The sequence below is a fragment of the Bufo bufo genome, chromosome 4 (assembly GCF_905171765.1).
Source record: "Bufo bufo chromosome 4, aBufBuf1.1, whole genome shotgun sequence".
NCBI lineage: Eukaryota > Metazoa > Chordata > Amphibia > Anura > Bufonidae > Bufo > Bufo bufo.
The window spans coordinates 185,051,467-185,195,645 of NC_053392.1; the positions used below are offsets into that span (position 1 = coordinate 185,051,467).

Sequence of the window (144,179 nt, forward strand, 5' to 3'; positions counted from 1 at the left end):
GAGGGTTCACCACAAGATGTAAACCATTGGTGAGCCTCAAAAACAGAAAGGCCAGATTAGAGTTTGCCAAACGACATCTAGAAAAAGCCTTCACAGTTCTGGAATAACATCCTATGGACAGATGAAAACAAGATCAAGTTGTACCAGAGTGATGGAAAGAGAAGATTATGGAGAAGGAAAGGAACTGCTCATGATCCTAAGCATACCACCTCATCAGTGAAGCATGGTGGTGGTAGTGTCATGACGTGGGCATGTATGGCTGCCAATTGAACTGGTTCTCTTGTATTTATTGATGATGTGACTGCTGATAAAAGCAGCAGGATGAATTCTGAAGTGTTTTGGGCAATATTATCTGCTCATATTCAGCCAAATGCTTCAGAACTCATTGGACGGCGCTTCACAGTGCAGATGGACAATGACCCAAGGCATACTGCAAAAGCAACCAAAGAGTTTTTTAAGGGAAAGAAGTGGAATGTTATGCAATGGCCAAGTCAATCACCTGACCTGAATCTGATTGAGCATGCATTTCACTTGCTGAAGACAAAACTGAAGGGAAAATGCCCCAAGAACAAGCAGGAACAAGACAGTTGCAGTAGAGGCCTGGCAGAGCATCACCAGGGATGAAACCCAGCGTCTGGTGATGTCTATGTGTTCCAGACTTCAGGCTGTAATTGACTGCAAAGGATTTGCAACCAAGTATAAAAAAGTGAGTTTGATTTATGATTATTATTCTGTCCCATTACTTTTGGCCCCTTAACAAGTGGGATGCACATATGCAAACTGTTGTAATTCCTACACCGATCACCTGATTTGGATGTAAATACCCTCAAATTAAAGCTGACAGTCTGCAGTTAAAGCACATCTTGTTCGTTTCATTTCAAATCCATTGTGGTGGTGTATAGAGCCAAAAATGTTAGAATTGTGTTGATGTCCCAATATATATGGACCTGACTGTATGGTCGTGTGCGTGTAGCCTTAATCAAATCCTTTCACTGGACATTCTGAGTGGATGCGGATCCGCTAAGAATGCATCAGTCTGGCAGCGTTCAGCCTCCGCTCCGCTCAGCAAGCGGACACCTGAACGCTGCTTGCAGCGTTCGGGTTTCCGCCTGGCCGTGCGGAGGCAAACGGATTCGTCCAGACTTTCAATGTAAGTCAATGGGGACGGATCCGTTTGAATTTGACACTATATGGCTCAATTTTCAAACGGATCCGTCCCCTATTGACTTTCAATGTAAAGTCTGGACGGATCCGTCTGAAGCTACTTTCACACTTAGAATTTTTTTCTACAATGTAATGCAGACGGATCCGTTCTGAACAGATCCCAAGTATGCATTATATGAGCGGATCCGTCTGGGCAGACCCCAGACGGATCCGCTCTGAACGCTAGTGTGAAAGTAGCCTAATACATCCTGATAGCTCAGTTTCGGCCGGATCCGGTTGTATTAAATCTAAACTGAACAAACCTGATCGGGCATGAAAATTATTGTGTCATTGGGCCCTGGATCCTCTGCCGGATATCAAAACCTAAATTTCCCCTTGTTTTGTAATGTTAATATTCACAAGCTATATAGTTTAGATCAGGGTAATTTTGGGGAGAGATATGGATTTAAAGGGTTTCTATCACTTCGTTTCACCTATTTAGCTTTCAGACACTAGCGATCAGCTAGTGTCTGCTTTATCTAACCATCCTAATATAAGAGCTTATTGTCCTGCCGTTTAGCTAAAAAAATAACTTATATAGATATGCAAATGAGCCTCTAGGTGCTATGGGGGCGTGATTAGCACCTAGAGGCTCCGTCTACCTTAACAAACTGCCGCCGCCCAGCGCGTCCCTCCAGCCCGCCCATCTCCTCCGGAATGCGATGCTCCTCGTATTCGGCGCATGCGCAGTGAATATCTGATCGCTTCCCTGCTCAGACATCTCCACTGCGCCTGCGCCGATGACGTCATAGTGCTCCGAGGAACAGGCGCAGTGGAGATGTCTGAGCAGGGAAGCGATCAGACATTCACTGCGCATTCGCAGAACAGAGACGCGCACGGAGAGGATCGCTTCAGCTGGAGATGGGCGGACAGGAGGGACGCGCTGGGCGGCGGCAGTTTGTTAAGGTAGACGGAGCCTCTAGGTGCTAATGACGCCCCCATAGCACCTAGAGGCTCATTTGCATATCTATATAAGTTATTTTTTTAGCTAAACGGCAGGACAATAAGCTCTTATATTAGGATGGTTAGATAAAGCAGACACTAGCGGATCGCTAGTGTCTGAAAGCTAAATAGGTGAAACGAAGTGATAGAAACCCTTTAAATATTTCAATTTTTTTAAAGGGGGTATTATTATGAGATTTTCAATTCTTTGTTAAAGAAATAGAATACCACAAAACATTATAGAGATATTTAAAATGAAAACATGCAATTACAGCAATGGGAGATATACTATCATTTCAAGTAAATGGTGGTGACTAGGTAAAATATTTGACAACTTGTCTTAAAGTTAAAGGTATGGTGGCTAGAATTAATAGAGTTCTATTAGGTAAGGGAGTTAGTAGGATGTTGGGGGGGGGGGGGGGATCAGAGCAGAGCTTAATCACGCACATAACAAAACACAATATGCTAAACAGCAGGGCACAGGAACCAATGGTTTCAGTTCCCGAAGCTCAACAACTGCGCTCCCCGCAGACCAGTATCAGATGGTCCATGCCTCCATACAGGTCCATGACCCGGTGGTTGGGGGCTGCTGATTTAGAGGATGATGAAAGGGAGGAAATTATCAGGGATTTTTAAATGGAATTAAATGGAATCTGTCACTGTAAATTCATGAATTAAACTGCCCTGGTGCCTTGTAGTTGACATACACAGTATCCCAAACACAGTATCCCAATGAGAGGTCCCCATCACTAATGGTGCCCACTTCTATGTGAATTAAGCCCTGCTCCTCCCTTTGGTGTCTCATCTCCACCTCCTACTGGTCCTGACATCATTGAGCCACTATTTAAAATGTCTTGAAGGCGCAGAGCTCAACTGTGTTCACACCTGCAGAGTTAGTGCTTTCCTGTGGGAATTGGCATCATTAGGTACACTGCACAAGCAATGTGAGATTTCAGGTTAAGAAATTTGTGGCACACTTTTTGAACATGTGCAATGAGTCGGACCGTGGTACGGTTACACGGACGCCAAATTATGCAGTGGGTCAGCATATTGGTATAATAGTCTATAGTTTTGTTCATGACTCCAATTGCAGCGTACTAACACAGGGCCATTTAAGGTGTTGTAACTCACATACCAGGTTAGGAATGCCAGAGTGGTGTAATGTCTCTGGATGGTAGCAGTAATGGTGTCAACGGTGTTCCCTACCTGGGTACGGCTGGACTCCTGGATCCTGGCTCACTTGCAGTAAATTGAGTGTGGTGCTAGTAGGAGTAATAGAGGAATTTTCAGCAGTAATTGAGATCCAGACCCTTGGATAAAGTTCAAACTTGTCTTTACTGGTTGTAGTTTTCATCCAAGCAAGATACAGCATTAGTCTTTGGTCCCAGCAGGTATTGGCAATGTGTGGCAGGAATATATCTTCTGCTCTATCATATACCTGGAGCTTTGCAGGAAAAGGAATTTGGCTTCTGCGCTTTCTATCTTCTGCTATTTGGGGACTGACTAGCTAAAGGAGGAATATGGCTTCTCCTGGGTCTCTGGACTTTACTCACAACTATCTTCACAGGGTATGCTTCTTCCTGGAACTGGAGTTGTCTGCTTGCTTCTTCCAGCTGAGACTGAAGGCTCAGGCTGGGGATGATGATCAATGTCAAGATCCTGGCTTTGTATCCCTATATCTGGGAGCTCCTACACGCACACCCTACCCCTAGGCGGGGTGGCTGGCACACACTGACTCTAACTTCCTTCCCTCCCCATGAGGCAGGAAATGGGCGCAGCCCACTTTGCTCAAAGAGGGGGGAGCTGAACTGGAATGACCTATTCCAGTTCAGAAACACTAAACTGGCTTTAACTCCTTGCTAACGCATTGCTGCCACCTGCTGGTGAACATGGAAAATGACAACAATATACATGTAACAAGGCTTACAATGCACATTTGTGAGGATATTATGTGAAATTACATGAGATGACAATGTAAAGGCGCTTAGCAGGTTGTAGCGGGGTAAAAGAGTTTCGTAACACAACTCTGGGGTGTTACACATGCATATTAAATTACATTTACTGGAAACCAAAGGTTAATCCCACACCTATTCCTGGTTGTCTGCTGTGGACCAAGGATTGGAGCAGCAGACAGCGCTGGAGCCTGACTAGGTGAGTAAACCACTGGACACTAGGTACAGAGCTCACTCCCTTCCATATACCTTTAACTCCTTCACTAAAAACCACAAAAGATAAAATAGTGGAAGATATTGGCTGAGGACAGGCCCCCAAAATTTGCAGCAAAATTCAAATGTTGTACATTGGGTTATGCCATGGCGTTTTCCCCAAGTATGACCATAGATTTTACCCTTTACCCTAAGACCAGATCTGCTACATTGGAAATGGGCAACATTTTGGAGATGGGGAGGAGGCATTTCCCTTTTTGCCTGAAAGGCTGCATGTTCTTGGATATGGGACATGACTGCTGCTGGCATGGTCTACAGCTGCGGCAGTGATGCAATCTGGGCCAATGCTGCAGAGAATGGTGCTGGAGAAACTGATGAGTATATCATGTTTTTCATTTGAGACATTTTAGGGGTTGTCCTAGGTTTTTAATGATCTTGGATGACCCCTTTATATAGATTGTAAATCATTAGAAACAAAAATAATTCACAGTTATTGGAATATGATGGCACATAACTCCCAAAAAACACAGCATCATTAAATCTGTGGGCTATCTGGTTTTGCAACTCAGTCCCATACCAGGCCTATTCTATAGACCAGAATGGGACTGTTTGTGGAAAGCAACCATATTTCCCTACAACACCATTCACCTGCATGGCATACAGCACTGTTATTTTGTGTTCTAGCATTTTGTGCAATTAGTATTTATTTATGTATGAGTATTTATTGGCTGTTTTGTTCCACTATCGTTATGTATTCACAGTAATGCCATTATTCTAAAATATAACTTTTATTATTTATATATAAAATAGTCAATGAATCCCTCTAAATAATAATTAATCAATAAACATAGAAACAAAAAAAGGGAAAAATAAATTTGAAAACTAGGGTCAGAGTAGTATAATAGCCAAGGATTGGTTATAGGTTAGTAGATGTTAATAAAGCCTATTTAGGGAGGTAATAGCCCTATTATTGACCCTAACGTAATAGCCCTACCTAGTACGGAATGGCCGCCCCGATAGGGGCGATCCCGTTTCTCGTGCCTCCTAGTGTCCCTGGTTGGCCCTATAGGGATGGATACCTAATTAAGGAGGGACCCTAATGAAACACCTGGGCTAAATTACACAAAAAAAATAAATGTATATAGGTAGCAAAACCCGGTGACAGACTACACCCAAATATGAAAAGAAATATATAGAATTACAAAAAGTGAGATGTCCAAAGTTATCCTACGCGTTTCGCCTGGTGGGGTATCAGCTCATCAGGGGACATATTTGACAAAGTATACCTATCACCAAGGAATAATACAAATATTCTGTATTATATATATATATATAATAGAAGATTTTTTTTCCTTTTTATTTATATATATTTAATATTCCCTCCGTTTGAGGGTACATAAAAGATTTTAGATTAAAGATAAGCCACTACTTAAACCAATACTGATCGATAAAGTCAATAAAATGATCAGATCAATTACCGACAGCAGGAAGATGAATTAATTTGTGAGCAAGAGGAAATAACGGTATTGATATAGATATAAACCCCCAGCTCATTCATCCATCTCATGCTTAGGGCTGTGACCAGACTCAGATACACCAGACCATATGTTTAGATGTACGCTAGTCTGTCTGTTGTGTTGGGACTATACCTCTATATTTTCACATCACCAAAAAATGTGGATTCACAGGCTTAATACGGTCATTCCATCTGGTTTAAACGAATCTATAGATTTTGCGTGTTTTATTTAAGGCTTTTCATCTATCTTATAGGATCATCATATCCTTTGTAACATAATTTTTATCAAATATTGGGGGAGGGATCCACCCCTGCATCAAGGAACCCATATATGAAAATACATCTTTATTCTGTCAATTACTCTCTAATAATGAAAATAAAATATAATAAAATTTGGGTATATATAATTATGATGTCATAGACCGAATATATCTGGATGGGTACTGTCTGATAAAGTTTATATGGGCCACTACTATATAATGCTATGATCAATATGGCTGTTATCAACCCTTAAGGGGACCTATCTACTAATACCATATATTCAATGTGGTATATATAGTAGCTACTAATTCTGTCTTCTTGAAACGGCCATGAGATTCTGTGGTTGGCCTGACCTATTAATTAAATGTCTGGCCCCATTATGCCAGTTATATGACCGGCACAGCAGTTACTGAGGTGCGTTTGACCTATTAGATCTACCTCCTATTGATGTCTATGTATTTTAGCATGACGTCGGACGCTGCCCGGCACTGCGATCACGTGACTCTCCTTTGTGATCCGGAAGTCACGGTTCAATATTAGACCTGCAGTATTTACCTGGGTGCGTCCTACGTCAGATGCTATCCTCCTCATCTTCAAACGAGGCGTGGTTATAGGCGTCTGACGTCTTACTCGACGCTCTCTGGTACACAATCATGTGGTCACTCAGTGACCCGATACCCGGAAGTTAGGGTTTAAAAGGTAGGAACGCCGAGAATACCTCGCCGCTTACCTGCCGGACGCCATCACCACAGGTCTCTCCCTGAAGCTACCACCGCTATAAACACCTGGAGCTGCGGACATCACCATCTATCTACCCAGCCTACCCAGTATTTTGACCACATCATCCTCTTTATGCATGTTGTCTTACTCCAAGCTGTATAGGCTCGAAAGCCTACTACCAATTAAGCATATTAGGTGATGTGCATCTCTGTAATGAGAAGGGGTGTGGTCTAATGACATCAACACCCTATAGCAGTGTGCATAATTATTAGGCAACTTCCTTTCCTTTGGCAAAATGGGTCAAAAGAAGGACTTGACAGGCTCAGAAAAGTCAAAAATAGTGAGATATCTTGCAGAGGGATGCAGCACTCTTAAAATTGCAAAGCTTCTGAAGCGTGATCATCGAACAATCAAGCGTTTCATTTCAAAATAGTCAACAGGGTCGCAAGAAGCGTGTGGAAAAACCAAGGCACAAAATAACTGCCCATGAACTGAGAAAAGTCAAGCGTGCAGCTGCCAAGATGCCACTTGCCACCAGTTTGGCCATATTTCAGAGCTGCAACATCACTGGAGTGCCCAAAAGCACAAGGTGTGCAATACTCAGAGACATGGCCAAAGTAAGAAAGGCTGAAAGACGACCACCACTGAACAAGACACACAAGCCTGAAACGTCAAGACTGGGCCAAGAAATATCTCAAGACTGATTTTTCTAAGGTTTTATGGACTGATGAAATGAGAGTGATCTTGATGGGCCAGATGGATGGCCCGTGGCTGGATTGGTAAAGGGCAGAGAGCTCCAGTCCGACTCAGACTCCAGCAAGGTGGAGGTGGAGTACTGGTTTGGGCTGTATCATCAAAGATGAGCTTGTGGGCCTTTTCGGGTTGAGGATGGAGTCAAGCTCAACTCCCAGTCCTACTGCCAGTTTTCTGGAAGACACCTTCTTCAAGCAGTGGTACAGGAAGAAGTCTGCATCCTTCAAGAAAAACATGATTTTCATGCAGGACAATGCTCCATCACACCGTCCAAGTACTCCACAGCGTGGCTGGCAAGAAAGGGTATAAAAGAAGAAAATCTAATGACATGGCCTCCTTGTTCACCTGATCTGAACCCCAGAGAACCGTGGTCCATCATCAATGTGAGATTTACTAGGAGGAAAACAGTACACCTCTCTGAACAGTGGTCTGGGAGGCGTGGTTGCTGCTGCACACAATGTTGATGGTGAACAGATCAAAACACTGACAGAATCCATGGATGGCAGGATTTTGAGTGTCCTTGCAAAGAAAGGTGGCTATATTGATCACTGATTTGTTTTTGTTTTGTTTTTGAATGTCAGAAATGTATATTTGTGAATGTTGAGATGTTATATTGGTTTCACTGGTAAAAATAAATAATTGAAATGGGTATATATTTGTTTTTTGTTAAGTTGCCTAATAATTATGCACAGTAATAGTCACCTGCACACACAGATATCCCCCTACAATAGCTAAAACTAAAAACAAACTAAAAACTACTTCCAAAAATATTCAGCTTTGATTATTAATGAGTTTTTTGGGTACATTGAGAACATGGTTGTTGTTCAATAATAAAATTAATCCTCAAAAATACAACTTGCCTAATAATTCTGCACTCCCTGTATACATATACCGTTTGATGTGATAGCTACTATCTATAGCTATGTAAATAGCTGTGCCATTTCACTAAGAGAATCATCTATATCGTTTGATTGATCTCTGCTATTTGCATAATTTTTTTGGTGATGTGAAAATATAGAGGTATAGTCCCAACACAACAGACAGACATACGAACATCTAAATATATGGTCTGGTGTATCTGAGTCTGGTCACAGCCCTAAGCATGAGATGGATGAATGAGCTGGGGGTTTATATCTATATCAATACCGTTATTTCCTCTTGCTCACAAATTAATTCATCTCCTGCTGTCGGTAATTGATCTGATCATTTTATTGACTTTATCGATCAGTATTGGTTTAAGTAGTGGCTTATCTTTAATTCTAATATCTTTTTATGTACCCTCAAAAGAGGGAATATAAATATAATATAAATAAAAAAGGAAATAAAAATCTTTATATATATAAATATACAGAATATTTTGTATTATTCTATGGTGATAGGTATTCTTGTTCAAATAGTACCCTGATGAGCCTGACACCAACCAGGCGAAACGCGTAGGGATAACTTTGGACATCTCACTTTTTGTAATTCTATATATTTCTTTTCATATTTGGGTGTAGTCTGTCACCGGGTTTTGCTACCTATATACATTTATTTTTTTGTGTAATTTAGCCCAGGTGTTTCATTAGGGTCCCTCCTTAATTAGGTATCCATCCCTATAGGGCCAACCAGGGACACTAGGAGGCACGAGAAACGGGATCGCCCCTATCGGGGCGGCCATTCCGTACTAGGTAGGGCTATTACGTTAGGGTCAATAATAGAGCTATTACCTCCCTAAATAGGCTTTATTAACATCTACTAACCTATAACCAATCCTTGGCTATTATACTACTCTGACCCTAGTTTTCAAATTTATTTTTCCCTTTTTTTGTTTCTATGTTTATTGATTAATTATTATTTAGAGGGATTCATTGACTATTTTATATATAAATAATAAAAGTTATATTTTAGAATAATGGCATTACTGTGAATACATAATCTGTTGACCATATTCTACTATAGAATTCCCTGAACAGGAATTTGTTCAATCTGTGAATACTCCACTATCGTTATGATAAGAATTAAATTAACCCCTTCCTGCCCAGGCCATTTTTTTTTTTTTTGCAAATCTGACATGTGTCACTTTATGTGGTAATAACATGAATACGCTTTGAATTATCCAGGCCGTTCTGAATAATAGTAATAATAGTGGGTGGTCACCTCATGTAATTGGAATATCTATCTTGTGTGCGAAATCATGTGTTATTTCACTGACTGCTCCCAACTAAAAGTTGTTTCTTTTATCCTCAATCGTCACGGTAACAATAAACTATATGATGTATGCTGTTTCTCTGCTATATTTATGTGCAGAATTATTTTGTTGTACTATTATGCAAAATTGAAAAATCACTAATACTGCCCGTAATAAAGCAATACATTCTGTCCCCTCTGGCACAGTGAAGCTGAAATGGCCATAACCTTTTTATAACTGAAATTCGTTCTTTACATATTTCAGTTTTTTTTTTTTTTTCCAGTTTTTTTCCCCCATACATTCACAGCCAAGTTCAAACATTTACTTAACAGGGGCTCAAGCTTACATGAATATTTACAATCAAGATGACGCGTACTATATATTTTTCAGAGGACATACCAGTGAGATTTTTCCTCAACCCAGGATGGTCAAATTTTCCACAGTGGACACCACTGCGTGAGTGGTCCCGGGTAGTGATGATCGAGCACCAAAGTATTCGGGTGTTCGGCCGAGCATGCTCGCTCATCACTAGTCCTGGGGCATCTGCTCCTTGTTAGCTACACCTCTGAGAGGGACACAATACATGATCTTGAATTTCTGAATGTAAACAAGAATATTTCCATTCACAGAATGCAAACAGAATTCGTAAAAACTGAAACTTATATTGGACAGTGGCAGAATTCATTATATAATCATTAAACGAACATCCATGATTAAAGGATCATCCATGGCCTGCATCTCATACTGCAGTTGCAATACCTGACACAACCTGTAGAGCATTGTGGCACTGTTTCTGTGAGCTCTAACAGTTTTGTAAAACTGACACTTGACTGGCAGCCATTTACTGACTACATGTCAGCCTCATTGATGCAATCACTCCTGCCATTGATCAACTGCTGTGGTCATGTTTCAAGGTGACATATCCAGCCACCTGGAAGGGAAGGTGAGGATGATGAGTGGTAGTGCACATACTCTGGTTTAACCCCTCAGTGACCAGCATGTTTTGGGCCTTACTGAGCTAACGTTTTTCTTCCTTTTTTTATCGTTGCCTTCCAAGAGCTATAGCAAAATACATACAGTATATCAAATAAATATAGTTTTTTTTTATGTTTTACTACTTTTGTGCAATAAAACCCCCTTTTTTTTTTAAAGGAATAACATTTTTTTTGCATTGCCGCTTCCCAAGACCCATAACTTCTTTATTTTTCTTTCTATGGAGTTGTGTGAGGGCTTGATTTTTGCGGGATGACTTGTATTGGTATCATTTAGGAGTAAATGAAACTTTTTGATCACTGGTTATAAAGTTTTTTCTGTGGCAACTAAGAATAAAATTGCAATTCTGTCTTTTTTTTTTTTTTGCGGCATACACCATAGGGCAGGGCTCGACAAATCCCAGGCGCCAGGTCGCCATGGCGACCAGGAATTTAGTCCTGGCGCTTGGGTATTTGTCAGCCCGTTTTCAAAGGTGCCCGGGCGACGAGTGCGGAGCTGCCGTTCTGTCCAGAGGCAGCACCATTTGAAACAGCTCCGTCACAGCACACAATAGCAGAGACGCTGGCAGCAGGGAGGGGAGGGACTCGGGAGGAGTGTAATCTGATCCTAGAGTGGAAGCTGCTTCTGCCAGCCCCTCCCCTCCCCGCCCACCAACCAATCAGAGCTGAGGCAAGGCAAGCACTAGCAGCTCTGAGTCACTGACACAAGTACAGGGAGAAGAAAGAATCGAATGAGTCTCAGGTTAAAAGAATCTAAAGATCCGACTTAGTGACTCATTCGATTCTTTGAGTTAAAAGAACAGTCAGTCAGACTCTAGAACAGGTTACACTGAGGCTGTCGGCTGATGCTTTTGCAGCAGTGATAAGATTAAGGGACAGGAGCAGAGATGAGAGAAGTGACAGGACACAGTTTAGATTACAGTTTGAATTAACCCTTTAGGATCAAAATGGCTTCTCAAGGAGATCTATGTTAAAGGCATCCCTTCTTCTGTCTCATTCAGTAGCTATAGAACTAAGGCTACTTTCACACTTGCGGCAGGATGGATCTGGCAGGCTGTTCACCCTGTCAGATCCGTCCTTCCGCTGTTTCGCCGGACCGCAGCTCTGTCCCCATTGACTATAATGGGGGCAGAGCTCTGACGCAGCACGGCAGTGCATGGTAAAAGTACTGCATGTCCAACTTTTTAGTCCGGCGGCCTCTCACCGCGAACTGCCATGCTGCGCCGGAGCTCCACCCCCGTCCCCATCATAGTCAATAGGGTCTGGGGACGGAGCGGCGGTATATGTAACATGGTATACAGCATTATTGGGGGGGCTCTATGGAGAAGTGGGGGGGGGGGCACTATGGGCGCACCTACTAGGGGCTTTATGACGCGGCTCCGCCTGGCTCCTAACATTTTTTAGCTGGCTCCTACATTCCAAGGAAATTTGTCAAGCCCTGCCATAGGGGATAATTTACATGACATTTATGTAGTGCAGGTCATTACGGACACAGCGATACCAAACTTTTTTTTTATTGAAAAGCCGTATTTTTTATGGAAAAAAAGCGTTTTTTTTTACTGGAATTTTTGTAATTTAATAAATATTTTATTTTTTCCTTTTTTTTACCTCTTAATAATCCCACAAGGGGATTTTAAGAGAGAAAATGTTGATTGATTTTAAAATGCAATACACTATCGCTATAGTGCATTGCATTTTAATGCCAGTGCTATACTGATATTGACCAGCAGGCTGCGCCAGAAAGGCACAGCCTGCTGGAAAATACTCAAGGCTGGCTTGGGGCCTATGTCAGACCCCTGCACACATTGGCACCCCGCGATTGCATTGGCGGAGTGCCGATGGGAGACAGAGGGAGTCCGCTCCCTCTGTCAGTGCTTTACATGCGGCGGGTGCCATTGCCAGCGGCATGTAAAGCGGTAAACAGTCCAGATCGGCACCCCTGCCAGTTTCAACTGTTAGAGCAGGAGCGTGTTTCTCATGTGAGAGCCGTGCCCCTATAAAAAAAACAACGGCCCAACCTAAGGCCCCTTAGTGACCGCTGTAAAAAGGCGTATGGGTGGTCACTTGGGGGCCACTTTGGTAACGCCCTTGGGAGTAGCCCCAAGCAAAATTTGTTCGTGGCACAGTGGTTTCACACTCGCTGTTGTGACAAAAAAACTATTTAATTTGCTTCGAGTTATTTCTGGTAGTTTGGAAATGGAAATAGATTGCCTGGAAATAAAGACAGCATAGGGCTATAATAAAACATCAAAATAAAATGAAAAGCGCTGTCATTTATTTTCTGACAAGTACATCTGTCATTTTTATTACTTAAAAATTGCAATTTGCAAATTAACTAAGATGAATAGGCTTCATGGGCATCAAATGAGATCTGCTTCTGCAAGTTCCTCAGTAATGATATCTTGGCCTTACCCTATAAACCTAGATGAGAGAACTTGTTTTTAGCCATAATTCCTCCATTATATGACTGACTCATATAAGGCAATCATTTCTTATACCACTCTCATTTTAATTAGGTAAATGGACAGTTTTGAAAGAGGGAATTTCTCTTGTTATTAGTCTATGTTCTTAAGTTCTGGAACATGTTTAAATGAATGTTTTTAATCACTGCGGAAACCTTTTTCCGGACTAGATAAGAATAACAAACAAGAACACAACATCTATGAATCCTACAGTACGCCTCTGATCCCACTGTTTTCAGTATGTCCAAGCAGTAAACAAATTTGGTAAGTATGGCAAGCGCTAATTATTCCGAATCCATGCTGTTTTGCTGCAACAATAGATACACAAATTGCCTTCGTGGAACATCCTAATGTTAATGCAAATGTTTAGATCATAATGAGGAGGTTGGCAGTAGTGAGTACGGCTGGTGCCAATATTCTCCAGTGTTTGAAGTCATTCCAATATTCTGATTATCCAGAGCCTGCCACAACAAATAGAGGCGAGAGTGATGGAATGGGTCGACAGTTATTAGATAGATTAATGACACATTACTTTTCATGTCCATTTAGTTATATAGGTCATTCATTCATGCTGAAGCTGGGGTAATGAAATTATTTCGGTACTGCAGGCACAGTTCTCACATTACATGTGAGAGTGAGGCCACTGGTACGGAATTCTATTGTAATGGTTAATTGTTCTTTATCCTTTTTCTTCGGATGTTTGTTCTGTTGCTTAGAAAGCTGGTCAGTTGTATGACACTTAGAGGCAGAGAGGCTTCAATATGTTTGCAAAAAAATAAAAATAATAAAATAAAATAAATCCACGTTAAATGTAAATGTCCTCCCATAAATTCCATTTAAAATTCTGTGCTGATTAATTTCTTAAATGGAACCTGTAACATTGAACATGGTGTTTGAGCTGCAAGTAGCATGTTAAAGAGCAGGGGGAGCTGAGTAAAACTTATATTCTATTCATTTATATTCCTGCTCATTCTGGGCTTTGAAGTGAAGAAGACAGTCCTATCAGTGACTGACAGCCTTCCCTCTATGACTGTGTATACAGAGATAGTTGTCAATCACTGATAGGATGTCTCCTTGACTTCAAAGCTCAGAATGAGGAGGATTTTAAATGGATAAACTACAAGTTTTACAGAATCTTTTCCCACAAAACTATATATCAATTCTCTCTACATCTCCTGCTCTATAACATGATATTGTAGGTTACGTTGCATTTTCATGGTGACAGGTTCCCTTTAAAGGGATTGTGCAGCCTGTTTGTACTGATGACCTATCCTCAGGATAGGTCATCAACATCTGATCTGCGGGGGTCTGACACCCAGCACCTCCGCCCATCAGCTTTTTGAAGAGGAGGCGGCGCTCCATGCGATCACTGTTTCCTCTTCATTACACTGCCTATTGTCTCAGAAGCTCTGTGTAACTACAAGTACTTGCTCTATTCACTTGAATGGAGTGAGTACTTGCAATTACGCTGCCACAGCAAGGGAGGCGATGCATAGTGTAATGAAGAAGAAGCAGCGCTTGCATGGAGTGCAACCTCGCAGGGCCGGTGCAAGGATTTTTGCCGCCCTAGGCAAGATAAAAATTGCCCCCCCCTTATCAGATGATCTGCCCATATCATGACATCACATATGTTCCACCCCTTTCTCAGCATTTAAATTAAAAGAACTGCTATGTTTCCCTTAGGGTTAATCAAGCTTCTTGTAGCTGTCTCCCTGACAGCCGCTAGAGGTGCTTCCGTGATTGTCACTGTGAAAATTACAGTGGGAAGACGCGGAACATAGTTTTGAATGCGTGCGCATGCACATTCGCAGCTGAGAGAAGGATCGGGGAGAAGAATTCCCAGTGCCGGCGCTGGAGAAAGGTAAGTGGCTGAAGGGGTTTTAACCCCTTCAGCCCAGTGGGAGGGGGACACGAGGGTGCCCCACTCCTAACAACTATATAGTGCCAGGAAAATGAGTTTGTTTTCCTGGCACTATAGTGCTCCTTTAACACCAGTACTGCACAGTGTCTTTTCTCTGCAGGAACAGGCTATAGACACCAGTACCACTACATTAAACTGTACTGGTTCTGGGACTATAGTGTCCTTTTAATGTGAGGTAAATTAGTTTCCAATGTAGTATTAATAACTAAACAATTAAATAATAAACATATTGCATTGTCTACTTACCACCAGGACAATAAGATGATCTGGTCTCTGGCTGCAGTCTGGCTCTTGGTCTGGCTCTGGGGACTCCCTTGTCACTCTCTTCTCCCCCTCCCTCCCTTGTCACTCTCTTCTCCCCCCTCCCTTCCTTGTCACTCTCTTCTCCCCCCTTCCTCCCTTGTCACTCTCTTCTCCCCCCTCCCTTGTCACTCTCATCCCCTCCTCCTTTGTCACTCTCATTCCCCCCCTCCCTTGTCACTCTCATTCCCCCCCCACTCCCTTGTCACTCTCATCCCCCCCCCCTTGTCACTCTCTTCTCCCCCCTCCCTCCCTTGTCACTCTCTTCTCCCCCTCCCTTGTCTCTCTCATCCCCCCCTCCTTTGTCACTCTCATTCCCACCTCCCTTGTCACTCTTATTCCCCCCCACCTCTAGTGTAGCGTGGCCGAGCTCTGTTCGGTCCGCGGTACAGGAGCATTTGTTTCCTGTACCCGGCCGGACTGAAAGGAAGTGCACACTAAGTGAGCACTTCCTGTCAGTCCGGCCGGGTACAGGAAACAAAAGCTCCTGTACCGCGGACCGAACAGAGCTCGGCCACGCTACATTAGAGGCGCTTCCCACCTGTCAGTCCCTCTCTTCAGGCTGCGCCAGGCGGTGCACAATCATAGATGCGCCAGCCCGGGCAGTGCGGCAGCTGCCCAGTGCGGGGGAGGGCATGCCGCCATACTTTAAAAAAAACTTGCGGCAGGACTGGCCAGGCCGCCACTTAACCAACGCTTTTTTTTTAACTGCACGGTTCCCCCTGCTAAATTGCGCCCTAGGCGGCTGCCTAGGTCGCCTTACAGGTGACGCCGGCCCTGCAACCTCGTCTTCTAATAGCTGATCCAGCGGGAGCCAGGTGTCAGACTCACATCGATCAGATATTGATGACCTATCCTGAGGATAGGTCATCAATATAAACAGGCTGTACAACCCCATTAATATTTCTTTATAGCATTGGAGCTTTACCTTTCTAATACAGAACTCCTAATCCCTTGCATAGACATAAAGGGGAATTTATGAAACCTTGCTCTCCAAATTTATGTCTTCAAAAAGTAACAAAATCACTGATCATGATTTGATTTGGACATTGGGGGAATATTGGGGGAAAATTGCTAGTATAGGTGCTTGCACCACCTCTGGGTCCTACACCTTTACTTAGAATAAAGCCTGCAACGTGTCAGAGGGCACACCACACATGTACAGCCACCCTCAATTTATTCCTATGGGAGCACCGAAAATAGCTGAGCGGCATTATTACTCCCATGTGTGGGAAGGAGACAGCACACCAGACGAAGAAGGAGAGGGAACAAGGAACAAGACCTGAAAGCTAGGGAAGAAAGAAGGACACCTCCTAGTCAAATCCCTAGTCACAGTCCTGACTGGCAATCAGTATGAACAGACCTCAAAGGTAGGTGAGTTCATACGCAGGAGTACCTAGAGTCCTAACTCACCCTATAAGACCCTGGCGATAGTGACAGGACTGAGACTAGCTGTTCCTCCAGAAAGGAAGGACAAACAGGAGTCTCCCTCAGGCCTATAACAAATGGCAGGGGAAAAACAACACACAGATAAACCAAAACTAAAAATGCAAAAGGGAACGGAAACACTTAACTTTCCAGTAGTTATGGCAGCAACAGGAACTCAGCCGAGAACCAAACACCAGCAGACCACAGATACCACTGAAGCTATAAACCGCACAGCATTGTGGGAGAAGCAACTATAAATAAGTAAAGTTAAATGACCACAATAGCAACACCTGGAAGTTAAGGTTGTGGCCAGTATCAGAAACAACACAGACGCCTATTGATCCACAGGGAAACCTGTCAGATCAAAGCATGCGTTGCCAGTCTCACAGATCTCGGTACGTCCGTGTCTTGGTACGTCCGTGACAGGCATGCTCTGTTATTTTTGGAAGTCCCATTAAAATGAATGGGAAGCACGGCCACCGCTCCAGTCACCTCTATGGGGCTGATGGAAATAGCCAAGTCAGTGCTCCGCTATTTATGGCACTCTTATAGGAATGAATGGATGGTGGTCGCGTATGCACGGTGCACCTTCCGGCCCTTTTCATGCTCCATTGTAAGTATGGGTGTGGATCTGCACCTATCAGACATTGAAGATATGTGTTTGTGGATAGCTCACCACCTTTCTCAGTATGGTCAAGGTGCTCTAGTCAAAGACTGATCGCCCAATCAGTCAGAGTAAAGGGAAAATTTGGATAGTAGGGACTGGCACTCACTATGTGGATCACAACATCAGCTTTTAATGTTTAAAAAATATGACATACAGTCATGTGAAAAAATTAGGACACCCTTTGAAAGCATGTGGTTTTTTGTAACATTTTTAATAAATGGTTATTTCATCTCCGTTTCAACAATACAGAGAGATTAAAGTAATCCAACTAAACAAAGAAAACTGAAGAAAAGTCTTTTCAAGATCTTCTGTAAATGTCATTCTACAAAAATGCCTATTCTAACTGAGGAAAAAGATAGGACACCCTCACATGTACTCCCTCTTAAATTGGCTCAGATCACACACAGGTATATCACACCAGGTGCACATAATTAGTAGATCGTTACTCTGCATGTTGAATGAGGCTTGCCCTATTTAAACCTCAGACATTTAGTTTGGTGTGCTCCTGACTGTTGAAGTGAGAGTGAGCACCATGGTGAGAGCAAAAGAGCTGTCAGAGGACTTCAGAAAAAAGATTGTAGCAGCCTATGAGTCTGGGAAGGGATTTAAAAAGATCTCAAAAGATTTTGAAATCAGCCATTCCACTGTCCGGAAGATAGTCTACAAGTGGAGGGCTTTCAAAACAACTGCCAACATGCCCAGGACTGGTCGCCCCAGCAAGTTCACCCCAAGAGCAGACCGCAAGATGCTAAAAGAGGTCTCCAAAAACCCTAAAGTGTCATCTCGAGAACTACAGCAGGCTCTGGCTACTGTTGATGTAGAAGTACATGCCTCTACAATCAGAACGAGACTGTACAAGTTTAACTTGCATGGGAGGTGTGCAAGGAGGAAACCTTTGCTTTCCAAGAGAAACATCGAGGCCAGACTGACATTTGCCAGAGATAAAGTTGACAAAGACCAGGACTTCTGGAATAATGTTCTTTGGACAGATGAGTCCAAAATTGAATTATTTGGACACAACAGCAGAGGACATGTTTGGCGTAAACCAAACACAGCATTCCAAGAAAAGAACCTCATACCAACTGTGAAGCATGGAGGTGGAAGTGTCATGGTTTGGGGCTGCTTTGCTGCAGCAGGACCTGGTCAGCTCACCATCATAGAATCCACGATGAATTCTACTGTGTATCAGAAGGTGCTTGAAGAACATGTGAGACCATCAGTTAGAAAATTAAAGCTGAAGCGGAACTGGACCATGCAACATGACAATGACCCAAAACATACTAGTAAATCAACCAAAGATTGGCTGAAAAAGAAGAAATGGAGAGTCCTGGAATGGCCAAGTCAAAGTCCAGATTTGAATCCCATTGAGATGCTGTGGGGTGACTTGAAAAGGGCTGTACGTGCAAGAAACCCCTCAAACATCTCACAGCTGAAAAAGTTCTGCATTGAGGAGTGGGGTAAAATTTCCTCAGACCGATGTCGAAGACTGGTAGATGGCTACAAGAACCGTCTCACTGCAGTTATTTCAGCCAAAGGAGGTAACACTCGCTATTAGGGGCAAGGGTGTCCTATCTTTTTCCTCAGTTAGAATAGGCATTTTTGTAGAATGACATTTACAGAAGATCTTGAAAAGTCTTTTCTTCAGTTTTCTTTGTTTAGTCGGATTACTTTAATCTCTCTGTATTGTTGAAACGGAGATGAAATAACCATTTATTAAAAATGTTACAAAAAACCACATGCTTTCAAAGGGTGTCCTAATTTTTTCACATGACTGTATGTCTAAATCAAAGGTGAATACATGGTACATAATACATAAAATATCCCCCTAAAAACTCAATAAAATTTCCACTTGTCTAACGGTCCTAGATGGATGACATGTGCAACTAGTTCAAATTGGAAAGTCCATGATACAATATTTCAATCTGGGACAATGTTCCTTTAAATACCAGCAATCAACGTCCGGACAGTACTGACTTCTTTCGAGTCTGTGATTCAGATCTCGATAACATACAATCCGCCAATTGTGGCGTTCAGTCTTTCCTCACCGTAGTGGATTGTGTGCGGTGGTCACAGGCTGTGGAGAGATATTGCTTACCGGTGTCTGCAGATATCCGGCCCTCTCGTTCACCTGCCTTCCACACCGCGCTGCTGTACTTACTTCCGGCGTCCTCGCACTCTGTTCTAGGTCACGTGTTCCTACAGAGATATCGCGGGACTTCGTTACTTAGTTCCGGTATCTGATGTGCTAGTGCGCATAGCAAGATGGGAGAAATGGAGCGCTCCAAATTTGAAAAGTCAATCAAATGATCTTTCTCATGTCCGGATTAACACTTGCAGCAGGGATTTCCACGCCAGACGCGTTTCGAGGACTTCACTCCTCTTCCTCAGTGGCTGAATCCCTGTTGTACATCACTTCCTTTTATGTCCCCACAAGATCATTATAAAATCTGGACTGGAATGTATTTTGAACACATTGCGGTATCAATGCGATTTGCATGCGTTTTTTTCGTTGTCCATGCGTTTTTTCTTTCCATTGCATCAGGATATTATAATAAGTATAGACAGCGAAAAAAGCAATCTTCAGTTGATCAATTTACACTCTTAAGTTTATAAAATACATCAACTACATAAAATACATAACTCCTGTTAAAATCAACATAAAATATACCCAATATGTTTGAGGGAAGGGTAATTTGGGGTCTTGTTCATTATAAAAAGCAGGATAATAAAACCTCTCTCTTGTTTTACGTTCAAGCTACTTGTAGATTAATATGTTGTAGGTAGATGTGGGGGAGTGGGCCTATCACCAAGGGGGGGTCGCAGCGCCGATAGACGGCCAGACATGCGATCCCCCATTGGATGAGAGGCACACCACCCAAACTCATAAAAAGCCAAAAATCTCCATTTCTGCATTTAAACCCACTGGCAACATGCTTCCAAAATTGTAAATCTGTTTTGTTTCTGCTCTAGACATCCGTTCGATGTGATTCCCACCTCTCCAGTGCTTCTCAATTTTCTCCAGGGCCACAAAAACCAACCCTGTGGGGTCTTGGTTGTGGGCCTCTTTAAAGTGCCTTGAGAGTGAGTGTTGTAAATATCCCTTTTTGATATTCGTAATATGGAAATTGGCAAATGTCGTGCCCATTCACAAGAAAGGTAGTAGGGAGGAATCGAGCAACTATAGACCAGTGAGTCTGACATCAATAGTAGGCAAATTAATGGAAACCCTATTAAAGGATAGGATTGGGAAACATCTAAAATCCCATGGATTGCAAGATGAAAAACAACATGGGTTTACTTCAGGGAGATCATGTCAAACAAATCTTATAGATTTTTTTGACTGGGTGAATAAAATAATAGACGGTGGAGGTGCAGTAGACATCGCATATCTAGATTTTAGTAAGGCTTTTGACACTGTCCCACATAGAAGACTTATCAATAAACTGCAGTCATTGAGCATGGACTCCCATATTGTTGAGTGGATTAGGCAGTGGCTGAGTGACAGACAACAGAGGGTTGTAGTCAATGGAGAACATTCAAAACAAGGTAATGTTACCAGTGGGGTTCCACAGGGATCTGTACTGGGACCGATTTTGTTTAATATCTTCATAAGTGATATTGCAAAAGGCCTCGCTGGTAAGGTTTGTCTTTTTGCTGATGACACAAAGATATGTAACAGGGTTGATGTTCCTGGAGGGAAACGCCAAATGGAAAAGGATTTAGGAAAACTAGAAGAATGGTCAGAACTCTGGAAACTGAAATTTAATGTGGATAAGTGCAAGATAATGCACCTGGGGCGTAAAAACCCAAGGGCAGAATATAGAATATTTGACACAGTCCTGACCTCAGTATCTGAGGAAAGGGATTTAGGAGTAATTATTTCAGAAGACTTAAAGGTGGGAAGACAATGTAATAGAGCAGCACGAAATGCCAGCAGAATGCTTGGATGTATAGGGAGAGGTATAAGCAGTAGAAAGAGTGAAGTGCTTATGCCGCTGTACAGAACACTGGTGAGACCTCACTTGGAGTATTGTGCGCAGTACTGGAGGCCATATCTCCAGAAGGATATAGATACTCTAGAGAGAGTTCAGAGAAGAGCTACTAAACTAGTACATGGATTGCAGGATAAAACTTACCAGGAAAGGTTAAAGGACCTTAATATGTATAGCTTGGAAGAAAGAAGAGACAGAGGGGATATGATAGAAACTTTTAAATACATAAAGGGAATCAACTCGGTAAAGGAAGAGAGCATATTTAAAAGAAGAAAAACTACCACAAGAGGACACAGTTTTAAATTAGAGGGGCAAAGGTTTAAAAGTAATATAAGGAAGTATTACTTTACTGAGAGAGTAGTGGATGCATGGAATAGCCTTCCTGCAGAAGTGGTAGCTGCAAATACAGTGAAGGGGTTTAAGCATGCATGGGATAGGCATAAGGCCATCCTTCATATAAGATAGGGCCGGGGGCTATCCATAGTATTCAGTATATTGGGCAGACTAGATGGGCCAAATGGTTCTTATCTGCCGACACATTCTATGTTTCTATGTTTCTATGTTTCTATGTTCGGATATTCTCACTCTCAAGGCTCTTTTGGTTCGTCCGATGTACTGCCTGGCGCATGGGCACTGGACGAGGTAGATCACACTCACTGTGTTGCACGTTAAGAACTGTTCTATTTCCCATGTAAATGAATTTTGGCTAGAAAGAACCTTTTTTGTATTTCTAGGGATTTTCGTTATTTTACAGCATGTGCATTGTCCACATCTAAAAAAACCTTTTAAATTCATCCATCCTCCCAAGTCTGGGTTTATACTGTGTCTTGTCTTGATGGAAGGGGCCACCTTAATACCCAAATTTGGTGCTTTGGTGTATATAATTAGTGGTTTTGTTGGTATTATCCTACCTAAGGTTTTGTCCTGCAATAAAAGGTGCCAATGACGTTTCACTATCTCCTCAATTTTCTTCCTTTGTATTGTGTAGGGGAGAATTATTCTAAATTGGGAGTCTGTTTCTTTATTTTGTGCTGTTTTGACTGTTAACAGTGTACGTCTTGATAGCTTTCTTACTCTCTCTAATGAGTCCTCTAGTAAATTGCTAGGGTATTGTTTTGCCAAAAATTTGTCTCTTAAACGCATTGCTTCCACTTCAAATTGTGCCCCCTCGGTACAATTTCGTTTCAATCTACGAAATTGTCCGAAGGGCACATTCAAGAGCCAATTAGGTAAATGGCAACTTGAATGTAGGATGAATGCGTTTCTCGAAGAGGGTTTCTGGAAGGTCTTGCACACGTACTTTTCTCCTACTTTCGTAATTGACAAATCCAGGAATTCTATTTCTATATTCTCAGTGCTTCGTATAAAAGTCAAGTTAAGATTATTTATATTTAGTTCGGATATGAACTTATTTAAGCTTTCTTGATCCCCTTTCCAGATTAAAATAATGTCATCTATATAACGTCGCCAGAGCACCAGGTCGCCCCCTCTATGCGAATCTATAAACTCCCGTTCCCATTGTGCAAGAAACAAGTTTGCATAGCTGGGGGCAAACCTGGTGCCCATGGCGGTTCCTCTAATCTGCAGATAAAAACCTCCCTCAAAATAGAAATAGTTGTGTTCTAAAATATGTTGTATTCCCTCTAAAATAAAATCCGCTTGTGATGTCTTCATTTCTTTATTCCTTTCTAATTGGGCTTTAGTGGCCCTCAGGCCAGCTTCGTGGTCTATCACCGTGTAGAGGGACTGGACATCTAGAGTAGTCATAATCCAGTCCTCTCCCACAGTCAATCCTTCCAAAATTTCAATTATTTGGGTAGTATCTCTCAAGTGGGACATCGTGGTTTTTACCATCGGTTGTAGCCACGTGTCTACATATCTTGAGAGATTTGATGTTAAGGAGCCAATGCCTGAAACTATGGGGCGGCCCGGAGGATTCTCCATGTCTTTATGCACCTTTGGATGACTCCCGGTCTTTTATTGCCTTCCAAAGGTGCATAAAGACATGGAGAATCCTCCGGGCCGCCCCATAGTTTCAGGCATTGGCTCCTTAACATCAAATCTCTCAAGATATGTAGACACGTGGCTACAACCGATGGTAAAAACCACGATGTCCCACTTGAGAGATACTACCCAAATAATTGAAATTTTGGAAGGATTGACTGTGGGAGAGGACTGGATTATGACTACTCTAGATGTCCAGTCCCTCTACACGGTGATAGACCACGAAGCTGGCCTGAGGGCCACTAAAGCCCAATTAGAAAGGAATAAAGAAATGAAGACATCACAAGCGGATTTTATTTTAGAGGGAATACAACATATTTTAGAACACAACTATTTCTATTTTGAGGGAGGTTTTTATCTGCAGATTAGAGGAACCGCCATGGGCACCAGGTTTGCCCCCAGCTATGCAAACTTGTTTCTTGCACAATGGGAACGGGAGTTTATAGATTCGCATAGAGGGGGCGACCTGGTGCTCTGGCGACGTTATATAGATGACATTATTTTAATCTGGAAAGGGGATCAAGAAAGCTTAAATAAGTTCATATCCGAACTAAATATAAATAATCTTAACTTGACTTTTATACGAAGCACTGAGAATATAGAAATAGAATTCCTGGATTTGTCAATTACGAAAGTAGGAGAAAAGTACGTGTGCAAGACCTTCCAGAAACCCTCTTCGAGAAACGCATTCATCCTACATTCAAGTTGCCATTTACCTAATTGGCTCTTGAATGTGCCCTTCGGACAATTTCGTAGATTGAAACGAAATTGTACCGAGGGGGCACAATTTGAAGTGGAAGCAATGCATTTAAGAGACAAATTTTTGGCAAAACAATACCCTAGCAATTTACTAGAGGACTCATTAGAGAGAGTAAGAAAGCTATCAAGACGTACACTGTTAACAGTCAAAACAGCACAAAATAAAGAAACAGACTCCCAATTTAGAATAATTCTCCCCTACACAATACAAAGGAAGAAAATTGAGGAGATAGTGAAACGTCATTGGCACCTTTTATTGCAGGACAAAACCTTAGGTAGGATAATACCAACAAAACCACTAATTATATACACCAAAGCACCAAATTTGGGTATTAAGGTGGCCCCTTCCATCAAGACAAGACACAGTATAAACCCAGACTTGGGAGGATGGATGAATTTAAAAGGTTTTTTTAGATGTGGACAATGCACATGCTGTAAAATAACGAAAATCCCTAGAAATACAAAAAAGGTTCTTTCTAGCCAAAATTCATTTACATGGGAAATAGAACAGTTCTTAACGTGCAACACAGTGAGTGTGATCTACCTCGTCCAGTGCCCATGCGCCAGGCAGTACATCGGACGAACCAAAAGAGCCTTGAGAGTGAGAATATCCGAACATAGAAACATAGAAACATAGAAACATAGAATGTGTCGGCAGATAAGAACCATTTGGCCCATCTAGTCTGCCCAATATACTGAATACTATGGATAGCCCCCGGCCCTATCTTATATGAAGGATGGCCTTATGCCTATCCCATGCATGCTTAAACCCCTTCACTGTATTTGCAGCTACCACTTCTGCAGGAAGGCTATTCCATGCATCCACTACTCTCTCAGTAAAGTAATACTTCCTTATATTACTTTTAAACCTTTGCCCCTCTAATTTAAAACTGTGTCCTCTTGTGGTAGTTTTTCTTCTTTTAAATATGCTCTCTTCCTTTACCGAGTTGATTCCCTTTATGTATTTAAAAGTTTCTATCATATCCCCTCTGTCTCTTCTTTCTTCCAAGCTATACATATTAAGGTCCTTTAACCTTTCCTGGTAAGTTTTATCCTGCAATCCATGTACTAGTTTAGTAGCTCTTCTCTGAACTCTCTCTAGAGTATCTATATCCTTCTGGAGATATGGCCTCCAGTACTGCGCACAATACTCCAAGTGAGGTCTCACCAGTGTTCTGTACAGCGGCATAAGCACTTCACTCTTTCTACTGCTTATACCTCTCCCTATACATCCAAGCATTCTGCTGGCATTTCGTGCTGCTCTATTACATTGTCTTCCCACCTTTAAGTCTTCTGAAATAATTACTCCTAAATCCCTTTCCTCAGATACTGAGGTCAGGACTGTGTCAAATATTCTATATTCTGCCCTTGGGTTTTTACGCCCCAGGTGCATTATCTTGCACTTATCCACATTAAATTTCAGTTTCCAGAGTTCTGACCATTCTTCTAGTTTTCCTAAATCCTTTTCCATTTGGCGTTTCCCTCCAGGAACATCAACCCTGTTACATATCTTTGTGTCATCAGCAAAAAGACAAACCTTACCAGCGAGGCCTTTTGCAATATCACTTATGAAGATATTAAACAAAATCGGTCCCAGTACAGATCCCTGTGGAACCCCACTGGTAACATTACCTTGTTTTGAATGTTCTCCATTGACTACAACCCTCTGTTGTCTGTCACTCAGCCACTGCCTAATCCACTCAACAATATGGGAGTCCATGCTCAATGACTGCAGTTTATTGATAAGTCTTCTATGTGGGACAGTGTCAAAAGCCTTACTAAAATCTAGATATGCGATGTCTACTGCACCTCCACCGTCTATTATTTTATTCACCCAGTCAAAAAAATCTATAAGATTTGTTTGACATGATCTCCCTGAAGTAAACCCATGTTGTTTTTCATCTTGCAATCCATGGGATTTTAGATGTTCCCCAATCCTATCCTTTAATAGGGTTTCCATTAATTTGCCTACTATTGATGTCAGACTCACTGGTCTATAGTTGCTCGATTCCTCCCTACTACCTTTCTTGTGAATGGGCACGACATTTGCCAATTTCCATATTACGAATAACAAAAAGGGATATTTACAACACTCACTCTCAAGGCACTTTAAAGAGGCCCACAACCAAGACCCCACAGGGTTGGTTTTTGTGGCCCTGGAGAAAATTGAGAAGCACTGGAGAGGTGGGAATCACATCGAACGGATGTCTAGAGCAGAAACAAAACAGATTTACAATTTTGGAAGCATGTTGCCAGTGGGTTTAAATGCAGAAATGGAGATTTTTGGCTTTTTATGAGTTTGGGTGGTGTGCCTCTCATCCAATGGGGGATCGCATGTCTGGCCGTCTATCGGCGCTGCGACCCCCCCTTGGTGATAGGCCCACTCCCCCACATCTACCTACAACATATTAATCTACAAGTAGCTTGAACGTAAAACAAGAGAGAGGTTTTATTATCCTGCTTTTTATAATGAACAAGACCCCAAATTACCCTTCCCTCAAACATATTGGGTATATTTTATGTTGATTTTAACAGGAGTTATGTATTTTATGTAGTTGATGTATTTTATAAACTTAAGAGTGTAAATTGATCAACTGAAGATTGCTTTTTTCGCTGTCTATACTTATTATAATATCCTGATGCAATGGAAAGAAAAAACGCATGGACAACGAAAAAAACGCATGCAAATCGCATTGATACCGCAATGTGTTCAAAATACATTCCAGTCCAGATTTTATAATGATCTTGTGGGGACATAAAAGGAAGTGATGTACAACAGGGATTCAGCCACTGAGGAAGAGGAGTGAAGTCCTCGAAACGCGTCTGGCGTGGAAATCCCTGCTGCAAGTGTTAATCCGGACATGAGAAAGATCATTTGATTGACTTTTCAAATTTGGAGCGCTCCATTTCTCCCATCTTGCTATGCGCACTAGCACATCAGATACCGGAACTAAGTAACGAAGTCCCGCGATATCTCTGTAGGAACACGTGACCTAGAACAGAGTGCGAGGACGCCGGAAGTAAGTACAGCAGCGCGGTGTGGAAGGCAGGTGAACGAGAGGGCCGGATATCTGCAGACACCGGTAAGCAATATCTCTCCACAGCCTGTGACCACCGCACACAATCCACTCCGGTGAGGAAAGACTGAACGCCACAATTGGCGGATTGTATGTTATCGAGATCTGAATCACAGACTCGAAAGAAGTCAGTACTGTCCGGACGTTGATTGCTGGTATTTAAAGGAACATTGTCCCAGATTGAAATATTGTATCATGGACTTTCCAATTTGAACTAGTTGCACATGTCATCCATCTAGGACCGTTAGACAAGTGGAAATTTTATTGAGTTTTTAGGGGGATATTTTATGTATTATGTACCATGTATTCACCTTTGATTTAGACATATGTCATATTTTTTAAACATTAAAAGCTGATGTTGTGATCCACATAGTGAGTGCCAGTCCCTACTATCCAAACCTATCAGACATTGAGGGCGTATCCTAGTGATATGCACCCAATCCGAAATGGGAATACCCCTTGGGCTTTTTTTCTGGCGGAACGCACCGGAACGGCGTTCCGCCACCTTTTGACATCGCAGCCTGCGATGTATCAGCGGGGAGGGACTGAGAGGAGGAGCTGGGGGCCGTTCACTGTGCTCCGGCCCCGCAGCTCCAGTAGAGACTTATAAAATGTGTAATTAAATGAATAATGATTCATGCTGCCCCCTCAGTAGTATAACTTTCAATATATTGTACTCACAGGGCTACTGTTATCGTAATGCAGGCCGGCCGGGCAGACGAGCGGCAGCGTCACGGACTGACGTCACGTGCCTGCGCCGCCTACTTCATTCATAAAGCAGCGCAGGCACGTGACGTCAGTCAGTGACGCTGCCGCTCGTCTGCCAGGCCGGCCTGCATTACGATAACAGTAGCCCTGTGAGTACAATATATTGAAAGTTATACTACTGAGGGGGCAGCATGAATCATTATTCATTTAATTACACATTTTATAACTGTACTGGAGTGGAAATGGGGGGTCTGTGGATGACACTGTTATGGGGTGGAGGGGGGTCTGTGGATGGCACTGTTATGGGGTGGAGAGGGGTCTGTGGATGGCACTGTTATGGGGTGGGGGGGGTCTGTGGATGGCACTGTTATGGGGTGGGGGGGTCTGTGGATGGCACTGTTATCGGGTGGGGGGGTCTGTGGATGGCACTGTTATGGGGTGGGGGGTCTGTGGATGGCACTGTTATGGTGTGAGGGGGGGGGTCTGTGGATGGCACTGTTATGGGGTGGGGGTCTGTGGATGGCACTGTTATGGGGTGGGGGGGGGGGGTCTGTGGATGGCACTGTTATGGGGTGGGGGGGTCTGTGGATGGCACTGTTATGGGGTGGGGGGGTCTGTGGATGGCACTGTTATAGGATGGGGGGGGGTCTGTGGATGGCACTGTTATAGGATGGGGGATCTGTGGATGCCATCCCCAGATCCTCCACCCCATAACAGTGCCATCCCCAGATCCCCCATTAACAGTGCCATCCCCAGATCCCCCATTAACAGTGCAATCCCCAGATCCCCCATTAACAGTGCCATCCCCATCTGGGGGGTTTCTTTGCTTGGCTGGACTTTTATAGCCCCCCCCAAATTTTACTTGCATCCCTGTTCTCTAAAGGGGCGGTTTTAGGGGGCGGTCCTAGGGGTGGGTATGGGGGGCGGTCCTAGGGGTGGGTACAGGGGGGCGGTCCTAGGGGTGGGTAGGGGGGGCGGTCCTAGGGGCAGGTAGGGGGCGGTCCTAGGGTTGGGTAGGGGCGTGGCCAGGGGGAGGGGGGTGAGTTCCACCACCTTTTCTCTGAGAAAAAAAACCCCTTAAGGACTCGGCCCTATTTCACCTTACGGACTTGGCCATTTTTTGCAAATCTGACCAGTGTCACTTTAAGTGCTGATAACTTTAAAACGCTTTGACTTATCCAGGCCATTCTGAGATTGTTTTTTCGTCACATATTGTACTTCATGACACTGGTAAAATGAAGTAAAAAAATAAATTTTTATTTATAAAAAAATACCAAATTTACCATAAATTTGTAAAAAATTGCAAATTTCCAAGTTTCAATTTCTCTACTTCTATAATACATAGTAATACCTCCAAAAATAGTTATTACTTTACATTCCCCATATGTCTACTTCATGTTTGGATCATTTTGGGAATGATATTTTATTTTTTGGGGATGTTACAAGGCTTAGAAGTTTAGAAGCAAATCTTGACATTTTTCTGAATTTTCAAAAACCAAATTTTTAGGGACCAGTTCAGGTCTAAAGTCACTTTTCATAATAGAAACCACCCAAAAATGACCCCATTCTATAAACTACACCCCTCAAGGTATTCAAAACTGATTTTACAAACCTTGTTAACCTTTTAGGTGTTCCACAACAATTAAGTTACAAAGCAAGGGTTAACAGCCAAACCAAACTCAATATTTATGGCCCTGATTCTGTAGTTTACAGAAACACCCCATATGTGGTTGTAAACTACTGTACGGGCACACGGCAGGGCGCAGAGGGAAAGGAATGCCATACGGTTTTTGGAAGGCAGATTTTGCTGGACTGTTTTTTTTTACGCCATGTCCCATTTGAAGCCCCCCTGATGCAACCCTAGAGTAGAAACTCCATAAAAGTGACCCCATCTAAGAAACTACACCCCTCAAGGTATTCAAAACAGATTTTACAAACGTTGTTAACCCTTCAGGTGTTCCACCAAGAGTTATTGGCAAGTGGAGATGAAATTTCAGAATTAAAATTTTTGGGGAAATTTTCCATTTTAATCCAGGAAAGGATTGCCAAACGGTTTTTGGAAGGCAGATTTTGCTGGACTGTTTTTTTTTGACACCATGTCCCATTTGAAGCCCCCCTGATGCACCCCTAGAGTAGAAACTAAAAAGTGGCCCCATTTTAGAAACTACGGGATAGGGTGGCAGTATTGTTGGTACTAGTTTAGGGTACATATGATTTTTGGTTTCTCTATATTACACTTTTTGTGAGGCAAGATAACAAGAAATAGCTGTTTTGGCACCGTTTTTATTTTTTGTTATTTACAACATTCATCTGACAGGTTAGATCATGTGATATTTTTATAGACCAGGTTGTCACGGATGCGGCGATACCTAATATGTATACTTTTTTTTATTTATGTAAGTTTTACACAATGATTTCATTTTTGAAGCAAAAAAAAATCATGTTTTAGTGTTTCCATATTCTGAGAGCCATATTTTTTCAGTTTTGGGCGATTACCTTAGGTAGGGTATGATTTTTGCGGGATGAGATGACGGTTTTATTGGCACTATTTTGGGGTGCGTGTGACTTTTTGATCGCTTGCTATTACACTTTTTGTGATGTAAGGTGACAAAAAATTGTTTATTTAGCACAGTTTTTATTTTAAATTTTTTACGGTATTCATCTGAGGGGTTAGTTCATGTGATATTTTTATAGAGCCGGTCGATACGGATGCGGCGATACCTAATATGTATTTTTTTTTTTATTTATGTAAGGTTTACACAATGATTTCATTTTTGTAGCAAAAAAAATCATGTTTTAGTGTTTCCATAGTCTGAGAGCCATAATTTTTTCAGTTTTTGGGCGATTACCTTGGGTAGGGTATGATTTTTGCGGGATGAGATGACTGTTTTATTGGCACTATTTTAGGGTGCGTGTGACTTTTTGATCGCTTGCTATTACACTTTTTGTGATGTAAGGTGACAAAAAATGGTTTATTTAACACAGTTTTTATAAAAAAAAAATTACGGTGTTCATCTGAGGGGTTAGGTCATGTGATATTTTTATAGAGCCGGTCGATACGGACGCGGCGATACCTAATATGTATACTATTTTGTGATGTAAGGTGACAAAAAATGGTTTATTTAGCACAGTTTTTTGTCTCCATATTCTAAACCATAGTTTTTTAATTTTTTGGGCGATTGTCTCAGGTAGGGGCTCATTTTTTGCAGGATGAGATGACGGTTAGTTTGGTTCTATTTTGGTGGGCAAACACCTTTTTGATCGCTTGCTGTTGTACTTCTTGTGATGTAAGGAGACAAAAAAATGGTTTATTTAGCACAGTTTTTATTTTTTATTTTTTACGGTGTTCATCTGAGGGGTTAGGTCATGTGATATTTTTATAGAGCCGGTTCCCCTATTTTTTACAATTTTTTTTAAACTTTATTTAGGGAAAATGATGTTTTTGTTTATTTTTACTTGAAACTTTTAATTTTTTGGGGTTCTAATCCTTTACAATGCATTCCAATACTTCTGTATTGGAATGCATTGGCTGTATGAGTAATACTGTGTGTATTACTCATACAGCTTCCGGCCTGTGAGATCCAGGGGGCTGGATCTCACAGGCTCTTCACCGGAAGGCCATCGGGAAGGCCTTCCTGAGGCATCGCGCTGCCTTCCATGCCATCGGGTCCCCCCACAGCCCCATGGGGACCCGATGGCACCGCCGACCTCTGCCGCTGCACCAGGTAAAAGCTGCAAAACGCAGGTCTGAATTGACCGCGCATTTAGCCGTGGTGCCTGCTCAATGATTTGAGCAGGCACCGTGTTCCGATCACCGCCCGCCGGCGGCGGTGATCGGAACTATAGATGACGTACCGGTACGTCATGAGTCCTTAAGGACTTGGGAACCATGCCGTACCGGTACGTCATGGGTCCCTAAGGGGTTAAAGATAAAACTAAAAAAAGGCTCTTTCTCCCAAATATATCCCTACTGTAGTGGGCAGAATACCCACTGTGACAAGTGTGATCACGCGGTCTTCAAAGCTCTCCCTGAGTAGGGCTATGAGAAGAGAAAAACAATACAATCTATGACTGTGGATTGGCACCAAAGGCTAACAATGACCACTGATAGATGGGGATATGACAATAAAAACATAAAAGATTGTTATGTAACTATTCATAGCCTAAACTGTCCCTGCACTTTCCCTACCTAGGGAGCGTAACAAGGACCTGATAAGGACGAGTCTGCTGTCTTCAAAGATATCCCTGGGGGTATCCTACGTATATGGTAACATCATCCTGTACATACAAAGTCAGGAATAGTACAAATGGTCCCACTGGTGTCTTATATCAAAGGGAAATAGCCTGTGCTTCATCATAAATTAGGTGCATCCTTTGGCAGTGCCATAGATTTAATGCTGGTGAAGGGAGATGAGGGACTCATGTGCAGTCGCACACTGTTGCCCTTTTTAGTGTTCATATGGGTCTGTCTACCTGCATGCCAACCACTTACTAGCAACAGTCCAGGTTATTGCATTCACTTGAATGGAACAAAGCTGCAATATTCAGTATTACTACTAAGAAGACGGCATGCAGGTAGATGTTTAAGAGGTTTCAGTTAATGCACAAACACCATAGCCCCTTCCAAGAGCTGATTGGTGGTGGTGCAGAGTAGTGATGAGCGGCAGGGGTCATATTCGAATTTGTGATATTTTGCGAATATTTTGTAGAATATTCGGCGAATATTCACAAATTCGAATATTCCTTATATTCTACATTATTTTACTTGAAAAATCTGCAATGTAATGATCGCGTAATATGCGAATATTACATGATCAATACAGGTGTGGGTCAAAAAGGAATATATAGCACTATAAAATATAGTGGTATATATTTGTTTTTTAGAATATTCTTAATTTTTTTCCATCTGAAATTATGATTCCTCCCTGCTTAAGTTACTTGTCAAGAAACTCAAGCAGGGAGGAATCATAACTTCAGATGGAAAAAAAAGATGAATATTGTAAAAAACTAATATATAGCACTATATTCTAAGCTGAAGAGACATTGGGTGATGCACTGGGGTCCAATGTTTGAATCAAAAACCAATGTTTGTGTGGGATTCCTCTGGGAACTCTGGTTTCCTACCACACTCCAAAGACACTCTGATAGGGAATTTAGATTGTGAGTCCCAATGGGGACACTGCCACGGAATATGTTAGCCCTAAATTGCTACTAAAAGGGGATTAAATTCAAATCTTACTTTTTCTTACTGCATGGTGGACATTTAATTAACCTGCTCAATAAAAGACATGACTGGTACAACTGTTTTGTGTTATTAGATTAGTTACATTCTGTTTGCCTATAATTGTTACTTAGGTGACAATCAGAACACATTTTATTAGTAATAAATGCAGAATTACAGATAATTCTAAAGGGTTCACATTTTCTTGTCACGGTAGATCTTAGATTCAAAGTAATACATTTTACTAAGTAGTAGTAAAGTACAACAAACCAGTTGGTCTAGGATAGAGAAGTGGTTAAAGGAGTGACTCATACAATCATATAAAACTATGTAAACATAATTATGTTTCCATTAACCAGTTCACTTACTAATAATAGAGTGTTTCCTGTTTGGGTCCTACTTCCCTTTCTGACTCCCAGTTATGTTACTGCACACAGAGTTCACTGAGAGTTGCAACACTGCTATGAACATGTCTGAAGTGACTGAGACAGAATCATTCAAGGCATGCTGATGGCAGTGCAGCAGTGAACTCCGGGCATTTGTGTTGCTGAAATTATAAAGCACTTGCTCCAAGCTCTGACATACACCGCCTAAGGGGTGTAAGGATGAGCGAGAGATCGGTGCGTTTAAATGTTACCCCCCTGCTGACTAGATGTAAAAGTAAAATCGGCATCTGGCAGAAGCTACCAATTGGGCAGGTGGAAAGAATTGCCTTAATAAAAATGGTTTTGCTTCCCCGGATTCTGTATATCCTGGTTAGCGGAAGAGGATGGCGGATTATCGGTTCCTTTTTTTCAGGGATACTATCTAGCCTCCCAAGTCCAGTGGATAAAATCAGGGGGAAACAATATAATAGACTATCTGGAACGGGGCTTTAGTGGCCTTAAATATAACATATTCAGTATACTCGAGATGGGATTCATTAAAAATAAAGGGAAAAAATGTCCAATATGCCGAATGGTGGACCTTTCTTGGGGTAAGATAAAAAAAAATACTAGGAATTTCGAATACCCCATACCTTTCACTGCTGTGGTGTAATAGTAACATTTTAGAGTTTCAATTAATTACAGATTTTAAACACTGGGTAAACAATGGTATAATACACTGCTCAAAAAAATAAAGGGAACACAAAAATAACACATCCTAGATCTGAATGAATTAAATATTCTTCTGAAATACTTTGTTCTTTACATAGTTGAATGTGCTGACAACAAAATCACACAAAAATAAAAAAATGGAAATCAAATTTTTCAACCCATGGAGGTCTGGATTTGGGGTCACACTCAAAATTAAAGTGGAAAAACACACTACAGGCTGATCCAACTTTGATGTAATGTCCTTAAAACAAGTCAAAATGAGGCTCAGTAGTGTGTGTGGCCTCCACGTGCCTGTATGACCTCCCTACAACGCCTGTGCATGCTCCTGATGAGGTGGCGGACGGTCTCCTGAGGGATCTCCTCCCAGACCTGGACTAAAGCATCTGCCAACTCCTGGACAGTCTGTGGTGCAACGGGACGTTGGTGGATAGAGCGAGACATGATGTCCCAGATGTGCTCAATTGGATTCAGGTCTGGGGAACGGGCGGGCCAGTCCATAGCATCAATGCCTTCGTCTTGCAGGAACTGCTGACACACTCCAGCCACATGAGGTCTAGCATTGTCTTGCATTAGGAGGAACCCAGGGCCAACCGCACCAGCATATGGTCTCACAAGGGGTCTGAGGATCTCATCTCGGTACCTAATGGCAGTCAAGCTACCTCTGGCGAGCACATGGAGGGCTGTGCGGCCCTCCAAAGAAATGCCACCCCACACCATTACTGACCCAATGCCAAATCGGTCATGCTGGAGGATGTTGCAGGCAGCAGAACGTTCTCCACGGCGTCTCCAGACTCTGTCACGTCTGTCACATGTGCTCAGTGTGAACCTGCTTTCATCTGTGAAGAGCACAGGGTGCCAGTGGCGAATTTGTCAATCTTGGTGTTCTCTGGCAAATGCCAAACGTCCTGCACGGTGTTGGGCTGTAAGCACAACCCCCACCTGTGGACGTCGGGCCCTCATATCACCCTCATGGAATCTGTTTCTGACCGTTTGAGCAGACACATGTACATTTGTGGCCTGCTGGAGGTCATTTTGCAGGGCTCTGGCAGTGCTCCTCCTGTTCCTCCTTGCACAAAGGCGGAGGTAGCGGTCCTGCTGCTGGGTTGTTGCCCTCCTACGGCCTCCTCCACGTCTCCTGATGTACTGGCCTGTCTCCTGGTAGCGCCTCCATGCTCTGGACACTACGCTGACAGACACAGCAAACCTTCTTGCCACAGGTCGCATTGATGTGCCATCCTGGATAAGCTGCACTACCTGAGCCACTTGTGTGGGTTGTAGACTCCGTCTCATACTACCACTAAAGTGAAAGCACCGCCAGCATTCAAAAGTGACCAAAACATCAGCCAGGAAGCATAGGAATTGAGAAGTGGTCTGTTGTCACCACCTGCAGAACCACTCCTTTATTGGGGGTGTTTTGCTAATTGCCTATAATTTCCACCTGTTGTCTATCCCATTTGCGCAACAGCATGTGAAATTGATTGTCACTCAATGTTGCTTCCTAAGTGGACAGTTTGATTTCACAGAAATGTGATTGACTTGGAGTTACATTGTGTTGTTTAAGTGTTCCCTTTATTTTTTTGAGCAGTGTATATATATCACAGTTAGTAAAGAATGGGAGAATAAGAGCACTCACAGAACTATGCCCTGGTAAAAACATAGATTTAATGTGCCAGTACCGTTACTGCTACACAAATATTTTACCACAATAATACACAAATTTTTAGATTTTTGTTACCAACACACGACAACACGGGTGACTATTTCTCAAGTTTATAGGATAATAAGGAAGGGAATGGGGAAAATATTAAAATTGAAAAGTGAGGAAAAGTGGGTAAAGGATATTGAACTAAACACAATTGAATGTGGGAATATATATAAAAATATAAAAAAGACAACGATTTCTAGTAATTTTAGGATTATTTGTTTCAATATTATCCATAGAATATACAGTATCTGCTAATACTGTTAAATAAGATTTATAAGGAACGAGAAACAAAATGTTGGAGATGTAGTGAAGAGTCTGCCAATTACATTCTTATGATATGGACCTGTTCAAGTATGCAATCGTATTGGCGAGGGATTTTTGGAGCTTTAAGTGCAAAGTCTTCAATATCCCTTCCATATAAACTGGAAGTGGCTCTCTTAGGTTGTTTCCCGTCACCAATTAGGGAAAGAGAGAAGAAAAGAATCTGGACAAGAGGCCTCATGGCGGCAAAAGTGATTATAGCAAGAGAATGGGGTTCAAAAAGAGCACCGAACATTAGGCAATGGAAAAATCTTATTGAATTGATTGAGAGGTATGAGGAATACGCGGTACGTCCTAAATGAGTATTATCTGTACCCCGGGGTGGGGGGGAGAGAGACTGGAGCGGCTACTGGCGAAGTTCACTGAGATGACCATGGGGGAGGGGGGAAGAAGGCGGATAAGGATGGATCGACAGAAGATGATCTGAGACAAAAGTAACGCGGCAGCGACTGGGGAGCTGTGAAACTCCCTAAAACAGTGTAGATTATGCATTAGATTTATATGTTTCTGTCTGTTCAATGTGTTATAATTTTTTATATTTATATCTGTAATGTTGGCACTCGGATTCAGCACTGTTAAATTTTATTCAAATTTTGTATTGTAAGAAAAAACCTAATAAACAAATAGAAAAACACAAAAAAAACACATTTTATTAGTAATAAATGCAGAATTCCAGATAATTCTAAAGGGTTCGCATTTTCTTGTCACTGTAGATCTTAGATTCAAAGTAATACAAATCAATAGTAGAATGAGAAGTAGATGACTACTTGGACAAGCAATGATAACCCCAGTAGACGGTGTGATGTCGACCAATCAGCCCTTGTGTAAAAACCAGCAAACTCTTTGGTGGTGCGCAGCAATATGAGAACAAAGATCCAATAGATGCAATGATAAGAGAAAGAAGTTGCGGCACTCACCCAGTTGCGAAAGCAATTTCAGGCTTTATTACTTCATATCGAATCAACAGACAGGCAGGGGAGTGGAGCAAGCCATTCACTGAGGATCGGAGGTGACGGCCATTTCGCGCTGGACTAGCGCTTCGTCAGACCGCTATGACGTCTCTGCGCACCAAACGTGCTACAAATAGGCGTCGCCTCAAACCATCCCCATAGTGACGGCAGGGCGCTCCATACAAACAGAAACAAAGTAAGACCACATCAAAGAGAAGGACACATAAGTAACAGAACATAGTAAAACATGCAGGCAATGATTAAGCCATTACTGATATGACAAATAACAAATAAGACAGACGACCACAAACACGTAGTGGGAATAGAGGGAAAGAATCGGCTAGCGGAATAGACTATAAGAACACCGCCATATCATTCTTATCATTTAAACCAGATGGGCCAGTAGCTGCCGTTTTAATGATCCACCATGCCTCCCGCTGCAGCAAGAGGCGGTGGCGATCACCACCCCGGGGGATGGATCCCACCGCCTCTATGCCCGCAAAAGAGAGGCACCACCAAATAGTTTGCTGGTTTTTACACAAGGGCTGATTGGTCGACATCACACCTCCTACTGGGGTTATCATTGCTTGTCCAAGTAGTGCCGCCGTAATCTACTTCTCATTAGACGTACCTATCTAAGGGGGTGGGGCTACAAATTGAAGAAGTCATATGATTGGTAAAAGAAACTAGGGGTGAGCTGGAGTCCAAACTGAAAACACTTTATTATCAGTAGGTAAAATATTTTGTGATAACATAATTATGTCTATATAGTTTTATGAGTGCACAACTCCTATAATAATAGCACTCCTGGTGGTCTAGGGTAGTGAAAGGGTTTATGGTAATATCCCTGATTTTCCCTCTCTTTCTGTTACAAGATATAGGTGCTAAATGCCTGATTGCTGTGGGCTGTATGGAGCTGATGAAGATAGCCGAGATCTGTACTCAGCTACTCCGTCAGTCCCATACACGTGCCACTCAAACTTCTCCTCGCTGTGGGTGTTCAGTGAGAAGAAGGGGGGATCAGGGACTTTTTTTCTACTAAAGAAGAAGACTTTGACATTGTGGCAAATGTAGAAGCTTTATACTTTACTGAGGTAACCATCATTAATTATCAGTAAGTATCCTGCTGTTCTCGTGCTGTTTGTTCGATACATGGGGTCACATTTATAAAGACTGGCGTTTTAGACGCCAGTTTAATAAGGCCCTGCCCTGCAGGTGGATCCGCTGAATTTATGAAGAGAGCTGGCCTCGCACATATCTTCGGCTTATCCACCGCCGCTTCTAAACACAAGACAGCTTCCTTGCTGTCTTTCATTTAGAGCATTTTCTATGCCTATGCCTTTCCCCGCCCCCGCCACAGCCACTTATTAGACCTTGCGTGAGCAGGAAAAAGTTGCAGATTGCGGCGCAAAGGACCTTTGCGCCGCAATCTTCCCCAGAAATGCACCTAATATAGGCTTATTTCTGTTTAATAAATGACCCCCATAGTGCAGTTTTTTTCGTAGGATGTAGTAGAAAACTATTTAATAGCTAATTTCATCCTGACTAAGAAGTTTATTCAATGTGATATTATTGAAAACAGGTTGGTAATTTTAAAATCTAGAGCAAATAACCTTTATTTTGCATCGATTGATTGTACATTTATAATGTATCTCATGTTTCCCATAAAATCTCCATGCACAAAGAGCATGAAGTAAATTGGCCAAATTCTTTGTTAAGTCTATTAGGGTTATTTATCAAACAGAAATTGTCATGGTCCCTCAGGTGACTAATGTCAGGAGATCAAGGAGATTGGCTGAGCCTCCTTGATTTCTCTTGATTCAGTATTGATAGGGTTAATGACTACTTACCTTGTCTCAGCTGTTGTTCAGTTGTAATCACTTCTACTCTTTATAGTCTGACCCCACCCTTCTGACTATGCGGTAGATAACTTCTTTTGTGTTTGGCAGAGCTGATGTGAGGTCGTCTCTGGTTTTCCTGCTCATCCATCCCTAGTGAAGTTAAGTGTTGCTTTTGTATTTGGTTGTTCCTTTGTGCTTTTTCTTTACTAGGCCTCAGGGAGACGCTAGTTCATTCACCTGGGAAGGAACCGGTAGTCTCTTTCCTTTTCACTCCCTCTAGGGCTTATCAGGGCTCCTATGGTGTTTAGGTTCCAGCATATGTATTTTCCCACCTTTGGAGTCTATACATACTGACAGGAGTCAGGGCCTGTTCTAGGGGTTTCCTAGGAGGTGACCTTTCCCTTCTCCCTAGCATTGAGGCCTAGTTAAAAGTCCTCTCCTCTTCTGTTGTCTTTCTTGTGTCCCTCCTCTCCCCTATATTCATGACATTATATACAGCCAAAAAAAGCCATTTTGTTCAGGTCAGTGCAGCTATGGATCCTTTGCCATCACTGGTCGAACAGCTGCAGGGACTGTCCTTGGAGGTAGCAGACCTCAGCGCGACAGTCTTACAGATTCAGAGACCACAGGCGGCTGGTTCCGATTGTGGGTACCAGGCCTGCCCTGAACCGAAGATGGCTCTCCTGGACAGATTTTCTGGGGGTAGTAGCAATTTCATTAGGTTCAGGTGTAACATCCCAGAGTTAAGTTACTAAACTCTTTTTCCCCGCTACTATTTGTTGGTAACATGTGCCTTGTCATCTAATGTGATTTTACTTAATATTCCTCATATATGTGCATTGAAAAGCCTTGTAAATCATATTTGCTGTAATTTCCATGTACACCAGCAGGTGTCAGCAATGTGTCAGCAGGGCCTTAGTTCAGTTTAGCATATCTAGACTGGAATAGTACATTCCAGTTTAGCTCCCCCCTCTTTGAGCAGAGTGGGCTCTCCCATGTCCTGCCTCATGGGGAGAGAAGGAAGTTCAGTTAGTGTGCCAGCCACCCCGGCTAGGGGAAGGCTGTGCTGGTAGGAACTCCCAGTTCTAGGGATCCCAACCCAGGATCGTGTCTCGGCTGAGACCAAAGATCTTCATTCCCAGTCTGAGCCCTTCAGCCTCAGCTGGTGACAAGCAAGCAGCCACCTCCAGAACTCCAGGAAGAACCATTCCCTGTGAGCTAACTGTGAGTACCATCCAGAGACCAGGAGGAGCCAAATTTCTCCTCAGCTAGTCAGTCCCATACACAGCAGAAGATAGACAAAGCAGAAGATAGATTCCTGCCACATATTACAGAGCCATAAGCAGACGACTAATCCTGCAAGAGAGCTCCAGGCACATGATAGAAGCAGAAGAGATATTGATCCCTGCCATACATTGCCAATACCTGCTGGGACCCAAGAATATTGCTGTATCTCATATGGATTAATGCTGCCTCCAGTAAAGACAAGTTGAATTATATCCCAAGTCTGGATCTCATTCATTACTACCAAGTTACTCAATTACTCCTACTAGCAACACACTCATTTATTGCAAGTGAGCCAGGATCCAGGAGTCCAGCCGTACCAAGGTAGGAGACACCGTTGACACTATACCTACTACTACACAGAGACATTACCCCACTCTGGCATTCCTAACCTGGTGCGTGAGTCACAACACCTTAAAGGGCCCTGAGACTGTAAGTGCGCACGCTGCAATTGGCGTCACGAACAAACACTATAGACTTCTATACCCATATCCGGACCCACTGCATAATTTGGCGTCTGTGTAACCGTACCACGGTCCGGCTCATTGCACAGAGAATTGCGTAAGTTGTACTTTAAGCTGCGTCCATATTCTTCTGGGGATGAGTGTCAACGTGTGGGTATGATCATTTCTTTGCTTAAAGATGATGAACAGTCTGGGGCTTTTTCTCTGCTGACCGGATCACCATCCCTCCAGTCGGTAGATATATTTTTTAGAGCCTTGGGTCTTATTTATGATGACCCGGATTGGATCTCTCAGGCTGAGAAGACCAAGTTACGTGGTTTACAGCAGGGAGAGCGCTCCGCAGAAATCTATTGCGCTGAATTTAGGAGATGGGCTACGGATTTGGAGTGGAATGATCCTGCTCTCTGTTGCCAGTTCTGTCAGGGTCTATCTGAAAGGGTGCAGGACCCGTTGGCCTTTCATGAAAAACCTGAGTCATTGGAAGCAGCTATGTCCCTTGCTGTACGTCTGGATAGACGCCTGAGGGGGAGATCTAAGGGTCATCACTCTCAGGACGTACTGTCAAATAAGGTGGCGACTTCCTTTGACACTTATGGTAAAGAGACACCTGTGGTTACGCCTGGTGAGGAGCCTATGCAGTTGGGGGGAGCTACCCCTGGGATTGCTGGTAAGAGCTCTGGTCATATGAAGGGAGTCTGTTTTTGTTGTGGAAAAAAGGGTCATTTCGTGAATATTTGTCCGTACATTCAGCATCAAGGTGTAAACAAAAGAAAAACTCTTAATCCCCAAATTGCTATTAGTAGTGTGGGTGGGGAGCTTACTTTTGGCATTTACTGGTAGTACCCGATTTCTCCTGCCTGCCGAGGTGGAGCTAGAGTCCAAAACTGTGGAAATCGAGGTATTTATCGACAGTGGGGCAGGGGTTAACCTGATTGATGGACAGTTTGTCCGTATTCAAGAGTTGACTACTAGTGCACTAGAGAAAAGTATTTCTGCCTTTGCAATTGATTCTGCACCTCTTACCCAAAAATGCCTGTCACAGATGGAAAATGACATCTATTTACGAGTGGGTCATTTCCATCAGGAATCTATCTCATGTTATGTGTTGAAGGGTCTGCCTGCTCCGATGGTTTTGGGCTTACCATGGTTAAGCAAACATAACCCGACCATCGACTGGCAAGCAAGACAGATTTTCGATTGGAGTGATTTTTGCATGGACAACTGTCTTAATACTTCTTTCTCTGTGGTCACCACTAAAACTTTACCTGTGTTCATTTCCAAATTTTCTGATGTGTTTTCTGAGAGAGTTAACCAGGAGGTGCCTCCGCGTCGGGAATATGATTGTCCTGTCAATCTCATTCCTGGGGCTAAACTGCCCAAATCTCGGTTGTATAATCTTTCGGAACCCGAAAGAAAGGCTATGCGAGAGTATATTACAGAGAGCTTGGCGAAGGGACATATCAGACGATCCAAATCCCCAGTGGCTGCTGGGTTTTTCTTTGTAAAAAAAAAAAAAGATGGTACTCTTAGGCCATGTCTGGACTTCCGTGAGCTAAACCATATTACCGTCCATGATCCTTACCCCCTTCCTTTAATTCCGGATTTGTTTAATCAGATTGTTGGTGCCAAGGTGTTCTCTAAATTGGATCTGAAGGGGGCATATAATTTGGTTAGGGTCAAGGAGGGGGACGAATGGAAGATGGCTTTTAATACCCCTGAGGGTCATTTTGAGAATCTGGTCATGCCCTTTGGGTTAACCAATGCTCCAGAAGTTTTTCAACACCTTGTCAATGACATCTTTCATCATCTGGTGGGCAGATTTGTTGTTGTATATCTGGATGACATACTAATTTATTCTCCAGACATGGAGACTCATCAGGATCATGTGAGACAGGTGTTACAGATCCTAAGAGAGAATAAATTGTATGCTAAGATGGAAAAATGTGTTTTTGCTGTTCAGGAAGTGCAATTCCTGGGTTTCCTGCTCTCAGCCTCAGGTTTTCACATGGATCCCGAAAAAGTCTGTGCGGTGTTGGACTGGGATCGACCCGAAAATCTAAAACCGCTTATGCGGTTTTTGGGATTCACCAACTACTACCGTAAATTCATCTTGAACTATTCGACAGTGGTTAAACCTTTAACAGGCATGACTAAGAAGGGGGCCGATTTCTCTGTTTGGTTTGAAGCGGCATTACAAGCCTTTTCTGTTGCGAAGGAATGTTTTGCTTCAGCTCCTATTCTGGTGCAACCGGACGTGTTACAGCCATTCATTGTAGAGATTGACGCATCCGAGGTAGGGGTGGGAGCAGTTTTGTCGCAAGGTCCTTCACCTAGTAAATGGCGCCCATGTGCTTTTTTTTCTAAAAAACTCTTGAATGCTGAAAGAAATTATGATGTGGGTAATAGGGAATTGCTGGCCATTTAGTTGGCTTTTTAAGAATGGCGCCATTGGTTGGAAGGAGATATTCATCCTATTACAGTAATCACTGATAACAAAAATCTGGCTTACCTTGAGTCGCCTAAACGACTGAATCCAAGGCAGGCCAGATGTTCGCTGTTTTTCACCAGATTTAACTTCATTGTCACCTACCGCCCTGGAGTTAAGAACATCAAGGCAGATTCTTTGTCGCACAGCTTTCCTGGGGGAGGTGATTCTAAAGATCTTAGTCCTATTTTGTCTGAAGCGGTAGTCATATCTGCCCTATATCCTGATCTTAAGGCTAAGGTGTTGGAGGCCCAAAAGGATGCACCGGACTCTTGTCCTCCAGGGAAATTGTTTGTTCCCTCAGACTTACGTCACAAGGTATTTGAGGAACATCACTGTACTGTCTTGGCTGGATACCCTGGGAGTAGGTCCACTGTTGATCTCATCTCGCACAGATTTTGGTGGCCGGGGTTGCGTGGGTGTGTTGAGGACTATGTGTCAGCCTGTTCTACCTGTGCTTGTGCTAAGGTGACACATACTCGGCCTTCTGGATCTTCCAGACCATGGACGCATTTGTCCATGGACTTTATCACAGATTTACAGAATTCTTCAGGAAAAACCGTGGTGGTAGTTGATCGATTTAGCAAAATGGCACATTTTATAGCTTTGCCTGCTCTAACTAATGCCAAAACTCTTGCACAGGTGTTTGTTGATAACATTGTGAAACTACATGGTGTTCCCTCTGATGTGGTGTCTGATCGGTGGACTCAGTTTGCTTCCAGATTCTGGAAAGTGTTCTGTACTCGACTGGGGGTACAATTGTCCTTTTCTTCGGCTTTTCATCCCCTGTCGAATGGACAGACGGAGCGCACCAATCAGAATCTGGAGACTTAATTGAGATGTTTTGTTTCGGAGAACCAGGAGGAGTGGTCTTCATTCTTGTCATTAGCTGAGTTTGCCATTAATAACTGTAGACAGGAGTCCACTGATAAGTCACCGATTTTTTGGGCATATGGATTCTATCCACAGTTTGGCACATTTTCTGGTTCTCAAACTTCCGGTATTCCCGAGGAGGAAAGATTTTCCTCTTCTTTGTCTTCGATTTGGCGGAAAATTCAAAATAACCTGAAAAAAATGGGCAACAGGTATAAGCGTGTGGCTGATAGGATACCTATGAATGGTCCGAACCTGAGAGTGGGTGATTCTGTGTGGCTATCCACAAGAAACATTAAGCTTAAGGTATCTTCTTGGAAGTTGGGCCCAAGATTTATTGGTCCATATAAGATCACTGCCATTGCTAACCCTGTAGCCTTCTGTTTTGAACTTCCTCAGGCTTTGAAAATGTATAACATTTTGTTATAAGTCTTTGTTAAAGAAATGTGTCGAACCTGTTGAGCCGTCCTCCTTACCTCCCGCTCCTGTCATAGTGAACGGTAATTTAGAATTTCAAATCAGCAGGATTGTGGACTCACGACTTCTCCGCAGATCCATCTAGTATCTCATCCACTGGAAGGGTTACGGGCCAGAGGAGAGGATGTGGGTTCCAGCAGCTGAGGTTAACCTGTATAAGGGGGGGTACTGTCACGGTTAGAGTTGAGCGAACACCTGGATGTTCGGGTTCGAGAAGTTCGGCCGAACTTCCCGGAAATGTTCGGGTTCGGGATCCGAACCCGATCCGAACTTCGTCCCGAACCCGAACCCCATTGAAGTCAATGGGGACCCGAACTTTTGGGCACTAAAAAGGCTGTAAAACAGCCCAGGAAAGAGCTAAAGGGCTGCAAAAGGCAGCAACATGTAGGTAAATCCCCTGCAAACAAATGTGGATAGGGAAATGAATTAAAATAAAAATTAAAAAAATAAAAATGAACCAATATCAATTGGACAGAGGTCCCATAGCAGAGAATCTGGCTTCACGTCAGCAGAGAATCAGTCTCTTCATGCCATAGCAAAGAATCTGGCTTCATGTCAGCAGAGAATCAGTCTCTTCATGCCATAGCCGAGAATCTGGCTTCATGTCAGCGGAGAATCAGTCTTTATGTCATAGCAGAGAATCAGGCTTCACGTCACCCACCACTGGAACAGGCCACTGTCACACATTTAGGCCCCGGCACCCAGACAGAGGAGAGCGGTCCCGTAACAGAGAATCTGGCCTTATGTCAGCGCAGAATCTGTCTTCATGTCATAGCAGAGAATCAAGCTTCACGTCACCCACCACTGGAACAGGCCACTGTCACACATTTAGGCCCCGGCACCCAGACAGAGGAGAGAGGTCCTATAACAGAGAATCTGGCCTTATGTCAGCACAGAATCTGTCTTCATGTCATAGCAGAGAATCAGGCTTCACGTCACCCACCACTGGAATAGGCCACTGTCACACATTTAGGCCCAGGCACCCAGGCAGAGGAGAGAGGTCCCGTAACAGAGAATCTGGCCTTATGTCAGCGCAGAATCTGTATTCATGTCATAGCAGAGAATCAGGCTTCACGTCACCCACCACTGGAACAGGCCACTGTCACACATTTAGGCCCCGGCACCCAGACAGAGGAGAGCGGTCCCGTAACAGAGAATCTGGCCTTATGTCAGCGCAGAATCTGTCTTCATGTCATAGCAGAGAATCAGGCTTCACGTCAGCCACCACTGGAACAGGCCACTGTCACACATTTAGGCCCAGGCACCCAGGCAGAGGAGAGAGGTCCCGTAACAGAGAATCTGGCCTTATGTCAGCGCAGAATCTGTATTCATGTCATAGCAGAGAATCAGGCTTCATGTCACCCACCACTGGAACAGGCCACTGTCACACATTTAGGCCCCGGCACCCAGACAGAGGAGAGAGGTCCTGTAACAGAGAATCTGGCCTTATGTCAGCACAGAGTCTGTCTTCATGTCATAGCAGAGAATCAGGCATCACGTCACCCACCACTGGAACAGGCCACTGTCACACATTTAGGCCCAGGCACCCAGGCAGAGGAGAGAGGTCCCGTAACAGAGAATCTGGCCTTATGTCAGCACAGAATCTGTCTTAATGTCATAGCAGAGAATCAGGCTTCACGTCACCCACCACTGGAACAGGCCACTGTCACACATTTAGGCCCAGGCAGAGGAGAGAGGTCCCGTAACAGAGAATCTGGCCTTATGTCAGCGCAGAATCTGTATTCATGTCATAGCAGAGAATCAGGCTTCACGTCACCCACCACTGGAACAGGCCACTGTCACACATTTAGGCCCAGGCACCCAGGCAGAGGAGAGAGGTCCCGTAACAGAGAATCTGGCCTTATGTCAGCGCAGAATCTGTATTCATGTCATAGCAGAGAATCAGGCTTCACGTCACCCACCACTAGAACAGGCCACTGTCACACATTTAGGCCCCGGCACCCAGACAGAGGAGAGAGGTCCTGTAACAGAGAATCTGGCCTTCTGTCAGCACAGAATCTGTCTTCATGTCATAGCAGAGAATCAGGCATCACGTCACCCACCACTGGAACAGGCCACTGTCACACATTTAGGCCCAGGCACCCAGGCAGAGGAGAGAGGTCCCGTAACAGAGAATCTGGCCTTATGTCAGCGCAGAATCTGTATTCATGTCATAGCAGAGAATCAGGCTTCACGTCACCCACCACTGGAACAGGCCACTGTCACACATTTAGGCCCCGGCACCAAGACAGAGGAGAGAGGTCCCGTAACAGAGAATCTGGCCTTATGTCAGCGCAGAATCTGTATTCATGTCATAGCAGAGAATCAGGCTTCACATCACCCACCACTGGAACAGGCCACTGTCACACATTTAGGCCCCGGCACCCAGACAGAGGAGAGCGGTCCCGTAACAGAGAATCTGGCCTTATGTCAGCGCAGAATCTGTCTTCATGTCATAGCAGAGAATCAGGCTTCACGTCAGCCACCACTGGAACAGGCCACTGTCACAAATTTAGGCCCAGGCACCCAGGCAGAGGAGAGAGGTCCCGTAACAGAGAATCTGGCCTTATGTCAGCGCAGAATCTGTATTCATGTCATAGCAGAGAATCAGGCTTCACGTCACCCACCACTGGAACAGGCCACTGTCACACATTTAGGCCCCGGCACCCAGACAGAGGAGAGAGGTCCCGTAACAGAGAATCTGGCCTTATGTCAGCGCAGAATCTGTATTCATGTCATAGCAGAGAATCAGGCTTCACGTCACCCACCACTGGAACAGGCCACTGTCACACATTTAGGCCCCCGCACCCAGACAGAGGAGAGCGGTCCCGTAACAGAGAATCTGGCCTTATGTCAGCGCAGAATCTGTCTTCATGTCATAGCAGAGAATCAGGCTTCACGTCAGCCACCACTGGAACAGGCCACTGTCACACATTTAGGCCCAGGCACCCAGGCAGAGGAGAGAGGTCCCGTAACAGAGAATCTGGCCTTATGTCAGCGCAGAATCTGTATTCATGTCATAGCAGAGAATCAGGCTTCACGTCACCCACCACTGGAACAGGCCACTGTCACACATTTAGGCCCCGGCACCCAGACAGAGGAGAGGTTCATTCAACTTTGGGTTGCCCCACAATATAAAGGTAAAATGAAATTAAAAATAGTATTGAATGAGGAAGTGCCCTGGAGTAGAATAATATATTGTTAAGGGGAGGTAGTTAATATCTAATCTGCACAAGGGATGGACAGGTCCTGTGGGATCCATGCCTGGTTCATTTTTATGAACGTCAGCTTGTCCACATTGGCTGTAGACAGGCGGCTGCGTTTGTCTGTAATGACGCCCCCTGCCGTGCTGAATACACGTTCAGACAAAACGCTGGCCGCCGGGCAGGCCAGCACCTCCAAGGCATAAAAGGCTAGCTCTGGCCACGTGGACAATTTGGAGACCCAGAAGTTGAATGGGGCCGAACCATCAGTCAGTACGTGGAGGGGTGTGCACAGGTACTGTTCCACCATGTTAGTGAAATGTTGCCTCCTGCTAACACGTTCCGTATCAGGAGGTGGTGCAGTTAGCTGTGGCGTGGTGACAAAACTTTTCCACATCTCTGCCATGCTAACCCTGCCCTCAGAGGAGCTGGCCGTGACACAGCTGCGTTGGCGACCTCTTGCTCCTCCTCTGCCTTCGCCTTGGGCTTCCACTGGTTCCCCTGTGACATTTGGGAATGCTCTCAGTAGCGCGTCTACCAACGTGCGCTTGTACTCGCGCATCTTCCTATCACGCTCCAGTGTAGGAAGTAAGGTGGGCACATTGTCTTTGTACCGGGGATCCAGCAGGGTGGCAACCCAGTAGTCTGCACACGTTAAAATCTGGGCAACTCTACTGTCGTTGCGCAGGCACTGCAGCATGTAGTCGCTCATGTGTGCCAGGCTGCCCAGAGGTAAGGACAAGCTGTCCTCTGTGGGAGGCGTATCGTCATCGTCCTGTGTTTCCCCCCAGCCACGCACCATTGATGGGCCCGAGCTGCTTTGGGTGCCACCCCGCTGTGAACATGCTTCATCCTCATCCTCCTCCACCTCCTCCTCATCCTCGTCCTCCTCGTCCTCCAGTAGTGGGCCCTGTCTGGCCACATTTGTACCTGGCCTCTGGTGTTGCAAAAAACCTCCCTCTGAGTCACTTTGAAGAGACTGGCCTGAAAGTGCTAAAAATGACCCCTCTTCCTCCTCTTCCTCCTGGGCCACCTCCCCACCTCCTCTTCCATCATCGCCCTAAGTGTTTTCTCAAAGAGACATAGAAGTGGTATTGTAACGCTGATATTGGCGTCATCGCCACTGGCCATGTTGGTGGAGTACTCAAAACAGCGCAACAGGGCACACAGGTCTCGCATGGAGGCCCAGTCATTGGTGGTGAAGTGGGTCTGATCCGCAGTGCGACTGACCCGTGCGTGCTGCAGCTGAAACTCCACTATGGCCTGCTGCTGCTCGCACAGTCTGTCCAGCATATGCAAGGTGGAGTTCCACCTGGTGGGCACGTCGCATATGAGGCGGTGAGCGGGAAGGCCGAAGTTACGCTGTAGCGCAGACAGGCGAGCAGCGGCAGGGTGTGAACGCCGGAAGCGCGAACAGACGGCCCGCACTTTATGCAGCAGCTCTGACATGTCGGGGTAGTTGCGAATGAACTTCTGCACCACCAAATTTAGCACATGCGCCAGGCAAGGGATGTGCGTCAAACCCAGAGCTGCAACGAGATTTCGCCCATTATCGCACACCACCGGCAGCAACCACTCGTCGGTCTGTTGTTCTATACCCCGCCACAACTCCTGTGCGGTGTGGGGCCTGTCCCCCAAACATATGAGTTTCAGAATGGCCTGCTGACGTTTACCCCGTGCTGTGCTGAAGTTGGTGGTGAAGGTGTGTGGCTGACTGGATGAGCAGGTGGAAGAAGAGGAGGAGGAAGCTGAGTAGGAGGAGGAGGAGACAGGAGGCAAAGAATGTTGCCCTGCGATCCTTGGCGGCGGAAGGACGTGCGCCAAATAGCTCTCTGCCTGGGGCCCAGCCGCCACTACATTTACCCAGTGTGCAGTTAGGGAGATATAGCGTCCCTGGCCGTGCTTACTGGTCCACGTATCTGTGGTTAGGTGGACCTTGCCACAGATGGCGTTGCGCAGTGCACACTTGATTTTATCGGACACTTGTTTGTGCAGGGAAGGCACGGCTCTCTTAGAGAAGTAGTGGCGGCTGGGAACAACATACTGTGGGACAGCAAGTGACATGAGCTGTTTGAAGCTGTGTGTGTCCACCAGCCTAAATGACAGCATTTCATAGGCCAGTAGTTTAGAAATGCTGGCATTCAGGGCCAGGGATCGAGGGTGGCTAGGTGGGAATTTACGCTTTCTCTCAAATGTTTGTGAGATGGAGAGCTGAACGCTGCCGTGTGACATGGTTGAGATGCTTGGTGATGCAGGTGGTGGTGTTGGTGGTACATCCCATGTTTGCTGGGCGGCAGGTGCCAACGTTCCTCCAGAGGCAGAGGAAGAGGCCGAGGCGGCGGCAGCAGCAGCAGAAGAGGCCGAGGCGGCGGCAGCAGCAGAAGAGGCCGAGGCGGCAGCAGCAGAAGAGGTAGCAGGGGGAGCCTGAGTGACTTCCTTGTTTTTAAGGTGTTTACTCCACTGCAGTTCATGCTTTGCATGCAGGTGCCTGGTCATGCAGGTTGTGCTAAGGTTCAGAACGTTAATGCCTCGCTTCAGGCTCTGATGGCACAGCGTGCAAACCACTCGGGTCTTGTCGTCAGCACATTGTTTGAAGAAGTGCCATGCCAGGGAACTCCTTGAAGCTGCCTTTGGGGTGCTCGGTCCCAGATGGCGGCGGTCAGTAGCAGGCGGAGTCTCTTGGTGGCAGGTGTTCTGATTTTGCCCACTGCTCCCTCTTTTGCTACGCTGTTGGCTCGGTCTCACCACTGCCTCTTCCTCCGAACTCTGAAAGTCAGTGGCACGACCTTCATTCCATGTGGGGTCTAGGACCTCATCGTCCCCTGCATTGTCTTCCACCCAGTCTTGACCCCTGACCTCCTGTTCAGTCTGCACACTGCAGAAAGACGCAGCAGTTGGCACCTGTGTTTCGTCATCATCAGAGACGTGCTGAGGTGGTATTCCCATGTCCTCATCATCAGGAAACATAAGTGGTTGTGCGTTAGTGCATTCTATCTCTTCCACCCCTGGGGAAGGGCTAGGTGGATGCCCTTGGAAAACCGTGGCAGCAGAGTCTTCAAACAGCATAAGAGACTGCTGCATAACTTGAGGCTCAGACAGTTTCCCTGATATGCATGAGGGTGATGTGACAGACTGATGGGCTTGGTTTTCATGCGCCATCTGTGCGCTTTCTGCAGAAGACTGGGTGGGAGATAATGTGAACGTGCTGGATGCACTGTCGGCCACCCAATTGACTAATGCCTGTACCTGCTCAGGCCTTACCATCCTTAGAACGGCATTGGGCCCCACCAAATATCCCTGTAAATTCTGGCGGCTACTGGGACCTGAGGTAGTTGGTTCACTAGGACGTGTGGCTGTGGCAGAACGGCCACGTCCTCTCCCAGCACCAGAGGGTCCACTAACACCACCACGACCATGTCCACGTCCGCGTCCCTTATTAGATGTTTTCCTCATTGTTCCCGTTCACCACAATTTTGAGAATGGCAAATTTGGGAATGCTTTTTCAACCCAGAACAAAAAGTCTGCTTTGACGGTCACTACAAATAACTTGACCAGCTAAAACTGTGCAGATTTGGTTGAATAGAGATGTGAGACCTGTTTTTTTTTGCGCTGTGTGACAGTTATAGCTTTAATCACAGAATGACACTTCTATCAGCACGCTAGCGTGTGTCTTAGGTTTTTCTGAATGATACTATCAATAACTTTAATGGAAGATTTTCTTTTTGGGATAGATTTCAAGTAGGCCTGAAATACCACAAACTAGTTATTTTCAGAATGGCAAATTTGGGAATGCTTTTTCAACCCAGAACAAAAAGTCTGCTTTGACGGTCACTACAAATAACTTGACCAGCTAAAACTGTGCAGATTTGGTTGAATAGAGATGTGAGACCTGTTTTTTTTTGCGCTGTGTGACAGTTATAGCTTTAATCACAGAATGACACTTCTATCAGCACGCTAGCGTGTGTCTTAGGTTTTTCTGAATGATACTATCAATAACTTTAATGGAAGATTTTCTTTTTGGGATAAATTTCAAGTAGGAATGAAATACCACAAACTAGTTATTTTCAGAATGGCAAATTTGGGAATGCTTTTTCAACCCAGAACAAAAAGTCTGCTTTGACGGTCACTACAAATAACTTGACTAGCTAAAACTGTGCAGATTTGGTTGAATAGAGATGTGAGACCTGTTATTTTTTGCGCTGTGTGACAGTTATAGCTTTAATCACAGAATGACACTTCTATCAGCACGCTAGCGTGTGTCTTAGGTTTTTCTGAATGATACTATCAATAACTTTACTGGAAGATTTTCTTTTTGGGATAGATTTCAAGTAGGCCTGAAATACCACAAACTAGTTATTTTCAGAATGGCAAATTTGGGAATGCTTTTTCAACCCAGAACAAAAAGTCTGCTTTGACGGTCACTACAAATAACTTGACCAGCTAAAACTGTGCAGATTTGGTTGAATAGAGATGTGAGACCTGTTTTTTTTTGCGCTGTGTGACAGTTATAGCTTTAATCACAGAATGACACTTCTATCAGCACGCTAGCGTGTGTCTTAGGTTTTTCTGAATGATACTATCAATAACTTCAATGTAAGATTTTCTTTTTGGGATAGATTTCAAGTAGGCCTGAAATACCACAAACTAGTTATTTTCAGAATGGCAAATTTGGGAATGCTTTTTCAACCCAGAACAAAAAGTCTGCTTTGACGGTCACTACAAATAACTTGACCAGCTAAAACTGTGCAGATTTGGTTGAATAGAAATGTCAGGTCTATTTTTTAGGCGCTGGGTGACAGGCTCAACTTGCCCCTGATGTAATATATGGCCAAAAAATAACCAGACTGTTGATGGTTAAATGCACTTCGGTGACACAGGCTCAGCCTGCAGCTGATGTAGTATATGGCCAAAAAATAATCAGACTGTTGATGGTTAAATGCACTTGGGTGAAACAGGCTCAGCCTGCAGCTTATGTAGTATATGGCCAAAAAATAACCAGACTGTTGATGGTTAAATGCACTTCGGTGACACAGGCTCAGCCTGCAGCTGATGTAGGATATAGCACAAAATAACCACACTATCGATGGTTAAATACACTTGGTGATAGCTCGTGCTGGCTCACCACAAGTCACAAAATGGCCGCCGATCACCCCAGAAAAAAAGTGATCTAAAAACGCTCTGGGCAGCCTCAAAAAAGTGAGCAAGTCAATAATAGCACTTCAATGATCCACAGCTGCAGATCGATCACAGAATGAAGTCTTTTGGAGGAGTTAATCTGCCTAATCTCGCCCTAACGTCGCAGCTGCAACCTCTCCCTATACTGATCATAGCAGAGTGACGTGCGGCGCTACGTGACTCCAGCTTAAATAGAGGCTGGGTCACATGGTGCACTGGCCAATCACAGCCATGCCAATAGTAGGCAAGGCTGTGATGGCCTCTTGGGGCAAGTAGTATGACGCTTGTTGATTGGCTGCTTTGCAGCCTTTCAAAAAGCGCCAAGAAAGCGCCGAACACCGAACCCGGACTTTTACGAAAATGTTCGGGTTCGGGTCCGTGTCACGGACACCCCAAAATTCGGTACGAACCCGAACTATACAGTTCGGGTTCGCTCATCCCTAGTAACGGTCCCTCAGCTGACTAATGTCAGGAGATCAAGGAGATTGGCTGAGCGTGGAGGAATCTAACAGCCTCCTTGATTTCTCTTGATTCAGTATTGATAGGGTTAATGACCACTAGGGTTGAGCGAACCCGAACTGAAAAGTTCAGGTTCGTACCGAACTTTAGGATTTTTGGACCCCGGACCCGAACCCGAACTTTTCAGTAAAAGTTTGGGTTCGGTGTTCGGCGAGTTAATGGCGCTTTTTGCCCTTAGAAGCCATCACAGCCATGCCTACTAATGGCATGGCTGTGATTGGCCAGTGCAGCATGTGACCCAGCCTCTATATTAGCTGGAGCCACGTAGCGCTGCATGTCACTCTGCTCTGATTAGTGTAGGGATAGGATTCTGCTGCTGTGAGGAAGAGAATAGGACAGAATCATTAATTTGAAGTGCTTGTTAACGCAGCGATCTACCTAGATTTAGTTTTGTGGGTGCAGTGCACAATCTTTTTACCCTGCCCTGAGCCCAGTTACCCAGAAAAAGAACTTTTTTCCATCTGTTAGGTGGGCGGCCGCGGCAGCCATTTTATGCAAGTTCTGTGCACCAGCACAGCATATATGAATTTGTGACAGTCAAAAAGAAGCTTGAAATACTGCAATTATATTCTGGGTTTAAAAAAAATCACCCATTTTTGGCAAGACCCTACATCTGTGGCCTTTGCAGCATTTGTCTGTGTGCAATTTAAGCTTGAAATACAGCAATAATTTTCAGGGTTTTAAAAAAACACCCTTTTTGGGCAAAATACAAAATTTTACAGCCCTTGCTGCATCTGTCAGTGTGAAATACAAGCGTTATATACTGCTGTCATATTCTGTTATAAAAAAAAAGACCTATTTAGGGAAAAATCAAAATTTTGCAGCGTTTGCTACATCTGTCATTGTTAAATACAAGCTTGAAATACAGCAATAAATTTCTGGGTTTAAAAAAGTACCCCTTTTTGGCAATACCCTCCATCTGGGGCCTATTCAGCATTAGTCAGTGTGAAATTTAAGCTTGAAATACTGCAATCATTTTCTTGGTTTTAAAAAACACCCTTTTTGGCCAATTGACAAAATTTTACAGCCCTTGCTGCATCTGTCAGTGTGAAATATAAGCGTTAGATACTGCTGTCAAATTCTGTTATTAAAAAAAACACCCATTTTGGGAAAAATACTAAATTTGCGGCCTTAGCTTCATGTGTCAGTGTGAGATAAAAGCTTGAAATACTGCAATAATATTCTGGGTTTAAAAAAAAAAACATTTTTGGCAATACCCTATATATGGGGCCAGAGCCGGTGCAAGGATTTTTGTCAACACAAGCGAATCTACATTTTGGCCCCCCCCCCCCCCATCATTTCACATTTCTGCCCCTCATGATTCATGTCCATTTCTTGCCCCCCCCATCATTTCACATTTCTGCCCCTCATGAATTATATCCATTTCTTGCCCCCCCCATCATTTCACATTTCTGCCCCTCATGATTCATATCCATTTCTTGCCCCCACCAACATTTCACATTTCTGCCCCTCATGATTCATATCCATTTCTTGCCCCCCCCCCCTTCCCATCATTTCACATTTCTGCCCCTCATGATTCATGTACACAGGCTCAGGTGGGTAAATGTAAGTTAGCAAGTTAATTGTTTTCCGCCCCGGCGCCGCCCCCCCTTCTCTGCGCCCTCAAGCAGCCGCTTGGGCTGCCTTATAATAGAGCCTATGCTGCATTTGTTAGTGTGACATACAAGCTAGAAATACTGCAATAATATTCTGGGTTTAAAAAAACACCCATTTTGGGCAAAATACAAAATTTGCAGCCTTTGCTGCATCTGTCAGTGTGAATTACACGAGTTAGATACTGGTATTCTATTCTGTTATAAAAAAAACAAAAAAACATTTTGGGCCAAATACTAAATTTGCGGCATTGGCTGCATCTGTTAGTGTGAGATACAAGCTTGAAATACTTCAATAGTTTTCTGGGTTTAAAAAAACACCCATTTTAGGCAATACCCTATATCTGGTGCCTTTGCAGCATTTGTCAGTGTGAAAGACAAGCTTGAAATACTTCAATAATTTTCTGGGTTTAAAAAAAACTAAACATTTTTGGCAATACCCTATATCTGGGGCCTCTGCTGCATTTGTTAGTGTCACATACAAGCTAGAAATACTGCAATAATATTCTGGGTTTAAAAAAACACCCATTTTGGGCCAACTACAAAATTTGCAGCCTTGGCTGCATCTGTCAGTGTTAAATACATGCGTTAGATACTGGTGTTCTATTCTGTTATTAAAAAAACACCTATTTTGGGCAAGATCCCAAATTTGCGGAGAATGAGGAGAGCGAATAAGGGACGTGGCCCCGGTCGTGGTGCTTCTGGTGGAGCTCCTGTTGCAGGGAGAGGACGTGGTCGATCTGTGCCAGCTACACGCAGAAGTGAAACACCTTCCTCAGGTGCGAGTAGGTGACAGAACCTGCAGCGGTATTTGGTCGGGCCTAATGCGGCTCTATAAATGGTGAGTACAGGCGATAGTAGATTGGGTTGCTGACAGTGCCTCCAGTTCCTTCACATTGACTCCCACCCAGTCTCCTGCTGAAAGATCAGAGTTAGCACCTGCAGCCGATGTCCATCAGTCTCTTCACCTCACCCCCTTACAAATCAGCCAAGCATTCTGAGCCCCAAGTCATGCAGCAGTCTCTTCTGCTTTTTGATGACTCTGCTAGCAGGTTTTCCCAGGGCCATCCATATAGCCCTGCCCCAGAAGTGGAAGAGATTGAGTGCTCCGATGCCCAACTACTTATGTTTCGAAAGTGTGCAGACCGACAAGGAGGGCAGGGGTGAAGACTAGGTGGAAGATGATGTGGAGGACGATGAGGTCCTCGACCCCACATGGAATCAAGGTCATGCGAGTTACCTGTGTAGTTCGGAGCCACCAACACAGCAGAAGAGGGAGCAGGGTGCAAAAGTGGAGCGGCCGTCCCCTAGACAGTACGCCTGCTACTGCCCAATGCAGCAAGGGACCGAGCACACCAAAGCCAGCTCCAAGGCGTTTCCTGGCGTGGCAGTTCTTCAGACAATGTGCTGACGACAAGATACAAGTGGTTTGCACGCTGTGCAATTAGAGCCTGAAGCGAGGCATAAACGTTCTCAACCTAAGCACAACCTGCATGACCAGGCATCTAAGTGCAAAGCACGAGCTGCAGTGGAGTAGACACCTCAAAAACAAAGAAAGGTCTCTGGCTCCTCCTACTTCCTCTTCTGCTGCAGTCTCGGCCTCTTCATCCAACTCTGGAGTGACAGTGCTACCTGCCACCTGACAACTAGAGGATCTGCCAGAAACACCACCACCTGGGTCACCAAGCATCTCCACAATGTCCCACGGAAGCATTCAGCTCTCCATCTCCCAAACACTGGAGCAGAAGAGGTAGTACCCCCCCTACCCACCCGCGTCCCACAATACGTTGGCCCAGCCGCCACTACTTTTCCAGGTGAGCAACCTGCACAACCAAGTGGGGGACAAAATCAGGTGTGCACTGCGCAACACCATCTGTGGCATGGTCCACCTAACTACGGATACGTGGACCAGTAAGCACGGTCAGGGACATTATATCTCCCTAACAGCACACTCAGTAAATTCAGTGGCAGCTGAGCCTGAGGCGGATAGCAGTTTGGCGCATGTCCTTCCACCACCGAGGATTGCAGGGCGCTTCTCTTTGCCTCCTGTTGCTTCCTCCTCCTACTCTGCTTCCTCATTCTCTACCAGCTCCTCATCCGGTCAGCGTAACACCTTCACCACCAACTTCATCACAGCCAGGGGTAAACGACAGTGGGCAGTTTTAAAACTTATCTGTTTGGGGGACAAACCCCACACCGCGCAGGAGCTGCGGACGGGCCTTGAACAACAGACCGATGAGTGGTTGGTGCCAGTGAGCCTCAAGCCCGGCCTGGTGGTGTGTGATAATAGGCGAAATCTTGTAGCAGCTCTGGGACTAACCAGTTTGACGCACATCCCTTGCCTGGCGTATGTGCTGAATTTGGTGGTGCAGAGGTTCCTTAAAAATTACCCCAATATGTCAGAGCTGCTGCAGAATGTGTGGGCCCTCTGTGCGTGCTTTCGACGTTCTCACCCTGCTGCTTGCCTGTCAGCGCTGCAGCATAACTTCGGCCTTCCCGCTCACCGCCTCATATGCCACGTGCCCACAAGGTGAAACTCCACCTTGCACCAGCTGGCCAGACTGTGCGAGCAGCAGCAGGCCATAGTGGAGTTTCAGCTGCAGCACGCACGGGTGAGTCGCTCTGCGGAACAGCACCACTTCACCACCAAAGACTGGGCCTCCATGTGAGACCTGTGTTCCTTGTTGCGCTGTTTCGAGTACTCCACCAACATGGCCAGTGCCGATAACGCCATTCTCAGCGTTACTATCCCATTCTATGCCTCCTTGAAAAAACGCTCCTGGCGATGATGGAAGAGGATGTGGCACAGGAGGAGGAGGAGGAAGAGGGATCATTTCATAGGGTTCCCGGCCATTCATTCGCAAGTGGCTCAGAGGGTGGGTTCCTGCACTCACAAACGCCAGGTCCACAATTGTCCAGCCAGGGCACAGTTCTGGTGGATGATGAGGTGGAGGATGAGGAGGAGGAGATGGAGGAGGAGGAACCGTGTTCACAGCAGGGTGGCACCCAAACTAGCTCATGGCCATCACTGGTGCGTGGATGTGGGGATACAGGGGACACAGATGATACACCTTCCACAGAGGACAGCTTTTCATTGCCTCTGTGCAGCCTGGCACACATGAGTGATTACATGCTGCAGTGTCACCGCAATGACCGCCGAGTTGCCCACATTCTAACTTGTGCTGATTACTGGGTGGCCACGCTGCTGGATTTTCGTTACAAGGACAACGTACTGTCCTTAATTTTCCTCACTGGAGCGTGATTGTAAGATGCGCGAGTACAAGTGCACGCTGGTAGACTCGCTGCTGGTGGCATTCCCACGTGGCACCGGGGGCACATTGGAAGCACAAGGCGAAGGCAGAGGAGGTGGAAGAGGTCGCCAACACAGCTGGGGCACCACCAGCACCTCAGAAGGCAGGGTTAGCATGGCCGAAATGTGGAAAAGCTTTGTCAGCACGCCACAACAACCAGCACCACCAGCTGATATGGAATGTCTTAGCATGAGACAGCATTTCAGCAACATGGTGGAGCAGTATGTGGGAACACTCCTACATGTACTGAATGACGGGTCTGCCCCCTTCAACTTCTGGGTCTCCAAATTGGGCACATGGCCTAAGCTTGCCCTTTACGCCTTGGAGTTGCTGGCCTGCCCTGCAGCCAGTGTATTATCTGAATGTGTGTTTAGCACGGCAGGGGGCGTTATCACAGACAAGCGCAGCCGCCTGTCCACAGCCAATGTGGACAAGCTCACGTTCATTAAAATGAACCAGGCATGGATCCCACAGGACTTGTCCATACCTTGTGCAGAATAGACATGTATACCGGCCTTACCCAGCCAGTGTTATACTACAGCGCAATTGCTCATTGTTGTATTTTTGATATTTCCCACTCTTTTGGGGTGTACCCTAATAAAAAAAAATATTTAAACCAAAAACCTGTGTTGGCTTCCTAGTCCTCCTCCACCGCCGCTTCCACCTACACCGCTACGTCCACCGCCTCCTCAACCTCCTACTCCATATCAACCTCCACCTCATACATCAAGATTATTTTTTTTAATTTGTACGTATTTTATTTTATGTCATTTCACTAATTTGTCTGAAATTCACCAATTTTTGGCTGTGATATACCCCTGCTCTACCTATTAGACAGGTAAACAAATTTCACTAATTTGTCTGTTACATTGTCGGGTGACAATCACCAATTTTTGGCTGTGATATAACCCTGCTATACCTAGTAGACAGTTTAATAAATTTCACTAATTTTTCTGTTACATTTTCGGGAGACATTCCACAATTTTTGGCTGTGATATACCCCTGCTCTACCTAGTTGACAGCTTAATAAATTTCACAAATTTTTCTGTTACATTGTTGGGTGACATTTACCAATTTTTGGCTGTGATATACCCCTGCTCTACCTAATTGACGGCTTAATAAATTTCACTAATTTTTCTGTTACATTGTTCGGGTGACATTCACCAATTTTTGGCTGTGATATACCCCTGCTCTACCTAGTAGACAGGTTAATAAATTTCACAAATTTTTCTGTTACATTCTTGGGTGACATTTTACAATTTTTGCTGTGAATAAACCCCTGCTCTGCATAGGTGACAGGGACCAATTTTTTTTTAAATCATCTGTTCCATTGGTGGGTGACATTAACCCATTTCTGGCTATGAATAACCCCTGCTCTGCATAGGTGACAGGGACCAAAATTTTAAAAAATCATTTGTTCCATTGGTGGGTGACATTAACCCATTTCTGGCGATGAATAACCCCTGCTCTGCATAGGTGACAGTGACTTAAATTTCTAAAATCCATCTTTAATTGTCCCTTTCATTCGATCCTTCTGCTTTAATAACTTGTCCCACATTTCCGCTCGATCACATTGCAGCCATTGACCTCCTTTGGATGTGGTCTCCCTTTCTCACGCTCCCTCTCCGGCATGGAACCCTGATTCGCCGCTAACCGTGATCAAAATGGTAGGCGCAGAAAAGACCATCGAAAGTTGATAGAGAAGATATCCAATTGGATCGTAGACGTCACGAGGACGTGTGATCAGGCAGAAGTTACCTAGAGTTAACAAAGCGGCAGCAGGGCCTCTCCTGTTTAACGTTTCCAAATCCAAAATACCCCATTGACATTCCCTATAATTTTGTATTAATCATTCCAATAACAGGGCATCTTAAGAGTCCTGTATTGTTATTTATCGCCACTACCTCCCCGAGTTGGGAGTGGGAAATTGCAATACGCCCACTCCTTTCATTCGATCCTTCCGCTTTGATAACTTCTCCCACATTTCCACTCGATCACATTTAATTTCATACATTGACCTCCCTTGGATGTGGTATCCCTTTCTCACACTCCCTCTCCAGCGTGGAACCCTGATTCGCCGCTAACCGTGATCAACATGGTAGGTGCAGAAAAGAACATCGAAAGTTGATAGAGCAGATTTCCAATTGGATTGTGGACATCACGGAGACGTGCGACATGGTGGAACAGTATGTGTGCACACGCCTACACGTACTGACTGATGGGTCTGCCCCCTTCAACTTCTGGGTCTACAAATTGGGCATATGGCCTGAGCTTTCCCTTTACGCCTTGAAGGTGCTGGCCTGCCCTGCAGCCAGTGTATTGTCTGAACGTTTGTTTATCACGGCTGGAGGAGGTTATAACAGGTTATGTTTACCAATGTTTTGGGGTGTACCCTAATTTAAACAAAAAATAAAATAAAAAATAAAACCAAAAAGCAGTGTAGGCTACCTCCTCATCCTCCACCGCCGGTTCCACCTACACTGCCACATGCACCGCCTCCTCAACCTCCTACTCCATATGGACCTCGTCCTCCAAGATCAAGATTATTATTTTTGATTTTTACGTATTTTATGTTATTTGAAGTCATTTACCTATCCACATTTGTTTGCAGAGCACTTGCCATGCTCTTAACCACATTTTGCTGCCATTTGCATCCCTCTAGCCCATTCCATTACTTTTTTTACAGCCATTTTAGTGCTCAAAAGTTCAGGTCCCCATTGACTTCAATGGGGTTCGGGTCAAGTTCGGGTCCCGAACTCAAACCTTTTTGTGAAGTTCGGCGGAACCCATTGAACCCGAACATCCAGGTGTCCGCTCAACTTTACTAATGACCACTTACCTTGTCTCAGCTGCTGCTCAGTGGTCATCACTTCTACCCTTTATAGTCTGACCCCATCCTACTGACTATGCGGTAGATAGCTTCTTTTGGGTTTGGCAGAGCTGGTGTGAGGTTGTCTCTGATTTTTATGCTCATCCATCACTACTGAAGTTAAGTGTCGCGTTTGTATTTGGTTGTTCCTTTGTGCTTGTCTTTACTGGGCCTCAGGGAGATGCTGGGTTATTCATCTGGGAAGGAACCGGTATTCTCTTTCCCTTTCACTACCTCTAGGGCTTATCAGGGCTCCTAGGGTGTTTAGGTTCCAGCATATGTATTTTCCCACCTTCGGGGTCTATACATACTGACAGGAGTCAGGGCCTGTCCTAGGGGTTTCCTTGGAGGTGACCTTTCCCTTCTCCCTAGCATTGAGGCCTAGTTGTTTGTCCTCTCCCCTTCTTTTGTCTTTCTGGTGTCCCTCCTCTCCCCTATATTCGTGAAAGAAATATACCTAAATTAGGCGTATTTCTGGTGCAGATTGCTTTGCAAAGGTCCTTTGCTCCGCATTCAGCGATTTTTCCCTGCTCACGCCAGGTCAGGACAATTTTTAGAATCATTAGATAGTAAATCAAGTAGTTCTTTATACATTAGATGAGGTTCACATATATACATTTTGTCTGGCCAATTGTTTTAGCAGAACAGAAGTGGGGGAATTTGTATGCACTTTGTGCATTGGACCAACATCAATAGCCAGAAATAGCTGCACAAAAAAATTCTGCATCCTGCATTTTTCTGTCTGGCCCAGGAAGACAATCAGTTTTACAAATCATGCAGGTGCTCCCATATGAAAGTTTGGGATTAGTTCTGGCATCACTTTTTCTCTGGTGCCTCTATATCACGTCGGAGGAGGGGTCATGTTTAGGATTTCTGGGGTCTCAAGCAAAGTTGTGTCTGAGAACCCTAATCAAAGACATTTATTGTTTGGCTAAACACAATATTTACCCAACAGACTAGCACCAGGCTGAACTATTCTTATTAATATTAGGTTGCATTGTTTTCCCCAATAACAATATGAACGTTTATGTACAGCCTGGTACTAGTCTACTGCTCATGTGCAGCACACAGAAGCAGCAGACTAGTACCAGGGACTAGTGATGAGCGGCAGGTGCCATATTCGATTTCGACGAAATTCGCAAATATTCTATAGAATATTAGTTTCATATTCGTCTAAATCTAATATTCGTCATTATTCTAGTTATCGCGATTAATATACGATTTAAATAATCGCGTATTGCGATTTTAACTTAAGACTACTTTCCTATTGGTTTGAAATCTAGAATTAGCAAAGATACGAAGATAACAAAATATTCTCCATCTTCGTTTTAGCTACCTATTCGTCAACTTCGCTAATTCTAGCAATCAAATAGGAAAGTTGACTATAGAGACAGCTAAGTTTAATTCGCTATGCGATTATATTACTTTGCTTTATTGGAAAAAAAAATTGAATAGTTAAATACTTGATTATTATAATGATTCTATTTATAAAAAAAAAAAAGCAAAGTAATATAATCGCATAGCGAATTAAACACAGCTGTCTCTATAGTCAACCTTCCTATTTTATTGCTAGAATTAGTGAAGTTGACGAATAGGTAGCTAAAACGAAGATGGAGAATACTTTGTTATCTTCGTTTTGAGGAATATGCCGAATACATTCGTCATATTCGCTAATTCTACCAAGCCAACCATAGTAAACCAGGTCTAAGTTGAAATCGCAATTTGATTAATTCAAGTTATAATAATCGAATTGCGATTTCAACTTAGCACTGCTATATTACATATTAGGCTAGAATTAACGAATATGGAATATAGCAGTGCTTAGTTGAAATCGCAATTCGATTATTATAACTTGAATTAATCGCATTGCTATTTCAACTTGGACCTGGTTTACTATGTTTGGCTTGGTAGAATTAGCGAATATGACGAATGTATTCGGCATATTCCTCAAAACGAAGATAACGAAGTATTCTCCATCTTCGTTTTAGCTACCTATTCGTCAACTTCGCTAATTCTAGCAATCAAATAGGAAGGTTGACTATAGAGACAGCTGTATTTAATTCGCTATGCGATTATATTACTTTTCTTTTTTTTTTTTTATAAATAGAATCATTATAATAATCAAGAATTATTTATAACTATTACATTTTTTTTTTTTAAATCAAAGTAATATAATCGCATAGCGAATTAAACTTAGCTGTCTCTATAGTCAACTTTCCTATTTGATTGCTAGAATTAGCGAAGTTGACGAATATGGAGCTAAAACAAAGATGGAGAATACTTTGTTATCTTCGTTTTGAGGAATATGACGAATACATTCGTCATATTCGCTAATTCTACCAAGCCAACCATAGTAAACCAGGTCCAAGTTGAAATAGCAATGCAATTAATTCAAGTTATAATAATCGAATTGCGATTTCAACTAAGCACTGCTATATTCCATATTCGTTAATTCTAGCCTAATATGGAATATAGCAGTGCTAAGTTGAAATCGCAATTCGATTATTATAACTTGAATTAATCAAATTGCGATTTTAACGAAATTCTCAAATCCGACAGTACATTCTAGTATGGAGACGTTCCAATGGTGATGGGGACGATACATGAGCACGGAAGTCGTCAGAAGCGTCAACGGGCACTGACTGGAGCAGCCAGGAAGCCAGGAATCCTAAGGACAGGTAAGAACTACTTTTGGGAAGTGGGAAAGAAAAAAATATAACAATAAAATAAAAAAATAAAAAGAATATTCGAAATATCTAATTTATAGCACTATATTCGAAATATTCGCAAATTAGCGAAGTGCCGATATTCGCCAAAAAAATTTGATATTTGAATATTCGCGCTCAACACTACCAGGGACCATTCAAATTGATGTTAGGGCACTGAGAGGCAACAGACTAGTACTAGACTGAAACATTCATATTGATATTGGGGCAAATTGTATGACCAGGTACCCCAATATCAATATGAATAGTTATGTACAGCCTGTTACTAGTTTGCTGCCTGTGTGCGGAACTCAAGAGCAACAGACTAGTACCAGGCACAATTCATATTAAAGGGGTTGGCCACTTTCTGGTTACTGTTGACCAATGTGTTGGTGAGATTATAATAAGGTACTTACTAATATAGCCTTTGCTGAAATTCTGCACCATTTTCTACATTTTATAAGATATGCTTCATTGGTTACAAAGTATTTTCTGATGGCCACCTCCCCCACCCATAGCTACTGCGCCTGCCCAATTCCTCTTGTGCCCATTGTCAAAATGGCCTCCGCCACCCCGCATTCTCATTGTGCATGCGCCACCCCCACCCCGACCGGATATCCGGCTCTCAGCGTCCTTTTCTCCCCAAGGCTCCCGACTGCAGCCATCTCTTCCCTGGTTTAGCGTCCTCCACGTGGGTGTCATGGTCTTACCTGCTTGCTGCTCTCCTTCGTTTGACATGTGCTGGCGGCCATCTTGGTTTCTGGGTTTCTTGTAGCCTTCCACCCTGCGGCTCCTCCTTCCCCTGGGAGGAGCTGGATGCCTAGCTCATATATATAGGAGGTCTGTGGCTTCAGTTCCTTGCTTGGTCCTCTTGTGTTCACATGCTTCTAAGACTGCTGCTGCTTCTGGTTCCTGATCCTGGCTTCGTCTGACTACCCTGCTGGTTCCTGATCCTGGCTTCGTCTGACTACCCTGCTGGTTCCTGATCCTGGCTTCGTCTGACTACCCTGCTGGTTCCTGATCCTGGCTTCGTCTGACTACCCTTCTGGTTCCTGACCTCTGGCTTCGCAAAGACTCTGCTCGGTTTCACCATCCGTTTGGACTTTTGCTTTACAGCTTTATTTTCAATAAAGCCTTCTTATTTTCACTTATCTCTTGTTGTACGTCTGGTTCATGGTTCCGTGACATTAGGACCAAGCAATGAATTCTGACGGTACAGGGCCATCCTCGCTACCCACGCTGGTTGCCAGACTTGATCAGCAGGATCACCTGTTGGGTCGGTTCGCTGTGGCGTTGCAAACCCTGCTTGAACGCACGGCTCATTTCGCTCCCGTTGCCGATGGGTCGGTTGTCGCTCCTGGGCTCGCTCCTACTGCCGCTCCGGTTGTTGCGCCAGAGTCTACCCCGACACCTGTTGTTGCGCCTGCGGTGTTTAGGGGTATGACCGGTTCTGCCCCTCTTCCACAGCGCTTTGGGGGAGAGCCAACTCAGTGCCGAGGTTTCCTTAACCAGGTGGGCATTTATTTCGAGTTGCTGCCACATGCCTTTCCTACTGAGAGATCAAAGGTGGGCTTCTTGATCTCGCTGCTCTCGGACAGGCCTTGGCCTGGGCCAGCCCTTTATGGGAGAACAACAATCCGGTGGTTGCCGAGTTTTCCGGTTTTGTTGCTTCTCTTCGGAAGGTATTCGATGTGCCGGCTCGTGCTGCCTCTGCTGCGAAGCTCCTTATGTCCATCAGACAGGGTTCACGATCCGTAGCTGAATACGCCATTGAGTTTCGTACCCTGGCAGCAGAGGTGGGCTGGAATAATGAGGCTCTGGTCGCTGCTTTCTCTCATGGTCTCTCGGATGCCTTGAAGGATGAGGTTGCAGCTAAGGACCTACCAGTTGAGCTCGAGTCTCTTATTTCTTTCCTGATTTTGATTGACACCAGACTCAGGGAGAGACCTTCCTTTAAGGAGAACCTGCGGAGGTCTTCTAACAGATTGGTGCCTACGTTTGCTGTCCCACCCGTGCCTCCCTCTCCTCCCACGCCTCCTGGGGATGACTTGTCTGGGGGTGAACCCATGCAGCTGGGGTTTGCTCGCCTGTCCGAGGGGGAGAGGGCACTCCGGAGACGCGAGGGCCGATGCATGTACTGTGGTCTCGGTGGGCATTTTCGGTTGGCATGTCCGAACCGTCCGGGAAACGCTCGTACCCTGAGATCCTGTCGGGGGCAGATCTTGGGTGGAGTCTCCTCGTCCCCGGTTTCCCGTGTTGACAAACCACTGATCACTGTTGTCCTCTCCTGGGTCGGGGGCTCGGTGACGACCCAGGCGTTGGTGGACTCTGGTGCTGGTGGTTTGTTCATTGATAGTGTGTTCGCTGCCGCCAATTCCATTCCTCTGCAGGCTCGAGGTTCCCCACTGGCTCTTGAGGCGATAGACGGCAGACCCCTTCTGCCGCCACACGTGACTCATGAGACCCTTCCAGTGGGGATAGCCATTGGTGCCGCTCACAGAGAGTCGGTCTGCCTCCAGGTTATTTCGTCTCCACACTACTCGGTGGTCTTGGGGTACCCCTGGCTCCAGAAGCATAATCCGACTTTCGATTGGAGATCGGTCGAGATCCTCTCGTGGTCACCGCAGTGTGGGGCTAGTTGCATCCATGGGTCTGTCAAGTTGCTGTGTACTTCCTCGGACTCTCTGTTGCCTCCTGAATACGAGGAGTACCGGGATGTATTCGATAAGGTGCGCGCGGTTGCCCTACCTCCGCACCGCCCATACGATTGTGCCATAGAGTTACAATCTGGTGCCGTTCCTCCTCGTGGCAAAGTCTATCCACTGTCGGTAGCGGAGAATGAGGCCATGGAGGAGTACGTGAGGGAGGCGCTTTCACGCGGACACATTCGCAAATCTTCGTCCCCGGCAGGGGCTGGATTTTTCTTTGTGAAAAAGAAGGGCGGTGAGTTGAGGCCTTGCATCGATTACAGGGGTCTCAATCGCATCACGATCAAGAACGCTTACCCGATACCCTTGATTTCCGAGCTGTTCGATCGCCTTAAAGGGGCCACGGTCTTTACCAAACTCGACCTGAGGGCGGCATATAACCTGGTAAGGATCAAGGCGGGCGATGAGTGGAAGACCGCGTTTAACACCAGGACCGGTCATTACGAATCCTTGGTTATGCCCTTTGGGTTGTGCAATGCGCCCGCAGTCTTTCAGGAATTCATCAACGATGTTTTCCGTGACCTGTTGCAGCAGTGTGTGGTAGTCTATTTGGATGACATCTTGGTATATTCTGAATCCATGGAGGCCCACATTCTGGATGTCAGACGAGTGTTGCAACGGTTACGAGAGAACAAGCTGTTCGGTAAGCTTGAGAAATGCGAATTTCACCGATCCCAGGTAACCTTCTTAGGTTACATCATTTCCGCTGAGGGGTTCTCCATGGATCCTGAGAAGGTTTCGGCTGTCTTACAGTGGCCCCAGCCCAGTGGTCTTCGTTCCCTGCAGCGCTTTTTGGGCTTCGCCAATTATTATCGGAAGTTCATCAGGGACTTTTCCATGCTGGCCAAGCCTCTCACTGATCTGACCAGGAAGGGCAGTAATTCCCAGGTCTGGCCGCTCGAGGCCATCCGAGCTTTTGAGGCCCTAAAGTCCGCCTTTGTGTCGGCTCCGATTCTGTCGCATCCCAACCCTGGGTTGCCCTTTGTCCTCGAGGTGGACGAGTCTGAGACGGGAGTAGGCGCCCTTCTGTCTCAGCGTAGAACACCAGAGGTTCCTCTGCTTCCTTGTGGGTTTTACTCCCGGAAACTGTCTTCCGCGGAGTGCAACTATCAGATTGGTGACAGGGAGTTATTGGCCATCGTGCAGGCCCTTAAAGAATGGAGGCACTTGCTCGAGGGTTCGGTGGTTCCGGTTCTCATCCTGACGGACCACAAGAATCTGACCTACCTTTCTGAGGCCAAGAGATTGACACCACGTCAGGCCAGATGGGCTCTGTTCTTGTCACGTTTTAATTACGTGGTCTCCTACCTACCCGGTTCCAAGAACATCAGGGCGGATGCCTTATCACGGCAGTACTCCGAGCTGTCCAGGGAGGAGTTGATTCCGACTTCGGTCATACCTCCGAATCAGATCCTGGCCGCCATTCGCACCAGCCTGACCTCTCCCCTGGGTGAGCAGATTTTGGCGGCTCAATCTGGTGCTCCCTCTGGGAGACCCAACGGCAGATGTTTTGTGCCTGAGGAGTTGCGCACTCGGTTGTTGCGAACCTACCATAACTCCAAGACCGCGGGGCATCCTGGAAAGAATCAGCTGTCCTGGGCTGTTTCACGTCTGTTCTGGTGGCCTTCCCTACGTTCCGACATCGCCGCATATGTAGCGGCATGCTCCGTTTGTGCCCAGAGTAAGTCCCCTCGGCACCTTCCGTTGGGCCTTCTGCAACCCATAGCCACCGGGGAGCGCCCATGGTCACACCTGGGGATGGATTTCATTGTGGACCTCCCTGCATCCTGAGGCCATACGGTCATTCTCATGATTGTGGATCGGTTTTCCAAAATGTGCCACTGTGTTCCTCTCAAGAAGTTACCCTCTGCACAAGAGTTGGCCACGATTTTTGCCAGGGAGGTCTTCCGGTTGCACGGTTTGCCTAAGGAGATTGTGTCGGATCGGGGGAGTCAGTTTGTGTCCAGGTTCTGGCGCGCCTTTTGCTCCCAGTTGGGGATTCATCTCTCCTTTTCCTCGGCCTACCACCCTCAGTCCAATGGGGCCGCAGAACGATCCAATCAGGCCTTGGAGCAATTCCTTCGTTGCTATGTCTCCGATCACCAAGACAATTGGGTGACCTCCTGCCTTGGGCTGAGTTTGCCAGGAACACGGCGGTGAACTCTTCCTCTGGGACGTCTCCCTTCATGGCCAATTATGGGTTCCAACCTGCCGTGTTACCGGAGGTATTCTCTCCCCAGGATATTCCGGCTGTGGAGGATCACCTTTCCGTCCTACGTGCTTCTTGGGTACAGATCCAGAAGTCCCTTGAGGTCTCTGCGCAGCGCCAGAGACTCCAGGCTGATCGCAGACGAGCGCCTGCTCCTTCCTACCAGGTCGGAGACCGTGTATGGTTGTCCACCCGCAACCTCAACCTTCGAGTGCCCACTCCCAAGCTGGCGCCTCGCTTTGTTGGTCCCTTCTGAGTGCTTCGCAGGGTAAACCCGGTAGCCTATGCCCTTGCGCTTCCTCCTGGCATGCGGATCTCCAACGTGTTTCATGTCTCCCTGTTGAAGCCACTGGTGTGTAATCGTTTCACTTCCTCGGTTCCTCGGCCTCGTCCGGTCCAAGTGGGCAATCGTGAGGAATATGAGGTGAGCAATATCCTGGACTCACGCCTGGTCCGCGGTCGGTTGCAGTTTTTGGTCCATTGGCGTGGTTATGGTCCAGAGGAGCGTTCCTGGGTTCCCTCCGCAGATGTCCATGCTCCTGCCTTGCTCCGAGCCTTCCACGCACGCTTCCCTCAGAAACCGTTTTGTGCTCCGCGGAGGAGGGGCCCTTGAGGGGGAGGTACTGTCATGGTCTTACCTGCTTGCTGCTCTCCTTCGTTTGACATGTGCTGGCGGCCATCTTGGTTTCTGGGTTTCTTGTAGCCTTCCACCCTGCGGCTCCTCCTTCCCCTGGGAGGAGCTGGATGCCTAGCTCATATATATAGGAGGTCTGTGGCTTCAGTTCCTTGCTTGGTCCTCTTGTGTTCACATGCTTCTAAGACTGCTGCTGCTTCTGGTTCCTGATCCTGGCTTCGTCTGACTACCCTGCTGGTTCCTGATCCTGGCTTCGTCTGACTACCCTGCTGGTTCCTGATCCTGGCTTCGTCTGACTACCCTGCTGGTTCCTGATGCTGGCTTCGTCTGACTACCCTTCTGGTTCCTGACCTCTGGCTTCGCAAAGACTCTGCTCGGTTTCACCATCCGTTTGGACTTTTGCTTTACAGCTTTATTTTCAATAAAGCCTTCTTATTTTCACTTATCTCTTGTTGTACGTCTGGTTCATGGTTCCGTGACAGTGGGATGCCACCGCGCAGATACACACTTCTCCTTTCATCAGGTAAAGCTTATTCCAGAGCGGCATCCCGACAATACTACTTTTGCATACCAGTGTGGAGCTATCGCTAGTGTCTCTCCTTTCTCCCCCTGCCACACTGGTTTGCTCACATTACTACTGCCTCTTTATTTTCCACTGTACTTAGCTTTATTATACCTCCCTTTTTCCACCTCTACTCCCGTTCGTACACTCCATGCCCTGTCACATGACCTAGAGCTGTCCTGCTGTATACTACCTATGTTCTATTTGCCTTATGGACCTCGTTCCCCATTTCCCTGCAACTAGAGCCCTCTATATGTGCAGTGTAGAAGTGCAGCCGTCCAGCTATATACTACCTATACTCCATTTGTCTTATGGACCTTGTCCTTTATTTCTCTGGTATTATACCCCTTATATGATCTCTCAGATTTAGATAACCATTGTGTTTTCTTATATTCTTATCCCATTAAATTTATTTATTCCTTATCCCCAGCACTAACATATTTCTGTTTTGTACTATTTTTGCAGCGATGATTTGATAAAGGGCTATCTGACTGAAACGTCCTCAAGCATTCGCAACGTTAAATGCTTTATCTATCATACATAGAGATTTGTTCATATTTTGATATTTTTGACTTTTTTCTTTTTTCTTATTTCAAAGTAATCTTTTTGATTAAATTCCTGAGATACATACCTGTATGGTATTAACCACTTCAGCCCCCAGTGCTTAAACACCCTGAAAGACCAGGCCACTTTTTACACTTCTGACCTACACTACTTTCACCATTTATTGCTCGGTCATGCAACTTACCACCCAAATGAATTTTAGCTCCTTTTCTTCTCACTAATAGAGCTTTCATTTGGTGGTATTTCTTTGCTGCTGACATTTTTACTTTTTTTGTTATTAATCGAAATTTAACGATTTTTTTGCAAAAAAATGACATTTTTCACTTTCAGTTGTCAAATTTTGCAAAAAAAACTACATCCATATATAAATTTTGCTCTAAATTTATTGTTCTACATGTCTTTGAAAAAAAAAAAATGTTTGGGTAAAAAAAAAATGGTTTGGGTAAAAGTTATAGCGTTTACAAACTATGGTACAAAAATGTGAATTTCCGCTTTTTGAAGCAGCTCTGACTTTCTGAGCACCTGTCATGTTTCCTGAGGTTCTACAATGCCCAGACAGTACAAACACCCCACAAATGACCCCATTTCGGAAAGTACACACCCTAAGGTATTCGCTGATGGGCATAGTGAGTTCATAGAACTTTTTATTTTTTGTCACAAGTTAGCAGAAAATTATGATTTTTTTTATTTTTTTTTTCTTACAAAGTCTCATATTCCACTAACTTGTGACAAAAAATAAAAAGTTCTATGAACTCACTATGCCCATCAGCGAATACCTTGGGGTCTCTTCTTTCCAAAATGGGGTCACTTGTGGGGTAGTTATACTGCCCTGGCATTCTAGGGACCCAAATGTGTGGTAAGGAGTTTGAAATCAAATTCTGTAAAAAATGACCTGTGAAATCCGAAAGGTGCTCTTTGGAATATGGGCCCCTTTGCCCACCTAGGCTGCAAAAAAGTGTCACACATCTGGTATCTCCGTACTCAGGAGAAGGTGGGGAATGTGTTTTGGGGTGTCATTTTACATATACCCATGCTGGGTATATGCTGGGTATATGTTGCATTCGCAACGTTAAATGCTTTATCTATCATACATAGAGATTTGTTCATATTTTGATATTTTTGACTTTTTTCTTTTTTCTTATTTCAAAGTAATCTTTTTGATTAAATTCCTGAGATACATACCTGTATGGTATTAACCACTTCAGCCCCCAGTGCTTAAACACCCTGAAAGACCAGGCCACTTTTTACACTTCTGACCTACACTACTTTCACCATTTATTGCTCGGTCATGCAACTTACCACCCAAATGAATTTTACCTCCTTTTCTTCTCACTAATAGAGCTTTCATTTGGTGGTATTTCTTTGCTGCTGACATTTTTACTTTTTTTGTTATTAATCGAAATTTAACGATTTTTTTGCAAAAAAATGACATTTTTCACTTTCAGTTGTCAAATTTTGCAAAAAAAACTACATCCATATATAAATTTTGCTCTAAATTTATTGTTCTACATGTCTTTGAAAAAAAAAAAATGTTTGGGTAAAAAAAAAATGGTTTGGGTAAAAGTTATAGCGTTTACAAACTATGGTACAAAAATGTGAATTTCCGCTTTTTGAAGCAGCTCTGACTTTCTGAGCACCTGTCATGTTTCCTGAGGTTCTACAATGCCCAGACAGTACAAACACCCCACAAATGACCCCATTTCGGAAAGTACACACCCTAAGGTATTCGCTGATGGGCATAGTGAGTTCATAGAACTTTTTATTTTTTGTCACAAGTTAGCAGAAAATTATGATTTTTTTTATTTTTTTTTTCTTACAAAGTCTCATATTCCACTAACTTGTGACAAAAAATAAAAAGTTCTATGAACTCACTATGCCCATCAGCGAATACCTTGGGGTCTCTTCTTTCCAAAATGGGGTCACTTGTGGGGTAGTTATACTGCCCTGGCATTCTAGGGACCCAAATGTGTGGTAAGGAGTTTGAAATCAAATTCTGTAAAAAATGACCTGTGAAATCCGAAAGGTGCTCTTTGGAATATGGGCCCCTTTGCCCACCTAGGCTGCAAAAAAGTGTCACACATCTGGTACCTCCGTACTCAGGAGAAGGTGGGGAATGTGTTTTGGGGTGTCATTTTACATATACCCATGCTGGGTGAGAGAAATATCTTGGCAAAAGACAACTTTTCCCATTTTTTTATACAAAGTTGGCATTTGACCAAGATATTTATCTCACCCAGCATGGGTATATGTAAAAAAAGACCCCAAAACACATTCCCCAACTTCTCCTGAGTACGGAGATACCAGATGTGTGACACTTTTTTGCAGCCTAGGTGGGCAAAGGGGCCCATATTCCAAAGAGCACCTTTCGGATTTCACAGGTCATTTTTTACAGAATTTGATTTCAAACTCCTTACCACACATTTGGGCCCCTAGAATGCCAGGGCAGTATAACTACCCCACAAGTGACCCCATTTTGGAAAGAAGACACCCCAAGGTATTCCGTGAGGGGCATGGCGAGTTCCTAGAATTTTTTATTTTTTGTCACAAGTTAGTGGAAAATGATGATTTTTTTTTTTTTCATACAAAGTCTCATATTCCACTAACTTGTGACAAAAAATAAAAACTTCCATGAACTCACTATGCCCATCAGCGAATACCTTGGGGTCTCTTCTTTCCAAAATGGGGTCACTTGTGGGGTAGTTATACTGCCCTGGCATTCTAGGGGCCCAAATGTGTGGTAAGGAGTTTGAAATCAAATTCAGTAAAAAATGACCTGTGAAATCCGAAAGGTGCTCTTTGGAATGTGGGCCCCTTTGCCCACCTAGGCTGCAAAAAAGTGTCACACATCTGGTATCCCCGTACTCAGGAGAAGTTGAGGAATGTGTTTTAGGGTCTTTTTTTACATATACCCATGCTGGGTGAGATAAATATCTTGGTCAAATGCCAACTTTGAATAAAAAAATGGGAAAAGTTGTCTTTTGCCAAGATATTTCTCTCACCCAGCATGGGTATATATAAAATGACACCCCAAAACACATTCCCCACCTTCTCCTGAGTACGGAGATACCAGATGTGTGACACTTTTTTGCAGCCTAGGTGGGCAAAGGGGCCCATATTCCAAAGAGCACCTTTCGGATTTCACAGGTCATTTTTTACAGAATTTGATTTCAAACTCCTTACCACACATTTGGGCCCCTAGAATGCCAGGGCAGTATAACTACCCCACAAGTGACCCCATTTTGGAAAGAAGAGACCCCAAGGTATTCGCTGATGGGCATAGTGAGTTCATGGAAATTTTTATTTTTTGTCACAAGTTAGTGGAATATGAGACTTTGTATGAAAAAAAAAAAAATCATCATTTTCCACTAACTTGTGACAAAAAATAAAAAATTCTAGGAACTTGCCATGCCCCTCACGGATTACCTTGGGGTGTCTTCTTTCCAAAATGGGGTCACTTGTGGGGTAGTTATACTGCCCTGGCATTTTCCAGGGGCCCTAATGTCTGGTAAGTAGGTAAATGACCTGTGAAATCCGAAAGGTGCTCTTTGGAATGTGGGCCCCTTTGCCCACCTAGGCTGCAAAAAAGTGTCACACATCTGGTATCTCCGTACTCAGGAGAAGGTGGGGAATGTGTTTTGGGGTGTCATTTTACATATACCCATGCTGGGTGAGAGAAATATCTTGGCAAAAGACAACTTTTCTCATTTTTTTTATACTAAGTTGGCATTTGACCAAGATATTTATCTCACCCAGCATGGGTATATGTAAAATGACACCCCAAAACATATTCCCCAACTTCTGCTGAATACGGAGATACCACATGTGTGACACTTTTTTGCAGCCTAGGTGGGCAAAGGTGCCCAAATTCCTTTTAGGAGGGCATTTTTAGACATTTGGATACCAGACTTCTTCTCACGCTTTGGGGCCCCTAAAATGCCAGGGCAGTATAAATACCCCACATGTGACCCCATTTTGGAAAGAAGACACCCCAAGGTATTCAATGAGGGGCATGGCGAGTTCATTGAAAAAAAATAATTTTGGCACAAGTTAGCGGAAATTGATTTTTTTGATTTTGTTCTCACAAAGTCTCCCTTTCCGCTAACTTGGGACAAAAATTTCAATCTTTCATGGACTCAATATGCCCCTCAGCGAATACCTTGGGGTGTCTTCTTTCCAAAATGGTGTTATTTGTGGGGTGTTTGTACTGCCCTGGCATTTGAGGGTCTCCGCAATCATTACATGTATGCCCAGCATTAGGAGTTTCTGCTATTCTCCTTATATTGAGCATACGGGTAATGAGATTTTTTTTTTCCGTTCAGCCTCTGGGCTGAAAGAAAAAAATGAACGGCACAGATTTCTTCATTCGCATCGATCAATGTGGATGAAAAAATCTCTGCCAAAAAAAGAAAAAGGAGGGGAAAGGCGTCTGCCAGGACATAGGAGCTCCGCCCAACATCCATACCCACTTCAGCTCGTATGCCCTGGCAAACCAGATTTCTCCATTCACATCAATCGATGTGGATGAATAAATCATTGCCGGGATTTTTTTTTTTATATATACAAAGTGTTTGCCAAAGTATATGAACACCGCCACCTCCTCAGCTCATATGCCTCGGCAAACGTATCTTTTACTGCAGAGGAGAAATCTCGTCTTGCAGCGCCGCATACACCGACTTGCGTGTAATCTGACAGCAGCGCAATGCTTCTGTCCGAATGCACATCAGTGCTGCAGCTAGTCGATTGGTTGGTCCACCTGAAAGGTAAAAAAAACAAAACAAAAAAGAAAAAACCAGGCCGCAAAGCAATAACTTTATTAACTGTTGAACAGAACATAGAAACTTTTTTTCAACTTTTTTAACTGAACGTTTAACTTTTTTACTTACCGGTATTTTTTTTTTTGTTTAGTTTTTTTTACCTTTATAGAACAAACCTCTCTTTCCCCATGGGACAATGTGCAAAGCGCAAATCGCCCAAAGATGTGGCGAAGTACGTTATGCACTTTATCCCAGGTGAAAGGAGAGGTTTGCAGCAGCTGTGAGTGAATGGGCCCTAATAGCCCTGTGTGCCTGTCCTGGTGAGATGTGATCCCTATGCTAGGTGTACCTGTGTGTGGTACTTCCGGAAACACTCTCCATAGCATAGGGCAGGGTGGTCAGCACAGTCAGGACAGAAATAGCGGGTGTCACGCCTTATTCCACTCCTGCTACAGACACGACATCTTTTTCGGGGTGACGGTTGGGTTGAGGTACCAGGAACGACACTGGGGAAATGTCGCTCGTGTAGACGGCTAACTACACTGGTGGATGGGGCCACGGAACCTCCTGGGTAAAGGAGGTTCTCGATGATCTCTTCCTGGAATTTGAGGAAGGATCCTGTTCTCCCAGCCTTACTGTAGAGAACAAAACTATTGTACAGCGCCAATTGAATCAAATATACAGACACCTTCTTATACCAGCGTCTGGTTCTGCGGGAAACTAAATACGGAGACAACATCTGGTCATTGAAGTCCACCCCTCCCATGAGCGCATTATAGTCGTGGACACAGAGGGGCTTTTCAATGACACGGGTTGCTCGCTCAATTTGGATTGTCGTGTCTGCGTGAATGGAGGAGAGCATGTAAACGTCACGCTTGTCTCTCCATTTCACCGCGAGCAGTTCTTCGTTACACAAGGCAGCCCTCTGCCCCCTTGCAAGACGGGTGGTTACAAGCCGTTGGGGGAAGACCACGCGACTAGTTCGCGCGGTGCCACAGGCGCAAATCCGTTCTAGAAACAAATGCCTAAAGATGGCCACACTTGTGTAGAAATTGTCCACATAAAGATGGTACCCCTTGCCGAATAAGGGTGACACCAAGTCCCAGACTGTCTTCCCACTGCTCCCCAGGTAGTCAGGGCAACCGACCGGCTCCAGGGTCTGATCTTTTCCCTCATAGATCCGAAATTTGTGGGTATAGCCTGTGGCCCTTTCACAGAGCTTATACAATTTGACCCCATACCGGGCACGCTTGCTTGGGATGTATTGTTTGAAGCCAAGGCGCCCGGTAAAATGTATTAGGGACTCGTCTACGCAGATGTTTTGCTCAGGGGTATACAAATCTGCAAATTTCAGGTTGAAATGGTCTATGAGGGGCCGAATTTTGTGGAGCCGGTCAAAAGCAGGGTGGCCTCTGGGACGGGAGGTGGTGTTGTCGCTAAAGTGCAGGAAACGCAGGATGGTCTCAAATCGTGTCCTGGACATAGCAGCAGAGAACATGGGCATGTGATGAATTGGGTGCGTTGACCAATATGACCGCAATTCATGCTTTTTTGTCAGGCCCATGTTGAGGAGAAGGCCCAAAAAAATTTTAAGTTCGGAAACTTGGACTGGTTTCCACCGGAAAGGCTGGGCATAATAGCTTCCCGGGTTAGCGGTTATAAATTGTGTGGCATACTGGTTGGTCTCTGCCACGACTAAGTCCAAGAGCTCCGCAGTCAAGAACAGCTCAAAAAATCCCAGGGCCGAACCGATTTGAGCCGTCTCAACCCGAACTCCAGACTGGGCGGTGAAAGGGGGAACTACTGGTGCGGCTGAAGTTGGTGACTGCCAATCAGGATTTGCCAGCACCTCAGGGACTCTAGGGGCTCTACGGGCCTGTCTGTGCGGTGGCTGCGACGGGGTAACTATTGCACGTGCCACCGTACCAGCTTCAACTGCCCTTCTGGTGCTCGCTACTTCACCAGGTTGTACGGCAGTGCTGGTACTAGGTCCAGGAAGGGCTGCGCTGCTGGTGTATGCCTCACCACGTGATCCGGCAGCGACAGCCCCACTCTGCTGCTCTTGAAGCGGATCCTGCGTAACCTGTGGTCTAGCGACATGGGGCCGGGTACGCCTGGTGCTGCCAGGGACCTCCACCTCCTCGTCCGAACTTTGGGTCAGAGAGCCACTGCTTTCCACAGGTTCATATTCTGACCCGCTAGATTCGTCAGATGAGGGTTCCCACTCCTCATCCGACTGGGTCAGAATCCTGTAGGCCTCTTCAGAAGAATACCCCCTGTTTGACATTTTGGACTACTAAATTTAGGGGTATTCCCTGAGACTACCCAAGAAAAAAAGCAAACCTGTCTTACAAAGGGGAGGCTAGCGAAGTACCGGAGGCTGCTGCGGTTGATAAAAAATATCAAAACTGATTTTTTTATCGCCGCAGTGCGTGTAAAATGAATGTGCAGTGATCAAAAAATATATATTTTTTGTCACTGCGGTGGGGCGGGCGTGGGTGAACGCACGTGTGGGCGACCGATCAGGCCTGATCGGGCAAACACTGCATTTTGGGTGGAGGGCGAACTAAAGTGACACTAATACTATTATAGATCTGACCGTGATCAGTTTTGATCACTTACAGATACTATAAAAGTACAAATGCTGATTAGCGATACGCTAAACAGCGAATAAAAGTGACTGCGGTGCGGTGGGGTGGGCGCTAACTGACGCTAACTACCTAACCAAGGGGCCTAAACTATCCCTAAAACCTAACAGCCAATACCAGTGAAAAAAAAAAAGTGACAGTTTACACTGATCACTTTTTTTCCTTTCACTAGTGATTGACAGGGGCGATCAAAGGGGTGATCAAAGGGTTAATTGGGGTGCAGGTGGGTGATCTGGGGCTAAGGTGTAGTGTTGGTGCTACTCACAGTTCAGTCTGCTCCTGTGCTGGATCCAACCGACGAAAAGGACCAGCACAGGAGCAGACAAGCCATATAACAGATCATATTTACTAATATGATCTGTTATATGACTTTGGATTGGATTTTTTGAAAATCGCCAGCCTGCCAGCCAATGATCGTTGCTGGCAGGCTGGTGACGAAATACTTCTTTTAATTTTGCCGGCCCGCGATGCGCATGCGCGGGCCGGCTTTGAGCGAAATCTCGCGTCTCGCGAGATGACGCGTATATGCGTGACTCTGCGCAGCGCTGCCACCTCCGGAACGCAATCCTGCGTTAGGCGGTCCGGAGGTGGTTAAGGAACATTAAAATTAAATCTACCTTTGCATACTACCTTGAGAGTGCGTGGTTTCATTCATATTGACTATATTTGGGTCTCACCCTTATACCACTGCACCTCTCCCCAAAGGAGTGCATCTTCCATCCTTTCTAAACCTTTTCTGCTGTCCACACAGAGGTGCTGTCCATAAAATGGTTGCTGATGGAGGGTCATATAACCAGGCAAATCACTTCCATGTGATGTCTCTTCTGTTCAAATACAAATGTCATTCATAGTGACAATATGAATGCTGATAGTAGTATGCTGCAGCCTGCCCCTGTTCTGTTCCCCAATAAATATCCATATGAATTCTGACAGCACTATGCTGTAGCCTGCCCTAATAAATATCAATATTAATCACTATTGTCTGGGGGTCTGGGCTGATGTGCTGACTGTAGAAAGTCAAGTACAAGATATGGATGTCATGTGCAGTGATATCATGCACAGTGTGCCCAGGCCCTAGTGATGCTTAAAGGGACCGTCAGCAATAAAGGTGGAGGTTCCCTAGTTTTCACAACTGTATCTGCGTCTTTAGGATGCTGATATAGTTGAAAGATATGGCACTGCCCAAGGGGACCCCTCAAAAGCGGGGGCTCTATGAAATTGCATGGTTTACGTGGTGGTAAAGACCACCACAGGATGTAGGAAAATCACAACAGATACTACTGAATATACTGTATGTGAATTTGGTTAGTAAAAAAAAAGTCTGTCTGGTTTTGGTGCTAATTTAAACAATTCTAGCTTTTTCCCTCCAAAACATGCTCTTCTTTAACCCTTTTGGTAGCTGTGGAAAATTACAAGCTTCTCTTTATAAGTTAGAAAGTCCCAAAAGTCTCTCAGTATTCATTAACCATTTCCACAGTGCGATGTAAACACAGTGAAAATCAACAGTATACAAATATATCACAAGATACATATAAAATGCAGTATAATATATATATATATATTTATATATATATATATATATATATATATACACATACAGTGGATATAAAAAGTCTACACACCCCTGGGGAAGCAAACGATACGCGAAACGCGCGTTGAGGAGCGCCATTGCCCTGGTACCTGTCCCAGCTCTGTTGGTATGTAGCCCTATACACTTGCTTTACCTTGTATTTTTGGACCTTGTGTCTGCTACTTTGGTATTCATGCACACCAGTTTATTGAGGCAAGCGCACCCTTGCTGTAGATTCTCCATTTATCTGGCACTATATCCATGGGGATAATTGACTATTCATATATTATACACATGGAGTTTCCATCACGTCCATCCATTTGATGGGGCAGGTAGCAGTGTGATGCAGGATTGTGGCTGTCCCTGCTCATTTATTGTCTTATAATATGTATCATGTATGTCTTTTATGGATATTGAATAAAATTGATTTGTATTTTCTCATACCGGTGTGTCATGCACTCTTTTTCTTTATTGTGGTACCCCTGTTAAAATGTCAGGTTTCTGTGCTGTAAAAAAATGAGACAAAGATAAATCATTTCAGAATATTTTCCACCTTTAATTTGACCTATAAACTGTACTACTCAATTGGAAAACCATCTGAAATCTTTTAGGTGGAGAGAAGAAAAAAAAACCTAAAATGATGTGGTTGCATAAGTGTGCACACCCTCTTATAACTGGGGATGTGGCTGTGTTCAGAATTAAGCAATCACATTCAAAATCATGTTAAATAGGAGTCAGCATACACCTGCCATCATTTAAAGTGCCTCTGATTAACCCCAAATATAGTTCAGCTGCTCTAGTTGGTCTTTCCTGAAATTTTCTTAGTCGCATCCCACAGCAAAAGCCATGGTCCACAGAGAGTTTCCAAATCATCAGAGGGATCTCATTGTTAAAAGGTATCAGTCAGAAGAAGGGTACAAAAGAATTTCCAAGGCATTAGATATACCATGGAACATAGTGAAGAGTGGGCAAATCTTGCCAAGTCAAAATCTGCCATGCTTCAACAAAGCATTAGTTTAAGGCTGCGTTCACACGAGCGTGTCCGGATTGGTTCCGGATGCGTCCCGGTGTGTTGCGGCAAACCCGCGCGAGTAGGAATGCAATTGCAGTCAGTTTTGACTGCGATTGCGTTCCGATGTTCAGTTTTTATCGCGCGGGTGCAATGTGTTTTGCACGCGCGTGATAAAAAAACGACTGTGGTACCCAGACCCGAACTTCTTCACTGAAGTTCAGGTTTGGGTTCGGTGTTGTGTAGATGTTATTATTTTCCCTTATAACATGGTTATAAGGGAAAATAATAGCATTCTGAATACAGAATGCTTAGTAGGTGATCAATTGAGGGTTAAAAAATAAAAAAAATTAACTCACCTTGTCCTCTTGTTCGCGTAGTTCTCCCGGTCTTTAGTTCTTTAAAAAGATGAACTATGGGCTAAAGGACCTTTGGTGACGTCAGATCACATGCTCCAATCACATGGTACATCACCGCGGTGATGGACCCTGTGATTGGAGCATGTGATCTGACGTCACCAAAGGTCCTTTAGCCCATAGTTCATCTTTTTAAAGAACTAAAGACCGGGAGAACTACGCGAACAAGAGGACAAGGTGAGTTAATTTATTTATTTTTTTAACCCTCAATTGATCACCTACTAAGCATTCTGTATTCAGAATGCTATTATTTTCCCTTATAACCATGTTATAAGGGAAAATAATACAGTGTATAGACAGTCACCTAGCAACCGTGCGTGAAAATCGCACCGCACCCGCACTTGCTTGCGGATGCATGCGATTTTCACGCAACCCCATTCACTTCTATGGGGCCTGCGTTGCGTGAAAAACGCAGAATATAGAGCATGCTGCGATTTTCACGCAACGCATAAGTGATGCGTGAAAATCATCGCTCATCTGAACAGCCCCATTGAAATGAATGGGTCCAGATTCAGTGCGGGTGCAATGCGTTCACCTACCGCATTGCACCCGCGCGGAAATCTCGCCCGTGTGAACGCAGCCTAAGGGTGTGCACACTTATGCAACCATATTATTTTATTTTTAGATTTTTTTCTTTCCTCTACCTAAAAGATTTCAGTTTGTTTTTCAGTTGAGTTGTACAGTTTATAGGTCACATTAAAGGTGGAAAATGTTCTGAAATGATTTATCTTTGTCTCATTTTTTTACATCACAGAAACCTGACATTTTAACAGGGGTGTGTATACTTTTTATATCCACTGTGTGTATATATATATATATATATATATATATATCCCCTTAACGGGGAGAATGGTGGAATAGTAAGAGGATTAAAAGCAGATAAGGAGCTACTTCTGTAATTCTCTATATCAATCTATTATAATATTTTGCAGGATAAACTTTCCAGTCAATAGTTACATTTACTTTTCCAGCATTACCACCTGTAGTTATAAATTTACAAAAAGTCTGTCTCCAATATGACAAGAAATACATATATAAGAATGCAGTGCAAATGAAATGTTATCAGTGTAGCATGCTCTTGTCTGCTCATAGCTAATGTCATCTTGGTTACTCTGTCTTATGATACATCTGTGCCATTTTCACACTGTCATTATGTAAGGTTTTTTTAAATTCTATTCAATCTTGTTAATCCAGCCTATGAGACAAGCCATTATCGAAGAAGAGGTGCAATGTTAGCACTTTGTTGCCTCTATTCTTTGAAGTCCTGTCCAGAAAACTATAACCCTTTTGATTCTAAATAGGCTCAATAATTACGCCCTGAGCAGCAGCATACGGCAGATGCAAGGCTTTGTAATTAGGATCATTCATCATTTGTATTCTGAATACATCATTAAGCAATTGGATATTGTTAAAAAATCGGTTAAATTTTATATCTCCTGATCTTTTCTGCAGGTATGATTTTTATTATAGCAGTGCTAATTTTAATGGTTTTAATTATCTGCAATCATCAAATTATTTTCTAAATTTAATAGCATAATTTTGCATCTTAATTTGTAAGTCATTGCTCGTTAATTTAAGCTCCACTCAGTCTATTAATGCACATTGTATAAACCTGAATGTTACAAAGTGCTTGCAGGGAGGCGGACGTTTTATGATGTGGTAGCAGGGATAAAATACTGCATGACTCAATGGTGCCCTCTTGTGATATTTGCACTAAAGCTTTATAAATGTATAATCATAATGATTTTTTTAAACATAGAAATGTGATGGAATCTATCTATCTATCTATCTATCTATCTATCTATCTATCTATCTATCTATCTATCTATCTTGCTGTCTCAGCCTCTTTGGAAGAAATCATGCTTGAGCCCATATGTTAAATGGTAACTTACGTTCCTAGCTGTAAATATAGCGATAGCAGACATAGGACTTGCCATGGGGCCCATAAGTTGAGGGGGTGGGGGGCAATCAGGTACATTGTACCTTTTTGTTGGGAATAACAATATGGTGGCTTTTTGCTATAATGTGGGTTTTCTGATATATTGTGCTAATATACATAACTTATGCTACTGTTTTAATTTTCTCATACTAGGCCCCATCTTATTTTGCCATGGGACCCTATGAATTATAGTTACGACCTTGCTTGCGTCCAAATGCGATACGCACACGGCCAGTATCCGTGTTTTGCTGAATAGAAATTTACAGTAGTGTGAACTTAATCAGATAGGAATCTAATAGCATAAAGCCTTTCCTTATCTCCCTGGGGACAGACATAAACATCTCACTTGGTCATACAAGATATAGATATTGCTTTTTATATTAATTATGATTCCCTGATGTTATCTCCATAGTGAAGTAACTGTATAAATTTAGATCAATCTGGACCACATTTATAAAAATCTGTAGTTATTTGAAGCGAATATGAATATATATGTACAACCTGAGGGCCACTTTTTTAAATATTTTTCCATGTAGCTAAAAATGTTGCACAAATGATGCTTTTGCATTGTGTGTTGATGATAGCTGTCTGTTACAAGGGGATTCTCAGCGGTTTTGATGGTCATACTATGATTGCATAGCCGAGAAAAGAAGTGTTAATCTATTTTGGACTGCACTCTCAAGTGTCTGCTAGTTGTTACCTAAGTGTGCAGTGTCCTGGGCTCTCTGCAGTCAATGCACCCCAATCCCTAACCTGTGCCCTTGGGTGATGGCTCCAGTGTCTACCCAGAGAGCCCAGGATGCTGCACAGTCAAGGAACACCCAGTGGGCACTTGACATTGAGAGGCAGATTAAAAATAGTTTTTCTTGCTTATGCAACTAGTATGACCATCAACATACACTGCCTGTCCAAAAAAAAAGTCGCCACCTGGATTTAACTAAGCAAATAGTTATGAGCCTCCTATTGGATAATTACTGCATGGGTTATTATCTTTCAGCTGGCAATAAGTCATTTAACCCCAACTGGGGCAATGAGTTGCTTCTCATTTCTTAAACAACCATGTCGAAAGACACATCTCGTGGTTGTGGAAAAGATGTTAGTCTGTTTGAGAAAGGTCAAATCATTGGCATGCACCAAGCAGAGAAGACATCTAAGGAGATTGCAGAAACTACTAAAATTGGGTTAATAACTGTCCAACGCATTATTAAAAACTGGAAGGATAGTGGGGACCCATCGTATTAGAGGAAGAAATGTGGCGGGAAAAAAATCCTGAATGATCATGACCGGCAATCACGTAAACGTTTGGTGAATCAAATCAAAGAAAAACAGCAGTAAACTCTGGTCTATGTTTAATAGTAAGTAAGAGCATTTCCACACGCACAATGTGAAGGGAACTCAAGGGATTGGGACTGAACAGCTGTGTAGCCGTAATAAAACTACTAATCAGTGAGGCAAACCAGGAAAAAAGGCTTCAATTTGCTAGGGAGCATAAAGATTGGACTCTGGAGCAATGGAAGAAGGTCATGTGGTCTGATGAGTCCAGATTTACCCTGTTCCAGAGTGATGTGTGCATCAGAGTAAGAAGAGAGGCAGATGAAGTGATGCACCCATCATGCCTAGTGCCTACTGTACAAGCCTATGGGGGCAGTGCTATGATCTGGGGTTGCTGCAGTTGGTCAGGTCTAGGTTCAACATCAGTATGTGCTCCAAGAATGAGGTCTAGCTGACTACCTGAACATACTGAATGGCCAGGTTATTCCATCAATGGATTTTTTCTTCCCTGATGGCACGGGCATATTCCAAGATGACAATGCCAGGATTCATCGGGCTAAAATTGTGAAAGAGTGGTTCAGGGAGCATGAGACATCATTTTCACACATGGATTGGCCACCACAGAGTCCAGACCTTAACCCCAATGAGAATCTTTGGGATGTGCTGGAGAAGGCTTTGCGCAGCAGTCAGACTCTACCATCATCAATGCAAGATCTTGGTGAAAAATTTATGCAACACTGGATGGAAATAAATCTTGTGACATTGCAGAGGCTTATCGAAACAATGCCACAGCGAATGTGTGCCATAATCAAAGCTAAAGGCTTTTTTTTGGTGGCGACTTTTTTTTGGACAGACAGTGTAGGTACTGTGGCGGGAATTTATCAACAGTTAAATGCAAGAATTTTGCTTCAGAAAGTTTGCAACTTTTTGTGGCCACTTGCACAAAAATGTTGTGACTTTTTTTTTAGCACCGTGCCTTCCAACACCACCTACAAATATGAAATGAAAATTTGGTCAGGATTTCAGTGTTGATCACTTTTATGAAGTGCAAATTTTTTTTTTTAAGCATTCTTTCACTGAAAAAGGCACTCCATTGCTTGTGTGCCAAATGTATTATTACCATGCACCATTTTGATAAATTTGGACCAGATGCACGTAACAACTTCAGTCTAAGGCCTAGTTCACACGAACGTGTGTGATCCGTGGCCATATTGCGGCCCGCAAATTGCGGGCCGCAATACACGGCCACAGTTCCGAGTGCATTCCGCATCACGGATGCGGACCCATTCACTTCAATGGGTCCGCAAATCCGAAATAAACAGCCATAATAAACACTTTTTACACCTTGTCTGAAAGGGGGTATAACATAATGAAAGAGGTGTGGTTTCCAGGCAAGTGGCAAAGCTTAAAAATGCATCATCATGTCCCTAAAATGTGCCAAACATTTGCTGCATTTGTTGGTGTATCCTAAGCCAACAAATAGATGATGTAATTTTAGACTAGACAGTCTATAGGTGCGTCAAAATATATCATCCAGCTTTAGCCACTGTCCTAAATTTGGTGCAGTTTGAAACTGTCTAGTCTAAGTTTACACTAAGTACTCGATAGTATTATCACCTCTGAATCACTAAAAAGTCTACTATGTTTTATGTATAATGTGTGTGTAAAATGTTTGTGTTTAATGTACGTATGTGTGTGCATTGTGTATGTATGTGTTGCGTATATACAGTGCATTCTGAAAGTCTTCAGACCCTTTCACTTTTTTTTTACATTTTGTTATTTTGCAGCCTTGTGCTAAAATAAAAAATAAATATATAAATGCACTCAATACCATCATTCTGCACTCAGTACCCCATAATGACACATTGACAACAGAATATTAGAAATCTTTGTTATGCTATTGAAAAGAATAAACTCAAATATTACATTGACATAAGTATTCAGACCCTTTACTCAGTACTTTGTTGAAGCACCTTTAGCAGCAATTATAGCCTCCAGTCTTCTTGAGTATGATGCAACAAGGCTTGCACAGCTAATTATAGGGATTTTCTACCATTTTTTTTTCTACAGATCCTCTCAATCTCTGTCAGGTTGGATGGGGTTTTTCCACGGACAGCCATTTTCAAGTTTCTCCAGAGATGTTCGATTGGAGCTTTTGTAACACCTCTGTGCTCTGCACACTCCTCGTCCCCTTGATTGACATGGCTACACATCAGCAAGCTGGGGGCATATCTGTGTTCTACAGCTGTGTCTAGCATTTACATATCATTTACACTACTTACCATATTGAGAAGAGTGGTTTTCTAGGCTTAGAAAGCTAATACATATGACTAGTTTATTTATGGGCACAATATATGATTAACATTGCTAATATGTATTAGATTTGTAAGTATATAAAAAACATTAATCTTGATATGTTTAGCCTATAGCCTGGTGATAAGCTGTCAGCCTTGTATGTAGAGATCCTAGGTTCAAGTCCTATGAGAGACTTCCAGATTTTGTTCCCCTTAATTTAACCCATAATACAAGGCTATAGCCTTACTATATTGAGAATATAGATTTTTTATGTTTAGAAAGCTAATACATATTTTATTCACATGCATAATATGATTATAATGACAACAGTAATATGCATTCATTTTCTAAACATAAAAAAACACTATTCTCAATATAATATGAAAGCAATTCATTGTGGGTTAAATGAGGGAGAGAAAAAAATATCTGAAAAAAAAAAGCTACAATTGTCTCCCAGGATTTAAACCTAGGATCTCTACATGCAAGGCTAATCACTTACCTCAAGACTACAGCCTTTTCATATTGAGTAAAGTATTTTTCCATGCTTAGAAAGCCAATACCTGTTACTGGTTTTGTTATAATAATATATTGTGCCTGTGAATAAACCAGTCATATGTATTAGCGCTATAAGCATAGAAATCCAGTCTTTTCATTATGATAAGGCTATAGTAAGTAGTGTATATGACATGTTAATGCTAGAAACAGCTCTGAGACCCAGCCCTCTTTGGTTGAGCTTTCCCTCAACCCTGCCCAATCTATCTGCCCCAGCCACTGAAAAACACCCCCACAGAATGATGCTGCCACCACCTCGCTTCACTGTAGGGATGGTATTAGCAAGGTGATCAGTCTAAATACTTATGCCAATATAAAATGTTTGTTTTTCCTTCTAAAATTCTGTTTTCATATTCTCATTATGGAGTATTGAGTATAGATTGATGGAGAAAACATAATTTTTTTCATTTAAACACAAGACCGCAACATAACAGAATGAGAACAAAGTGAAAGGGTCTGAATACATTCTAAATGCATTGTATGTGTCTGTAATGAACACTTGCATCTTATAGCAGTTCAATATATATGTACATAGCTGCACTATGTATTTTTGTATAGTATATTAATACTATGTATGTGTAGAGGATAGCAGTATTTTTTTGAATCCTTTCCTGGGATAAAGAAACACATATTTGCACTTTTGTGCTGAACAGTCCCCATGTGATCTGAGGAACACCAGTACTGTATAGTAAATGGCAAGTGACAGTTGTGTGGTTATGTCACAGAACTTGCATTGGGACTGACAAGTTTCAAGTCATGCCTCTGTCTATACAGTATATTATTAACCAATCCAGAAAGAAATATTCTTTTAAAATTGCTGAATAACTCACAGGCTCTGCAAGTGCTTATGACACTGAAGTTTGCACTCTTTTCAAACACTTTTTAAAGACCTCTCAGTGACATATTATAATCAATAACATGCTCTGTTTTCGGGTATCCCTTGACACCACTCCTCCGGTGCTTAGCAGTCTGTGTTTGTTCAGGAGAGTTACTTTGTAGTTACATTTACCGTCTCTAAGGACTGCTAGTACAATGTATCAACTTTTTTCAGCCTGAGTCAAAGACTTTGGTAAACTATAATTAAGAACAGATACAAGAATAAATGAGGGCATTGGCAAGTAATTTTTTTATTTTTTTTAAGTAGTTCTCATATAACAGAACATTACATAAACAGACTTTTACATAGAGTCTATTCATATCTGACGGCTGTGTTAATATAAGGAAGCAACCAATATGGACAAGACAAACTGTTTTGTAGATTATTAGGAGCACAACAACAATTTGTGCATGGGGTGAACTTGAAATGTGTACATACTTTCTCTAAAGAAAGTCTTCTGTACAGGCTCCATTTGATTTTATGTGTGTTAAGTTGCTTTCTTCTAGATACAATAGAGCAAGTCATGTTTATGTGCTGCAGTATGGAAGCAGAAACATACCGAGGTACAACAGGGGCACCATGCAGTGGAATGGAGGCCAAGGAGTAAAATGCCCACATACACAAGGATTAGCAATGATGAAAAATTTAAATTCCAGCATGTTACAGAGTCTTGTGCAGCTTTTTGGTGCAGATTTCACTATGCTGAAGTAGTTGTCCATAAGAAGTGTTAAACATCATCAGGATTTCAGAATCTAGCTTTTTTATTACTCAATGGGGATATTTATCAAGAGTGGCATTCCCATACGCCAGTCTTGATCCCACTGAATTGGAGTAAGAGGAGCCTAATTTATTAAAAGGCAAATACAGTACCTCTTAATAAATTAGTTGTATCCTTGGCACTCTATGCACCAGGAACTAAAGTCTACCTGGCGCAGACTTGAGCTATAACTTACACCAGTTTCTGGCACAAGTTATAGTAAATTAGACTAACCTGATTTGTCTTTATGAGGAGGTGAGTACTGTCCTTCATAGACGCTTAATAAGTAAAGTAAGGACTATTGGCTTGGAAAGTATAGTTTGTATAGTTTGTAATTGGATTGAAAACAAACTGGTTGAAGGACCGTGTCCAGAGAGTTGTGGTCAATGATTCCTATTCAGAATGGTCCCAGGTTATAAGTGGTGTACCCCAAGGTTCAGTGCTGGGCCCTTTATTATTTAATTTATTTATTAATGATATTGAGGACAGGATTAATAGCACCATATCTATTTTTAAAGATGACACTAAGCTGTGTAGAACTGTATGGATGTCCACAAATGTAAAGTTATGCATCTTGGTAGTAATAATCTCTGTGCTTCATATGTCCTAGGTGATGTAACACTGGGAGAGTCAATTATAGAGAAAGATTTTGGTGTCCTTGTGGATGGTAGATTAAATCACAGCATACAATATCAATCAGCTGCCTCTAAGGCCACCAAAATATTGTCATGCATTAAACAAGGCATTGATTCGCGGGGCAGGGATGGAATACTACCACTTTACAAAGCGTGGTGCAGCCTCATCTGGAATACGCAGTCCAGTTCTGGGCACCAGTACATAGAAAGGATGCGCTGCAGCTGGAAAAAGTACAGAGGAGAGCAACTAAAATGATAAGGGACATGGAGGGTCTTAGTTAAGAATAAAGATTAAAAGAATTGAATTTATTTAGTCTTGAGAAGAGACGTCTAAGGGGGGGGGGACATGATTAACCTATACAAGTATATAAATAGACAGTACAAAAAATACGGTGAAAAGCTGTTCCATGTAAAATGTGCTGAAAAGACAAGAAGAAAAAGTTCAGTCTCTAGAAGCGTCAAAGCTTCTTTACTGTAAGAACTGTGAATCTGTGGAATAGACTTCCTCAGAACATGGTCACAGCAGGAACAGTGGACAGTTTCAAAAAGGGTTTAGAGGAATTCTTAAAAGTAAAAAAACATAAATGCTTATGAAAACGTGTAGAAATCTGAGTCTCACTTCCTTCTGGGATTAGCGTCCCCACCTATCCCTTGGTTGAATTTGATGGACATTTGTCTTTTTTCAACGGTATTAACTATGTAAGTCTGCCCCCTCCAGCTAAGCTCTGGCCCTTTTCTTGTCACTTCAGAAAAGAGGTGAGAAGCTCTATAAGTCATAAATATTGTCACAAATATGGTATGTATCATTTTTTTTACTACACAATAGTGCTATAATAGCTTTAATAAATGTTTCCCCTGACACTACATAAAAATGTAAAGCCTCCCTTTTGTTCATATTTGAAAATGCTATTTGACAGGTCAAATATAAATAAAGGAAGATTTAAAGGGATTCGCTCAGCAAGATTTTCGATATAGAGCTGTTCTTATTATCCTATCAGTCTCCATTATCTAATTAAAAATATACTAGTTTTACCTGTCCTTTCATTTTTGATAAAAATCGGTTTTATTTATATGCTAATTACCTTCCTAATGTGCCCAAGGGGCTGTCCCTCTGGCCGTTTGTGCCCAGCTGCGCCCCTTATCTCCTGGCCTAGCGCCGCCCCACTGCTAATTATTTACTTCTCTCATCGGCGCATGCGCCCTGGATCTACTGGTCTCCAGGGCACATGCGTGAAATTACGGCGCACCATCGGCGATGAGAGGAGTGAATAATTAGCAGTGGGGCGGCGCTGGGCTACGAGATAAGGGGCGCGGCTGGGCGCAAACGGCCAGAGAGCCAGCCCCTTGGGCACGTTAGGAAGGTAATTAGCATATCAATTAAACTGATTTTTATCAAAAATGAAAGGACAGGTGGGGGGAGAGAAACACCACAAAACTCAAAAATATATGAAAATACTTGTACAACCACGCATAAATAACCATGTAGTAATCCAGAAATAATAAACTGAATGGTTATACCAGATCCTGCCATAAACATTTTGTGGGGTCCAGTAACTTTATCAGAGTTAGGGTGTCTGTCTATTAACAGTCTGGCTTGACTCGGGAGGAACTGTCCCTAATAGACCCTAAAAATATCAAGAGGGAAGGTCTCTGTCAGAGCCCTGCCTACCTACACAGAGCACCCACCCAAAAATTGGAGACCCCGTCTAGAACCTGCCCCTATATACCTATTTGAACCTGCCCCTATTTCCCTATTTGGTCCCTAAGGCTTGCTCCCAATGTGACACATTTATTTCTCTTGTCAATCGACTCATCAGGAAAAATAAACCCAAGGCTAAAGTAATTGCTTATCCAATATAGCAGGAAGGAATAAAAAGTGTGCTCAGTTGACTGAAAAATGAAAAGTTATAACACTCTGAATGAGGTGATACAGAAACAAATACATTTTTTTAAAGTGTTTTTATTGGTCAAAAGTAGTAGAACATAAAACCCTATACATATTTGGTATCACCATAATCATACTGACTTATAGAATCAAGCTAACATGTTATTATTTGGAAACTAGTATGAAAAAATTGTTGTGAATTTTTTGTTGTCTAAAACCTGGGTGCATCTTATAGTCCAGTAAATCCTACAATCTATAAAATATATATAGTGGGTTTTTTTTAGTTGCCAAAAGAAAAAGAATAATTTGCCCATTAAACATAATGATACACTGTTCAGTATGCAAAATGTCAGCAAAATATATAGTCATTTAATATGGTTCTATAATTGATAGCTTGCAGATCACTTGTACTAGTTCCTGGAAAATTATATGCTTCCCTTTCAGTGTAACAGAGAGCATTTTCTCTACTAATGGAAGAGTATTAATAGTTCTCTAATATCAATTGTAATTACAGATCAGGGAACAGTAGATGGGTTACATTAGGGCCGATAGATCTGTACATCAGAAGTCCTGTTAAGAATTGTGATTATACTTATTTGTATGAGGCAAGTAAAGGGGCAAGAATTTCACCGCTGACTACAAATGGCCTTTGTTCATCATTCTTTATTTAATACCACTCAATCCAATGTGCAATTCTAGTAAGGAGAGAGTTGTTTCAGAAGCTCAAACATTTTCTTTCTTACAGGTAAGGCAAATGATATTTATGAGGGAGCTAAATATTGGCTGCAAAATATCTGCAGAACATTTATGTAAAACAATAGGTAAAATAATCTAAGAAATGTATATATATATACCGTATATATATATATATATATATATATATATATATAGAAAAAAATCATAAACTAACTTCTACCTGTTTTGACTCTTCTATGTTGTGTATTAAATTGATTACTAAACTGCGAATTGCAAACATTTTATACTAATATCATCGTCCCTTTAGATATTCTATATTACAGGAGGGAGTCTAAGTGGCATTGGCGATCACGTCAGACTCTTAGCGTAGCCGTTTCTGCTGCGGTCAGTATTTTCTGTCTCCTGCCCAGAATTATGCTAACCAGCAGGAGCCACAATGTCTGCTGCTCGAAATTATATAACATGATAAAATAAATGCTCATAAGCTTTATGATAAATAAGTAGATCCTCAAATATTGTCAAGCTATGTGGAACCAGTTTATTGTATAGTTTCTTCTTTTGCATTTACTTTATGTTTATTTAGGATAATACATTTTTTTTAACATAACTTAAAAAAAATTTTTTCCTGGTACTTAGATATTTATAATCTTTAGTGTTGAGCATGAATATTCAAATAGCGAATTTTTATTGCGAATATCTGCACTTCGAGAATTTGCGAATATTTAGAGGAAAGTGCTATGTATTCGTTATATTGAATATTCAGCATTTTTTTTCCATCTGAACACATGATTCCTTTCTGCTTCTTGCTTGTGGGCCAATGAGAAGGAAGCAATGTCAAGTTCACAACAATACTTAGTGCACCATGCATATAAAGCTATTCTAATGTTCTGCCGTGCCAACCATTTTCTCCAGTCTCAGGAAACTTATACCAGCTTGAAAAATTTAGCCAAAGTGACCCACACCTGTATTTTGCGTTACAAATTCGCATTGCGCGATTTTAACATTGTTGATTTTTTTGTATTCAATAAAATAATCTCGAATTCTCTAAATTTGCGAATATATGACAAATATTCTACAAAATATTTGTGAAATATTGCGAATTCGAATATAGTCCCTGCCGCTCATCACTAATAATCTTCATGATAAGTGATTGATACCAGATTGACACCTAGCAGCCACCATAAACTATACTGTAGATGGAAGGCTCTGTCTACCCTGTGGTGTGCGGTGCCAATATACTGCCGTTCAGCTCCCATTAACTTGAATAGGATCTCAGCTGCAGTATCCATCATGGCCACTACGCAGTAGACAACCTGGTGCCTCTGACTCAATCAACTGTATCGTTTCTGGTGCCATCAACTGCTCTTTGTTCATTGGGGATGCAGAGTGTCAGACCCCCACCAATTTGAAATTGATGATCCATTCTGAGGATAGGCAATCCACATCTATATTCTGGATAACCCATTTAATATTTTATTCCCCTAAAGTGGAGAAAATTGGCTTCTACCTCACAGGGTTTTTTGCCTTCCTCTGGATCAACTTGCAGGATAACAGGCCGAACTGGATGGACAAATGTCTTTTTTCGGCCTTATGTACTATGTTACTATGTTACTATGTTACTATGTCATGTTACTCTGCAATCTATATTTACAGTGCATACTTTGTGAATTAAACTCATGCTATACAGTCACCTACTTCATAAAACACAATGAAATTGAAAGGGTTTGTTCACCTTTGCACACTTACATGCAGATCAATTTATCCCCCACCCTGTATTATTGATAGCATGAGTTGCAGGGACCCTTCCCTCAAGTGATCTCATTATGGCTCCTGCTTTTTACTAATGGGGACAATTCTGTCTAATCGTCTACTAAACACTTTAAAGGGAACCTGTCACCGGGATTTTGTGTATAGAGCTGAGGACATGGGTTGCTAGATGGCCTCTAGCACATCCGCAATAACCAGTCCCCATAGCTTTTTCTGCATTTATTGTGTAAAAAAATACGATTTGATACATATGCAAATTAACCTGAGATGAGTCCTGTATGTGAGATAAGTCAGGGACAGGACTCATCTCAGGTTAATTTGCATATGTATCAAATAATTTTTTTTACACAATAAAAGCACACAGAGCTATGAGGACTGGGTATTGCGGATGTGCTAGAGGCCATCTAGCAACCCATGTCCTCAGCTCTATACACAAAATCCTGTGACAGGTTCCCTTTAAAGGAAAGTCCTAATTGGTGAGAAACACAATCCCTTATGTGGTAATATGTACTGAGAGCTGATGTGGGAACTCAACATAGCGGTATAACTATGTCCAAGCAATCTACCTACATAGAAACCATAGCAAAAAGGGTTTTCCTCAAAGCACAAGTACGGGTCTACATTCTATTAAATGTTTTACCTAGAAATCAATGGGCTGTGTATTGACATAAAGGATCCTGTTAACTGATATTTTGTACCGGAGTTAAAAATTTTCTTTGTAGCGGTTCTGCATGTTGGCTAGAAGGAGGGGGATATAAATATTATAATAAATAGAATATTATAGTTGTAGAATATTTTTATTGTATTTCTTGTCATTTTAAAATGTACTGCTTACTAGACTTACTATGATTATTATATAGTACCTAGAGCACTTTGATAGGGTATTAGAAGCATTTGAAACTTCAACCATTTCACCCATTGATGATAATGCACCCATAGGCCGGACAGTCCAATGTAACTGGTTGGTTATAATAGCAAGAGCTCATAATAATATAGTTGATAATGGGTTTTCTACACCAAACATGTAAACTCATTAGTAAGAAGGCGAATAGGATACTTTTCTCTACTACGTATATTAAAGGCATTCATTTTCTCTATTCTTTAAGGCCTCATGCACACGACCGTGTTTCCTGTCCGTCCAAAAAAATATGACCTGTCCTATTTTTTGACGGACAATGGTTCACGGACCCATTAAAGTCAATGGGTCCGTGAAAAAACACGGATGCACACAAGATTGGCATCCACGTCGGTGATCCGTGGCCGTTGGCAACTTTCACACAGACGGATCACAGATCCGTCTGCATAAAAGCTTTTTCAGATATGAGTTTTCACTTCGTGAAAACTCATATCCGACAGTATATTCTAACACAGAGGCGTTCCCATAGTGATGGGGACGCTTCAAGTTAGAATATACTGAGAACTGTGTACATGACTGCCCCCTGCTGCCTGGCAGCACCCGATCTTTTACAGGGGGCTGTGATCCGCACAATTAACCCCTCAGGTGCCGCACCTAAAGGGTTAATTGTGCGTATCATAGCCCCCTGTAAGAGATCAGGTGCTGCCAGGCAGGAGGGGGCAGACCCCCTCCCTCCCCAATATTATATTTATTGGTGGCCAGTGCGGCCTCCCCTCTCTCCCCCCCCAGTTAAAATCACGTTCCGAATCCCCCATCATTGGTGGCCAGTGCGGCCTCACATCTCCCCCCCCCTAGTTAAAATCACGTTCCCCCATCATTTTTAACTAGGGGAGGGGGGGGAGATGTGAGGCCGCACTGGCCACCAATGATGGGGGATTCGGAACGTGATTTTAACAAGGGGGGGGGGAGATGTGAGGCTGCACTGGCCACCAATGATGGTGGATTCGGAATGTGATTTTAACTAGGGGGGGGGAAGAGGTGAGGCCACACTGGCCACCAATGATGGGGGATTCGGAACGTGATATTAACAAGGGGGAGGAGATGTAAGGCCGCACTGGCCACCAATGATGGGGGATTCGGAACGTGATTTTAACTAGGGGGGGAGATGTGAGGCCGCACTGGCCACCAATGAATGTAATACAGGGGGCGGCACCTGAGGGGTTAATTGTGCGGATCACAGCCCCCTGTAAGAGATCGGGTGCTGCCAGGCAGCAGGGAACAGTCATGTACACAGTTCGTAGGATATTCTAACTTGAAGCGTCCCCATCACTATGGGAACGCCTCTGTGTTAGAATATACTGTCGGATATGAGTTTCACGATCTAACTCAAATCCGATGGTATATTCTAACATAGAGGCGTTCCCATGGTGATGGGGACGCTTCAAGTTAAAATATACCAGCGGATTGGAGAAAACTCCAATCCGATGGTATAAAAGGGACTCCTGACTTTACATTGAAAGTCAATGGGGGGCGGATAAGTTTGCAATTGCACCATATTGTGTCAATGTAAAACGGATCCGTCCCCATTGACTTGCATTGTAATTCAGGACGGATCGTTTGGCTCCGCACGGCCAGGCGGACACCAAAACGACTTTTTTTTCATGTCCGTGGATCCTCCAAAAATCAAGGAAGACCCACGGATGAAAAAACGGTCACGGATCACGGACCTACGGACCCTGTTTTTGCGGACCTTAAAAAAAACGGTCATGTGCATGAGGCCTAATACTATATAGTATTTTCACAAAATGTAGTATAATAGTATTTTACTAAAATGTGTATTGAATATTTTGCATCTATTAAACACATTAATAATGAAGAGGAACATGTTTATTGCAATGATTCTTCTTTAACTCTTCCTTAGGCATGCTGATGTTTGTAGCAATACAAGTACTGATATGGACTACCCCAACCTTTGCCATACTGAGCCTTACGGCTAACCCAATTTTTACAATGGAGTCTCTGAATGGTACTGAAACCGAACAAGCATATACTGTTCCTCTTGATCTAGTCCTTCAAAACTCTGAAACTGATCCAGTCACAGATGGTGGAACTCAAGAAAATTCCCAGAGTGCTTTACCATCAACAGTGACCCCTGTTTTAAGTGAAGCGACAGATGGAGGGGAGAGCAATATTAAACTACAGGAACTATCTACAACGAATATTGATCCCAAGCAACCAATTCCTTTGGATGTATTCAATCTGGCCAACACTAATGGTCCTGTTCCTACAATCGGGAGTGCTTCTAAAGAGACCGGGGACAATAGCACCTTAATCCCATTACTAGAGCCTAACAAAGCCTATCCATTTGATGAACAGTTAGAATCTTTCTTGGAAATACCGATGGAAAATGGTACAGAAGGGAAACAGTGCTTCTGTAATATTCCTGGACAAAAGGGAGATAAAGGCGACACAGGGAATGGAGGTAATTTTACCTGTTAATAGCCTCATGTATCATGTCTCATTAGTCTATGAGAGATAAGACAAGTAGTATGTCAGAGTCATTTGATCACATGGGAATTTGCTATAGGTTAAATGTCAGGAGGACACCTTACCTAGAAAACAGTTACAAGGGTGTACTATGTATTACATTCCAGACATTAACATTGGAAACCTTAAACTGAGCTGTATGGCTCTCTTTTAGATGAAGAATTAGGTATACAATGCAGATGTAACAGGATTGAGTTTTACAAATGTAGGAAATTGAAATTTGTCTAATAGTATGTAGACAAAGTGTATTCAGTATTATCTTGATATCTGTATCAAGAATGGGGAATACATGGAATATCCACTATTCTGGGAATGCAGTTTGTAGACATCTAAGGAATTTAAGTGAGCTAATACAATAGTGTCAATCACAAAACCATACTTAAATACCAATTAGAGATGAGTGAATTTCTTGAAATTCGTTTAGGGTCCAATTCTAACAAATCAATTAGAAAATTTGATTTGGGTCTGCCGAATTGATTCTACTCAAATCGAAAGTGTTCCAACTAGTCTGAAGATTGGTGTATGAAAATCTGATGTCTCCTAGGTAGAGATGAGCGTTTCCAAAAATTCCATTTGGCTGCTTCATCGAATTTCACAAAGAAATTTGCTTTTTGACAAATTACTTTGTCACAAAGTGGATTTCTTTGTAAGTAGCGGGCGCAATGATGGGGTGAGCATGATTTTTTTTTTACTGCCGTTTCAGTGAAAATTGATTTGTTACCATGAAGCACAAGAAAATTTGGCTTCATGGGAAATAGAATTTTCCCTAAAATTCATATTGAAGTCCACTTTGGATACTAGGACTCATATGATGATTTTAAGAAACAGTCTGTTTAAAAACACACTGCACTGTTGGATTTATGCCACAGGTTTTTGAGATTTAAGAAAAAACGCAGACGCAATAGGATGTCCCATGAGTGTGACCAAACTGTACACTGCTATTTGCTCACTAAAATATGCTTATTTGTGCACTTATTAACTGTAGAAAAATTGCAACAAATTTTTGGGAAACTGCAAAGAGCCAAATTGTATGTCCCCTGATTGCGACCAAGCTACACTTCTATTGACGTACTAAAATACATTTCTTTGCACACTTATTAATGGTAGAAAAGTCGCAACAGTTTTCTTTTAAAGTACAGGCCTAATTAGATGTGCCATGAGTGCTACCAAACTATACATGTTGCGACAAAAAAAGTTGTAACAGATTTTTGGAAAGAAAAAGGCTCAGTTGCAAAATGTATGCAACAAAATATATGCTGCTGGTGATGCTGGGAAATATGCCTTTTTACCACTTATAAACTGTAGAAGCTTTGCAACAGGTTTATGGACAAAAAGGCTGACTCGTGCAGAGAAAAAAAAGCATTGTCTCTTTTAAAGCTCATGCGTTTTGTGCAGTGAAACAAATGAAGTTATCAACAGCTCCAGCCCTGGCTACAGATACAGAGTACAATAACTGCCCCTATCCCAATCTTAATGATAAAGCCTGACTTTCTACCTAGTATTAATCTAACTATATACATCTTCATCACAATCCCTACAGTGTCCCTGTAAGACCTTAAAATTGCTGACTTGTGTGTCTAATTGATGAGACAAGGATATGACAGACATGTCCTATCACATCATTGGCTAAGCTCCCAATGGAGTCTATGCTTAAGGCCTAGCATAGAGCCTGGTAGACAAGCCAAAATCCTTCCTCCTGATTGGCTGTCAGGCTGACTGCAAAGCATTGTGGGCAAACCTTTTGGCCAGGAATCTGCCCAAGGTCATGTGATTCTCCATCTTTATCATACATGCCCTGTTTCCCTCACTGGGAAGGTGCCATTTTGCGTAATTCCTCCAAAATGAATCATTAAAACTTAGGGTTCATTTGGAAGAAGAATTTTGAGAAATTCATGACATATATAATTTATTTAATATCGATTCTCTCATCTCTAATACTAATTCATTTATTTTAACATGGCCAGCATCTGAAGTGACATGACATGACATTTTTTACTACTAGAATATTCCATTAAGTTCTTGATAATATAACAGACCAGTGGTCTCCATCTTGTAGCTCTCCAGCTGTTGCAAAACCACAATTACCCACATATGAGGACAGCCTATGGCTGTTATGGCATGTCAGGTGTCTTAGTTTTGCAATAACTGGTGAGAAGGGGGCTATAGATTGCTGTTCCATACTCTATTGTAAGCTATCACACAATTATATTGAATTACAGCTTTGAAGTCTTCTGAGCCTGTTAAACACAACATTTTAAATCTTATAGGTGAACCTGGTAAAGTTGGTAAAAGAGGACCTCAAGGATTGGAAGGTGCTAAAGGAAAAAAAGGCCTGTCAGGTTCTAAAGGAGAAACAGGAACTAAAGGTGATAAAGGGGATATTGGACCAAAAGGTGATTCAGAAACCAATTGTGCTCTTTGTGAAAAAGGAGAAAGAGGAGAACAAGGAGTCCCGGGTAAAGATGGTGCAGTAGTTGTGCAAGGTACCAAAGGTGAACCAGGTAATAAGGGCATAAAAGGTGATGAGGGACCTAAAGGGGACCCTGGAGAAAATGGATCAAAAGGTATAGGTGGTGTACCTGGAATTCCTGGGGAAGTTGGACCCAAAGGAGCTATTGGACCTAGAGGCCCTGCTGGACTAAAAGGTGATCGAGGAATGCTGGGACCTGCTGGACCACCAGGCTACCGTGGACCAGCAGGAATACCAGGAAGGAAGGGTGATAAAGGACAGAAAGGAGCTCAGTCTGACCACGAGAACGTTGCATTTTCTGTTGGTGTCCGAGGACATAGGAATGTGTTTTTACCAGGACAGCCAATAAGATTTGACAATGTTTTCATTAATGAGAATAAACCATACAGTGTAAAGTCAGGTGTATTTGTAGCCAACATTGAAGGTGTTTACTTTTTCACATATCATATAAGTTTAACACATTCATCTCTTATGATTGGCCTGGCTCACAATGGTAAAATTGTTATACAGACACAAGTCAAGCAGTATGAGCGTAATGTTTGTCAAGCCTCTGGATCGGTTCTGCTTCATCTTAGAGAAGATGATGAGATTTGGCTTCAGGTTTTAACTAGTGCCCAAAATGAATTGATTTCTGATGAATCCGACTCACTCTTCACAGGATTTATACTGTATTCTCTTGAAGACTAGAGCTATAATTTAAGAGATTGAATGCCGTGCTTCAGCATTTTTCATTTGAATTATTAAATAATGGAATACATTTCACCACTTCTGAACAGTAAAAAGATGAAAAACATTATCAAGTCTGTCATTTTATAACTTCTCAGTTAGTTGCATATGTACTAGTTTGACCCTATCATCACACAAGTCATGGTTACTGAGCTTGAAATCGCCCCAAACTATCCCAATTCATCCATTCGTTTATGCAATTTTTAGTGCATTTATGTTCAATGTTGATATTCAAAATGTTAAACCACAACCATTATATGATTAAAGGGGCTGTCCAAGGTCATTTTAAATGTGTCTCATGCCACCTATTGCTGTAAAATAATTATATACTTACCTCTCTCTCCTGCGTCTTTCTCTGTGCCGCTGGTCTGATCCTCTTCCCGCTGTCTGTTTACAGATTGCATAGGTGATGTGTAGGTATACAGCACACAACCGCTGTAGCCAATCACTGTCCTTTGTGGTATACAGCATGAGATAGCTGAGAAAAGTGATTGGCTGCAGCAGTCACGTACCATATACCAGCCTGTAAACAAATAGCAGGAGGAGGACTGGATTGATGGTTCAAAGAAATGTGCAGGAGAAAGAGCTGAGTATATAATACTTTTTTTTATGCTACAGCATTATGTGGCATGGGCCAAATTTTTTATTAAGGGTATGTTCAAATCTGCGCTGAAGGCTCTATAATTGTCAGAAATAGTGGAGAGAAAATCCTGTATGCAGGACTTTTTTCTCTGCTAAAAATGTTTTCTTGGACGGAAACCAAACGGATCCCATTATAGTCAGTGGAATCTGTTAGGTTCCATTCGTATCAGTTATATGCAAAATCTAGCACTTCCATTATTTCTGTTCTTCTGCTCCTATAAGGGAGCAGAAGAAAGGAAAATGATTGCGGTGATCTGCACGATGCCTAAGTTTGAGCACCCTTTTAAAATTTACAATATGAATCTGTTACTAGGCTATTAAAACTGGTAATACACTTAAAGGGGTTTTATACTGATCAATTATCCTCAGGATAGATCATCAGTATCTGATCGGTGGGAGTCCAACATCCAGGACTCCCACTGATCAGCTGTTTGAGAAGGCTGCAGCATTTCGGTGCATACCAAAGACATACATTGTATAACTCTGGTCTAGATAAAGGGTGATCTTCTCAAAGAGGGTGTCTTTTGGAGAGGTTTCAGTATTTGCATTATTATGTATAGCATATTGATGTTGTACACCAGGGATGCTCAACCTGTGGCTATCTAGCTTTTGCAAAACTACAACTCCCACCATGCCCTGCTGTAGGCTGATAGCTGTAGGCTGTATGGGCATGCTGGGAGTTGTAGTTTTTCAACAGGTTGGGCATCCCTGTTGTACACAATATAATATAGGTCAATGGATAAAGGACATTGGAGCACATTTATTAAGAGCGACGTTTTGGACGCTGGTCTTAAGCCCCTGTGCTGGATCGCCGAAGCTTTATAGAGGCACCAGCCTCTACATAACTTTGGCTCATCTCCAGTGCCGATTCTAAATGTAAGATAGCTTCCTTGCTGTCTTACATTTAGACCATTTTCTACAACTAAACCAGGCATAGAAAATGATGAATGAGACTGGCCTGCCGGCCTGTCCCCTTCCCTGCCCACACCAGAACTTGTGCGAGTGGGAAAGAAGTTGCAGATTCTGCCGCAACCTGGTGTTCGACAAAATCTGCGCCAGATATACACAATCAAAGTGGCGTATATCTGTTTGTAAATGACCCCCATTATTTTTAAGCATTTTAATACATGGCACAACATTTAAGTACAGTAATATAAGTCTGCAGTAATTGATAACATTATGTATGTTCACAGAGGTGCTGAACTTCTATCTAGAGTACAGCGTACATAGCCTTCAATACCTGATCTTTTTGAAATGTTGTTTTTGATGCTGATCTCACACTTTGTTTATCTGCTATGTCCAACTAAACATTTCGAATTCTGGCAGAACCTCTATACGCAGGTTTTCTCTTTCTTTGATAAATTCAACCTCATCTACACAATATGATGCTGTAAAAATGGTTTCCTGAATTCATTTCCAATATTAGAAAAATCCAACAGCTAATGTATATAAATGAACCAGGCCACAAACATTTTCTGTTTCTTTTGGTAACTTTTGCTCCTGGCTTTTAATATTTTGCATTATTAAATCCAGATTTAGCTGATAAACATGGCAGATGGTGAGGAGGGGTGTAAATAAAATGGTTTGTTATTTTTTGTAAAGGAGTTAAATGGACCTGAGCTGCGCTGAAATCGAAAATGGTTGAGCGTAGGATGTGATGAAGAACAGAAATTGGCCATTACAGTTAATTAGACAGACTTATGAATCACTGTGGCACGGTTCATAAGTTAAAGGAACACAGCAAATAAAACTCACATTGTGTTATACCTATTGCCCCAGAAAGGGCAGAGCATGACACAAGAGAGTCCTCATGTTCAGAGGCGTACCGTCCATGAAGACAGACCTTGTGACTATATGAAAAGAGGGGGTAGGATGGGGCCAGCTCTAAACTCCTTCTGTTCCCAACATGAGAACACTGCATCTTTATGTATGCAGCTGCCGCTAGGGGGAGCACAGTGCTAAGAGATTTTTACAGCTTCCATTGCGGTCAATATACATTCTTATGCACTAAAGTCCCCCAAGTGGTGGATTCAGACAGATAGTTTTATAATACACAGAGGGAAGACACAGACATAAAGTTGGAGGGGAGATTTAGCAATATATTTATCCTAGTTGTCTGATGTAAATGCATTGACCACTGTGGTGTTCAGAATGAAAGCCTTATATATGAAGCGTCTGTTCTATATTTTTTTTTAGACACAGAAGTCAGGTATAGTGGGTGAGGGGAAAAGAGACTTTTTATTACAAGTTGTTAATTTAAAATGTCTTCCACTGAATGAAAAAATGTAAATTCATCAGAAATCTGGGGTGTTGCAATTTGATTTCCATGTTGCCTGGGAATATTTGGTGTCCTGGGATACTTGGTGGAGTGGGGGACCATACTAAGTTTCACTATGGGGTCCTGTGAGATCTGTGTATACCCCTGCTGTGTCCTAGCCAATAGCTCTTCTCACTGAGCTACTAGCGATGCTGGTTGCTCCTCCTGTTGCTCTTTGCCCCTTTTCAATTATTTCCCATGTTTGTCTGATTATCCCCACCATTGGACTTCTTATATCAGCCTGATCTTATCACTTCTTCATTTCTGGATTCCTGCCTTATTCTAGCTCATTTCTGCTGTGCTGCCTTACACTACAACTGTTGCCGCTTATCTGTGTGCTCAACAGGACTGTTGCTTGACTGGGCTTACTTCAGTAATTTCATCCTTCTAGAATGTTTTAGCCACTGGACACCAGCTTCCAGACCGTGACACCATATGTCCACCCCCTCAGGCCCGGCACTAGGCATAACATGCTGTATCAGCTTTTTCTGGAGTGTTCTTTTAAACTACAATAGAAAATACTAATACCAATTACGTACAGGTTGCACCATGAAGAACCGAACCCTGTTTCCCTTATGTGGTTTGTCCAGGATAATGGAAGAATCATGTACTTACCTGCTACAAGAGATATTGTAAAATTAGTTCTGATTGGTTGCTATGGCCATCAAAGACAGTTTTACCATAAGACAATTTTGATGAATCAAGCCCAATAAGTATTATCCAATACAAACCACACAAGAGGAACAGGGTTCTGTTCTTTGTGACCCACCCTGTAGTCAAATGTTTTTTTGACCGCATATCTCAGAAATGGAATGGGATGTACATACAGTAGTATCATAAATTCTGCCTATGAATCGATTTATGTTTACAACCCTATAGAAGCACATACAGACTACATGCTTTGGCGAATACTTAGTTTTTTTTTATAGTTCCAAAATTTAGCCCACACATACAAATTGATTAAATCTATAGTCCTACATTTGTTGTGTTTTATGACCTTTCTCTATGGAACTATAGAGCACACCTTTTAAGTATGAGAGCACTGGATATGTGCTGCTATATAAAATATGTATTTCTAGCACAGAGTATAGAGAAATGTATTTTGTATGTGCAAGATGATACGTTATTTCCAAGGTTTTAGCTTGGACCCAGCTGTCATATAGGCCGGGGGTTATTATACACATTTAGGGGGTCATTTATTAAGACCAGCGTTTAATACGCCCGTCTTAATAACTCCTATATCTGACAGTGGATCCGATGAAGAGGCTACATTTGGGCAACAATTTGCGGCAGAAATATGCCTAATATAGGCATATTACTGGATAATAAATGACCCCCTAAATCTTTCACAATTTGAACATTGATGATATTTTGACTCTTGAAAGGCAACAGAATAACAAAGGTTACATGACCAAATTGCTCATATTGTGAAGACTAAAAACCTCCAAAATTATGAAATCGTTTGGCAGAAATATATTGGTTGTTAATTCAGTTCATGCCAAATAACTGTAATATTGCCCTACTGTGAATGAATCACTACAATAAACTAGGTGGCTCTGAAATTATAGCTCATTTCTTCTTCACAATCAACAATCTCTTGATTCGCTATGAAGCATGCTGCTTTGTAAATGCCTTTGCTTATTATTTCACAATACTGTAGGTAAATGGCGACAATTGGTTACGCAGTTCAGTTTCTTGATATTTTTGTCCATGTACAAAGCCAAATTTCATCATTAAGATTGCCAATTTTATTATGTTAGCAGTTTATTACAAAGAAATAAGAAATTCTACATTCAGAAGAGTTTCTTACCCCAAGAATCTCCGGTCTGAAAGGATAACAGAATGCATACATATAAATTGTCTTTACTATGATAACATTTCATGCAGCACAATAAACATGATCTTTGGCTGTTCACTTCTGTGAATATGGGTTAAACCTGCATCTCACTAGAGAATGCGTCACTCATCACGTCAGATAAAAAATAGCAATGCAAAGAACTTTTATAGAAATGTATAGGTAATAGGTTTTTTGTTGCTCCAGGCGAAAACTGGCATTCTGCTGACATGTCTGTATTACAAAGAGGAATTGGTAGCAAAAAATGTTTTATATGCTTTATGTATTAAACTTTTGTTTTGTACAATTTAAGAAATAAAATGTAAGCATCATTATAGCTTTTCAGGCATAAGAGTGCAATTTCCAATCTAAAGTAGTGTGATAAATTAGCATCAGTTATGCTCCACAAACAATAGGTAGCAGAACTAAAACTAGTCATATACATTAGATAGCTTTCAGTTGCACAAGCTTCATAGGCTTCAGCTACCTCTCCTGACCCCAAGGGGCATAGCTATGGGGTAGCTAGTAGGGCATGTGCTTGGTGCCAGAAGTGTGCGCACCAGCATGCTATACTACATGGACAAAAGTATTGGGACACCTACACGTTACATCTACAGGAGATTTTATGAAATCCTATTCTAATTCTAACTCATTAGGCATTAATATTCAGTTGGTTTCCCTTTGCAGGTAAACAGCTTCCACTTCCAGCTTATGGTAAGGCTTCCTATATGGTTTTGGAGTGGGCTTGTGGCAATTTTCGCCCATTTATCCAGAAAAGGTCAGACACTGGTATTCGATGAAAGGCCCTGGCTTGCAATCTACATTCTACTTCACCCTAAGGATGTTCATTTAGGTTGAGCTCAGGGCTCCCATGCAGGCCAGTCAGGTTCTTGCACACCAAACTCAACTCAAACTCATCCAACCATGCCTTTATGGACCTTGCTTTGTACACTGGATCAGAGCCATGCTGGAACAGAAAAAGCCTTCCGCACACTTATCATTCTGCTTGGTGATGTAAGGCTTGCATGCATCTGCCCGCCATGGACACCCAGGTCATGAAGCTACCGGGCCACAGTTTTTGTGCTGATGTTAATACCAGAGGAGATCTGCAGTTATTGTGTCAGCAGAGCATTGGTGACTTTTAGGTGCTATGCACCTTTGCGACCCCCCCCCCCTGTAATGTTACATGACTGAATAAGTTATTTGCATTAAGACAACTAACAGTTGATGCTGGAATATCTAGGAGCACTACAATGATAGCATCCTAATACAGTACCAAACTTTAACTCAGTGAGCTCTTTAGAACAATCCATTTTTTCACAAATGTTTGTAAAGACAGACTGCATAGCTAGATGCTGGTTTTATACTCCTATTGCAATGGGACTGAATGATACTTCTTAATCATTGAAATCAGGTGTATGTCCCAATACATTTGTCCATATTGTATACTTCTTCTTAGCAAGGATGTTTAGATACAGGGCTAGGGCAGAAAACTAAGGCTGGCCATTCTCATAAGATAGTCAACAGATATCTCTCATGATCCCCCTATACGCATTCATGCTTGGCTTAGCTAAATATGTCAGTAGGAAGAGAGGAGAAAGTTCTGAGAACAAAAAGATTGAGCAGATAAATTCAACATGTCCAAACCTTAAGGGGTTTTCTGATATTTTAATACTGATGACCTATCCTCTGGATAGGTCATCAGTATCTGATTGGTGGGGGTCCAACACCTGGAACCCCCTCGAATCGGCTGTTTGAGAAGGCAGAGGCACTCACAGCCTTCTCCAACTTTTCCCAGCCCAGTGACAATACATTCATTGGTTACATGGGCAATGCTTAGCCCCATAGAAGTGAATGGGGCTAAGCTGCGATACCAAGCATAGCTGCTATACTATGTAAACCGCTGTGCTTGGTAAGCTGTGATCAATCAGTTGATCGTGGGGGTCCCAGATAGGGATAAACGAAGCGAGCCCCAGAGGTTGGTTCGCTGAAAACTTTGTTTTGCTGCTGTACGGAGATTAAAAAGTACGGCCTCCGATGAGGCGAAGTTAGTTATTCACAAAGTTGCGCAAGACTTTGTTGAATAACTTCAGTACTTGATTTTTAAAGTGGAAATCCAATTTAAAAATTTGTTATAAAAATCTCAGAAAACCCTTAGAACTCTCCTGACATCTGCTGTTGGAGGTCCCCATAAAATTGGTCCACTGGTCCCACCGAAATTAGTGGATATAGCCAACATACATGGATGTGTATGGACAACTTATCAAGTCTTTACTCTGAGTTAAGTCTAGCTATGTCTCCCGCACCCAACTGGTATGCATATTTTGGGTTGTAGTGGGGGTAAAGGGGCTATTCAAAGAACTGAACATGGAGCATGTTTTCCTCCAGTGGCAGACATCAGGTATCTGTTGGAGTGACCTCATTAACTTTAAATCTACCTAGCAACTGGACGCCAGCAGTAATGCAGAGGAGTGTGTCAGCTGCCGCTGGCTGTAACAGATAACTTGTGAATTCAATCTGTAAATTTTCCATCAGGCTTGTTCATATGAGTAACAAAAATCGAAAGCTGATACATCTGCCTATCTTAAGGCTGATACAGGGATCTGATCCTTGAAAAAAAGTGAAGGGTCAGGCCATTGCACAGATATATTACAGTTATTTCCCTTTTGACCCAATTCTCAGATTGACTGCTGGGACAGACCAAAAGTTGTGCCAAGATTATGTTTGTTGTGGGACACTGAATTGCTACTTTTAGCCTAACATTCACCATAAATGTCAGCAAATTTTTAGACTTCATTTTTGCAATGACCTATATTACTTGTCTTGTTGGCAGTAGTGATTGCATGTTTGAGTCATGGCTGAGGGATTTCTGTGTTTTATGACAGGTAAATCCCTTCCAGTAAGATATTAATTCTGCATGCCTTCATATCTGGCTGACAGCAAAGATCATGTGAAATTGCAACTCCAAGAAGGAAAAGTCATAGAACTATGGAAATAACAAGATCGATAGACATGTTAGTGATATACAAATGATAAAATATAGAAACAAAATATTGAAAAGATCCCAATTTTATTAAGCATCGAGTATGAGCGCCACTTGCTACACACACTTATACAACTTGGTGTTCTATCAATGAGGTTATTAATGGTTGTCTAAGGAATGTTCTGCGACGCTGAATGCATTTGGGCACGTAAATCATAAAGATCCGCAGAACCCAGGATTGTTGAGCAGCTAGGATCCTACATGAATGGGACAACATACCTCTCCCCAAACTCCAGCAATTGGGCTCCTCACTTCCTAGACATTTACTGACTGTTGCTAAAACAAGAGGGGATGCTAAACAATGGTAGACATAATCCTGTAACAACTTTTTTGAGATGCGTTGCTGCCAACAATTTCAAAATGTGTTCATTTTTTTCATGAAATTGTAAAATGTCTCACTTTGAAAATCTGATAAGTGTTTCATGTTCTAATATGGCTCTATGAGATTTACAAATCATTGTATTCTTATTTTATTTACATTTTTACACAGCATCTCAACTTTTTTGGAATTGGGGTTGTAATTGTTAAGATCAGTAACCAATTCCAACATAGTATAAAACTAGTAAACAAGTACATATAAAAATGTTTTTATGACACTCAAAGAAAGAAAACAAAATCATTCCCCTAACTAAGCTCTTTCTATCTGACCGCTCCATTCTATCTGACCGCTCCATTCTATCTGACTGCTCCACTTTCTATGAATGGAAAACCCCTTTAAGAATAACTGCCATTTTATTGCTGTTTCTCATGGAACCGTTTGCAGCGTTCAAGAGTTTAAAATATGTTTTTCTTTCAAGAAATATCAAGTTTTGTGTGCTAGATTACTGAAGATGGGGACTTTGATGCATTCATTTATTCTTACTACTGTTTTTGTAGTCAGGAAAATAATGTTCTATATAAGTGAGTCGGCCACTATTTCATGTTTTTTTTTTTGTTCTCCTTCCTCTGGATTAACATTAGAGAATAGTTTGAATATGATAGATCTATGTCTCTTTTCAGCCTTACTGTCTTTACAGTTTTCTATTAATATTCTAGAGTTTTAAATGTATAATCACAGAAACAATGTTGTTACCATTCAGACCCATATCTGTGTACAATGACTCTATAGAAACCTAGTATAGAAACCTAGTAAACTGTATATTTTCTAGGAGAAGACATAGTGGTGAATAGTAGACTAGGGAGGAGCATATTTGCATATTAATTTGTATTACCTGTAAAAGATTTGCCCAATCATTGGCCGTAGATGCCTTCAACTCTGCATGCCATTGGTTCAAATAAGTATGATGGAAGCAATTAAATAGAATCCCTCTTGGTAAAGTCCATGATGGATATTTCAATGTCCCTTTCAAGAACGGTATTCATGGTAAAAAGCAAAGGCATAAGGTAAGACATACTGATGCTGCTCAATGCTTATTTTACATTTAATTTTCTAGTTTGCGGGCAGTTGACTGATTTGCATTTTGTGAGCAATAGTTTTGCATTGCAATGGACAATGTTCTCTCTGCAACTAAAATATTGTCATTTCTGGCAACACAATCCGTGACCAGCAAGTCTGAGCACACAATACAATAAGAGCACTCAGACCTTAGTTGCAGAACTGGGGGGGATGTGAACACATCCCAGGTTCTCCAGCCCTGGACAGGACACTCATTCTTGTGAATTATACCCTTAGTAGCAATTCCAAGTGTTAGGTGCTATTTTCTAGTTACAAATATAATCCTTCAATATATAAATACTTTGCTATTAATTTGATGTTTTACACTCCCTTAAAGCTTTGTTTAAATGATCTTTTCTGTCATCACAAATTCTTACTTTTCCATTTATCCAATGTGAATGATAATAATAGGTTGTACTGATAAGTGTTCCCTTTATATGAAATATGATTGCTAATCGCAAAAACATATTTTAATAAAAAGTAGGCAGTTTTAAGGATTTTTCCTATCTTAGATTGATACTCTATGTAAATAGCTCTTAAGTCCCTAATAGACTATATGATAATACAATTCCTAATACTTCCAATCCTGCACTATGGTACATTTTATCAAAATCATAGTGGATTGGAGTCACACAGTACCATACATTATAGGCAAGGACTTCATACACATTAATATATGTTCATGGCCAGATAAATGAATGTTGATAAACTCAAATATTCACATAAAACAAGTAAATTTAACAAAGTTAACTATATAACCACTTTGTTATACGTATCTTCATGTTGTGATATTTTTCTTTTATTATTTTAGGCTCACATATTTTGAATGTATCATAGATGTTTGATCCAATGAATTCTCAGCCTTTTTGAACATCCTTATTCTAATACTAAAGTAAGTTGTATATTATAAAGTCTTATGTCGACAAATCTATATATACAACCTATATACTGTTAAAGCACATCTGCGGTACATCTTTAGTTTCAAACAAAAGCTCCTTTTTCATTCTCAGCTGGCATGGACCCACTCCAGCTAGCTTTTAAACTGATACTTGTTCCTATTAAGTCTCTGAGTCCATAACCTTGGTAATTACATGAGAAGTCCATCATTTACAATGACAGGGATTGTTCTCAAGCATTCAGGGAGTTTGAAAAAAGAAAGTAACTTCTAAAAGAGAAAAGTCAATGGGACAGGTTTCATTTTGTGATCCATCTAGGTCTTTATCTGTAGGAGAATGATAGTCTACTGAACTGTTCTTAGATTCAGCCTGACTTCTGAGTTACCCTGATCTCTGGAGAACATACTGGCAAAGGCTTATCACGGCATGCTCACCACTGTAATATTGATCTTGAACACCACGCTCATTTGTTCATGTAAATTAAAGAACATTTTGTTTCTTAGAAAGGACTGAAGTTCAAGAGTTTGTCATACCCAATGAATATATTGTGAGGCTAATACAGTTGTATGGTTTTTGATCTTTCCATCACTGAAGATAATGTGATATTCTATTGTTGGGAAGAATATAGGCTACAGTGAGTCATTATGCTGTTGTAAGGAATATTCAATATAGAACCAGTCTCTTATTATGCACAGTAATGCCCATTTGTACAGATTTTTTCTAAACAACTAATAAATAATAATAAACTAGTCAAATATAAGAGCCCCATAATTTTCTATATTAAAATGAGATACAGAATATTCATGGAAATCAGAAGTCGCTAACTATAGTCTAAAATACATTTAGGCAGCAAATAGTTCATTAATTTTGACCTATTCCATGTCATTATGAAAAATGAATATAAAATATTTAAAAATTATTATTACTTTTAACAATCACTATCTGAAACCAGCATTTCAAAGGCCATCTACAGCCCGCAGTAACAGGCTGATTGTACTGTAGATTGTTAACTGCTGCTTATACAAACCCTTTTTTCTTACCATCACTGCTTTTATTGTGACTGCTAATAACTATATATTTGAAAAGAAAGGATTCCTAACAAAGCTAGTACCATAAAAAGAGACGTCTTTGTACTTAGTTTGCTTTAGAACATGCATTCAGATGTTTAGTATTTTTTTTTTTATTGAATGCTGCTTTTATATCTGTTGCTTTATAATATATCCGACAAAGCTGTACAGAAATCATAATCTCTCACATCAATTTCTGTCCTTAATTGGGCTTACAACTTGAAAAAGACCGGTCAGCACAAAATGCAATGCAATCTGAAAGTTATGGAGCAGGAGAAGCAGAGCAGATATATATTTTTGTGGAAAAACATTCAGTAAAATGTTAAACATTTATATCTTTGCTTTGACCGCTTCCTGTGAAAAGCTATTAGTATAGGGAGTAGGTATTGCATTGCATTTTGGGGTGACAGGTTCTCTTTAACTTTCCCAGTTTTAAGCGCATACAACCCCACTAGGACTAATTTCACAGGAAGCCGACTGACCTAGGCGTCTACGCTTCGGACTGGAGTCTGAGTGGAAGCCCTCACAAACATAAGGAGAACGTATATACTCCATGCAGATGTCGCTTTAGAAATAAATACGAGAAAGGGTACTTTACAGTTCGGATAGTCAACATTTAGAATGCCCTACACCAAGAGACATTCAAAAAGGGCTTATTTAAATAAATATGTTGTTCAATGTTGTAAATAATTTTGCATATAGATCTGAAAAAGTTGAACTTGATGGACCTGTGTCTTTTTAACCTAGGTAACTCTAACTAAGACCCCAGTGCTTACCAATGATCCACCATGCAATACACCATGCAGAAATTTCTAATCTAATATGAAACAAATGTACACAGGGCTCCTTTAATTGGTCTTCTTCATTTAATGCAAACAATACATTGTATCTTGCATTTTTGGAGGCTGATGACTTTTTCAGACTCTGATAGGACAGGAAAAGAAATCTATTAGAAAGAAAAGGGAAAAAATGATTGACAATGCTCTACAAAATGAGAGGAGACATATGCTGAAGGCAGGAATTACTGAAACATAATGCACTGATACTGAAACATGCAGTGTTTCATCCATGGTTCTGATATGAGACTAATGTATTTCAATTTTGATATGTGAAATAGAATGATTATTTCTGCTCCCACTGGAATGAATAGTGCATCTCAAAACTGCTTGAGGAAGGGTCGCCGCATTCGCCTCTGCATTTTCTTACTGTGAGCATCGTTCCATCTGGTTTCCATTTGCCATATTTGGATTATGCATCTTACGTTATTTGAACTATATTAAAAATTCTTAATAAAACAAAATGAATCATGTATGATGTATGACCCGAGTGTGGAAAATAAAAATGCTATTGCATATGGCATTTCGCATAAGAACCTTCAAGGAAGGCAGATGATACAGCAAAAGCTCATTTTATATGAACACAGAGGAATATATGCCATAAAAATGAAATGAGCGGCCGTGGATAGATGCTAAAAGTAGAACTATAAATAAGTGGGATATCATCCTTAGGAATTTGTCTTTTCTTAGTATGTATTACTGCATGTGGAAGTGAATCACTTCTTTCAAAACTATATAATGCTTAATGAAGAATTTAAAACGTCAGTAAGAAATGAGCAGGAATACATTCTAACTTTATGTTTGGAGAATGTATTTATGTCAGTAAATGAATAATAATTGAAAACATTTTAAAGATTACATATTGATTAAAGGTGTGGTCCTATCTTTAATAGGTGAGGCTACTACCTCTGAGATCTGCTACTCAAGAATGGGGCCCTGCCTTAAATAGGGGCATGAGCATATTTCTCCATTCACTACTATGGGACTTCCAAAAATTGCTAAGCTCTTGCAAAGGGGTGCCAGGCATTCCTGAGATAGGAGCAGGCTTCTGAGGTGGGATCTGCACCTATCAGAAATGTGTGGCATATCACATCGATATGCCATTAATGTTAAGATGGGACAATTCCTTTACCATATTATTCAATTATTTTCTTTACAGCCTTTATTATAATGCAAAGCTGCATTGAGAGTTCTGCAGTCTTCAGAGCTGGAATCACCCAACAATCCATGCAGACTCTACACTGGCATGGCACAATATTCTGACATACAGAAATTTAACTGACCCACTGTATTATAGAATGTAAATTTATGTTACCAATGTGTCTACTGACAAGCTAATCAACTGGTTTTAATAGCAACCAGTAGAACTACGAATGTAGCTCTGTATTATAAAGCAGGCTGTAATTCAAGTCAGGCTTCTGGTAATGGTATATGCAAGTTAAGTATTAAGTATTAAAATGAGAGGTATAGAGGTCCTGAACTTCAGGACCTGAAGGGAGTAATAGTACTTACCTACCATTGGGAGCATATAGGTAATTTCTCATCCTGGACATGTGCTGACTAGAGATGGCCTTGCGGTTCGCCCGGTGGTCATTTTGCGTGTTCGCGATTCACCAAACATGCGAATATATGGCGATGTCCGCCGGCACCATATTCTTTTGCATTGCGACGAACTTTGACCCATGACACATCTATCAGGTGGGACAGGACAGCCAATTGAGAAGTTTCAGCACATGGACACACCCCCACCCTATAAAAGAACCTGATTTGGTAGCCATTTTACATTCTGTGTTTTGCCAGTGTAGGTAGAGGTTGCTTTGTGGAGCAGGCACAGGCTGTTAGGGCACCAAACATTAGCTAATAGGGCCACAAAAGTCCTTTTAAGGACTGGTATAGGTGTGCTATCAATAGGTGTGATATACTGAGGGGTGTGATATACTTATAATATACTTTCTAACATAGAAAGTATATTATAGTGCATTTGTATTGTGCAGCAGTTGTGTGCGGTTCTGCTGCGATACCGCAGCTATATAGAGGGACAAAAGCTATTGGAACAACTAATTGCAACGGGTGTGATATACCTGTTGCCCCCCAAAAAACTGATTATGGGGTGTGATATACCTATAATATACTTTCTAACATAGAAAGTATATAGTGCATTTGTATTGTGCAGCAGTTGCGATACCGCAGCTATATAGAATTACAAGCACTATTGGAACAACTATTTGCAACGGGTGTGATATACCTGTTGCCCCAAAAAAACTGATTGAGGGGTGGAATATACCTACTTCCACAAAATACTGATTAAGGGGTTTGATATACCTACTTCCACAAAATACTGATTAAGGGGTTTGATATACCTGCTTCCACAAAATACTGATTGAGGGGTGTGATATACCTGCTTCCAACAAATATTAATTAAGGGGTTCTATATACCTGCTTCCACAAAATACAGATTGAGGGGTGCGATATACCTGCTTCCACAGAATACTGATTATGGGGTTTTTATATACCTGTTTCCACAAAATACTTATTAAGGGGTTTGATATTCCTGCTGTTACAAAATACAGATTGAGGGTTGCGATATACTTGCTTCCACCAAATATTGATTAAGGGGTTCTATATACCTGCTTCCACAAAATACTGATTAAGGGGATTGATATACCTGCTTCCACCAAATATTGATTGAGGCCTGCGATACACCTGCTTCCACAAAATACTGATTAAGGGGTGTGATACACCTGCTTCCACCAAATATTGATTGAGACCTGCGATACACCTGCTTCCACAAAATACTGATTAAGGGGTTTGATATACCAGCTTCCACCAAATACTGATTGAGGCCTGCAATATACCTGCTTCCACGAATACTGCTCTTTTCTAGGGACTTTGGCACAGGGTCATTTTGAAAATGACAGGCAGAGGAAGAGGCAGGCTGTTTTGCAGGGGTGGTGGGGGTCGGGCAGGTGCACCAGGCTGGAACCTAAGTGGGAAGTTGGAGAAGATGTGTGTGATTACGTCAAAGGACGCACCAGAGTTGGTTGAGTGGCTCACTCAGCTTTCCACTTCTGCACCCTCCTCATTCTCTGTATCTGCACCCTCCTCACTCTCTGCTGTGTGCACCCCCAAAGACACCACCACCACCACCACCAGCATAGCCCCTCCACTCGAGTCAGAGGAATTATTATCCCATCTATTCCCAGACCTTACAGATGCACAGCCATTCTTGGCATTGGATGAGGAAGAGGAGGCAGCAATGACCGCCACCCAGCGGCAGTACCCAGATCAGCCCACCCAAGTAGGGTGGTCCCCGCTGTGGCTGCCTACTCCAAAAAATGTCAGTGGTGGTGAAGGTGATGATGATGACGTATCGATGGACAACACGTGGGTGCCCACAAGAGAGGAAGAGGAGGGGAGTTCAGAGGGAGAGAAGGAGCAGCAGACAGGGAGGAGAAGGAGGAGAAGCAGGTAGAACTTACTTACAGTGCACAGGAGGCAAAAAGCAGACTGCAAATGTATCTGGAGCGAGTCATCCACCATGCACTGTCACATCTTGCGCTCCAGGATGCCGGCACATGGCTCCTCATGTGGGCTTTTTTTTAACATGTCAGCTGCTGATAATAGTGTTCCCATCTGCAGCCTGTGCTGTCAACGCATAAGTCGCAGTAAGCCCAACACTCACATAGGGACGACCACCTTAAGAAGGCACCTGGCCTCCCATCACCGAGCCCAGTGGGAGCAACGCCGTCAGAACCCACAAAGCCACACTCCCGGCGTTCCATGTCCTGCCTCTTCTTCTTTCTCCTTCCATTTGTCCTCCACTCCACCTTCCACTGTGCCGTCGTCACGTTCATCTGGCAGAAGGCAGTCTTCCGTGGCCCAAATATTCCAACGTAAAAAGTTGATGACGCCAGATAACCCTCTTGCCCAACGGCTGACCGCTGGCTTGTCGGAACTGCTAGCCCGCCAACTACTGCCATATAAACTGGTGGACTCTGAGGACTTTAGAAAATTTGTGGCCATTGGCACACAATACTGGAAGGTCCCCGGAAGGAAATATTTCTCCCAAAAGGGCATCCCAGAGCTATATGCCCATGTTCAGCGGCAAGTGAATATATCTCTGGCACACAGTGTCCGTGCCAAGATACATCTGACCACAGAAACGTGGTCTAGCAAATCCTCCGTCTCCTCCTCGGCTGACTCCTCCTTTTCCACTGCACCCCCCAAGCTCCCCAGGACCTATTCGACGTGCCAGGTGAGATGTTGCCATGCTGTGCTGCGGCTGTTGTAACTGGAAGCCAAGAGCCACACCGGTCCTGCACTGCTTTCAGCTCTGGGGTGACAGGCCGATCAGTGGCTAACGCTGCTCAATTTGACAGTTGGTAAAGTGGTGTGCGACAACGGTGCCAATCTGCTGAGTGCGCCTAAACAGGGCAAAATGACACATGTGCCGTGCATGGCACATGTCCTGAACTTAGTCGTGCAGCGATTTGTTGCCAAATACCACGGGGTCCAGGAATCTCTGGCCATTTTAGAAGATCTTACACTGCCATTGCTGTCAGACGTCTTATTTGTGACAGCCCGACGCGCTGGAACTCCACCTTGTATATGCTTGATAGGCTGCTCCAGCAGCAATGTGCCGTTAACCACTACCTGTACGAACTCTGCAGCAGGACAGGTTCTGGGGAGCTTGGTTTCTTTTCACCGTGCCAGTGGCTGCTCATGCGCGACGCATGCAGACTTCTGCGGCCATTTGATGAGATCACCAAACTGGTCAGTCGCAGCCAGGGCACCATCAGTGATATCAGACCTTACATTTTCTTTCTGGAATGTGCATTGCGTTGTGTCATTGACCATCGAGGAGCAGGAGCTGGAAGATGAAGAAGTCGCAATGCTGAATGAATTCCCAGGGGTGACTACTCCATCTGAGACAAGTCAGCAGGCGTGTGAAGAGGAGTCAGAGGATGATGGTGGCTGGGGGAGGAGGAGGAGGAGCAAGAAGAGCAGGGTTTGAGGGGGACTTTAAACTTTTCAGGGATCCCTGGTGTCCGTGGCTGGGGGGAGGAGACCGAGGACGACATTCTCCTGGGCGATGAGCAGGAGCAAGGGCGCTCCATTGCTTCCAATTTAGTGCAAACGGGGGCCTTCATGCTCCAGTGTTTGAAGAGAGACCCCCGTATAAAAATCATAAAGTGCAAGGACCAGTACTGGGTGGCAACGTACTTAGACCCCCGATACAAGCACAAAATGGAGGGCATGTTACCAGCATCACAAAGTGTTGTCAGAGTGCAGCATTTCCAGGCCTTGCTGCAAATGAGATGCTGCATTCTGATGTTCTGCAATTTGCCATGGAACTCTTGGCTTGCCCCATGTCGAGTGGCCTGTCCGAAAGGACGTTCAGCGCAGCAGGGGGACCAATAAGCGCACTCGCCTAGCTCCCGACAGTGTGGACTACCTCACATTTCTAAAAATAAAATGAGGCATTGATCTCGGAGGAATTCAACACCTATGGCGACCAAGTGTAATTGAATTTCGCCATGCCAGCCCACACATATCCGCCATCACCCAGAACAAAGAATGGTCCTTGTCTTATGTATATACAGTGGCATAAAAGGCCTTTTCTGCCAGGTGAATGCCTAAGTTTTGGGGCCTCTACTCCAGTGGCCTACGCTAAAATTGTTATCCAGTGACCGCCTAATGTACCTCCAGCCACATAATCACTTGTTCTTTTCTATCAGGTGAATGCCTAATTTTTGGAGCCTGTACTGGCCTACATTAAAATAGTTATCAAGTGACTGTCTAATAAACCTCCAGCTACATAATCAATTGTTCTTTTCTGTCAGGTGAATGCCTAATTTTTGGGGCCTGTACTGGCCTACAGTAAAATAGTTATCCAGTTGTAAGAGGCAGCCCTGAATCAACCAGCAGCATTTCCAGCACTTATATCTATGCAGACTGTCATGTTTCCCTCCGGCCACCAGAGGCCACTGTGACTAAACAGGAAGCTGAGTTGTGCTGGCCAGAGGCTAAGAAAGAGTTAAGAAGTTTTCCCCAGGCTGTTCCAGAAGTTTCTGGGGCCTTTCTGAGATAACAGGGAGAGATGGACTGCTGAGAGATAACAGTAAAAGATTGGAGCAGCAGGAGGCTATATTAGCTGAGATTTCCCTGACAGCTGTGGAGATGCACACAGAGGACTTCACCGTGTGTTCCAGAGGAGTGGGACCGTGTGTTAGAGACCAGTACAAGCCGGATCCTTCCTGCCAGAGCTGAAACTAGGTGGAGATCTGCATCTGCTGTAACCAGAGAGAGAAAGACAGACAAGCAAGCGACTGGACCTGGAGCCAGACTGCATCTTATTGGATCCAGGAGGATCTGCAGAACTGTGAGTGGCACCGGTGCTTTCCTGTGATAGGTTATAGAGTCATGGACTTAGTCAGTGCGCTGTAGAAGTGTCCCCTGGGTAGCAGGGCTAGATAGGAAATTGGTAGTGAGAGTAGCTTGCAAGCTGACTACTTACTGTTTAGCTCATTCTGTGTACAGTGGGATGCGAAAGTTTGGGCAACCTTGTTAATCGTCATGATTTTCTTGTATAAATCGTTGGTTGTTACGATAAAAAATGTCAGTTAAATATATCATATAGGAGACACACACAGTGATATTTGAGAAGTGAAATGAAGTTTATTGGATTTACAGAAAGTGTGCTATAATTGTTTTAACAAAATTAGGCAGGTGCATAAATTTGGGCACCACAAAAAAGAAATGAAATCAATATTTAGTAGATCCTCCGTTTGCAGAAATTACAGCCTCTAAACGCTTCCTGTAGTCTCCAATGAGAGACTGGATTCTGGTTGAAGGTATTTTGGACTATTGCTCTTTACAAAACATCTTTAGTTCATTCAGGTTTGATGGCTTCCGAGCATGGACAGCTCTCTTTAAGTCACACCACAGATTTTCAATTATATTCAGGTCTGGGGACTGAGATGGCCATTCCAGAACGTTGTACTTGTTCCTCTGCATAAATGCCTTAGTGGATTTTGAGCAGTGTTTAGGGTCGTTGTCTTGTTGAAAGATCCAGCCCCGGCGCAGCTTCAGCTTTCATGGTCTCCAGAATCTGCTCATACTGAGTGGAATCCATGCGTCCCTCAACTTTGACAAGATTCCCAGTCCCTGCACTGGCCACACAGCCCCACAGCATGATGGAACCACCACCATATTTTACTGTAGGTAGCAGGTGTTTTTCTTGGAATGCTATGTTCTTTTTCCTCCATGCATAAAGCCCCTTGTTATGGCCAAATAACTCAATTTTAGTTTCATCAGTCCACAGCACCTTATTCCAAAATGAAGCAGGCTTGTCTAAATGTGCTTTAGCCCACCTCAAGCGGCACTTTTTGTTCTGTGGGCGGAGAAAAGGCTTCCTCTGCATCACTCTCGCATACAGCATCTCCTTGTGTAAAGTGCGCCGAATGGTTGAATGATGCACAGTGACTCCATCTGCAGCAAGATGATGTTGTAGGTCTTTGGTGCTGGTCTGTGGGTTGACTCTGACTGTTCTCACCATTCGTCGCTTCTGTCTATCCGAGATTTTTCTTGGTCTGCCACTTCGAGCCTTAACTTGAACTGAGCCTGTGGTCTTCCATTTCCTCAATATGTTCCTAACTGTGGAAACAGACAGCTGAAATCTCAGAGACAATTTTCTGTATCCTTCCCCTAAACCATGATGGTAAACAATCTTTGTCTTCAGGTCATTTGAGAGTTGTTTTGAGACCCCCATGTTGCTACTCTTCAGAGAAAATTAAAAGAGCAGGGAAACTTACAATTGACCCCCTTATATACTCTTTCTCATAATTGGATTCACCTGTGTATGTAGGTCAGGTGTCACTGAGCTTACCAAGCCAATTTGAGTTCCAATAATTAGTTCTAAAGGTTTTGGAATCAATAAAATGACAACAGTGCCAAAATTTATGCACCTGCCTAATTTTGTTTAAACAATTATAGCACACTTTCTGTAAATCCAATAAACTTCATTTCACTTCTCAAATATCACTGTGTGTGTCTCCTATATGATATATTTAACTGACATTTTTTATTGTAACAACCAACGATTTATACAGGAAAATCATGACGATTAACAAGGTTGCCCAAACTTTCGCATCCCACTGTATATGCAAAACTCCATTGCCATTGTTGTTGATTTATGTTCACCTGTTAATACCATTCCTGTCTTTGTCCCATTGTGCCTCTGGTGCGGTGGTACTGTATTGTTACTCAGGTTTTCCGGCAGTTTCATTTTGCTCCTTAATAAAGCCGGTTTTCCTTCAGTCTCGTTGTCCGCTGTACAGTACTTGAATCCTGCTTTGCGGTCTCTCCCTCTTCTGACCACTACACAGTGACCGTCTAATGTACCTCCAGCCACATAATCACTTGTTCTTTTCTGTCAGGTGAATGCCTAATTTTTGCGGCCTGTACTGGCCTACAGTAAAATTGTTATCCAGTGACCGTCTAATATACCGTATTTTTCGCCCCATAAGATGCCCCTGCATCTACTCCGCTAACACTGATACATCGCCGGCTGCGATGTATCAGCGAGGAGGGGCTGGAGGCCGGCAATTCGCGACGGGGCCGGTGCAGTCTTTGTACTCTAATACACCTAATACACCGGGCCCCCGCACACACCAGTATTCATATGTAAACTGTAGGCAATCGATATGTAAACTGTAGCCAATCCATATGTAAACTGCAAAGTAGCGCAATCCACATAGTACTCACTATAAAACGCCTGTATTAGCAGGCAGGCTGGCCAGTCACTCACTTCCTCACGTGCATGCTCCTCCCACTTTATTAATGAAGCAGGCGGAGAAGGCTCGTGAGGGAGTGAGTGACCGGCCAGCCTGCAGTGCCTTCTAGCACGGGAGTTTCATAGTGAGTACTATGTGGATTGCGCTACCTTGCAGTTTACATATGGATTGCCTACAGTTTACATATTGATTGCTTACAGTTTACATATGAATACTGGTGTGTGCGGGGCCCAGTGTAATAGAGTACGGTGACTGCACCGGGCCCCGCCGAGATTTCAACGCCAGTTGCCTGCCTCCACCCCTTGTCATGGGGTCACTATTTACCGTACACAGAGACACTGTTATGGGTGATATCTGTGGATAACACATATATAGCATAAGATGCTATTTACGTTATGTGTCATCCACAGATTCCCCCAATAACAGTGTCATCCACAGATGCCCCCATAACAGTGCCAACCACAGATCCCCCATAACTGTGCTATCCACAGATGCCCCCATAACAGTGCCATTCACAGATGCCCCCCATAACAGTGCCATTCACAGATGCCCCCATAACAGTGCCATTCACAGATGCCACCATAACAGTGCCATTCACAGATGCCCCCATAACAGTGCCATCCACAGATCCCCCATAACAGTGCCTTCCACAGATACCCCCATCAGTGCCATCCACAGATCACTCCCAGAACAGTGCCATCCACAGATCACTCCCAGAACAGTGCCATCCACAGATCCACCTCAGAACAGTGCCATCCAAAGATCCCCATAACAGTGTCATCCACAGATACCCATAACACTGTTATCCACAGATCCCCCATAACAGTGCCTCATCCACAGATCCCCATAACAGTGTGTCAGCCACAGATTCCCATAACATTGCGTTGTCCACAGATCCCCATAACAGTGCATCATCCACAGATCCCCATAACAGTGCGTCATCCACAGATCCCCAGATCCCCCCATAATAGTGTCATCCACAGACCACCATTAGTTCAAATCCACCAAAAGCACACCTTTTGGTTAAAAATAATTTTTTTCTTATTTTCCTCCTCAAAAACCTATGAGCGTCTTATAGGGCGAAAAATATGGTACCTCCAGCCACATAATCACTTGTTCTTTTTTGTCAGGTGAATGCCTAATTTTTGGGGCCTGTACTGGCCTACAGTAAAATTGTTATCCACTGACTGTCTAATATACCTCCAGCCACATCATCACAAGTTCTTTTCTGTCAGGTAAATTCCTAATTTTTGGGGCCTGCACTCCCATGGCCTAAAATAAAAATTTTCTAGGCTCCAGCAGGGCACATTTTTGAGTTGAGTTTCCCTTTAAGATGCATAAAAATGGCCCCTGATTAAAATGCATATTTTTTGTGGGAATTGTTGCGATTGATCCCCCTCTGGTATGTCACTGTCCATGTTGTGGGACTATTTGTGCACTTCTAGTAAGTATTTCGTGGCTGCAAATATGACCTGAAGGTTTTTCAGGTTCTCCTGCTATTAAAGTCAATGGGGTTTGCCGCAAACGCGCGGTTCGCGAATATTTGATCGCTAACGCGCGTTCGCGAGTCGTCCCGGCCGATGTTCGTCCATCACTAGTGCCGACCAGTGGCGTACATAGAGAAGTAAGGGCCCCATAGCAAGGATCAAACCAGGTCCCCCACACAGGACAGAAGGGTTTCCTCCTAAACCTCTTTCAGTGACTCTTGGGCCATTTTTTCCACTGCCTCACTTGCTAAAAGTTGTTTCTTTAGAGGGTAGAGTCCTGACCAAGTTTTCACCCCCAGTAGAAGAGGAGATGATCCCAACTGCCCCCCCCCCCTTGTCCTGGGCCCCAAAGTAGTTGCATAGTCTGCTGCTATGGTAGTTACGCCCCTGGTGCTGACAATATGCTTGTATCTGCACTGACAAGACGGATTAGACTGGGGATTTACAGCCAGATCAAAACCGCATAAAGTTGTTGCGTCCCCTGGCATCCAAGCAAACGGTGGTTAGCATTATTTTTGAACAGGCAAACAAAAATGTTATCTGCTTTAAATTATGATTAGATGATATCATTGATGTCACTTGAAAAACCATGTAATAATATATGAATGGTGACTATCAATAAGGATTTAACCAAGGTACTGTTTTATGGAATGACAACTATCTGTTCTCATAGAGAAGGGAGTCTCCAGTCAATAGCAATAAAACATGAAGGTCCCCTGATGAAGCTCGGGTGATAACTGAACTGGCACTCTTGTGATATTGTTGTTTTTGGAAAATGCCATACAATATCCAGTTTACTTTAGGTAAATTTTACTCTATTTTAAGTTTAACTCTGGCACTGCTAATCCTTTGTATATTTTCTGAATAAAGATGGAACTCTGGCTTTATGATTCAGTCATTTATTGATTTTGAGGATTATAGGTTTTATAAATCATGATGCATGGCCCGGCTGAGCTGTTAAGTGATCTAATATAGAAGTTAGGTTCAATAGATACATTAACATGCTTTAATGGAAGACATAGTCATAAGGAATTATAATCCTTGTCCCAGCCTTTGTCTACATCTGAGTGAAGTGAAGAAATATGGTCAGTTCTAAGTATGGTAGGTCAGCTGAAGGAATGGCGTCTAGTGGAAGGAGGCAACTAGTACTATGCTTCATAAATGAAGAGTGGAACTGCCAGGGGTGATGCTAAAGTCACATCTGGGCCTACACCAATTACCATTTGTCGATGTCAACATGGCATACAGGGGACTCTGGGGCATTAATCCTTGAATGTGGCACCTATTGACATTATATTATCTCATTCATGGTCCCATGATTAAGGACCATTAAAAATACTGCTAATAATGTTTGTTTCTACCTTATACTGTTATTATCCACATGCATTACATCATATGAAAAATCATGTTCTTTTTTATATTACTACTTACTTTAAGAGCTTAGACTTTCGTTCCCTGTGATGTAGTTTGATATTTTTGTGAGCAGATTTAGAAGCAGCCTTTCAGACAGAGTTTCAATAGTAGGATTGGCTACATCCTCAGCATTACTGTAATTCTAAATTGACACATTGCCTACACCGGTCAAGCTTCTCAGCGCCATAAATTCGGCAGTACAATAAGCGGCCTAGTTGAAGGTGTCAGGTCAGAGATCACAGATGGGATTGGCACACAGAACTTGCATACTTGTATATGCATTTTAAATCTAATTTCCATAATACCATATCGTAAAAAGAAACCCAGTGTTATATACAAGCCTGGTCTGAAAAATGCATTGTCTCTTTTTTGACAGATACAAAAATGGGAAGTTTATCTTGGCCCACAGCTACATTTATAACTGTTGTTGCCACCGTTTATTTGGAGGCCAAAACGACTCAGCCAGCAAAGTACACTAAAAAAGTGTATGACATGGAGATTGCCAATGCTTTTGAGACTTCGCTTGCGCCACCGACAGAAGAGACTGTTTTCACTGAATTACCGGAGACAAGTGACACCACTACTGAGCTGGCCTCCTTAAACCCTGATTTCAGAACTGCCACCACTCTATATCCTTTTGATAATTTCACTCTTGAAACTGCGGATTTCTTCTTTAACTGTTGTGACTGTTGTACACCTATGGCTGGGCCGAAGGGGGAACCCGGACCCACAGGACCTCCAGGTAAATCAGTCTTTATGCAAATTAGATAGAAATATGTACTCTATTAAATCTGCACATTCCAGCGAACACATGAGAACTAGTCTCAGAAAAAGGTGCTGAAGCCTATGTCAAGTAAGGCTGCATTCATATATGCCTTGGGCCTATGTTGCACATTCCATCAAAACCAGTGCACAAAAAATCCTGCATGCATTATACTTAACTAGCAGGCTCTTGAACGAATAGAGAACAGACACCATTATAGTTAAAGGGGTTCTGCACTTTCATTTAACTGATGATCTATCCTCTGGATAGATCATCAGCATCTGATCGGCAGAGTTCCGACACCCGGGACCCCCGCCGATCAGCTGTTTGAGAAGGCAGCGGCACTCCAGCAGCGCAGCGGCCTTCTCACTGTTTACCACTGCTGGAGCGCTGCTGCCTTCTCAAACAGCTGATCGGCGGGGGTCCCAGGTGTCGGAACTCTGCCGATCAGATGCTGATGATCTATCCAGAGGATAGATCATCAGTTAAATGAAAGTGCAGAACCCCTTTAAAGGGGTTGTCTCACTTCAGCAAATGGCACTTATCATGTAGAGAAAGTTAATACAAGGCCCTTACTAATGTATTGTGATTGTCCATATTGCTTCCTTTGCTGGCTTGATTTATTTTGCCATCACATTATACACCGCTCGTTTCCTGGGGTTATGACCACCACTGCAGCACAAATACAAGGTGGGCCGGGGCAGGAGATTCTGTGCATGCGTGTGTGCCTATGGGCCCTCCCATGGTCCCAGCCATCAGAGAGGGCAGTGATTTTTTCTACAGTACACAAGCACGGCCACCGCTGCTGGATTGCAGAGTGGTCATAACCCCTCTGAATACAAGCTGTGTATAATGTGATGGAAAAATAAATGAAACCAGCAAAGGAAGCAATATGGACAATCACAATACATTAGTAAGTGTCTTGTATTTACTTTCTCTACATGATAAATGTAATTTACTGAAGTGAGACAACCCCTTTAATGGGGTGTGCTGTGCTCCGTTTGGTTCAGTTATTGTTGTTGTTCTGCTCCTATAATGGAGCAGACCAAAGAAAATTGATAGTACAAGTGTAAAAGAAACCTAATCTCCGCTCATATAGTGGGTAAAAGCAAACTGTCCATGCTGTCGCTGGTTCAAACCTATTGGTGGCCTCACACATGATGTTTGTGAAATGTGGGCATTTTGCCAGACTCCTCCAGTACATCGTAGTCTATTGTATTAAGTTCTTCAGATAAAGGCATTCTACAGAAGGTGGCACAACGGCCTGATGCTGTACACACCTTGATGGAGCACTCTAAGTGCATGCAGCCATTCTGCACCTACATATGCCTCTCATTTCATTTGGAGAATATCATGGCATGAACCACCACATCCAGTGGAGCATCATACAGCATTTGGACCATAGGAAGAAGATTCGGAATGCCACTTTAAAGGCTCTTGCATTTTAAATAGTCCCATTTAACAAATATAAAACTAAACCTGCTGATTACCAAGCCCATTGATACATTGCTTGATACAAGTGAACCAATGTGTATGCTGAGTGATCAGAGAAAAGGGAATCTTCTCAATCTTGGTTGATTTGTCCTAAAAGGAAACTGTTATGCGTGGTACTGTATATGAGAGAAGCAATTCAATGCCAATTTTGCTCTGCTACATCAATCTGTGTTTGGTAAAGAAATAACAGTCTTAGCCTATGTATGCATTCACTAATATATTCCCATTTTGTATTGCATCTAGTTTCTGAAATGTCTAAGTGCTTCTTCTTATAGCCATGAAAGATAACATTAAAACACTAAAATTGATTATTACACAAACAATAGCATTTTCTTGGAGATATAGAATAGCCAAGTAAAGTGAGCTGGCCTATTTTCAAAAGTTGCATAACAGTGAATGGAGAGCGTACCATGCAAATGCAGCCATCTCTCCATTCATCACTATGAGACTGCTGGAAATGGCTGAGCTGGTGCTTGGCTGTTTTCAGAACAACCATAGCGGTGAACGGAGGGAGGCGCGTGCGGCTGGTCTCTGTTCATTTTGGGGGCTCCTTTATGTCTATCTGACATTGATCTTATCTACCCTTGCGATATATAACATCAATGTCCCAGATGGGAATACCCCTTTAAGCTATAGGTCAGCTTAATAAAAGGAAAGACTATTGTTTCAATTCATAGAAAATTACAAGTCACCGATTTTCCTCTTTTCCTCAACCATTTAATAAGATTTAAACATTGAAAGTGTTATTACACTAGACAGAAGGTTAAGAGATCACTCTCATATATTGACTAGCTTTTTTTTTTTTTTTAATGGCTATGATTCAGTATTGTATAGGATTGTTATTGGGCTTTTTAGATTTACCATTAGTTCATTTCTATATAAGTGAGTAAATTTAATTAAATAAATAAATAAATACATATTATTGGAATTCCAGAATAAGTGCATAGGACTCTAGTTAACAGCTTTAGTCTGAAGCAGGGGTGTAATGGGGGATGTAGAGAATGTAGCAGATGTAGCATACTGTGCTATGTTGTCTGGTAAAATGATGGATATCATGAAGGAACCCAAACAGACATTAAAGTCAATGAGGCACTGTTGGTGTCTGTCAGGTGATAGATCCGTCTTTTTGGCTAGCATTTAGTTTTTTGTTCCTATGATGGAATAGAGTAACAGGTATGTCTAACACAGATGTGAATGAAGCCTTCATTTTGTAGCCTCTGTTAACATTGTGAATAGTTCAGGGCATAGTTAGGCAAGGCCTGGCGCATTGTGGCACCAACAACGTACAGCTACTTTCACACTGGCGTTTTGACTTTCCATCTGTGAGATCCGTTCAGGGCTCTCACAAGCGGTCCAAAACGGATCAGTTTTGCACTAATGCATTTTGAATGGCGAAGGATCCGCTCAGAAGGCATCAGTTTGCCTCCGTTCAGTCTCCATTCCGCTTTGGAGGCGGACACCAAAACGCAGCGTACAGCATTTTACTGTCCGCTTGATGAAGCGGAGCCAAACGGATCCGTCCTGGCACACAATGTAAGTCAATGGGGACGGATCCGTTTTCTCTGACACAATCTGGCACAATAGAAAATGGATACGTCCCCCATTGATTTTCAATGGAGTTCATGACGGATCCGTCATGGCTATAGAGGACATAATACAACCGGATCTGTTCATGATGGATGCATGCGGTTGTATTATTGTTACGGAAGCGTTTTTGCAGATCCATGACAGATCCGCAAAAAAACGCTAGTGTGAAAGTAGCCTAAACTGCCCAGGCCAATGTATTTAGTGTCTAAGGCATAAGTCAGTCTTTGCCTTCCCCTTTTCTTCTATTGAGCCTCAATATCCTTTTTATTATCCATACCTCAGAATAAAGAAATAGCCTATTATCTTGGTAATTATGCTATGGTTCTGCCTGGGGTGCAATAATCTGTCTATGTTATTTTGACCCTAATGCCTCATGCACACGAACATATTTTGTTTCCGTGTCCGTTCAGTTTTTTTTGCGGATAGGATGCAGACCCATTAATTTCAATGGGTCCGCAAAAAATGTGGAAAGCACACTGTGTGCTATCCGCATCCGTATGTCTGTTCCGTAGCCCCGGAAAAAAAAAAACAAGTCCTATTCTTGTCTGTTTCAGGCATTTTTGCAATGGATCCGCAAAAAAATAAAACGGATGGCATACGGATGTCGTTGTTTTTTTTTGTTTTTTTTGCGGATCCGCAATTTGCGCGGTCGTGTGCATGTAGCCTAACATAGCAGCTGGGATTCAGCTTGAGCTATTACCAGGCAAGCCACAAAATACGTTTCAAAGCAATCACCTGTCTAAATACAAAATTATGCGGAAGATTTACCAAACTGATGTAAAGTAGAACTGGCTTAGTTGCCCCTAGCAACCAATCAGATTCCACCTTTCATTTTACAAAAGAACTCTGAAAAATGAACGGTGGAAACGAATTGTTTGCTAGGGGCGACTAAGCCAGTTCTACTTTACATCAGTTTGGATAAATCCAACCCTATGTCTTGGTGTAATTGCATAATGGTTTAGGATATATGTAATGTCATTATTATTCATACAATAACCGATTTGCAAAGACCCACTGAAAATATTTACAGACACTACATATGCTGCATATTATTTAGCTTAAAAATGCCTTTTCAGATAAAATGCTAAACTAATCAGATGTGTTCTGAGAGCGGCCCTCCTCAAGGTGACTGCTATTTGTTTCCTGCTTCTGCCTCTGGAAGGCGATTCTGACTACGTATTGATTTCATTCCTCCGGATCAAATGACATTAATAGTGCCTGGGAACCGGCAGATGATTTTCTATCATTGAAAACCACTATGTTAATTTTGATTGAAGCAAGGCTTTTCTTCCCATTGATGGTGTCAACAAAATAAATTGCTCTTTCTTTTCATAAAAAAAAGGCATACAGTATTGAACGCTCTTTATTTTGCAGGTCCCAAAGGAGACACTGGGGACATGGGATTGCCAGGACCACATGGAGCGACTGGTCCCTCGGGCCTTAAGGGCTATAAAGGAGACAAAGGTGTACAAGAATGACACTGTATTGATTTAGGTCAATGTTAATGGAAGAAGAAAATGGGATAAAATATGTCCATTCAGCAAAATATATTTTATATGTACCATGACACTTTGTACCTATACAATTATATAGTGTTCTTACGAAAACACAAAATCACAATCTACTCATCTTCTGATCCTTATAAGTGTCCCTCCAGTAAAAATATACGGGTGGGGGTGCGGGGGAGGTGAATTTATCATTGTAGGTGTATTTGAGGTTAGATTTTAGATTGGAATATCTATGCGTACCTGCGCATAATTTATGAAGATGGTGCACAGCAGTAGTTGTGCCTATTTCAGTGAACGTGCACCTGGGGTTGCCTGGCAGGAAGTTACAACTTTTTTGTGACTTTTAGAAAAGTCACACTTCATACATGTGACTTAAAAGTGAATCACTCCAAAGTCCTGACCAAATTTTCCCTCTACCGTGGGGCTAGTAGTAGTAGTAGGTGCAGTAGTCCAAAAGTTCTAAATTTTTGCGTAAATGACTCCTAAAAGTCGCAAAGCCACTATTTGTAACTTTTTTAAGTAGGCATTTCTGTGACTAAAAACCTGTTTTGAAAATCAGTTTCTGCAACATGTGCATGGATTTTTTGCAAAACCTATTCATATGAATAGGATAGTCACAGATATTTCTGTAATAAATCTGCTGCATGTGAACATGGTCTTAGACAACCTCCTAGATGTCTCCCTGCACAGAGAGCTGTCTAATTGAAACTATGGGGGGATTTAGTAAACTGGTGTAAAGAAGAACTGGCTTAGTTGCCCTTAACAACCAATCAGATTCAGTGCCGCACCGCCAAATAGTCTAGCTGAGGCAATCGCCTCAGGCGGCGTGACCCTGGTGACAAGTGAGGGGGCGGCAGGGCAGTAGGAGATGAGCACTTCCATTGTGGAAGCGCTCATCTCTATATTCATCTGTATCGCTATCCTCAGGACAGCAATACAGATGATTGCTGTGGCGGGGCAGGGGCATTTTGTTAATATGTCCATAACACTTTTTGTAATATACTTTATTCATTTATTTTTAATAGACTTTATCCCCCTAAAGCACGTTTCCCTGTGCACTTAAAATGCACTTTTCTGTACACCGCTGACTTCTCAGCAGTGTACATAGTTGACAGTTTCTCAATGGGGCCTTAGCGCAGGGAGTATGGACAGGAGTGCACATTGCTGCTCCAGCCCGTGCCCCCTGGAGGTTTACTAAATGCTGGCATAGCACACTCTGTAACCATGTAACCATGTGCTATGCCAGGATTAGCTGAGCGGAGCAGCTCATGCCTGTGCCTGAAAGCTGACATGCAGGACTCTTAAATCAGTCAGGAGCCTCTCCCCTCAGCTAATCCTGGCATAGCACCTGGTTACATGGTACCCATGTGCTATGCCAGCATTTAGCCAACCTCAGGGGGCACACACAGGAGCCACTCCGCTCAGCTAATCCTGGCATAGCACATGGTTACAGGGTACCCATGTGCTATGCCAGCATTTAGTAAACCTCTGGAGGGCACGGGCAGAAGCAGCAATATGTGCTCCTACCCGTACTCTCTCTGCTAAGAACCCATTGAGAAACTGTCAACTTCATACTCAGTACACTGCTGAGAAGTAAGTGGTTTATGGAAAAGTCAATTTTAAGTGCACAATGAAAAGTACACTTTAGGGGGGTAAAGTCAAAAAATACTAAATACATTAATAAAGTATATTATGTTGTGTTGTTATGACATTATGGACATTTTAACAAAAATGTATTCATGTATTCAAAAGTTTTGTTACTCTTTTAAAGTAATTCACTTAATGTGTCAGTGATTTTAATTAGAGATGAGCGAATTTATGAAGAGTTCGATTTAGCTGATTCGCTGAATTTTACAAATAAATTAGCTTCGTGACGAATGACCGCTTTTTTTTTAAAGTAGCAGGTGCAATGACAGGGAGCAGCGATAGCGCCACCCCCCATCATTGTGCCCCTCAGTTGCTATGTTCATAAATGATCAAGGCATCTGAGTGTAAAAACAGTGAGAAATTAACATAAAAAAAAAATTAAATCAAATTTAAAAGTACAAAAACACACCCAGGAATCAGATACATTCCAATAAAATAAGATAAAATAGAAAAGGATAGCCCCCCTGTAATATGTAGATATTAGTTTTGTGACAATTCACACTGTTATCACCTGATAGGGAGTTAAGAATGTAAACTATTTAAAGCAATATGAAGAGTATAGAATAAAGAGCACAATCTTGTGCTATTTAGCCGCCAATATAGATCCAATATTAGTCCACGTAAAATCTGTCTGTAATGGGTTTTGTCCTGTATAGCCACCATGTGATATTTATAATATTGCCATCAGTTCAATATATCACGCTACAGGATGAGTACTTAATATTGTTTGTCGGAGCAGATATAACATTACCACAGGGTGATAGCAAAGACCAGAACTGAGCACTAGTAAGTACTGTATCTCAGCTCGCTCAAAGTATGTTCAAAAGGTGTACACGTATAACCCCAAGTTTGTAACAGTAAGTTCCATCAATTATTTCCGTGTGCTCGATGTGCTTAATTCCAGTCAATAGCAAAATGCCACTGCTCTGATCAATGCACTAATCAGATACCACCACTTCTGCCGATGTAATTCACCAAGGACCAACCGGGGCAGTCAAAAATGATCTCAGCATGTATTTTTAAATATTTCCACTGTTAAGTCCATTTGGCAAATAGAGTTATAGCAGGGCCGTGCTCCCCGATGTTCAACAGTGGCGTCCCACTGTACACGGGTGTACTGGCAGCTTCCCTGCCCCGGCGTCCGCCTGGAGCTCTCGCTGTTGGTGAAGGTTGGATGCTTTGCCTGCAATTAGCGTCCCACGTGTTGCCTCTAGTTCGGCGTCCACGTGTGTGTGTGTCGGCTCCGTGTGTTTTGCTTGGGCGGATAGATCGTTCGTTACTTGAAAAAATTTATGGAAGCGCTTCCACTTTCAATGCCGGGTATATTCCTTCTCAGAGCGGGGTATACGGGTGTTCTATCCTCTCTTTTACACCAGACGCATTTCGAAGTCCATTCCCTCAGTGGACCACAAACTTGGGGTTATACATGTACACCTTTTGAACATAATTTGAGCGAGCTGAGATACAGTACTTACTAGTGCTCAGTTCTGGTCTTTGCTACCACCCTGTGGTAATATTATATCTGCTCCGACAAACAATATTAAGTACTCATCCTGCAGCGTGATATTTTGAACTGATGGCAATATTATAAATACCACATGGTGGCTATACAGGACAGAACCCATTACAGACAGATTTGATGTGGACTAATAGTGGATCTATATTGACAGCTAAATAGCACAAGATTGTGCTCTTTATTCTATACTCTTTATATTGCTTTAAATAGTTTACATTCTTCTCTCCCTATCAGGTGATTACAGTGTGAATTGTCACAAAACTAATACCTACATATTACAGGGGGGCTATCCTTTTCTATTTTATCTTATTTTATTGGAAAGTATCTGATTCATGGATGTGTTTTTGTACTTTTATTATTGATATTAAATTAGTTATATATGTAACCCTCTGCGTGACCTCAGATTTAGAGTGACGGTCTCTACAGTATATCAATAGTTTCCATAAGTTTCTAAAACTGTCTCATAATCTGTAATTTAAACTCTGACAATGAATAGAAAATGAATAAAACATTGAACCTGTGGGTTATAGAAGACTGAGCAATCTGAAATAAGTGAAGAATAGCACTCCTGTGGTTCGATACCAAGCAGGTGTGAGACATTATTGATGCCACATTTTGAAACCAAGGTCCTTCATCAGGCTTATCGTAGTGGAGTATCTTCAGGGACGTAACTGACACTGGTATGTATGAAATCAATGAATAGGAAACTTTGCAAAAGAAAAGTTTTAAATTTGATAGTAGTGAATCTGAAACAAATTTAGCGGTCATGAATTAGTAGTCTTAGTTCTCCTTTCCTTGTAATGTTCACCATTGCTGCTTTGTATTGTGGCAATGAAGCTATATATTTCATAGGGTCGTCAGTGGTATATATGAAGTGACCAGTTCCTGGAGTGCAAAAAAAAGCCATTGTTAGGATTGTTCCACGTCTGCAGATGTACTTACATACCCATAAAATTTTGGAACTACAAAAATAATGGACAAACCTGCACTTTAACCAAACGTATTCATGTACAGTTGAACATGTGGTGGTATTACTGGCAATCTGCAATGGATAATGATGTTTCAAATGTTGATATATTGTAAAAGTTATGTAACAATTTGGCCAAAGGCAGGGACTATTTTACCGTTAAGAAGAGCACCAAAATAATGTTCACCCCTTTCATGCTCCGCCACCTCTTCTATGACTTCTGCTGGTCTTTGTTTACTTGGCTGCAGCAGCAAAATGGCCATGAAGATTGCAACCAATAACTAATAACTAATGCCCTACTTTCACTTACAGTAATGTTTCATGTGGTCATGTTTAAAATTTTTACAGGAAATGAGTCACATCCCTGCTCTACATATGTATTTATCTAAAAGCTTTTTATTATTGGAGGTATGTACTGTGTGAAACACTTACAGGGAACCTGTCACAATGAACATGGTGTTTGAGCTGCAGGCGGCATGTTCTAGAGCAGGAGGAGCTGAGCAGATTGATATTTAGTTTTATGAGAAAAAAATCATCATAATTAGTTTTTCATTTATTTAGATTCCTGCACATTCTGAGCTTTGAAATTAAGAACAGCTCTCTCTGTATACACAGTCATAGAGGGAAGGCTGCCAATCACTGATAGGAATGTCTTTTTGACTTCAAAGCCCAGAATGAGCAGGAATCTAAATAAATGAAAAATAAATTATACTGAATCTTCTCCCATTAAAAATACACTAATTTTCTCACGCCCTCCAGCTCTATAACATTCAGCGAGCAAATAACATTGCATTTCCATGGTGACAGGTTCCCTTTAAAAAAAAGGTGTGCTGCTTCTGGTCCAACATCGTTTTCTCAAAAGCTGGACCAGAGTAAAAAGGTCAGATTTTTACAGCTTCCATTGAGTTATGATAAATGTAAATAGTAAATGTATAAATTTCAATGCACTGAGCTCCCCCTAGTGGTGGCTGCAAGCAACTAGTTTTGACATAATCTGTGTAAGGGGTAGCAGTAGATTTAAAGGGAACCTGTCACCAGGATTTTGGGTATAGAGCTGAGGACATGGGTTGCTAGATGGCCGCTAGCACATCCGCAATCCCCAATCCCCATAGCTCTGTGTGCTTTTATTGTGTATAAAAACAGATTTGATACATATGAAAATTAACCTGAGATGAGTCAGAGCTTGAAAATATGACTCTTCTCTGGTCACACAAGTAAAATATGAATCTTTTATGTTAACTTGCATATGTATCAAATCGTTTTTTATTTTACACAATAAAAGCACACAGAGCTACGAGGACTGGGTATTGTGGATGTGCTAGTGGCCATCTAGCAACCCATGTCCTCAGCTCTATACCCAAAATCCCGGTGATAGGTTCCCTTTAAAGCTGCATGGGGGAGATTTATCAATGCATTTAAAATCACTTTGAGAAATATGTTGTTCAGAAGTTGGGAAAATGGGTTATAGAGGAACACACATTTTTTTCTCTTAATAAATTCTTCCACTTAATAAGGGACCTATGATATGATATGATATCTGTGTATATCTCTGGCACAAATGTACCTCTGCCGCTTTGGCGTCAGTATTATAAATGACACCATGTAGGTAGGGCCTTGTTTTGTATTAGGGTCCAAGAACTTTTAGTTACACATCTGTAGTCTAGGTGAGGTAAGTTTGGCAATTGCAGGTTATGCCATATTAAATTGTCTAAATCATAAGCAGATAATCGGAAATATACAGTGGAAAGGATGAGAATTTAGATATCCAAAGATGTAATGTTGCTGTTCAAAATGTCAGATAGACATGGGGCCAGCATAGTAATGCTGGGTATATATGTGTTAGACCAACCATCTAATGTGCATGGGATTTGTCACTGAGGGGTTGAACAATCAGATATGTTGGATTTAAAGGGCTGCTGCTCATTCTTCTTCATTAGGAAGAGATTAATGCTCATCAGCTTCACGTTCCTTGTTAAAAGAGGTGAACACCTTCTGGCTACTTGTGACCAATGTGTAGATGACCTTCCATTCACACACACTGCACCTTCACTGAACTCCCAACAGTAAAGTACAGATGGCAGATGCAGTGTATCTGAATGGAGGAGACATCATATGTAGGTGACTTGCCTGGTGCCTGGTCACATGAGCGTCCATCAGCAGCTATTTAATAGACAAGACCTCTGTGTGGACACACAAGACTTGGCAAACAAGCGGGCATACCTTATGAAATATATAAAATGGCACAGAATTTCAACAAAAGCTATATTCGTAAGAACCGTATAGTCATCTTACCTACCCATTGGTCAACAGTAACCAGAAAGTGGCCAATCCTTTAGGGCAGGAAAAGATAATAGCTGTCCAAAATAGCTGTCTCATATATATATATGGCTGGCTGAACTATGTGCTATCACTGGAAGTATCTTGGTAGCAGTGTGTCTTCAAGTACAGCAGCCACTAATCTGATGAGCAGAGTGAAAGGTGCCTCCCAGCATTCTACTACATCCTACAGTCTAGAGCAGGGACCAGGCCTAGTTATTAATGATGATATATCTAGGCCACAATGCTCCAAGTAAACAGCAGAGCCGGCTCCAGGTTCTTGTGGGCCCTTGGGCGATAACGACACTGTGGGCCTCCCTTGTGGTATTTTGCACAAATTACTCAGCAATGAAACTGCAGTGGGGGGGGGTCATACTGTATGGAGGGGGCGAGGGGGCACTGGGGGACAATATACTGTATGTGGGTCACTGGGGGTAATTATACAGAATTGGGGACACTGTGAAGTCCCCCAAACATTAAAAGAAAATGACCCATTTTGCTTGTACCTGCCACTGATCCACTCTCCTGAGCAGGCACAGGCACCATACCACTTACCCAGTATCTTCTGGGCCAGTGGTCTGGGTCTACCCACTAGCAGAAGGCTTGACCACTGGCATCCCATATGGTCACCTCTGCTGCAGGCTGTAGCCTGCACTTCTTGCATAAGGCTTCCCAGCTCTGCCTCTACAGCGTCCACTCACTTCAGCTTTTAAAAGACCTGCCAATGGCTTGTCACATCTTGGTACCTAAGGCATCTTCCCCTTTAGGTTATTTAGTGTGTTAGTACCAAGTGTGCTTTTCTGCCCGTGTACCAACTTCTGCCCATCTACTGATTCTCACCCTCTGCTTACTGACCTGACATTAGCCTGTTTACCATACTGATCCTTCCAAAGTGCAGAAAACCATAAGCAAAAACATTAGTTTAAAAGTGCCTTGAAAAGTTGAATAGATTTTTTAAGACAAGAGGATGGAGAAAAACTGCTAAAAATACCATTGCTTCAACATGTGTTTTTAATAAACTTAACATAACAGAGATGCACAAAAATGCCACCAAATTTAAAAATAAAAAGGGCAGCAGCCCTGGATTTGATATTTCACATTTGATATTTACCATAGATTTTCACCTAACATTTGAAGATGTATTTTGGAGCAAAAAAGCACACACAAAGAAAATAAAAAATAAAATGCAGGTACATCCAAAAATGCAAAGGTGCTGAAAAGCTGCATTTAAAAATGCTGGGTTTACACCTAGCTCTTTTATTGCATTTTGCTGACTGCTTTTTTTAATTCACACATATGTGAAGGGATATGTGAAGGGATTCATGTGTGAAGGGGGCTTAAAGCTTATTTGAATGTGCCTATATTTTTAAAGGGAGTCTGTCACCAGTACACAATGCCTTGTAGGGCTGTTCATTGCTTTGTTCTGGAGAAAATGTTCTTTTAATCCATATTCAAATGAGCAGTTAAGTGCACTGAGGGCGGGCCTGCACACTTGCTCCTCCTGCTTACTATGCAAGCCCCTCGCTCTCCTTGATTGACAGGGCCAGGTGAGATGAATATGCAGGATTCGGATTCTGTTACTCAAAAAAGAGAGGGAGGGGCTAGAAACAGGAAACAGGAGGAACAATAGTGCACAGAGTGGCTTGGGCCTGCCCTCATTGCACTTAAAAGTTTATTATCTAATTGAATAAAAGTACTTTTTGGGTCTCCTCAGTTGTCAGATATTGTCAAAATCCACCGCTTATTCCACTGCAGAAACGAGTGCATCTGTTCCGCTCTTGGTTTAACTCTACTGAATGGAGCTAAACTGCAAGCAATCTCTTGCTGCGGTTTCCCAAGGTGTCTATGTGGTAATTTCTTCCGTAATGGACGTGGCCATTTTTTGCGCGATAAGGAAAACCGCAAGTGAAAAATGCCTCAGCCACATGAGCTGCGGTGCGGCCTCCCATTGAAAGCAACAGAATCCCCGCTGAAACCCTTGCCAAAAATCTGATGTTTGAACATTTCCTTTCCCAGAATTAAGCAATGAATCGCTAAATGAAAAGTGTCATTAAGTTCAGCGGAGCGAGCCTTACAAGGCATTGTACCTGGTTTATCAGCGCATTTCCTGGTGACATACTCCCTTTAAGAAGTGCCCTTCTTGGCGTCATTGGGGGAGATAGAGTTCTTTACTAAGTGGCGATGCTAATGCGGATCTTTATGTGTAGGTGAGAAAGGCGAGAATGGTGACCAAGGAGCTAGTGGGATTCCCGGATTCCCAGGAAAGCCAGGAGAAGCAGGTAACGATAATGAATGAGGCACAATTATGTTTGTCTGTATCTCATTCTACATCTCTTGTAAAGAAACTCTGCTCTGTTGACCTCTGTTCAAATTGATTCTGCTGAAGGAGAAACAATCTCCTCTGAGATCTGTCAGATACATACATACCAGCAGACAAGCATACATTGATAGTCGCCTGTGTGACTGGAGAGCAAACATGTGCTTCTGCTTAAGAAATGCTGTTTAAATAATTGATTTAACCCATTGGCTGCCAGGGGAAGACCCTAAACAGATTGTTTCTCTTGTTCCCTCTGGCAGAGAATGCGGTATGTGTTCTTGATAACTATATAGCAATTATAGAAACACAGATGCTGTTCGAGTCTGGCGCTAAATTTTATGGTTGTTAAATACATTTTAATTACTGCATTCTTACAGAATGTGTACACTCATCACTGGAGGAACAGGACACACTTAATAACATATACGCTTCACTGCCACGTCGGACATTCTCATTTGGGAAAGTTATGGTGAATTAATGGAATAAATGCTTGTTTCTGAAAGAATTGCTCTAAGTCCTAGAGATAGCGATATGTGATTCTATCCAAGTCTTATCAACAGAGGCAGGAAATAAATTCTCCACTTATCATTTAATGCTGATGGCATCACTGGAAACTAGAACCCCAACATGATACATTTAAACCTTGAGAAAACACTTAATCCGCGGAATCTCTTGGATTTTAGTTGCTTTATTTTGAAACTACATTTTTATAATCGGTTGATGGCTAGGTATACCAATAAATTTTGCTTTAAACTATGGGCAAAAGATTACAACTTTAGGCCTCATGCATACGGCCGTTGTGCGGCCGTTCCGTGCATTGGGGACCGCAATTTGCACGGGCAATGTTTGTGCGGTGGCCAGGATGGGACGGATCGAGACCCATTCAACTTGAATGGGTCCATGATCCGTCCGCACCGCAAAAAAATAGAACATGTTCTATTTTTTTTGCGGTGCGGAGGCACAGACAGAAACACCACGGAAGCACTCTGTAGTGCTTCCGTGGGGTTCTGTGCCTCCGTTCCGCAACGCAGCTCCGGATTGCGGACCCATTCAAGTGAATGGGTCCGCATCCGTGATGCGGGGAGCACATGGCCGGTGACGGCATATTGAGGCCTTAGTATGTGGATAATTGTAAATGTTTTCCCTGAATTTCTTTCTTTGTTTTGTCATTTTTCTTACCATTTTGAAGTTTTAGGGTGCCTTCAAATGCGGCAGATTTTGTTGCAGAAAATTTTCTGCAACTGAAAATCAGTTTCATTCACCTGTATGGGGCTTGCAGAAATCCATGCCCTTTCCACCAAAACAACCCCATTCAGATGAATAGAATTGATTTTCAGAGCAACAAGATATGCAAGCTTTAAAGACACCCTTAAAGAGAAGCCTATAGAGAAAATGTCTGAAAAAGGTCAAAATTCAAAACACATTGGCACAGATTTATTATTGAAAATGCACCAGAATTCTGTTGCCCATTACATTGCATTTATTAAGGGTTTTAGAAGTTTTTCCTGCCTTGTTTGACAAGGGGGCTTTCCTAAATTGAAAGTGGCCTTGGCTTAATGGGAAAGGGGCATGTTTTAAGATGCTCTAATATTGCGCCAGAATTATGGAGTAAAGTTCGGGTACAAAGTGAGCCAACATCTAGCTAGTATAAACTTAGGAGGCCATGTGTCAAATGTGCTGCATCAGAAAAGTGGAGGGTTTTGCTTGTTTTGGACATAGAGTAAACAATTGTAACAAATTTATGAAGTGTCTGTGTTATTCTTAGTTTTTGTAATGTACTTTATTAGGGAAATATTTTTATTTGTACTAGTAAACAGGGAGTAAAGAGTCTTGCTGAGTGTTGGTAGGAGATCCTGTCTTCAGTCTTTAGTTCTACTAAGTGCTGAAGACACCTGTCTGTTATGTACAGAGGCTTCCAGCCTGCTTCTTGTCATTACCCTAATCCCGGAATTTGTACATGTGCCCTAACTATTACTGCCCATCACCCTGCCTATCTGACTTGTTTCATCCAGGCATCTTCAGCAATCAGTAGAACGCTGAAGACTGAAGACAGACTCTGCTTAGTAACACTCAGTTAGAGCTTTGCTAAGAAGACGCTTCCACCCTGTTTTCTTGCACAACGAGGCATCTTTCCCTGATAAAGTATATTACTAAAACATTTAACATCATTCTCCCTATGCTATATTAAAAATAAACTGAAACTACAGTCACACTTTATTAAGGTGTGCCCGCTGTTTTGAAGGTGGAACTACATTTTTAGCCCGATTTATTCTCACTGCTACTTTTTGTAAAAAAAAAAAGTCGCACAAAAGTTGCAAGAGTACGGTACTTCTGATGTACAAACTCACAGTGACTTTGAAATAAATCAGACTGTACTTCAGAAAAAAAATCCCCATGTAGGGGCATGTGATAAATTTAATGAGAAAAAACTAACAGACATTCCAAAATGAAAAAGGTGAAAAAGTCACATCTTGATACATTACCCCTTAGACTATAAAGTCTAAAGGTGTGCCTGTCTAATGTTCAATGCATAAATTTTATTTTATGCACTTGTATAGCGCTACTATATTCCGCAGCGCTTTACAAACATTAGCATCCTACTCAGGGCTGGTGCAAGGATTTTTGCCGCCCTAGGCAAAGATCCATTTTGCCGCCCCCTCATGTAACTCACTCACTGACAGACACACACACACACACACACTGACAGACATGCACTCAGACACTCACTGAATGATGTACACAGAAACTCACTGACAGACACACATACACTCACTGACAGACACACATACACTCACTGACAGCGTAACACCTACGGTATGTCAGGTGACAGCAGCAACGCCCAAAAAGATGTCATAAAGTGCATAGTTAGAGGGTGAGTAAGGCTACCAAGAGAGGTAAAGTGCCTAACAGGTCAGCGACAATACAGCCACGCATGTGATGGATCTATAGGTGCAGCAGGTGGCGCTGCTAATGCCAAGCCATCAAAGGAGCTCGCTGGGCTTCAAGAGCTTGCAATCTATCCACAGAAGCGAAACAGGTATCTACATGACTGTCCTATTTCATTTCACACACTGATCCCTTTGTTGAAGGAAATAGGTGACAAGGCTAGTCGGGACATGTCTACATACTAGCACCTGCACCCAAATTCTTTAACAGGGTACAGGTGTAGCAGGGCCGAATTTGTCACTTGGCACATTGCACCGATAAGCCATCAGGGCTTTTACATAGGGCTGCCCTAGCCTGAATGGGCAGGCAATGATTCCAGAGCAGTGTGCAAATTCAGCTCTGCTACATATATTCTATATACACTGCTCAAAAAAATAAAGGGAACACTTAAACAACACAATGTAACTCCAAGTCAATCACACTTCTGTGAAATCAAACTGTCCACTTAGGAAGCAACACTGAGTGACAATCAATTTCACATGCTGTTGTGCAAATGGGATAGACAACAGGTGGAAATTATAGGCAATTAGCAAGACACCCCCAATAAAGGAGTGGTTCTGCAGGTGGTGACCACAGACCACTTCTCAGTTCCTATGCTTCCTGGCTGATGTTTTGGTCACTTTTGAATGCTGGCGGTGCTTTCACTCTAGTGGTAGCATGAGACTGAGTCTACAACCCACACAAGTGGCTCAGGTAGTGCAGCTTATCCAGGATGGCACATCAATGCGAGCTGTTGCAAGAAGGTTTGCTGTGTCTGTCAGCGTAGTGTCCAGAGCATGGAGGCGCTACCAGGAGACAGGCCAGTACATCAGGAGACGTGGAGGAGGCCGTAGGAGGGCAACAACCCAGCAGCAGGACCGCTACCTCCGCCTTTGTGCAAGGAGGAACAGGAGGAGCACTGCCAGAGCCCTGCAAAATGACCTCCAGCAGGCCACAAATGTGCATGTGTCTGCTCAACCGGTCAGAAACAGACTCCATGAGGGGGATATGAGGGCCCAACGTCCACAGGTGGGGGTTGTGCTTACAGCCCAACACCGTGCAGGACATTTGGCATTTGCCAGAGAACACCAAGATTGGCAAATTCGCCACTGGCGCCCTGTGCTCTTCACAGATGAAAGCAGGTTCACACTGAGCACATGTGACAGACGTGACAGAGTCTGGAGACGCCGTGGAGAACGTTCTGCTGCCTGCAACATCCTCCAGCATGACCGGTTTGGCATTGGGTCAGTAATGGTGTGGGGTGGCATTTCTTTGGAGGGCCGCACAGCCCTCCATGTGCTCACCAGAGGTAGCCTGACTGCCATTAGGTACCGAGATGAGATCCTCAGACCCCTTGTGAGACCATATGCTGGTGCAGTTAGCCCTGGGTTCCTCCTAATGCAAGACAATGCTAGACCTCATGTGGCTGGAGTGTGTCAGCAGTTCCTGCAATACCAAGGCATTGATGCTATGGACTGGCCCGCCCTTTCCCCAGACCTGAATCCAATTCAGAACATCTGGGACATCATGTCTCGCTCTATCCACCAACGTCACATTGCACCACAGACTGTCCAGGAGTTGGCAGATGCTTTAGTCCAGGTCTGGGAGGAGATCCCTCAGGAAACCGTCCGCCACCTCATCAGGAGCATGCACAGGCGTTGTAGGGAGGTCATACAGGCATGTGGAGGCCACACACACTACTGAGCCTCATTTTGACTTGTTTTAAGGACATTACATCAAAGTTGTATCAGCCTGTAGTGTGTTTTTCCACTTTAATTTTGAGAGTGACTCCAAATCCAGACCTCCATGGGTTGAAAAATTAGATTTCCTTTTTTCTTATTTTTGTGTGATTTTGTTGTCAGCACATTCAACACATTCAACTATGTAAAGAACAAAGTATTTCAGAAGAATATTTAATTAATTCAGATCTAGGATGTGTTATTTTTGTGTTCCCTTTATTTTTTTGAGCAGTGTATATCCCCGACGGCCTTAGAAGTCAAGTCCCCCATAGACGCTCATAGACCTACCATAGGCAGTAGTGTCCCCTGTGCTGAAGGATTCTGGGTAAGAGCAATGCCTCTGTTCAAACGTGGTGGAGGAAGGTTCGGAGTCACAACTGTTAACCATTTCTGTCCTGAAAGTGGTTTTCGCAGGGAGCTGAGGGGCGTCTCTGGCACACGGGAGATAAGGAGAAGAAGGCGGGGGGAACTGGACAGCTCGCTGGCAGGTTATGTTCACAGATTGTAGAAGAGGAGGCTTCACAGGCACTGACGTCATTGGGGAAAGTACGGCCAGCTTCTGCCTGGATATTTCCCACAGGTTCAGAGGCAGACACTCACTCAGTCAAACACTTAAACACTCACCTCCCTGGGGGTCCAGTGTGGTGCAGCTCCTCAGTCCTCCAGCGTGCCTTTTAGTATGCCGGGGCCAGATTCGGAATGACGTCATATTCCGGCATCACAGAGGGCGCACGAGGGAGGAGTGGGGAGCTGCTAGAACAGCCTCCCTTGCCACCCGCCTCCGGTAATTTACTGGCAGAGCAGGCACCTGCCATCAGGGTAAGCAGATGCCTGCTCTGCCATATTTAAGAAGGACCTCCACCTCCTGGCCCCCCTGTAACGGCGCTGGGGGCGGCTCAAGTGCCGCTCGCCCTGTCGCCCAGGGCTGCAGCCCCAGTCAGGGGGAGCCCACCAGGATGCCCCCAGCAGGCCGGCACCCTAGTCGAACGCCAAGTTCGCCTATATGGTTGCGCCTTCCCTGATCCTACTGTCCCCAATGGGGCTCACAATCTAAGGTCCCTATCAGTATGTCTTTGGAGTGTGGGAGGAAACCAGAGTACCCGAAGGAAACCCACGCAAACACAGAGAGAACAT

General features: G+C 42.8%; 2 protein-coding genes across 2 annotated transcripts in view; both read left to right on the forward strand.

Annotated features, from left to right (window-relative positions):
• The first annotated feature begins 23,602 nt into the window (after nt 1-23,602).
• LOC120999093 lies at nt 23,603-100,462 on the forward strand. The gene is made up of 3 exons (XM_040429964.1): nt 23,603-24,530; nt 96,680-97,240; nt 99,573-100,462. The coding sequence occupies exons 1-3, from the start codon at nt 23,603-23,605 to the stop codon at nt 100,460-100,462; spliced, it is 2,379 nt and encodes a 792-aa protein (XP_040285898.1).
• A 24,179-nt stretch (nt 100,463-124,641) lies between these two features.
• The window catches only part of LOC120999094 (otolin-1-like), a 23,761-nt gene continuing 4,223 nt past the window's right edge, over nt 124,642-144,179 (forward strand). The window contains exons 1-3 of the mRNA XM_040429965.1: nt 124,642-125,008; nt 129,485-129,574; nt 138,272-138,343. Coding sequence (XP_040285899.1) covers nt 124,651-125,008; nt 129,485-129,574; nt 138,272-138,343 — 520 coding nt within the window. The 5' untranslated portion in view covers nt 124,642-124,650. The remainder of the gene's footprint in view (nt 125,009-129,484; nt 129,575-138,271; nt 138,344-144,179) is intronic.

What these genes read in the sequence shown, in the direction of transcription:
- LOC120999093 (XM_040429964.1), top strand. Translation starts at nt 23,603, where the DNA reads ATGTCCCACTTGAGAGATACTACCCAAATAATTGAAATTTTGGAAGGA. An exon ending in ATTGCAGGACAAAACCTTAG is followed by an intron (nt 24,531 to 96,679) that starts GTAGGATAATAC and finishes ACTCTTCCTTAG; the next exon opens with GCATGCTGATGTTTGTAGCA. An exon ending in AGGCGACACAGGGAATGGAG is followed by an intron (nt 97,241 to 99,572) that starts GTAATTTTACCT and finishes TAAATCTTATAG; the next exon opens with GTGAACCTGGTAAAGTTGGT.